The 133,235-nt window shown below is 46.0% G+C and overlaps 11 protein-coding genes across 18 annotated transcripts; 4 read left to right on the top strand and 7 right to left on the bottom strand.

Annotated features, from left to right (window-relative positions):
* Positions 1–21,380: 21,380 nt before the first annotated feature.
* On the bottom strand, positions 21,381–39,398 carry NDC1 (NDC1 transmembrane nucleoporin). The gene is made up of 18 exons (XM_037404515.1): positions 38,856–39,398; positions 38,667–38,787; positions 37,395–37,496; positions 36,868–37,042; positions 36,233–36,371; positions 34,749–34,857; positions 33,238–33,289; positions 32,486–32,618; positions 30,173–30,265; positions 28,809–28,890; positions 27,776–27,931; positions 26,481–26,735; positions 26,252–26,370; positions 25,959–26,009; positions 24,871–24,934; positions 23,611–23,711; positions 22,504–22,664; positions 21,381–21,636 (listed from the first exon to the last, which is right to left on the bottom strand). Exons 1-18 carry the CDS (start codon positions 39,381–39,383, stop codon positions 21,573–21,575), a joined length of 2,505 nt encoding a protein of 834 aa, XP_037260412.1. The 5' UTR covers positions 39,384–39,398; the 3' UTR covers positions 21,381–21,572.
* A 673-nt stretch (positions 39,399–40,071) lies between these two features.
* YIPF1 (Yip1 domain family member 1) lies at positions 40,072–46,555 on the bottom strand. 2 transcript variants are annotated; one of them, XM_037404569.1, is made up of 9 exons: positions 46,357–46,555; positions 45,539–45,702; positions 44,822–44,902; positions 44,623–44,710; positions 44,378–44,494; positions 43,159–43,325; positions 42,465–42,647; positions 41,351–41,445; positions 40,072–40,353 (listed from the first exon to the last, which is right to left on the bottom strand). In XM_037404569.1, exons 1-8 carry the CDS (start codon positions 46,385–46,387, stop codon positions 41,356–41,358), a joined length of 921 nt encoding a protein of 306 aa, XP_037260466.1. In that variant the 5' UTR covers positions 46,388–46,555; the 3' UTR covers positions 40,072–40,353; positions 41,351–41,355. The 2 variants fall into 2 exon arrangements, with proteins under 2 accessions (XP_037260466.1, XP_037260467.1); XM_037404570.1 differs by having other exon boundaries at positions 45,539–45,672.
* Positions 46,556–47,574: 1,019 nt separating this feature from the next.
* DIO1 (iodothyronine deiodinase 1) lies at positions 47,575–52,268 on the top strand. Its single transcript, XM_037404063.1, has 4 exons — positions 47,575–47,961; positions 49,596–49,739; positions 50,915–51,114; positions 51,590–52,268. The coding sequence occupies exons 1-4, from the start codon at positions 47,631–47,633 to the stop codon at positions 51,653–51,655; spliced, it is 741 nt and encodes a 246-aa protein (XP_037259960.1). The 5' UTR covers positions 47,575–47,630; the 3' UTR covers positions 51,656–52,268.
* Positions 52,269–52,456: 188 nt separating this feature from the next.
* HSPB11 (heat shock protein family B (small) member 11) lies at positions 52,457–55,504 on the bottom strand. The gene is made up of 5 exons (XM_037404064.1): positions 55,286–55,504; positions 54,798–54,904; positions 54,099–54,167; positions 53,458–53,501; positions 52,457–52,968 (listed from the first exon to the last, which is right to left on the bottom strand). The coding sequence occupies exons 1-5, from the start codon at positions 55,381–55,383 to the stop codon at positions 52,861–52,863; spliced, it is 426 nt and encodes a 141-aa protein (XP_037259961.1). The 5' UTR covers positions 55,384–55,504; the 3' UTR covers positions 52,457–52,860.
* Positions 55,505–55,684: 180 nt separating this feature from the next.
* Positions 55,685–62,428, top strand: LRRC42 (leucine rich repeat containing 42). Of its 2 annotated transcripts, XM_037404061.1 has the most exons (8): positions 55,685–55,816; positions 56,677–57,164; positions 59,290–59,421; positions 60,498–60,616; positions 61,036–61,124; positions 61,208–61,321; positions 61,475–61,559; positions 61,946–62,428. In XM_037404061.1, exons 2-8 carry the CDS (start codon positions 56,692–56,694, stop codon positions 62,200–62,202), a joined length of 1,269 nt encoding a protein of 422 aa, XP_037259958.1. In that variant the 5' UTR covers positions 55,685–55,816; positions 56,677–56,691; the 3' UTR covers positions 62,203–62,428. The 2 variants fall into 2 exon arrangements, with proteins under 2 accessions (XP_037259958.1, XP_037259959.1); XM_037404062.1 differs by lacking the exon at positions 59,290–59,421 and having other exon boundaries at positions 55,709–55,816.
* Positions 62,429–67,143: 4,715 nt separating this feature from the next.
* On the bottom strand, positions 67,144–73,455 carry LDLRAD1 (low density lipoprotein receptor class A domain containing 1). Its single transcript, XM_037404352.1, has 6 exons — positions 71,588–73,455; positions 71,127–71,187; positions 69,397–69,528; positions 68,840–68,977; positions 68,149–68,277; positions 67,144–67,332 (listed from the first exon to the last, which is right to left on the bottom strand). Exons 1-6 carry the CDS (start codon positions 71,780–71,782, stop codon positions 67,187–67,189), a joined length of 801 nt encoding a protein of 266 aa, XP_037260249.1. The 5' UTR covers positions 71,783–73,455; the 3' UTR covers positions 67,144–67,186.
* A 1,982-nt stretch (positions 73,456–75,437) lies between these two features.
* Positions 75,438–84,304, bottom strand: TMEM59 (transmembrane protein 59). 2 transcript variants are annotated; one of them, XM_037404346.1, is made up of 8 exons: positions 84,076–84,304; positions 81,408–81,513; positions 79,158–79,252; positions 78,805–78,957; positions 78,440–78,524; positions 78,042–78,123; positions 77,161–77,269; positions 75,438–76,416 (listed from the first exon to the last, which is right to left on the bottom strand). In XM_037404346.1, exons 1-8 carry the CDS (start codon positions 84,265–84,267, stop codon positions 76,261–76,263), a joined length of 978 nt encoding a protein of 325 aa, XP_037260243.1. In that variant the 5' UTR covers positions 84,268–84,304; the 3' UTR covers positions 75,438–76,260. The 2 variants fall into 2 exon arrangements, with proteins under 2 accessions (XP_037260243.1, XP_037260241.1); XM_037404344.1 differs by having other exon boundaries at positions 78,042–78,126; positions 84,076–84,293.
* A 144-nt stretch (positions 84,305–84,448) lies between these two features.
* TCEANC2 (transcription elongation factor A N-terminal and central domain containing 2) lies at positions 84,449–90,585 on the top strand. Its single transcript, XM_037404509.1, has 4 exons — positions 84,449–84,589; positions 85,940–86,081; positions 87,406–87,599; positions 89,464–90,585. Exons 1-4 carry the CDS (start codon positions 84,488–84,490, stop codon positions 89,650–89,652), a joined length of 627 nt encoding a protein of 208 aa, XP_037260406.1. The 5' UTR covers positions 84,449–84,487; the 3' UTR covers positions 89,653–90,585.
* An 8,002-nt stretch (positions 90,586–98,587) lies between these two features.
* On the bottom strand, positions 98,588–116,099 carry CDCP2 (CUB domain containing protein 2). The gene is made up of 7 exons (XM_037404183.1): positions 115,992–116,099; positions 111,201–111,334; positions 109,104–109,451; positions 108,678–109,022; positions 107,829–108,182; positions 104,843–105,021; positions 98,588–104,640 (listed from the first exon to the last, which is right to left on the bottom strand). The coding sequence occupies exons 2-7, from the start codon at positions 111,274–111,276 to the stop codon at positions 104,326–104,328; spliced, it is 1,617 nt and encodes a 538-aa protein (XP_037260080.1). The 5' UTR covers positions 111,277–111,334; positions 115,992–116,099; the 3' UTR covers positions 98,588–104,325.
* LOC119155463 (NADH-cytochrome b5 reductase-like) lies at positions 113,544–127,070 on the bottom strand. 5 transcript variants are annotated; one of them, XM_037404188.1, is made up of 7 exons: positions 127,032–127,070; positions 125,666–125,845; positions 124,585–124,733; positions 123,300–123,381; positions 120,047–120,151; positions 118,143–118,346; positions 113,544–116,503 (listed from the first exon to the last, which is right to left on the bottom strand). In XM_037404188.1, the coding sequence occupies exons 1-7, from the start codon at positions 127,035–127,037 to the stop codon at positions 116,300–116,302; spliced, it is 930 nt and encodes a 309-aa protein (XP_037260085.1). In that variant the 5' UTR covers positions 127,038–127,070; the 3' UTR covers positions 113,544–116,299. The 5 variants fall into 5 exon arrangements, with proteins under 5 accessions (XP_037260085.1, XP_037260086.1, XP_037260082.1 ...); XM_037404189.1 differs by lacking the exons at positions 113,544–116,503; positions 118,143–118,346 and adding an exon at positions 118,353–118,443; XM_037404185.1 differs by lacking the exons at positions 113,544–116,503; positions 118,143–118,346 and adding an exon at positions 119,374–119,939.
* A 236-nt stretch (positions 127,071–127,306) lies between these two features.
* MRPL37 (mitochondrial ribosomal protein L37) lies at positions 127,307–131,491 on the top strand. The gene is made up of 7 exons (XM_037404615.1): positions 127,307–127,735; positions 127,940–128,123; positions 128,673–128,788; positions 129,316–129,501; positions 129,815–129,972; positions 130,499–130,702; positions 131,290–131,491. The coding sequence occupies exons 1-7, from the start codon at positions 127,345–127,347 to the stop codon at positions 131,365–131,367; spliced, it is 1,317 nt and encodes a 438-aa protein (XP_037260512.1). The 5' UTR covers positions 127,307–127,344; the 3' UTR covers positions 131,368–131,491.
* The last annotated feature ends 1,744 nt before the right edge of the window (positions 131,492–133,235 follow it).

Here is a 133,235-nt window from a genome sequence, read left to right as displayed (position 1 = left end):
TTTCCATCTGATGGAAGTCAAGGGCAACCCTGAAGTTGCTTCATCCAGCAAACCATGAGGGAGACTTTCCTCCCAACAGGTACTTATTAATGGCTATTTCCAACACAGTTCTCTTAATGTAGCCTCCTTTCCCTCACCTCAGCGTGTCAAGCACTAAAATAAATGGGAGAATTTGTTCCTCAGCAACAATTCTTCAACTGGCAGCATACACCAGATGCCAAGCAGTAAGAAGCCCGACTAAAATGTTCCATTAAAAACCTTACTCTCCGAAAGAAAAAAATATGTATTTTGCACTTTTCACCACCCACACTCAAGGAGACTTACCAACAAGGGCAAGTACCACATACTTCACATAACAAAGAGAGAAATCTGGTCCACATGCACATTGTGTAAGGGGGGTGCAGCCACGCTGAAGCAAGTGCCACCCCAGGCTGATACAGCCACAAGTTGTAGTGCCGCATCCTGCAACAACACCAGATCAGATCTCAGAGCACAGCCACCTCACCCAAACACTGCACCTGAACTAACAAACTGTCCCTCAGCATAAAAAATTAAGCTGGCCCTGATGGCGTACCACAACAACTGCACTGTTTCTGGCTCTAAAACTGGCTTGTCTTTCTCTACACCACGCTCTGTTACATTCTTGCAGTAGAAATATCACAAACAGTACACAGACTTACTCTAAAATGTAGTACAGCCTACAACAGAATTCAAGCATCCTAACTCTTTTCATCCAGAATATTTACATACTTGGCCATGTCAACTGCTGGCACAATCCTTCACCATTTTTGCTTGTTTCATGTATGATGGCAGATCACACCAGCTTTAGACCCATGCAGGATCTTGAACAGGAAGAAAAATTAAAGGTGAACGTGCTATGCTGACTGACCATGGCATGTGAGCTACTGGGCTGCTTCTGCTGGCACATTTTTCTCTCTGGTAGAGAGTTTAACACTTCCATCTTCTCTTCTGTGCCCCAGAAGCGCATGGGTAGGACTTTCAAAAACATTCAGTACTGGCCTCCTCCTGAAGTCAATGCTACAACTCCCTGCAATTTCAGCAGGAGCAGCAGGGCAAAGCAAGAGTTATGAAACCTCATGTTAAATCCTTTCTGGGATTTTCCCAGAAAATACTGAGTATTAAAACAGAAATTTCCTCTTTTATCTGTTCTCACTTTAACTCTCTCTTCTCTGTCCAGCACAGATGGCAGGGGTTGGGTGGTAGGCAGGACCTACATAAGGAACAAACAGTAAGGGAGAGCTGCTTTAGACTGAAATGAGTCCTGAATGCAAATTGCTGCATTCCTCAAGCACCCTTCCTGTCCTATTTAGTCTTCTCTCTTAAGTGTCTTCCACTATGGAGATGTACCCTCAAAGAGCATAACACAGTCATCAGTAAGTGACTGATCATTTGCTCTCAGTGAAGGATTCAGGTTAAATCAAAGCCAGCTGCTTTAGAGAGGGGCAGGCGGCTAAAAATAAGTTAAACAAAATAATAGTAAGTAAATGCAATCTAGAACTTACATACATAGGAAATCTACTCTTGTATTTCAAATAAATAACTCGAAGGTATTTAAGCCTCATGCACAGAAAATTTTGTAACTTCTTTTAAGTCATCCTCTTGCATTGTTGTTCTGCCCTAATAACTCTGAAATGTGCTACTCATCTCTTGCAGTTAAATATCCTGTTTCACAAGCCCACTCCTAGATATCTGAAACTGCACAGCATTACTATCTAGCTTTAGGCATCTAGCATTCCAAAGAATTAATATTTAAACTTATTATAAAGGAATGGAGATTGTGTTAAGCATGTAATATTTAGCAAAACATCAATAAACTGTTGTGTTGCTTGTTTGAAGCACATTTATCATTCTTTAAACTTAAAAAAATATTATGTTCCAAAACTGACACATGTATCTACTTTCCTTTTAATACAACCACAACTTAGTTAGGATTATAGAGTGGAAGCTATCAAATTTCAATTTTTACAATACGCTTAAAATTATATTATCTTTTTTTGCCTAGGGGATTGTTGACTTCAGTATTTAAGTGACATAACCACAGCAAACTGTGAAAAAGCAGTGAAACACAGCACTTTATTTAAAATAATCATAGACCCTCTACATCGTCTTGGGAAGCGCCTTATGTTAACATTGTTATATACATTACTGCTTTTATATCTCTTGATTATAGATAAATGAATAAAAAAACCTAATTGGTTACAAGATATTACTAATTGGGGTTTTTCCTCTTATATTAGCCTTTGATTTACACCTCAGATATGTTCTCCTAAGCCAGCACGTGTAATTTATTTACAGCATTGGAAGGCAAGCAAAATACATCATCTACTGTTATACAACCTTCTACTAGGTATTAAAATACCAGGCCCCTAGAGACACACTTCATATAGTTCAGCAAGTTCCAAAATAAACCAAACCACCAACCCCTTAAGCACTTAAAACAACAATGGAGATCTGTATTAAAAAGTTAGTTTTACAGTATGTGGTGATGTCGCCTTAGTGTCGTTTTTCCCTCTGGCTAAATATGCAAAAAAACACATAAGAATGTATTTGCTTTCCCCTCATTCTGAAACAACTGGCAAATCTATAGCTCTCACAAAGCCCTCTTATCACACTTAAATGCCAGAATTAAATGCAGTTTAAGATGGTTTGCATTCATTTAACCCTTAGAATAAATTTGATCGGGTAGATTCAATTACAGTGCTCCTTACCAATCCACTATGCAAAATAGTCACACATACATTCAGACATAATGACAGAAAAGTCAGACATAATTATTAAAGCAAAAAGACTGCCAAAAAAAAAAAAAAAAGAGAAAGAAAAAGATTGAGCTCAAGCATAGCACTTTGTGATGATTTCACTGAGATCAACCTTATAACTCCTAAATGCTCAAAACCTTAAAATAATCTAAAACACAGAATTTGGATCTATTTCTTAGTGCAGCTCTGGCAATGCCTCATCTGTTTTTCAAGTAGTCTCCTTTCTACAAATAATCATCATTAACAATCATTTAATATATCCAAACTAATGACCTCAATTAAAAAAAAAAAAAAAAAAAGTCCTTGTTCCAGGTTACTAGTGAAGCGCTGATTCTGAGAACAGAAAGTTCCAGGTTCCAACTGAGATTTCACATACTGGATGCCAGAAATGTAATAGCAAGGGAAGAAAAAAGGAAAATTCTTTGCCCCTATTCTGCAAAGCCTGTGCAGAAAGGTAGTACTGCAGTAGGCTGAACTGATAGTTATCTGAATGGAAGAACTGGCCCTTGCTTTTTTTACATGCCCCATTTAAACGCAATAAACCAGCACGAGCGGTTTTAGCTGGTCATTCTGTCTATGTCATTGTAACGCTCCCTGCTCTCAGGAGAAGATAACAGCTGTGCCATATTCAGAAACACATACTTTTGCTATTGTTTGCACATTTGTAGGGCAAGATTACACTGTACCACAGTTAGTGAGCACTGCCCTTGCTTTGGAACCCTGTACTCTGAGTTACATCAATGTGCTAGGAAACAACATTTGGTGGCTGAGAAAAAAAAGCAAACAAAAACAATCTATTAAAAGCAGTTTCATGCACTGTGAAATGATTACTAGATTGCATGCCTTGTTCGAGCTTGTTGACATATAATGATAGAAACCTGGAGCACAAAATGTAGTGGTTTACATCTATATTCCCTCTCCAATTACTCTGCCATCAACATCTTCAACAGTTCTAAAATCACTAAACAGCAGAGGTTCACATTTCTAGAATAATGGTAATCATGGTACTGAACATGGAAATTATATTCACAGTACTACAAATTTCTCTTTATAGTCCATATATTATTCCACTTCCCAGTTTACAGATGGATTTAATACAAGCTTGTTATTTGTTCTACAACTTTTTTCCCTGTACACAGGATAAAGAACTTCTGTAAGACTGAAATACTGACCCAGCTAAAAGTTAGTGGCAAGATTCCTACTGATATTAATCATTTAGAGTAAAATGTTGTCCCTCGTATTCAACATACTAAGCATTTTTGCCCACTGCAAGTGGAAAAAAACCCAAAAAACAAAACACTTTGTTGCGATGAAGTACTACTATCTCCCAGAAGACACTCACTTTACTTTTAGCAGTTTTACTAAACAGAACCTTGAAGTACTTCCAGAATATAATCTTAAATCTACTAAAAACCCTCAGCATACACTTTAACAGCTTATATGTGTACGGGGTTGAACTCTTACATACGAATAATCATTTAGATATAGTTGAATACATAATTTAGAATATTCTAAGGCCAAAGTATTTGTAGTTGATGAGACTACTGACAGGAACACAGTAATGTGCATACTTAGGCACTTGAAAGATTTAGATCTTAAATTTTTTCTTACTTTAAAAGAAAAAAGATACTTTTCTTCACAACCCATTTAGCAGAGTATATAATTATCTCATTTTTCATTTCATGCGTTAAACTAACATTTTAAAGCCAGAACAAGTAAATTCTTTTTTTACTTCTACCTTCAAGTAAAACTCAAGAAGTTATAAAATCTCTTCCACAGATCAGACTTATTTCCTATAATCTATGTTGTTACATATACTTCTACATGATACTAAGATAGATACAATATTTATTCTCTTCATTTTTTCCAGTAGCTGTAATTTTTTCCTGAAGCAGAAAGGAGAGCTTTTTGTTTTTATGATATAAGTACTGAATACCTTTATATGACAGGTCAATCATCAGATCTTCTGGTTTGTGTTTACTAAATATTCTCTACTACCAACCCTTAAATAACAAGGAATTCAATTATTAGATACAATTAAACCTCTTTTAAATTAAATCCATGAAAGGGTCATCTTCAATTCAGTGACTCTGATTTTGCAACACAAATCATTAGAACTTCCTTCAGCAGCAAGTAACTGAAAGTTATTTTCCTTTTCAAGACAAGTAAGTATTTTAGCCAGTTTAAGGAAGGACAGGACAGTCACAATTTATCCCAAACGACTTTATGCACACATTCTCCAATCTGCAGTTTCTTCTCCTTTCTCCCCTTACAAAAAAAAAAAAATTAAAAAAAAAAAAAACAACAAACCAGACCATGAAATAAAAAGGAGTTCTGTAACTGCAAGTTCTATTCAAATAAACCTTCCAATTCCTTTCTATAGTGAACAGTTTAAATGCAGCAAGCAAGAGAACTACAGTGAAAAGAAAAAAAAAGTTCTTAACTACAGCTCTATATAAAATTGAGAGTGTTTATAGAGATCTCCATACCAGTGAGCCCATTCCCTGTCTCCTTATCAGCCCATACAATATTTATCAACTCTAGACAGTCCCATTTGCTCCAGTGGGATAATTCAGGTGAACACAGACAAGGTATATGAAAGCAAATGGCAGAATCAGGCCCAAGACCAGTTTATACACCTAATAAGTCATATAATCAAAACATATGCTTTTGCTCAAGATCCCAACAGTATAAGCTGTTACTTATCCAAGGACTGTCCTGTTAACCAAGGGAATAGTCACAGAGGGTTGAAATGGCAAGATTCAACCCTCCTCAACAGCAGAGGAAAATTAATACACCTCAATACATTGTATGTTTGCCAAAAGCAGCTACAGCTGAAAAAAAAAAAAAACCAACAAAAAATGCCACAAAATAAACCCCAACCCACTTTCTTCTTGTCTGAATAAAAAATACTCTCAACAAGAAAATATCCAAGTACTGCAACCCAAACAGCTTATTGTTTTGCCCACTGTAAGTTAATATCTGAAGTGGTTACTGCAAAGGTCTGGGCCATTTGGATGATTTCCCAGTGGCACAACTAACAGGATAAATCTCGTCATTTCTACTGAGTCACAAATTAGGTACACTGAACGAAACTGGAAAAGAATGAAAAGGAGAAGCGTTTCCTGGTAACAACCATAATCAATGTCATTTAAAAAACTGAGATATTTGATACCTTTATAGATCACTCTTGTCACCACCAAACCTTTCTTTCCCAAAAGTTTCTTTCCTGTTGACAATAATTATTTTGCCCTGTGTTACTTTCAAAATGGTAATACTGTAGCATGAAATTCAACAAAACAGAACCAAAACCACAGAATCCCAGGAAAACGTAAAATGGACTTTATACCTTATGGTACAGTTATTCTATACCAAGCAGACCACAAATGCCTCTAAGAAGCACTGTTTGGGTGCAACTACTCTGCTGTGTGACACGCAGGGAAATCAATGATCAAGAAAAGCACGGTGTGTATCACAACCAATCATACCAGAAGGGGGAGGCTGGGTGAAAACTGAGTGTTTATTTTAAACAGCTCCCCAACAGAACAAAACATGAAGTACAATTCTAAAATGCTGACATTTTTGGTAAACAACCAACAGCTCCATACTGCAAAGTTTAGACCCAAATGATCTGATTCCCAGAAGTAACCCTCACCACCACCCCTCAAGTTTTTGTTTGGCTGTTCATGCAAAAAGATTTGCTCAGGCACGGAAGCATTTTGCAGGATCATAACTTAAACACTGTGAAGCAGTGGAGTAACAGCACAGAGACATTACAACAGCAGGATGCATTTTCCCCATTGTGATCACTTCAAAGCTGACCTTTTTATTAGTAGGGTAGTGTATCATTTTGATTCATTCTTTTTGAAAAAAAATAAAATAGTAAAGGCATGTTCAGAAAAAAAAGGGGGTTTTTTACAGACAACTATAAAAAATTGGTTTTGCTCTTGTTAAAGAGCGTCTTTTACCCTCCCTATTTGCAGCTTTCAACTGTGGATAAACCAAAACCAGGAGGCACATTCTGTAATCTAACCCAGATTGCAGAGGGAATTACTGGGTACACGGTACTCTGGGGCTGGAAAGCAGGGGATGCACAGCACAATGATCTGAAATCAAGCTGTCATCAGTTTCCTTCCCAAAATCTTTTACTAGGTAAATCTGAATATTTCCCTTATTCCCACTTCTTAGCTATACCTTGTTATATCGTATCCACATACAGCTGTCCCTGCTTCGTTATCTTCCTGAGAGAACCAAGGTTCTTGGGAGATGGTTTACACCACTCCTTGAAAGATCAGCAGCGCTCTCATCTGCAGCGTAGCTCGCTTCAGATACACAGAGCTCTGACTTTACAGTTAGCTCAGAGTGAGCAATTGAGTGACTTCTGTTATTTTTGTGGAGCTGACTCAGAAGCATAGGGTGCTGAGCAGGGGCTGGCAGCTTGCAGCAGTCAGTGGGAGAACTCCAAAATGCCCAAGCGGACATTAAGGCACTTGCTGACACCATACAGGTCAGAAGCAGCACAGCCCACACATTTCAAATCAGACTCTAGCCTAAAATTTTACTTTCCCTAGCTTCTGAAAATATCTTCACAGTGAAAAAAGAAACAAAAAGCAAATAGAAAACAAAAAAAACCCATCCAAAAAAACCTAGTGCTGCTGTCTTTAGAAAAATCCAACATTATCCATCAAATCACCATGCTCAGTAAATGAACCCTATCCTGCCCATGGATAATTCCTACTTAGACCCATGACTCAAGTCACCCATACACTGAAGCAACCACAAGGTAACACCCTGGACAGAAAATACATTAAACAAAAAACAGCAACAAAACTTAGAACACAATTTTTTTCCCAGTGGTGAAAAGGGGAAATTGATCAGTCAGGAAAGATGAATTAGCAACTTTCTCCCACACCCACCTACACCTACTACAAAAGTCCCAAATGAATGGAAATTACTCTTTTCTTCTTTCCCTCCCTACACCCCTGCCCTCTGCACAAGAGGAATATGCATGAAGAGAGGACTAAGTAGCTCAAAGGGAAAAGGCCGGGGCAGGGGGGGTGGGGGTGGAGGAAAGGGCTTCAACAGTCTGCTTGAGTAGGGCAATGCACAAGTAGGATTTGAAGCTGGCACAAACCCTAGTCAAGTGGCACCAACCTCACTCATGGTACCACAAGGGCTTGAACATCTCATGAGTCCCTTCTACAAGCAGCAGTCACAGCAGCACAGCAGTACTAGACTCGTAGCCGTCCCTTCATACTTTGTGAATCCTCCTTCTCCCCCCTCCAAACCTGGTTCTGTGTAACAGACCTTCATTTCATTCTTGCCAAACATTAACAACCTTTTTTTTTTAAATCAGGAGAGGACAATTGCAGCATTAACAAACAGAAAAATAAAAAAGGTAATTTATAACCTGCTGCTCTACTCTCTATTCACTGGTGATGAACAAACACATCCTACAGTTTAGCTGGACAGACCTAGCACAGATTGAGGTGTTCATTAACATAACTTCATGGCAATGAAAGGTGCTATCGCCCTAGGTAACAAGCTCACAAAAGAAAATGTTACTAGTTCAAGGGCATGCAGTCTACTTTTATTTTTAAGAAGAATGGATAGAAAGGGATGCACTGAAAAAATCCTGGTGGGAACTGTCTTACACCAACAAGATAGCAGCATCTACATCTCTAAAACAGAATGAGAAAGGACTGAGAAGAAAAAAAAGAGAACCACCTTTTTAATGTTACAGAAAACATTGCTTTAATAATTAATAACCTTAGATGCACATGTGTCTCTGCAAGTGGCTTTGTAGCATAAAGGAATGCTTGAATTCCCTCTGATCCCATCCAGTGATACCTTATAGGGATTATTTTAAAACTAAATTTCGATTAACAAATTCCAGCCAATTAACAAGTTCTAGTTCAAACAGATAACTTACAGATTTTAGTGGGCAATTCCTAACCTAACTTCAGCGCCACTTCTTTAACAATGGATAGATGAAAATTAGGCATTTGTTAACTAGCAGAATTTGACCTTACGGCATGCCTTTCCAGGCACCAGGAATCCCAAGTCTGAGGAGCCACTGCCTGAATCCAGCATTTGTAACACCTCCTTGAAATACAAACTATAAATCCAAGCAACCGTGGTGAAACTGCTGAATAAGAACTAGGCATTTATTGTCAGTCAGGCATACTCACAAACAAACACCCCACACGCACGCTCAGGCACAGGACAGACTAACCCAGTCTTCAGCACCATCCTCAAAACAACTGCCTCCAAGAAGCAACCAAACCAAGTAGCAGTCACTCAGGAGAACTAAAGAACATCGGGTCTTGGGATTTTTAAAGAATATTGAGAAACACTCTGCTTCTCATGGCAAAAAAAGACTGTTATATCCTCTGCTCCAAAGTGCACAGAAAAAAAGTTTTAAAACTTACAGTTAAATAAACAAATTAGAAAACATCGGCGCGGGTGTGTGCGGAATTAAAAACACGACACACGTTTTTGGTCGGTTGGTAAGTATTTTTTTTTGGTGGTGTTAGCATTCAGTTCATGCATTTTTAAACTCACCCTTCATGCTTTGATGTTTCTGCTGCTGAAAATAATCTTTAGAGCCTCTAGCACATCGCAGCTCCTGTGCCCTTGGCAGAATTGGGATCCTCTCGAATATGCTTGGTCTTTTGGGGATGAAATCTAGCAGAGGTGCTGACATTTCAGGGGCGCTCTGCTGAGTCTCCGTACGGTCACTGCCGTTGCTGACACTTATTTTAAAGGACATCTGAGGATTCAAGAGAGCTTTACCAGTGCTGGGACGAGTCACCCGCGGCAGTTCCTTCAGAGACGCTCCCTGGCATTTATCGGTCCCCTCGAAGCGGGCCGGCCCGGCGCTGGCTTTCTGACCCCCTGAGAGCTCACAGTGCATGTCCGCCGGCTGCCAGGGCCCTCGCCGCTCTCCTGCACCGAGCGGCACAGGGTGTCAGCGCCGGCGGCAGCCGCAGCCCGGCCGCCTCCAGCCCGCTCACCTCTGCCCCGCCGCCTCCAGCCCGCTCACCTCCAGCCCCGCTCACCTCCAGCCCCGCTCACCTCCAGCCCCGCTCACCTCCAGCCCCGCTCACCTCCAGCCCCGCTCACCTCCAGCCCCGCTCACCTCCAGCCCCGCTCACCTCCAGCCCCGCTCACCTCCAGCCCCGCTCACCTCCAGCCCCGCTCACCTCCAGCCCCCGCTCACCTCAGCCCCCGCTCACCTCAGCCCCCGCTCACCTCAGCCCCCGCTCACCTCAGCCCCCGCTCACCTCCAGCCCCGCTCACCTCAGCCCCCGCTCACCTCCAGCCCCGCTCACCTCAGCCCCGCGCGCGCCGCCAACGGCCGTTAACCGCCGCCCGCGGGACGCGCAGCGCGCCTACAGCCTCGCTCGCGCTCTCACGCGCACACGGCCGGAGCGGGAAGAACCGGGGGGGGGGGGGTGGGTGCCGTGGAGGTCGTTAGAACCGAGTGGCCGCTCGCCCGTGAGGGACAGGGAGGCTGGCGCCGCGCGTCCGCTTCCCTCCCTCTCTAGGCAACACCGCCGGGCTTTTCCCAACCGCTCCCGTGAAGGAGAACCGGGCTGGGAGGGGCGGGGGGCCCGGCCCACGGCCGGGGCTGCGCGGAGGCCGGTGCCTTTCAGCTGAGGCATCCAAGCAGCGGCCGCCCAGGCAACCGCGGACGCGGCGGCAGCGCACACAGCCCCGTGCGGGGCGTGTTTGCCAACGCCGGGCGCTCACGCCGGGGCTCACGGCGGCCCCTGGGTCACCGGTCGCGGCGACGCGTGTGAACGGGCAGCGCCCCGGCGGCTGTGACAGCCGCGCCCCCGCGCTCCTACCTGGGAGGGGCCGCCCGGGGGGACGCGCCGGCCGCCGGCTCCCGCCGCCCCCGCGCCTCGTCCTGCCGCCGCGCCGGGCTCATGGGCTCAGCCCCGCTCCCCCACCGCAGGGCCGGCTGCCAGAGTGAAGGCGGCCCGGGCCATTACCCCGGCGCGGCGGCGGGGCCAGCCCTTCGCTCGGGCCAGTCGGGGCGGGCAGGGGGAGGGCTGTGCCGCCGGGGCCGCCCCTCGGGGCTTTGACAGCGGCGCGGCGGGGGCTGCCCGCCGGCCCGGCCTTCACGGCCTCGCCCAGCTGGAGAAGGGGAGCGGGCTGGGCACCCCATACCTTCGCCGTGCCCGCCCATAGGCCCGGACCCTTCCCCCGCTCTGCCCGCAGGCCCCGCGGGTCTCAGTGCCAGTCCCCAGGGAACCTGCACCCGGCTGCCCCCAGGCCAGGCAGGCACCACGGGGTGCCACAGGGCCCCCGCGAACACCCAGCCACCCACCAGCACCCTATAAACAACTCCTGTGCAAAAGCCACAGCAACTGCAGCGGGAGAGCGCAAAAGCCTGGCCAAGGGCCTGGGAAGCAGGAGATGTGGCAGAGGGGGGTACAACCTGGCCAAGGCAGCTCCTGGATGACGCAGGTTGGGGTGCATTCAGTGCTGTTCTCTATACGGTGGCCATGCATCACTCCCTTCCTGTCCCACAGGTGCCTGGAGCTGGCCCGCTCCGGCAGGGACAATGAGGCTAGCTCAGAGCATGCAGCACAGAGCAGTGACATTTGTGCTGGCTCCTCCTGGGCCAGCTCAGGTCTGGAAGCAATCTAGCTGGGTTTATTAGCTTGGGCCTGGTTCCAAGCAAATGCAGGCTGAGCTATGATGTGCAGCTTTGCACCAGCGAGGTTTACCAGCCCACTCTCTGCTGGCTCAGGGGTGTCTGCGCCCTGCTGCCCTACATGCTGCCATCAGCACAGGTACAGCACAGCAGCTCTGTAACACACCAGGACAGCTCAAAGATAGGAGTGACTGAGAGTCACCCCTGATTTCCACAGGTGTAAATCAGATCTGTCTGATTTACAATCTGATTTACACAGGTCTAAATGAGACCTACCTCCAGCTGGAAATCATGCCTGTTCACATCAAACCTACAGCAGAGGCTTGGGAGATTTAGCACAAGCAGGAGGAGGGACAGCTACTGAACTAGCATCTTGCTACGCCCCTCCTGAGTAGTGTCCCACAGCTAGATGACAGATATCTTTATCTTTTGGCAATGCACATGCAGCACAGAGTGCCTCGCTCGCAGTTCTGTCCAACCCCTTAATAACATATGCCACCCTGTGGAGTAAAGGAACGGTCAAGACAGGAGGACATGACTTTTTCTTGGCAAATGCTATGAATGCTGTGGAGGCAAGTTTCCACAAAAGACACGAGACCTTGAGATGGAACAAGCAGTTCTGGGAGCAGCAGTCCTAATGAAGTCTCATTTGCAGTGCCTCTCCTTCTTCCTGCCCAGAGTGAATGCCCTGAGGTCTACCAAAGGAGGAGCTTGCCAGCCTTTCCCCTCAACAAGGGCAGTAATAGGGTCTTTTTATTCTCTAAGGCCACATCTTAAATTGTCAGAAGGTAATGGCTCTCTGACAAATGCAGTTGAAAACCTGTAAGTGTCCTCAGAATATGTTAGTGGGAGCAAAATGCTACAAGGGAGAGATTCCCACCTTACCTCTACTGGAAACAAAACTAAATATCAGCTAGCTGGCACAAACACTTAATTTTAAGGGTGATATCCTGGGGATTTATTAAAAACAAAGTAAAAGTTTCCAGCATACATTATCACTCTGCATGGCTGTTCTCTACAGCCACACAACACGTCTCAGTGCTCTGCTAACCTACATCCATTCCCCAGTCCCATCCATCTATGGGGCCCTCAGGACCAAGCCACTCTTTCTCTTTGATTTGGAAATGCTAAAGGCACCTGGCAATGCTACCAGAAACAGCAGTTTAAGACACAAATACACTGTGGTAACAGTCTAAACCCCAGTGACGTGAAGAGGCTGTAAAATTTACTGAAGGAAATATTATTCCAGAACACAGTGTAACCAGGGTGATCCCACTGCTTCCTGTACAAGAAAAAAGTAGTGTTTAGGTGGATCCTGGACACGGGCTCATCTTGTGCAAATTATTACAACTATATTGATACGCACTGCCCAAATATCTAAACTAGAGGGGGTTTCCTAGAAAACACATAGTTTTGCATATATGGTGCAACTTCCTAGAGAGATTTTCTTTCCATGGTTAGGGATCTTCCCACAGCAAGCAGGAAAAAGGACAGCTTCGGCACCTCGGATGCTCTGACCTCGTTACCCCACATCATTCTGCATTCCCTATCTCAGGCCAGGCGCATCCTGCTCGGATACACTGATTAATTCTATTTCTTCTGATCACCATTATCCGGCATATTCTGCAAAATACCGGCAGGTGCCGCCACTCGCTCAGCAATAGCCCAGGGCTGGGCTGCTCCGCGGGCAGGTGGGGGCACAGAGCCTGCCCCGAGCTCTGGGCACCCTCTGAGCTGCCCAAAAAAAAAAAAAAAAAAAAACCACAACCACCACCACAAAAACACACACAAAAAAAACACCCCACACAAAACCAACCAACCAACACCCCCCCCCCCCAATAAAAGAAAAAAGAAAAAACCACACACACACACAAAAACCCACAACAAAACAAAAAAAACCAAACACAAAACCAGGAAGGCTTCGGACTGCAGCACATCACAGCTCCAAGCTTCAATAGTGTGTAGGATTAAGGCCCTTCACAGCAAGGTAGATTTGTCCATGGCAGATTATCTCAAAGAGATGTAGACTGCATAGCTCAAGCTGCTTTCCTACATTCCTTCAATAGGAAATGAGGCCCCACGGGCTCAAACTTTCTCTTACACCACCATTTCCTCAGTTTTGAGTGAGGCATTTGGCAGCTGCCCTGTCTTTGCTGGGAGTATCTGGCTGGGAGTGCCCATCCCTGGGTGTGAGCAAGAGAAGCAGGCAGTGGATGGACATCCTCCTCCAGATCTAAGATGTGCCTGATAGACACACCACGCCTAGAGCTGTTCCAAAGCAATTACTTGGCTCCTCCAGCAAGCCCACAGACATGGGAGGAACAAGTACCCCTTGAATCATTGTACTGATGAAAGAGTTAAGCAGTTCCCCTTCTCTCCCTGCTGAATCAGAAGACGCTTGGTATGTTTTGGTTCTGGAACAAAGGCCAAGCAAGTGCAATCGTGGCTGCTAAGACTGTTTTATGCCCTGGGTCACCATGACTTCGCTGTATGCACAAGCTGTACAACAAATACTGATTCACCCAGTGTTGTCACTACATCCATGAGCTAGACAGGTGTCTCCCCTCCTTGTGTCCTTGTGAATACCAGTCACTGGCCTCTCTCCCCATGACAGCAATACTCTCCCTTTAGCAGAACGGGGAAGAGATTTCTCCATATTAGCCTTTTTGTTCAACATTTCTGGTTGCCAAGGGCTGTGGTCAGGGGTCATAACATGACCCACAGCTAGCCCAGTTGCCTCTTCCCTCTGTTAAGTCACCATCACCAAAGCAGACTTTCCAGTTGAGGCAGACAGGCCATCTTCAGTCCCTGAAGATAACCCCTGGGGGTTGCTTCATTTCAAGTCAGATATGAAAGGTGAGGTTGCAATCTGGGATACAAAAAACATCCAGAAGAATGCAACTGCTTGCCTGAATATCCTCTTGCTGGGTCAAGTGAGTAGGACACAATCGATAGGTAACCAGAGACTTACCCATCCACCCATTCAACTCTTAGTTGGTGACCAAAGAAAGAGAAAACAATAGTCTAAGACTAGCTCAGGCTGGGGTGAAATCAAACCTCACAGCAACTAAGAAAAAGCCAGGACACAGACAGTCGCTGGCACAACTGGGCTACTTTTGCCAACTGGTGTCTTGTAGCCTGACAGCACTGAAACATCTACAAGTTTTCTGGGCATTGGTGATGGTAGGACAAGGCTGTGACACCAAAACCACCTCCTGGATGTGTCAGCCACAGAAGGCAGGCAGTCCTGCACCAGCACAGTTAGCATAACTGTGCTGTGAGCACACACAGGGTTGTATCATACCAGGCCCAACTCAAACCTTTCACAGAGCAGTGAGGAGAAAAACAAAGTTGAAACAAGTTAGATACTTCAGTTTTTCCCTGCTGATACCAGCCAAGATCAGGTCATCACCATGACAGTGATTTTCTCAGGGTCTACAGGTGCTTTTGCAGACATGCAGCCTCTTTGTTCCAGCCAGCATGAGCCCCTGTGGTCACAGCTGCACAAGCAGAGGAGCAGCTGTCCTGCTTTGAGATGATGCTGCCTGGGCAATGAATACACATGAGGACAATGAGAGATCATCTGTAAAGGGAGAGGGAAGCAGGAGAGGGGAAAAAGACATTATGTGAAGGGGACCCCAGCTCACCAAATCCAGTCTTGAAAATGTGCTCTTTACCTTTGTCAGGAATGGACGGTTGTAACTGCCCTCAGCATTATAGCTGGTCACAAACCGGATCTTCGAGAAACTCATAGAAGCTGAAAACTCCAGTTCCCCAAGCAGTTCTTCCGTGAGAGGAGAGGAATGAAGCAGAACGGATACAGGTAAGGTGAGCTGCACAGAGCAAACAAGCAGAGTTGAAGTATTAAATCTCTAGTTCACCCACTGAAATCCCTGCTTCTACTCCAGCAGGCAACAAAATTAAATTTCAAAAGGACACAATTGGAATTGTGAGGCCTTTGTCTAACTGCTGCAGTATAGACAGAGGTGGGAGGTGTTACCATATGCATTCTGTTAATACAGGGCAAAACAAGCTCTCCAGTGGGAGAAATAACCAACTTTGTTATAAATAACCTGGTTGCAAACAAGCTGTCGATTCACACACAGCAGTTTATTTACAAAGGTATGCCAAGTCCAGACTTGTTTTTGTTTTAATTTACTGCACCACAGATAGTAAAAAAGAAACAACCAAACAAAAACTGAGTCAAAGGGATTGTCTCCATAAGTATGCCCGCTTCTTAGAGATTGCCTATATCCCTTTAAGGCAGCACAAAGTCCCTCTTTATAGTGGTTTTAAAATGACCTCCTAAATTAAGACAGCAGGGTCAAACTGACCACACATTATCTAGCAATGCCCTCAACTATTGCCTCATAACTTACAGATTTGTTTATAGCTCTTGTAGTTAGAAAAAAGAAATTCCTCACTGTGACTTATCTTTTAAAAACAAGTGTCTTTTCAATAGCTAGCACATTTTGGAAAAATCATACGGTAATCTTGAATCCACCTTCGTCTTTCTTACAGTGGCTTTTGGAGATGCTCGTCATTTCTTGTAGTCTTGCAACACTACAGATGTGTCCCTCCCTCCTGCCTCTCCAGTTAATGGGCAGATCTTTCTAGACAACTCTCAGGAAAACAACATCTAAAGAAGGGTTTGACCAGCCTCCATTCAGGATATGGTTGTTTACACCTGCAGTTAGCTTCTTCAGAAGTTCATCTGTACTATTTCTCAGCATCAGTCCATAAACAGATTCATCTCTCACACCATGCATGCACAACAGAGGTAGTAAAATAAACTTAACTTGTAAATAAACAAACAAAAAACCCAGGACAGCACAACTTAAAAATGTTCAGCTTGTAAAATCCAGTCCTCAGCACTGGGACATGCCAGGTCTAGAACTGCTGGTACAACCTTGATTCACATCTACTATAAATGAGTTACAGTACTAGCATTATAACATGTTCCCACAGTTATTTTGCCTGGGGATCCATATATCCACTGCACTGAAGATAGTGACTGCTGAATGTGCAGCTAGATGCTCTTCTGTTCTCTCTTTATTGGTGTCTGGACCACATATTGAATTATATTTACTGCACATCAACGAAACCCTGTGCAAAATACAGAACTGTTAGTTTACTCCAGGGCATTTCTTTGGTGTCCATCACTGCAGAGGCCTACCAATTTGCAAACAAATACTGTGTTACCCTCATCGGAGGTGAGGGAGGGTGGAGTTAGACTAAGCCCCATTTTACAACGGAGACCCACAAGCCAAAAGCTTCAGTCTGAGTGCTAAACTTGTGACAAAGACTGACTGCTTCCCTCACTCCAGGTTATTTAGCACTTCTCTTCATTGTATGTGGTAGAACACATTTCCAGTCCCACCAGTTAAACTCAACTCTTGGTCTCCCAAACAGCGCATGCAGAAACCAGGAGACTTGCAAAGAGTGGCCACCCGTGAAGAGCTGCACAGGATCTCTGTGATAGAGGCAAGGACAAACCCATTTCTCCCTGGCAGGGTTCAACTTGCACTATGAGACTGGGCTTTCTCTCCCTACAGCACTCGTTGTGGTTGCTGATGAAGCCTTCCCCAGACCTGACTGCCAGGGTCTGCAAAGGCAGCAGCTCCCTCCTGTATCTAACGGTGAGCTGCAGCCCTGTGCTCAAACTTTGTACCACCACTGACAACAAGATCCGCAGCCCAGCGCTTCCCCAAACCTGCTTTGAGCAGTGATCTCTGCTGGTAAACTGACAGGGAACCCAGTGGTTTACAGAGCTGTTACCCCATCTACCTGGTCCTCAAAGCTTGCCCTGGAGTAGGCACCCTGCCGGCCTCTTGATCCAAAACATCCAACATTTGCTCAGCAAGCTCCAGCTGTGGGCTTAGTAGAGTGGCGAATGATGCTTACACACAACCTGTAACAATCTTTGACTCACAGGCGGCTATATAGTCCCACTCCCCATTCCTTAAAAATTCACTCCAGGGCTCTTCACCATGCCTTTCCAGACAAGATGCAGTTAAATACAACAGCTTGCCCCATCACTGTGTTTTAATAGTCGGAATTAAAAGTTATTTAAGAAGCAAAGGGCAAAGCCTGTATTTTCTGTGTGTTTGGGGCAGGGGAGGGAGGCAAACTCACTATACGCTCAGCACTTGGTTCCCTTGATGAGTACACGTTTTAGGCCACAGTTTTCTCTGAAATTCTTCCTACATCAGGAGCTGAATCTTTAGGGGGATTAAAAAAAAAAACACAGAAAAAAGAGAGAGAACTCCTATGCCATCATCACCTATTAGAGGAATCAGCTAGCATATCCAGCAGGCCACCCAAGAAACTGCTCCCCCTCGAATTTGTGTTTTGATCTCATGGCAGGCTCCAGAGACACTATGTTCATTTTTCTACTAACTAGCTCTTCTGTAGTCCCAAGATTTTAACAAGGGCAGAAAGGTGAGGTCTTCTCTAATTTATTTTTTTGTCTCCTGAAAACAGAGTATGGTGTAGGTTTTGCTCTCAGGCTGTTCTCTTGGACACAAGGGAGCTGCACGGTTTGTTTGTACTACAGGTTTGTCCAAAGCAGATATGCCAGATGCAATTCTCTACCATGAGTCTGCAGCAAGGGAAAGCAACAGTTCTGATGTGAGAACATCCCGTTAAAACACAAGAGCTTGGCAAACAACATTTCAGGTACATCCACAGCACCCAGATGCATTTGATCCACATAGCAAATAACATTAACACAGTACTGGTGATGGAAAATACCAAGACCATAGGGGAAAATGGGAGTATGGGTTGTGGGAGAGGGTCCTGGGCTTGCAGCATCTGTGATGATTCCACCCAGACCTTCACCTTTTTATTGCATCTTTGTAGAAAGGTGGTGTTGGGAGTGGTAGGAGCAAGGCTGCCATCAGCGTGCCAAGCCCTGCAGCTATGAAATGCTTGCCTGAACATGCAAGCACTGCAAGCTGCCACCACTTATCCCCTGGGGAATGCGCATAGCAAGAAGAGCCTCCGAAGCCAAGGGTGCTCCTAGGGCCACCTCACATGGACTCACATATACCCAACCCCCCACCCCCGCCCCCGGGCAGAGCATCAGGTCTCACACACAGCCAGTTCCAGCAGCTGGGGGGGGAGGTCTGGTGAGCCCATAGCCCACTGATTACACAACTTGCCTGTGACCGAACAGGTACCAGCAAATTCATCAGCAAGAGATTGATACTTCCATAGTTGCAGCTGGATGCATCTGCAGGGGTGCGTGCCTTGTCCTCAGAGCCGTACGTGTATCTCAGTAGGTGGGAAGATGGCTGCTGGAGGCCCGAAGACACCAAGTGCAATACACACAATACAGCCTCTGTTCAAAGTAAGCAGCAACAGAATCGAAACCACTTCATTTCAAGGGTGTATTCAAGCCCTGAGCTGTATTTGGCATCAAGACAATTCTCCAAAGTGGCAAAGTGCTCCTGCCCAGCTCCCTCGGGTACAGCAGTGTGCAGTAATTCCAAGGACCGGGGCCACTGCATTTGTCCACGCACAGCCCAAATTTTAAAAGTTACATCTCAGTATTAAGCAGGACAGGGTATTTTTTCTGTATTTACATATTTAAGAGTTAAAGCTTCTATTTCATTACTCCATTGCAACAGGAAAACAGACCTGAACCATCAACTGCACACCCTTCTGCAGCTGCAGTGGAAATCATTTCAGATAAGTCTTGACTACAGCTGACCTGTTGGGAGAGGCAGGTAGTTCACAAGGTTACCAGCACACTGTCAGCTTCACTTGTACATGTGATAGGCAATCCAGCAAGAAGATGCAGCTCAGCTTTGAGATGATTAAACAGATAAGAAATATTAATCAGGCTTGAGGGCTCAAATTTAACTGCAGTTACATAAAAACCAACTGTAAAAAGGCTTTATTTTTTCCCTCGCCCAGAATGCAGAAATGAACTTGACTCTTCCCATACCTCACTGAAGCTTCACAGACTGATTATTTTTATGTTAAGACAGAAGTACATAAGAGGACTTGAAACACCAGCAGTTTGCCAGAGGAATATAATTATTCCCAAAGCCAAAACTAGAATAAGATGGTATCCCTGTTTGAGTTGTGCACCGAGTTACCACATCTTCAGAGGGCACCCAACATACGCTTCATATTCTTGTAAACTTATATTCACCAGCACAAGACACACTTAAAGATGCACTTTTAAGTAAATGCTTAAAGTTTACAGCTCTTTAAGAATTGGAGCTTTTAAAGAAACCACAAAGCAATCAGCTTTGAAAGCTCTTCTGTCATGCACAGAGAATGCCATGAATCACACACACATTAGCAGATGTCATGTGCAAATCTCTACTGCAACACAAGGAGGACAGACCTCAAGCACTTAGGCATCAAAAAGAAGTCTACATTTTAAGCCTGCTGCTGACAGCCATAACACTGTTAATTACAACTTACAGCTTATAGTTGTGGCAGTGTTGCAGAAAATACCAGAGCAATAAAAAAAAATAACTGCACCTGTTTAAATGCATGAAAAATTTATTGGAAACTTTTGGCTGAATTACTTGGGTCAACAGTTACACCTGAGGTATTAGCTAAAGCACCATTTTAACTCCAGGTGGATATTGCAACACCAGAAAATCAGCAAATTAAATTATTTAATAAGGCAGGCAAGCAAGAGACTGACATAATAGTCAAACCTGTGGTAGAAGTTAAGCCTGGGGAAGCTTTAAAAGTCTTTGTGCTTAACCTTTAAACAGAATGAAAGGCTGTCCATCACCTTACACTGTTTGCTGTGAGCCATCTCAATGCAAAAGGAACAATATAGTTCAAATTTTCACTATAAAATCTAACACATGCAGTGTCTGCATTACAAGAAAATTACGTGGCTCTGGTACTGAGGAAAGCAAGATACAGGCCTCTGTAGATTTGGGGTTTTCTCTTTTACCCAAACCTCACAGGCCCCCTAGAGAATTATTACTATACAACCACTCACTGTCAGCTGATCATTTCATCACACCAACATAACTGGCACGCTGGTCATCTTCAGATCTTAGGTACTCTATCAAAAACAACCCAAAACCATAGGACTAACAACACTGAAGAGAATGGAAAGAAAATTATCCCAATTTTCTTTCCCCTTATCACAGTAAATTAATTTGCAAGACTACTTAGCATACTGTTCTTTCAAGGATATTACAGTAACATACTGCAGCTACATCTAAGCTCTTCATACTCCAATACATGTTTTCTAGTGTAGATACCACAATAACTGGAGTCAGTTTAAAAACAGAGTAGTTAATTTTCAAACAATTTAGACAGGTTTACTTCCAGATAAAGAGCTTTAAAAAAAAATGCTTTAAAAAGTGTCATTTTTCACCAGAAGCTACAAATAATGTATATTATTTTAAATATGCTGCAAATATCCTTCCTATCCCCCTCAACAGAAAACTGTCGACCTAAACTTTTAATTAACGTCATTACTTGGGAGTTTTACTAAATGCAGTAATGTTTCCTATATGTTTCAGCACAGATTAGAACTTAGTTCCCTAGGTCACCTTAAAGATAAAATCCAAGCTGCTAGCTTTTCAAGCAGTATTTGTGTCTTAACAATGTCTTTCTGCACACCCATTCGACTCTGAAGGAGTACTTCCACCTTACAAGAAAAGTAGCATGTTTTATTCCTGGGCACATCTGTTTCTTACTCTTAAAGTACACACTTCATCTGCACTAAAAGTGTTATCAACTAAATTTATGAAACACTTAGGCACACTAAGTATCTATGTAAATCTCTCCTCACAGCCCTTTAACAGAAAGGGGTAGGGAAAGAATATGTGAAAAGCAGTGAAGGATCCGAATGGCAAAGTAACTCTGACAATCTCAAATGTCAGAGTCTTACGTAAAATAAGAACTGACACTTTCTCATTTGTAAGTGATATTAAAAGAAGGCAAGATGAATTTTTGAAAAAAGTTTTATTATACAAAAGATGATTCAAACCTGAAAGAGCTCTTCTACAGTTATAAGAGTTTTGTTCTGTAACTTGTACTTCCATATGCTTTTCCAAAAAAACAAGACAAAAAGGCTCATTAGTCCCACCTTCTTCTTACCAAGTGCTGGGAGAAAAAAAAGTAGTTGCATCAAAATCTTATTCTTTGTATTCCAAGAATTGCTGAAGTCTTTTCTTATGTTCTGTAGACACTTGCACTGCACTAAAAACAAATGCAGAACATAAGATTTTTACATGAAATGTAATATACCACAAAATAAAGCCTCATGCCAAAATTAAGTATACACTGAAATCAACAATTACCCTGAAGCTAAATTTTAGGGTTTTCATACAGCTGGGTTTTCTATGTTCCAAGACAAAAACGTATATTAACCCTTAAAACTGTCCATTCTTAAACTCAACAGCTTCCACTACTAAAAGGTACTTGTCCCATGAAACTGAGCCTATTTCCTTACCATCAAAACACATACAAACAACTGTTTAACTTGCAAGAATGATTTAGGTAAGAAAGAATCTCTTAAAATGATCTCTCCTATATATCGAGCACTTCTAAACTAAGTGACATTTCATCCCCACAGGGAGAGATGAGCAGATACCGCAGGAAGTTTCAGCCCCACATATTCAGTGGCCAAGTATGGAAGTCTGCCTGCTGTGACAGTAGCTGAGAAAGAGCCATCAGACAATCAAGAAGCAAGGGAATTTGAATATTTGGACTCTTCATAGGATTCTCAGGATTGTCTCCCCACAGGACAGACAAATTGTCTCTAGTCAATTTACTTTTTTTTCCAACAGCTAAGATTCACTAAACAAGTGGTATTCATGGACTGCTCCTAAAGAGTTCATGAAAAGTCACCAAGAAAAATTGCCCAGAAATCTATGAATAGTAAGTTTCCAAGGCGGACCATATATCTACACAAGAATTTTTTAAGGTTCCACAAATCAAAAAATACTAAAATACATGTTACAATAACAGCCTGAAGGGATTTTCGCCCAAACTTCCCTTTTCATAGGTCCTACAATAGTATTGATTAAAACTAAGTTTAGCAAGCAAGCATGAAAAAGTTCTTACTTTAAGTGTTCTCCAAAGACAGCAGTTATCCGGTATAGTGCCGTTTTCAGAGATGCCCTAAGTGCAAATCGTAGTGTTTTGTAGGATGTGTCTACCAGACTTCCTGAAATCCTGGGGGGCTTGCTAGAAACATGAGGCAGTTTGAAATGTCTGTCTACAACCTGATGGAGAAAAATGTAAGTCAACTTTTTTCATCTTTTAATTAGTTCATAGTGTAATTAACAACATCTTTATGTCAAATAACACCAAAAAAAAGTGAAAGTTCAGAAACTCCACTAAGACACACAAATGTAGTGGAGAATGAACTTGACCTTGCATTTCCTCACTTATCAATGTGAACAAAGAACCAAGTTCTGTCAAGTAAGATTCTCTGTTAATGAGTCTTAAATGCTAAGCACAGCACGATGGAGTAGAAAGACAATTCTGTCCGCTGTATTGTGACTTCTTTCTTTGAGAAACAAGAGTACTGGCTTCACACCCCCCACACCCCGCCCTGCCTGTTCTTGGATAAATTACTTGCACAGAAAAACTTTAACTCTAAATTCTTTTCAAGAATCTCCATCAAGGCAGTGTAAAATTATTGTGTCAATAGGACACACATAGCCTTGGAAACAAATCTTGATTTTTTTAAAAATACACATTACACAAACATCAGTAATTTGAGAGTAATGTGTTAGTATTAGTAGAGATATGTCACACAGATCTTATCTCCTGTGATTTGCAGTGTCTCAAAGTGCTCCACATTCCATGAGGAATTGTGTACAGCCAAATAAAGATTTAAGTCCTAACTATGCATAAAATATAATAACTGTTGCATCCCTGAAATAAGGTCTTTAACTAAGCACACAGTACCTTTTTTTAATTAAACGTTCCATTAAACAGATGCTTTCTACTTCTACATTTTAAAAACTGAACAGGTTTTTATTCAGCTGTTTCATAATGCACACAGTGGCAACTAGCTGTTTTGTTTAGATTAACTGCAGAAGAGCTGTTGCAATGGTAACAACCTGAATGTTATGAATGGTCAGCAAGGTCAAAATATAAAATTAGCAAAACTACTTCTCTTCTGCAGAACAAACTGAGTAAGAAAAAATTAACATTTTTTACCTCCTGAAGAGTCAGTAAAGTATTCAGAATAGCTGGCAGTGTAGTTTGGACAACTCCAAATTGGTCTTCAGTAAAAGAGGCTGCTACCAAATGAGACAAACCTTTTCAAAAAAAAAGTTTGCTATAAATTACTGAATTCTCAACATTAACAAAAATTTAAAAAAAATTCTCTGCATTAACAAAGATCATGGGTTTGTCTGAAGATTCTACTAGCGTGGAGGAATCCTTTACAACTTACAGCAGCCGGATGACTCTGAAGCAGCTTTGGCTTGCTTCAGAACTGGTCACTGATTTGGTGGGTATACAATAGTTTGTGGTTGATAAGCAAGAGAGATTATACACAAAAATTTTAAAAAAGCATTGGTCCTCCTTTCACTGCTCTGACCAGAGCTGCACCTGACATCAACCAAGAGTCAGGACCTATTTCACAATTCTAGCCATAAACAAACATTTCCAGATGACTTAACTTTCTTTGTTCAGCTTGTATGAGAACTCTCTACTACTCTGAGGGAAACTTTGATTTAGCTTTAAATCCCTTCTCAGTTTCAGCCTAGCCCTCTGCCCTTAGTTAAAACACAAATGGTGTCTCCTGCTTTTCTGCAAACTGCTGTGATTCCTGTCTCCTGACTCTATACATCTCAACTTATCACCCTCTCTAACACAGCATGGTGTACTTGCCCATAAAACATACAACCTAGGAAAAAGATCAACTTTTGCAGTCGAATCTAATAAAAGATTCTATCAATACTGGTATTTGCAAACAAAATCCCATAGTGCAACCACATACTGCCTTTGTTCTTTCAATTCTCTGCAGATCATCTTTTTCTATTTTACTACCCAAGTGCCTCCTTCCCTCAACTCTCCACAACTAACAAGAGCCTTTGGTCAGAAAAGCTGTTGTAAAAAGACATCATAGATCTGTTACAGGAAAGAACATAGAAGGGATACATGGGTTCACATGGGAGACAAGCAACAGACATCAAGTTTAGGAATGTCTTAACAAACCTCTACAGAATCTCTACCAAATCTCTCCAGAGCATAAACTAAGAGATCTCACATGGGATCTCAAAACTAACAAGTGAATTAGACCTTTATTCATGTTGGTATCTGAAGTGCAGTCAGGTTTTTGTCAAAAATTCAAAGATTTTTCTTCTATTACTTTTATAAGGCACAAGCCCCAGAAACCTGGAACCAGATCCTTTCAGTTGTTGTAGTTCATGAGCCAACAGAGCGGATCACCTGGGAACAGAAACCACTTACCTTCCAAAGCCCAGATGTGCATTTGGGCATCAGAGAAGACAGCTTGGATGGAGGTTTCTGGGTGCTGAGAAGAAATCAAAGCATTCTGAGTGCATTTTATAAATAATATCACCCAACAGTGCAGGTTTCAATTAAGGCATTATACATTTGATAAGGTCAGGTCCCTCCCCTCAGCCTGCAAGGCTGACAGATCTCAGGGAATACCCAGAAAAATCTGATCTTTTAAGAAACTAAAACTCTTTTTGGACAGGAACTGCCCACAAAACTATAATTGGCAGTTAAAAGAATATTAGCTAGCTAGTTTTCAAGGGCTAAATGGGCAATAAAATTCCCCCATGCCTATTTTCATGATCTTGCTTCCCTCCATCTCCACTCCAGCCTATAACTGACCAGAAAACACTGTGCATGTAAGCACATGCCATTATCACATACGCAGAAAAAAATCTGCATATAAAAATATTATCTCTACTTGCAGGAAACATTTAAATCCTTATAAAACAAAGATCTAAATTAGAGGAGGATGCTGACTTATTGTTCAATTAGGCTAAGAGAAATACCCAATTGTTTTGCTGTGTAAACACTATGCAAGTTTAGTTTAAATGTTCAAATTCACCTGAAAAGTAGTAGTAATATTAGTACCAGTATTTCATAAGCAGAAACTCCCAACAATCTAGATACTTCTTCCACAAAGGAACACTATCAAGAATTCATTTGGTATGTTGACCTAACAAAAAGCAGTTAACTGATTTTTTAAATTAACTAGAAGCTGTGTCATCTTAACAATTAGTATACAGAGACAATTGCATTTAAGTTCTCAGTTGTGTTTTACTGGAACATGATGCTTTAAGCAAAATGCAGTTTATAATCATATGAGTTTAAACAAGTGTTATTATTCTTTTTTATGCAGGTATGAGATAATGCTGCTATGAAACTCACAGTAAGTGGAAAGTTGTACTCAATGGAAAACCTTAGGTTAAAAGGTTTTAGAAGCGTTACTACATTGAAAAGGTACATAGTGCCACAGCAGAACCCATATGTGCACACATTTCTAGTCCATGCCACTCAGTCACAAAACATAAGATGATTACCTTGCTGAAGAAATACATTATCAGCACTCGTTTTGACAAGAAGGTTTTTATCTGAAAAGAAACAACGGATTACAAATATCATTTGTGTTTATCTAAGTTATGCACAGTTGGCCCTCGTCAACTCTGTCATTTTCTCACAGTATAAAGGGATTGGGGGTGGGGGGAAGGATTTTTACTACGTAAGCTAACTGGAGAGGGAAGTATTCATTCAAAAAATTGGAAAGTTATTGCAGAAGGGAGAACACCTAAGCTGCACTGGCTGTAACCTATTGGTACTGCAACTTCTACTCTACCTGTTCTTGCTTGTTCTGAAGCCATGTGTAAATAAATCTTGGCTGTACTGCCTCACTGCCAACTCTTGCAGCAGAGAGCACTGGGAAGGATTCTTGGTGGGAGCCGTTCATCTGCAGATCTACAAGAGAAATACAGTATCTTCAGAAAAAGCAGTTGGCTGTCACTTTAATCCTTAAGGTACAGATCTCTATCGACAGGTTAAAAACAGTGCTGTGGAAAAATCTCTACCTGAAACTGATGTCCACAGCTTTGGTCCCCTTCTCATAACATTAGGACTTTGAACTGATCCGTGCCAAGGGGAGTTTACATCCAGAATTCCTGTCTTGCAATTTAAAGCAGGTGAGCTGAAAGGCGAGCCAACATTAGACCCAGGTGATGTCTTTAAAGGCATTAGGGACGATTTAGCCAGCGAAGACATGGAGGGTCTGGGCACAATATTAGACCTCTCTGACTGGAAAGACATGTCTTCTGTACCAACAGCTCCTAACGACAAAGAATACACTGCATGAAGAGAAGCAGGCTGGTGCTTACAAAATACAAGATGGGTTTGTTATTCGACTGCTATTTCAACAACTTCTGTATTGTCAAAGCTTTTATTAAAGGACACTGTTTCCACTGCAGTTCTGCAAAAAGTACACGTCGAGTATGGAGTAATGAGAAAGAGTCTTGTGGATCTATTTATTTTTTTCCTTTTACTAGCCATCATTACTATGCCCTGGTATATATCTGCATAAAGTGTGCTTGTAGGCTTAAGTACCAGAAAAAAGGCTACGTAAAGAAGAATGGCAATTTTTTCTGATTCTGCTTGGCATGCAAGAAAAGACATGTCAGTCCCAAAATCCAATGAAAAGCAGCACCAGAAGAAATTAAACTCTGACATACAGTTCCCCGCTGTTCCCAGGACACTGGTATCCTAGGCACTGACTGCCAAGGGATTCAATTCCCTGGCACCCCTTGCGCTAACACAACTCTGCTGCCAGGAATGATGCCTAAGTCTGGCATGTAAAACACCAGAAATGCTTGCAGGCTGCACACAGCTCAGGAGTCAAGACTGGCTTTTCTTATTCTACTACAGTGGTATTAGTGAATCACACAAACATATTCAAAGTCCCCACAACAACAAAACAAAAAATAATTCTACCACCTTAAACTAATCATAAGAGCAGCTATGCAAATTACAAAGCATCTCTTGGCAAGACTTAAGTTCTCCCTCTACTAAGTTGAACCGTTTACTAGTAGACTTTCTTTATTCATACAAGTGTGGAAAAAATACTGTATTGAACATAACATCATGCAAAGTAAACAAACTGAGCAAACATGATCTTTCCAAGTTTTCTAGTTATTTTGGGATTACTTCAACAAGAATACCCAAAATGAAATTGGGAGGGAGACTATTTTAGTTTGGATTTATTTACAGAAACTCCTGTGACTCATTTTCCCCATACAACTTGAGACTAACGTACCTATGTAATCTACTGGTACTTTCATGCTTTACAAGCTATTACGAGCGTTTCCTCACATACCTGGAGTCTGTGGAGATACTTTCATCTCTCCTGCTGGCTGCTTTGCTCTCCCATTTGCTGCTGCAGCTTCCTGCTGTGTGATCAGCCTCTGGGTCAGATCACTCAGAAGACTCAAACACTCCCTTGATATTGCTGTCCAGTTGTGCGGGTGTCCACCTAGCAGCACGCACACAAAAAGAAAGTGCAGTAGGTGTGTTTAACCCAGATTCTCACCCTTCTGTCTATTTTGACAGTGCCCATATTATGCTCTCAGCATAAGCTTCAAAGTTATACTTCCACTCCATTTCTAACACGACAGCGTATTTTCACTGCGACAGTTTATTTGTACTGAAAAGAAGATAAAAACATGGACAGATTCTGCCCTTCTGTCAATGCATAACTCTAAAAAGACTTGGGTGAAACCTGCTAAGCAAGCAGGAAACAAGCAGTTCGGCCCATCAGATCTGAAATCACTAAACAATGAAAATGAACAAATACCAATGGTGACGGTAAACAGTTTTGAAGTAGTACAAACACTAGAATTCCTGATAAGGTGTAACAAAAAGTTCCTGAAGGCTTCTAAGCAGTTTTACTTGACCTTCTCTGCCATATCTTTGTATATAGCAAGAGTCCTGCGTACTAACTGAAATTATAGCCATTGTTTGCTTTCACAGCTCTAGCTCTCCTTTGTGCTTGATTTCACCTCACTCACACCTCAACCGTAGGTTTTCATACGCATCTCTTAGATTATTCAGTTTGGACTGTTTGACTGGTGGTGTCAAAAGGACCCTGCTTTCAATGTCCTAAGACCCGTGTTTCCTCACGGCTGTCATTTAAATCAAACAGGCACCAGAATTTTTTTTTAGTTTAGTAGATGAAACTGTATGAATATAGATAACTAAGCATCCTTTTGGAAAAGGCACCATAGGGATGAGGCCTCCTGGCTTATGTAGCATGACTCACAGCAATAAATCACTTCTAAAAGCATTTGACTAACACTTAAAAAAAAAAAGAAAGAATTAACATGAAATAATTTTTTAATTTTTATAATTACCTGGCTGACTAAGGCTAAAGACTTCCTGTCGTCGAACAGGAGAATACTGGGAAAGTAACGTCAAGTCTTGTAAGGCTAAAAACTACAAAGAAAGGAAAATGTTTTAGAGCACGCAAAATCCAATGTACTTCCTTCAAAAATGTAGTTAATCATACAAAAGCAATCCCTAACAGAATGAGTTCATGCAGACTAAACCCAGCCATGTAACAGAAAAAGAAAAGAGGCAAATGACTGCACACATCCCTAGAACCACTCTGGATGGGGCTGCCAAAGTAAGCTCTTAGTAAGAGCTTCAGAGGACTTCACTGATAGTGTTAAGATAAAAAATTACATCTTCTTTAACAGCTAACAGCTCAGACTGAAAGAGCCTAAGAGGCAAAAAAGTTTAAGGCAAGAACTGTTTTTGCAAGCCAGAGCTCGACTACGGTGTGCCATACCATAAAGGACCTAATTCTGCTTTTTCATGTGATTAAGTAATTAAAGTAGCAAACCAAAAATAACCAGATTTCTCACACTATGCAAGACCCAATTATAAATTAGACACTCTAGTAACAGCTGAGATTATAAATTAGACTTCCTCTCCCTTTAACTGTGCTATGCTCGATCCTTCCCCATTCATCCTTCAATAATGCAGCAAAGCTTAAAAAAGGATTTAAATGGATTGCAGTCTATAATATCGCCAGTTTTATGAGATATCTGTAAAATCAGTAAATGTGGATTTTGCAAGTGCAGGAGAATAGCATTACCTTTATTTAGATAATACTTCTTATAGAATGTCTCAAAATTCTCAGTATTATAATCAGTAAATCCCATTAACGATTACCATAGCCAGACCAAAATTACTCTCCTTCACTTACAGATTTGAGGTAGCTTATCAGTCTTGTCTTTTTTTTTTTTAAAAAAAAAAAACACAACATAAATACGGACATAATTTTTTAATTTAAAGGAGGACCCACACGTAAGACCTCAAATATAAGTAGCAGAGGTAAAGTGGTAAGAGGGTACAACGGTTTGACAAAACCCCTGTTCATCTGACAAGACTCAAAGTTGAAAGAGTTAAAGAAAACTGTTCTTTTTGCATAAGTACACACTAATATACTTATGCTGCAGACAAACAGACCTTAGTTCTAAATAAATGAGTCTGTCTTCAGCTTAAAGTAACACTGTTGTGAGCACCAGCAGATGTCACTACTAAACTAATTTTCACCTTTAGGTGTAACTGCCTCCTTGAGCATTCTGAGGCAGCCTTCTAAAGAACTAGCACCTCAATTCAAACACCTGGTACCTAGAAGGTCCAATTGCATGCTTTGAGAAACACCTTCTCAGCACCCGTCTAGCTGGGAACATGGTGGGAATTCAGTTACCTTTATAATGAGGGGAGGATTGCTATTTAAGATTTTAGGCAGGCACTGGTCTGTCTCCTCAGCAAAAGTTGGCTGGACAGGAAAATGATGCGTCTAAATAAAAACATCAGAGGTTGTGTTATACAGAGCAAGACACAAGAAAACCTTGTGAAAGACCACAGCTGAGTTGTTACTTGTCAGATGAACGACGAACTACAAAAGCACACACCCCATTGCTTCAACTTACTGTAAACTAGCCTGAAATGCCCAAGACAAACAAGACTACTTTACTCCTTATGCTTAAAATAGAGAAGTCTTAGAAAATCCAGATATCTTTATCTTCAAATGCCTTCCATGTACCCATATAATTCATAGCTGGGGCATTATACCATTCCGAAAATAAATGCCTCTAACCATATACCTGGGAAGAAACTAGTGACACCATATTCAGAAACAAGACTGAAATCTTCACTGTAATGTCCATCTTTAACAGTGTAACCACTCTGGTTAAGAACCAAGAGTTCTTCTACCAAATAGTAAAAGATGGTTTTATTCTTCTTTTGCACTATTTCACTGATGAACTAACAAATTGCTTTTTTTATCATCATGATATTCACCTTTGTGTTTTGATAGAATTTCTGTTCTTGCGGCTACAACATTTAAGATTTAAACAGCAGTGCTTAAATCATATCAAACATTGCATCTTTTTAACTCTAACGTGGATGACTTTGGGCACAAAGCTGACATAATTGTGTTACTGTACTCATTTTACACATCATAGTTTTAGCCTCCTCTGTTTCCAACTGCAAAACTGAGATCTGAGGTAGCAACTACTTTCAAAACATTAATAAAGTGACTTCACGTGGACTACATTTACAATTTCTTTCCTGACTTTTCAGTTAACACTGCAAATATTTACTAACCGTTTTGGAAGTTTTTTAGCTCATTAAAAAAAATAAACAATGTGGAAAAACAGATCTTTTGTTCAACAGTCAAAAGGGCAAGGTCCATTTTATACCTTCACAGCTGGACGTTTCTTTTGTCTTCCATAGTTTTAAGCAATACAATAATTACAGACACCACAGCATCCACTGGCACTTCAACTATTATCCTTTGGAATAGGTTGTTTACACCTCAGAGCTGTTGGAGCCGATTCTGGCACATCATTACATCAGTTCAGATTAACTCATTGTTAATCTTTTTTCCATGCAGTCACAACAACTAGATCTTTTTAAATCCATGTTAACACTCCAACAAGCACTGTATGCCATTTCATTCCATAGGAGTGCTTTGCACCAAGTCATTGATCCAGGGTTTAAACCTTGCGGTTTTTTCCTCCTAAAGATCTGCAGACTAGTAATGTTTTTTTAAAAAAAATTAAGTCAGATGAATAATTTTTTTCCTCTATTCTTACAAAGAAATATCTGGATTTGTCAACAAAGATCAAGCCTTCTCCAATTCTTTGTTGGCATGACTTTTTTTCCTCTCTTCAATCATAGTCTCACATTTATTCTAATACGATTCATTACATATTTAAACGATCTTTTTTTAGCCACATTAATTTGTAACTTTATGATTGAATGAAAAAGCACAAGTGTCTTAATTCCCAAGACTGCTTGAACTCTACTTTAATACTGCAGCCTGAATTAGATTAACATGTCTCTGCTCTGGAGAACAGTATACTTTGATGGTTTGCCTGAATTTGAGATTTCTAGAGCCTAGCTCACAGAAATTTGGCAGCATTTTGTTCTCTCTTCTGTTGTAAAATTTGAGACCTATAGTTTCTGGCTATTATCCTCCCTTGTAACCTGTAGCTGTTTGTCGCAAGTCTTCAGCTAGTCTCATACTCAAATACAAAATCATTGCATGGAAACACATGCAGAGATCAAGCTAGTGAAGTACACTCTGCCAGACACCTATCGGCCATGCACTGGCTCATCTGCCTTCACACCTAAAAAGCGCGGTGCAGACTCTACGAAGCACAAAGTGGTTCTTTGTTAGGGTGGCCCCAATAGCATCTGCACAGATTTAACATCAGTTCCGAACAGGAGAAGGGGGACATGGAAACAGAAGTAGATGAGCAAGAAGATGTGGCAGCAATAACAATGCATTAATTTTGTAAACAGCGCAGACTTCTCTTGCTATAAAGAGAGAAAGGGAAAGTCAGTTAATGCCCGGGCCTCTCTCAACTGCTCAGTTATCAGATACTACCTGTAGTGCTGCCTTGAAAATGCAAGAATTCAAAACAAGTTACTTCCTAGTGAAGCTGCTTTTGAAAAGCATTATCTGTTAAACACCAATGTTACACCTTTAGCACCACCACTAAGTACTAACCTCTGTAGCGTAGATTTTGAAGAGTAACCATGCAGTGTACCAGGTAATCAGAAGAAATACACCACATAGCCAGCCATGGTAAAACAAGGAGAGATCCAATAAGCCAGTCAGAGTGTCAAGAGGATGCAGTTTGCTGCAGATAAAACAACCAAGAAGATACAAGTATTTTTATTATGGAAGATGTCTACAGTAAGCTGTTAACAGTAGCAACAATTGCAAGAATAAAGTTGTTTTTTTGGTTTTTTTTTTTTGCAAAAAAACCCCGGTTTCTTAAAGATGCTTGAGATACCAGTTACTGAATTTTTCAATAACTGTGATGAAACTAAGAAAAAGAAATATGAAATAATAATGATTACTGGTTTAGTCAATTAAGGTATCAAGACTTCAGCTTCCCTATTTTAAAACAAATGGCAGCCATTTAAAGATGCACCACCCCCAAAAAAACCCCCGACAGAAAAGCAGATAAAACACATATGCAATTTGGAGTATTATTTTTAATACTTTAAACACTTACAGAGATGAAGGAAATAGAGAAGATTCCTTAACGACTATCTACAAGATGGTTCCTACATGGGGATGTTGGTTCCTTTTGGATCCATTTCAGAAGTACCCAATGCTCCCCACATTCTGTGTGGGAAGGGAAGGAACCAAGTCTGACTACACACAGAGCCAGTTGCTATGCTGGATTTCTTCAGCAAAGGGAGCTGTCAGCAATATTCTCCAGCAAGTTTTCAGCACAACATACTACTGACCTGTCTATATGAAGATCCATTGTTGTACTTATCCACATCTTTGGGATGTAACCTAGGGGGTCAAAAAGAAACACTGAAACAAATACGACACTGCAAAGCATATACACAATGGGCCAAAAAGATGACAGAAGTAGAACGCACATACAAGACCAGTCTCTTGTCTCTATAACATGCCTGCACCAGGAAACAGTCTGCCTTTGGGGTTTGGGGATTGTTTGGGTTTGTTTGTTTTGCAAAGAAATAGAAGAGAAAAGGCTTCAGGCCAGCAACTATACATTAAGAGATGCAGACCTTAGCTTTTATTGCTAGCTTCTCAGCATTGAATTGTGTTTCCTCACTAACAAAAGCAGGTTAACAGTAATTTAATATTAATTTTCACTACAGCACAGGCAGCAGCAAAGTGCTTTTAAAGACTTAATGGAAACTGATATAGGACCACCATACCTCTAATTTATCCCCTAATGTAAAAGTTTAAATAATTCTAGCATATTTTGACATCACTTAGGAGGATAATTACAACCATAATATAAAAAAATCCTGGGTTTTAGAAAGTTCAGTGCAACCACCTTCATCAGCACAGATTTTTTTTACCATAGTTTTAAAGACCAAACTTAATTTTCATATAGGAGGGAGCCATACTGCCTTTGTCTCCCCAGCTTCCCCCAAATAATATAAAGTACACTTGAAAATAAAGCCAAAGTGCTAGTTTTTACTTTAAAAATAGTGACAATATAGCAACAAGTCATGCCCACTGCTGGTATATCAGGTTCAGCTCTGTGATGCTACATTTCCAATACCAGGCAATGGAAGGAGCAGTCCAAGGCATGGAGATGTTTATCCATGTTAAAAAATAATTGGGAATATTTGAAGAAAAAAGGGAATATAAATTACAGACTAAAACAATTATTATTTTTTTTAAAAGCGCACTGATTTTAGATTTAGAATCTTTTTGCCACAAATCAGGACAGGTATGTAAACAGTGGCCCAATACATCAGGTTTTAAAATACACACTTGTGAACCACCAGCCAATTAGAGTTTGGTAGTTGCTTTTACATGCAAGTTATTTCACAGCTGCCTGCAACAAGATCTCCTGCACAGAAAAGATCACCAGAGGCAGTAGCCTGTGTTTTAGTATAGTGACCAAACACATACCTCAGGTTAGAAAACTATTGTTCTCCACTCCTTTCTCATTAAAATACTGTCATGTTCTTTTTATTGTCTTGCTGATAACACCTTATGGAAGGTATTACTCTCTTTGGAGAAGAACCACTTCTCTTATGCTAAACAACCTTCTGTGAGACTGTAAGAATTGCTATCATACAGATACTGCTGTAAAAACCCTCTGCCTTTTTTTACTGTTTTAATGAGGTATTAGATTCTCTTTATTTGTTTAAACAAGTCTATGTGCCTTCACCAAGTTACCTGGGAAGGCTGAAAAATAATATAACAGGCCTGACTGATTAAAAATACCATTAAAAAAAAAAAAAGAAAGAATATCAGGAATCCTTACCAAAAAAGTAATATGCGACAGAGAAGTTTCTAACAAAATATAGCGATTGCACACAACTGTGTTTAACAAGGAGAGGCAAAGATCTTCTGAAACGTAAATACTTGTATTGCTAAAAACAAACAAAAAAATAGTTTAGTATTCTGCATTCAGAACAAATCAATGAAACTGTTTAAAAAAAAAAGGCAGTTGAAAACCTGAAGACTAGATGAATTAAAAAAATTAGTTTAACACAATTCCAGGTGTTACACATACTATTTACTCTCTTGATGTCTTTCTGCCATTTTATAACCACCTCTAGTTCTCCTCCCTCTTCCTACCTGTAGCAGTATGAAAATGGAGGATGGGGTAAATTGACTATACACAGGGGAGCAAACTAGAAAAACGCCAACACAAAATAAACAAAAACCCAAAGAAGACATATTTAACATACTAGATTTCATTTAGATTAGAAGTGTGCCATTCAAATACAGGGCAAATTCGGACTAGAAAGTGTTAGAGAGTCAGTAATCCTCCAAGCAGTGAGAGCAATGTAATACTGACACCTTTCTCCATACAAATGATATGTCTTATCTTAACAACTAAAGCAACCCGTCTGACATTATATGCAAATGAAATCCAAGTAATTTAATTTTTTACTTGGCTAAGATGCATTAAAAAAGACAGAATTAATATTCAAATAATGTAATTTTTAGAAATACTGAACTACAGCATTGCCACAACAATGCTTGGTTTGGCGATAAACTGAATGGTCATGACTTAAATGTTTTCCACTAACACAACCAACCTCCTTTAAAGATACCTTTTACCAAATTGGTTGGACTTTGTAAATCCGGGAATCGTGCAAAGTTAATGGATGCTATGAGGCTACAGTAACAGAAGAAATATTTTTATAAGGTGTTGTTTCACAAGCCGATTCTCACACTCGCACGGATTTCTGTAGAACTGCTAGAGCCCCCTCCAGAGGAATTAATGGGATTCAGTTTCCATAGCACTACACAGACGAACACGCTCTGCACGTTTGAGCTTTAAGCAAGATCTAATGTGCTATTAAGGTTTTAAGTGACCTGGTACCCAGTTACAACTGATAATACGGGGGGGTTTCTCACTCGCAAAATTTTCAGCTTTTAGGTGACCCCTGCTGTCAGTTCCAGGCGTTAATAGTCAGTTTGTGTGTATCACCTCTTTTCTGTAGTTCACTTTCTGCAATGGTCCACCTCAGCCAGCTTTTAATGTGCATCACAGGAGTGTAAATTTTATAGTCACAGCATCCCAGATTTCTACGTTCACTCAAAAGGATTTGAGCAGGAAGGAGGAAGATTGACTCTACGAGCGTTTAAAGCTAATTGAGCATACACTTCACCTATTAGTGAAAGCATACCAAGAGACAGCTGCTACTGCCGTATTCAAAACTATAAACAATCAAAGTTTTTTTATCACTGTTTTACTTAGACATGTCTTTTGGTAAAGGTGTTTAAACATCTTACCTGTATGATTGGAAATGGCAAATAATTCATATTGTTAATAAGATAAAAAAGACTGTAACTGTATCCCATGAAAGCTCCAGAAAGTAGAAAAAAAAGGTGATACTCATTTAGGCACATCTCAGGAACAGCATCATCTAAGCTAAAACAGAAAACCTAGAATTAATTCTCAGTTCAATTAAAAAATACTCATTCTAGCCTTAGCAAGTTAAAATGAAAAGTTTGATTTTACTTTCCTGATCTGTACATATGATGATCTCAGTTAAGTTTTTTCTAAAGCAGGAATGCCACCACCTGCTTTTGTAGTTTACACACAGGGATTCTTCTGGTATTTAAGAAGTATGTCACATTAACCAACAGACCAAGACTTATTAGTTCAAGTAACAACCAGTTTGTCATCATTCAATTTTCCATTAAGAATCCTGGCAACGCACATTTTCTGGCCCAATTATTCTTCTGTCCATTGTAACATTTGCAAATTAGGGTATTTTCTATCCTCTAATAAAGGATATCAACATATAATTGCTTATTTTTCATACTACTAAAATTTTAGTGTTTTGTTTGAAAGACTACATCAGTAAATACATTTTAAAATAAAAGTTCTTTGCATAACTTAACACACACACACAAATAATTACCTTTCTGAAGGCATGCAGGGCACAGCAAGGAACTGGAACTTCCCTTTTGTCATAACTGCAGCACACCAAGCAACCACCATTCCCATTATGGCATGAACAACCGAATGGATAACTTGCTGAGGGTGAATAATTTTTCCTATCAGTGCTAATCGAGAGCATGGTATTGATGGCACAACTGTAAATAAAAGTCAAATGTGACTTCTCATTTCTTACTAATAAAACCCTTCCTTAAAAAAACAAACACACACACAAAAAACCCAAAACCAACCCATTGCCACCAAAGAACTTTTCACAGCTGGAAATGGCCACTAAATGATAAAGAAATCAATGAAGTGGCTCAGCTAAGAGTGTCTCAGCCATGAGGTAAGCAGGAATCTGGGATGATTTACTTAAAATAAAAGCTTTGCATATTGTCTGTATTAAAAGGAATCTACAAAAGTTAAGTACATCAAATTTAAATACATATCTCTTGAAAAGGTCACTCTAAGTCAGGTATCACAGACAGTTCAACAATTTACATAACCCACCTGCATAAAATTCAACGTTGAAGATGCTTATGACTAGTACCACCACAGACATAAGGAGGATACAAAAGATGACATACGAAGTATATAAATCATTGAAAGAATCTAAAATTTAAAAAAAGATATCATTGCTCAGAAGATTGCAGTAACACAACAGCGACACACACTTCAGCAGTTGGCAATAATCCACTAAGCGCATAAAGGGGAATAATGTTCAACGGACTCTCCAACCTCACATGTGATCTGTCCAGCTGTACATTTCTGCATAAAAGCATATTTAAATTTAACAGAAATTATTTTACACCCTTATAATTGGTTTTCTCCTAAGTGAGCACTCAGAATGTTGTTTAAAAAAAAAAACAAGCCATCAAAAACTTTCAAAATTAATTAAACAATGGGTCAACTAACACAGCTTCTCTCCTCTTAATAAAAGCTGCAACCATACAGCTACACTTACAAGGTAAGAAATTCCTTACAGAGCTAATTACTTTTGATTAGTTATTTTAGGCTTTTGTGTTTTCAAAGAGGGAAAGAAATCAAATCTTTCAGCCTGGAGCAGATAAATGACTACAGGTATCAAGCTTCCATCTAAACATCTCTCATTTTCCTGTGTGCACTCTGGGGAAAGTTATTCTCACCGTGCAGAGTGACTACTTCAGGATATTTCAACCTGTGATTCAACACACTTTAGTTAGAGGAACCTGAAGCTCTTTATGCAAGCACCAGCTGCACAGGGCAGAAAGGGGAAGTGTGTCCAAGTACTTAGAACAGATAATTAAGTCACTTCACTTAATTTTTTTTTTACATGACCTTGCAACAGTTATTTTTATCTAGGGAGGATTATGGCTGTTGTGGCTGTTAAGTATCACCGAAACTTACATTTCGGAGCCTAAAGACCATTCAGAAACCAAGCAGCCACGTCACACAAAGCCACCGCCAGTTCCCACCATCTGAGGCAACAGGTGGGGGGCAGGGGAAACCCGCATACACAAACACTTGACTGTAAAAATACAAAAGCGTCAAAGGGCAACTTGTCCAGTATGGCAGATTTTATTTTATAAACGGGGTTAAAATATTAATACCGAGTTACTTTAAGTAACGAAGCACTCCAGCAGCCACTGCTACGGTGACAAGTGGATCCGAAAGGCAGACGAAGGCCCGTGCCCAGGCCCTCTAGGCTCTGCAGACACACAGACACACGCCCCTCCCTTACGAGAGCCCCCAGCCCTCCCCCCGAGCGGCTCCCGCCCCACAGCAGGAGGGCAAAGCACCTACTGGAGATCCAGCACACCGGGTGGAAGGGGTCCAGGCCACTGAGGACGATGAAGGCCGCGGTGCAGACGGGCAGCAGCAGCACGGACCAGGCGACGGCGGCCGCCACCCTCCAGCCCAGCACCTGAGGGAAGCACAGCGTGAGGGGCCGCGGGGTACAAGGGCCGCCCACATCCCAAGCCCCGCACTCACCTGGCGGAGCAGCGCTCGCTGCCGGCCCGCCCCCGCCTCCATGGCTGCGGCCCGGCCGCCCGCTCCGCCGTTCAAAGTCTCCGCCGTTCCACGGCCACCCCCGCACGCCACTTCTGCCGCACGCCGGGAGGGCGGCCGGCCGGCGGCCAATGGGAGGCGCGAAGAGCTACGTTCCCCGCCCCCTGAGCGGAGGTGACGTCCCGGGTAGCGCCAGGGGACTGCAAGTCCCGGCGTGCCCCGCGCGGGGCCGGCAGGCCCAGGCCTGGGGGAGGCGCGTGGGTCCCGCGGCCGGCCCCACCCGGGCACAGCGCCGCTCCCTGGGCCCTGAGCGGCGGCGGCGGCCCGGCGGGGAAAGCCGCACGGCCCCTCGGCGGGGCAGGGCGTGGATGAGGGGGCAGGCGGCCAGCGGCAGCCTGGCCTGTGTTCGAAACGGTGCAGGCCGCAGGCCCGCGGGTGAGGCTGCGCTTCGAATCCTGTGTTCAGGGTTGGGCCCCTCACTTCGAGAGGGATGTTGAGGGGCTGGAGCATGTCCAGGGAAGGGCAACAAGGCTGGCGTAGGGGCTGGAGCACGAAGCTGATGAGGAGCGGCTGAGGGAACTCAGGGTGTTTAGCCTGGAGAAAAAGGAGGCTCCAGGGGAGACCGCCTCGCTCTCTACAGCTCCCTGAAAGGAGGGCTGTAGGCAGGTGGGTCTCTTTTCCCCACATAACTAGCAACAGGGCAAGAGGAAACAGCCTCAAAATACACCAGGGGAGGTTTAGGCAGGATATTAGCAAATATTTCTTTACTGAAAGTACAGCAATGCATTGGAACAGGCTGCCCAGGGAGGCTGTGGAGTCAGTGTCCCTGAAGGTGTGTAAAAAAAAAAAAAAAAAAAAAAATGCATCCAGGCAGCACCTAGCAACATGGTTTAGTGATGGACTAGATAATCCTGGGTTTGCAGTTGGACTTGCTCTCAAAAGCCTTTTCCCAACCTAAATGATGCTATGAAAGAATGCAGCTAGGCCCAGGAGAGCAGGGACAGTGTAAACCATGTTCAGGTGGCGTTTGCTGCTAAAAGGACTCAGTGGCTGCATAGGGGTACCTCAAGGTGGTTCCACAGCAACACAGCAAAACCCTGTCTCACTGCCACCCCACCTTCACATTTATTACCAAATCCTCACAATGGCTTTTGAGGGGGCATACTGGGCAATTCATCCACAAAATAAGAATCTCCAATCACCTTCAGAACACTTTATTCAGAGGCAAAATAGTGCGGTGAGTGTAGATAGCATTAAAAAAAAAAAAAAAGAAACTACTGTAAAGGATTAGGATCAAGCACTCTCCTCATGGAACCAGTCAGTCTCCAGTAAGCATGGAGATGTCCATAAGTCCATGGGACATCACTGTCCTTTCTTCTACTAAAAACACACCCCCTGTTCTTGCACTTTCCATGGTCTCCAGTGAAAAAAATAATCTAAAATAAAATTACTGTACAGATGGAGAAACAGGCATTGTAATCTGAAAGAGACAAATAACTCCTGTGAATATTACAGCTCCTCACAGGCACCAGAGGATGCAGTAAGGCACATATTGATATCCAAATACTAAAATTCATTACTATCATACTGAACCTTAATAGGCACCCGGAATGAGAAACTGATTTTGCAGAAGGAGAGCTTCTGAAATTGGTCTGCATGATTAGATTGTGTCACAGCTGGTCATTTTTTATGAACATTTTTGCTAGGCGTATTTGGCCATTTAGTAATATATTTTTTTTAATCTAAGACAGCTTCTAGTCAGTAAATGCTCCAATTTCTACATACACACTTGTGGCTGGTGTACTTGCAGAGGCCTGGCCTCTGCATGTCTATCAGCCTTTTCCTGGACCTGCTCCATGTCTCATGTCTCCAACAGAACTCAAAATGTCATCTGCCGCTGGCAGTACTCCCAGCTACCAGGAAGCAAAACCCTAACCCATCCCACACCAGGAATGCAGTCCGTAGGGATGGAGTCAGCCCTGCTCAGAGGCTACACGGATGTCCCCATATACAGAGCTGTTCTGAAACATGTCACAAACACTGAGGGGATAAAAATTCAGTTTACTTTTTAATGTTAAAAGGAGAAGAAAATAGGAGTACAGTAGTTTATTGCTTAGGTTTTACCTGTGCAGTGAAAATTCTAACACACACTTTTGGGCTTGTTTAGGGGACTGAGGGGGAAAAAAACCCAACACCCATGTGACCTATGGGACTGGAGCAGGTTATTTAAATATGCGTTTCTTTGCCAAGAGTAAACTTCAAAGAAAAGAAAGATAACACGTCTCTGTTCCTCAAGAGTCTTAAGTATAGCCATAAAAATTAAAAAAACTGGAAAAAAGTTAATAAATGGTATTTATATACAGGCACCATTTGGCAAAATTGGTCCGTTAAACCCTTTTCCACTCAACTGTAGTAATGGGGAAAAGTTTTAAGATGTCTGTGGTGATTACAGAAGAAAGTTTAGAATGGATTCTTACCTTATTTATTGACTTTTTGTTACGACTGTTGTTCCATTGTGAACAGGGATAATAGGTGCAGGAAAATCCAGTTCAGGGGCATCAAAGAAGTATGCCTACATTATTACAGAGGAGAAAAAGACTGTTTAGAGAGAAACAAACAGTTCTGCTTCATCCCAGCTCTTTCTTTCCACACCCATTGTTCACAACATACAAACACAGCACTGAAATAAAAACAGAAGAGATCCACATTTGCTATCAGATTAGCAACTAAAATGGTGCTCTAAACTATACTTTTACACATAACAGCAGCTAAGGCCTTTGAAGAAGGCCTGTGATGGAAAGGATTGAATCACAGTATTTATTTGACTGTTTGCTGTTTTAACTGATGATGCTCCAGGCAGGCTCCAGTGACAGGAACCCCACCGAAGTTAGCTGCAAGTCTCCTGGTAATGCAAGAGTTGTATTATTTTTTTTTTGCCTCCCTGCATGCTGAGCTGCGAGGGAACCAAATCTGGAAGCTGGGGGAACAGAACTGAAGCCTGGATGATAATATTCTGCCTGCTGCAACAAAGAAACAACAAATAATTTAAGCACTATTCATTATGTATTTCAGTAGCATAGGGTCTTCCATTTTCATAACACCAATACTTTACTAAGTTCTAGCAGGTTTATGTTTTCATACATAAAACTCCCAAGTACACACTTAATATTGAACATTTACTCATTTTAAAGGACTAAGCATAGTACTCACTGGAATAAACTACAACTGGATACTATAAAGATTAATGCTTTGCTGATATTATGATGAATTCCAGATAAATTTAAGACTGTTCTGTGAGTGATTTTGTGGGAGTTGGACTTGATGACCCTTATGAGCCCCTTCCAACTTGAAATATTCTACGATTCTGTAATTTGTTATTGAGTTTGTTACTAGCACTGTCAAAATCAGATTGGCATCAATTTTTGCTACATTTAAAATAATTGGAAATTTTACTTTAGAAGATTTTCAGAAGTACTGTTTCTTTCTTCATTAAAAAAGATTTTCCAGCAATGAGCCAACCCCTTCTTCCCTGCACCACAACGTGTCACCAGTCACAGGAATTAAGAGATTAAAGGAAAGGCAGTGTCATACCAAACAGCCAACAGCCAGTAGGGCATGAAGCAAAACAATGGCTCCCACAGTTGCCAGTGCAATCCTCCGGTTGTCATCTCGCACAGCGGGCCAAAAGGTCATCACCAAAACAGACCCCGAAAGGCACAGGGAGAACATCATCAGGACCCAGCGCACCACTTTTTGTGGAATGATCCACAAAATCTGCAAAAGGGAGGAAAATTATTGTTAAAGAGACTCCGTGAAACAGGGATTCATTTATTTAATGCATTGTTCTATGCCATTTCATCGCTTCCAGCCAATTTGTGCACAAATTAACTTCTGCCTTATCTGATAGTCTCTGTTATTTGAGGAAAGAGTAACAACAGCTTTGCTCCTGGATAAGACAAGCATATGTCCCCTGAGTTCGGGGACCCCCTCCAAGGTCTGCTCCTTGCCAGAGTGGCCCAGAATGGTTCCTGAAGTTGCCTCAGGCTGCCTGCCAGGCTCACCAGCAGCACCCTTGCTTGGCTTTTCCCTGACCCACGACAATTCTTTACACTACACAACTTTCAACAAAAAGCTTTATTCTAGGCCAAGCAAAAGGAGCCAATTATTTGCCCAGTCCCCAAGATTTTGACCAATACAAACAATATTACAAGAAATAGCAAATTTTCTAAAGCAGGACCTTTTTGCAGGGCATCTAATAGAGGTGCACTCTTAAGGCTGTACGTACCGCTGTGGGAATGTAAACGAAGAGGGAGTAGCCATATACACACACTATCTCCAGGAACGAGTAGGAGACAATGTTCATAACTTTACTGTTCCTCCACATCAGGAATCCCCACAGAGCAAGGGGAACAAGCCAAGCGTATGCATAAATCGTTGTTGCTGCTATGGATACTGGAAATACGACAAAAGGTTAAATGTTCTACTTAGAATACTAGCCAAAAATCCAACATGTAGAAGCTTTTAGCCTTAAAACTACAAAGCTACCTTTGTAGTTACTTTCAAAATATAAAGTTTTAATTATTAATAAACTGAGAACTTTGCATTTACATCCATTTTACACCCACTACTTTGCCAGCACTTCAAGTTAGTTTAAAAGTAAAGACTCCAGAAAGTATTCTCTTGATATCTGCAATTTCTTTATTACAGTTGTGTACAAAGTGCCATTGGTTTCAGTGTAAAAGGAAGAGCATGGAGGAAAGAAAAACTTAGTTAAAAATAGAAATTCGGCTACTAGCAGCTACTGAAAAATGAGAATAGAATGCAGACATGCTTAAAAAATTGAAAGAGAACATAGACATGAGCGTTAAATCTGATATCAAAGTGACTGGATTCCCAAGTGGCAGCATTCTTCTGAGTATGCTGTGGATTTTGGAAACAAACAAAACCATGTTCCTCTGCAGGGACAGCAGCCTCCTTCATACTACAAAGACAGGTATAGACAACTGGCTCCACTCGCGAGTTCTCTGGAGCATGTTATCGGTTGAGCATCTTTTGCTTATTTTTGAGTTTGCTGGAAGGCAACGACTTCCAACCCTCAGTAGGTGATACACGTAATTTAGTAATTTTCTGTCCGAGGCCTGCAGGTTCCTAGGAGGCCACAGATCCAGAAAGGCACCTCCAAAAGCACCACAGTGACCATTGCTGGGCTTTCACTCTCTGTACAAGGGGGCATTCACTAAGGCTAGAAAAATAGCGCTAATTATTCCTGCTTGCTCTACTAAAACCCTGTAATCACTTTATGCTCTGGAGGAGTAGGGCTCTGCCAGTTATAACCCACCTTAAGGACTCATTTCACATCCCTCTAAATTTAAAGAGAGCAATCAATCAGAAGACTGCTAAATCAGAGCTGTGACCCCTTTTTGTATTACTTCATTAGTGCCTTGGAAAAAAACAAATTAAAGAAAGAAACCCACAAACTCAGGACTTATCGACTACTTACAAACCTTTTCTGAACTCGGGCACATAGTGGTACGTTGGTTTGCCCAGATGGATGAAGAAATTGGAGAGATTGCCACTGACAGCAATGGTAAAGACAAGTGTGGCACATATCCAAAATGGACCTTAAAAGGAAACAGAAAAGTTCAATAACAATTCCTCTGTCCTCTTGTTTTTTAAGTTTAGCGAGTAAAAATAAAGACAAACTCAAAACATTTAGCACAGAAGAGAACCTCTCACACCTCATACCTACCATAAAGGTCGGGATTGCTGCGGATATACAGCCTTACAAAATTCTTCCCTGGTACTGGGAAAACCGAACCTTTGATTCTGTCCAAGACCTATGAAAACATACAGATTTTTCTGTGTGAAAATCCAAGAAGGAAAAAAACCTCAATGCCTGGATAAGACAGAGGTCTGACAATAGTTCTCATCTGGAGTGGAGTATTAACCTGGTATGTGTCCACATCGAAGAATGTCTGGTAGTACTCAAATGTCCAGAAAGGGGCACTTTTCTTCTGTCCTGCAAGCAGCTGTATGGTGGGAAAGGCAACATGGAAAATGTTACAAATATTACACTATTACTTCATTTACACAATAGTTAAGTGATTTCTGTACCCGGACATAAAACAAACTTAACAGGGTGCTGCTAATTATGAATTATTTAACAGTTTCCCTTTCCCCCCCCCTTAATATTTATTAGCAGCAGCTGCCACTGCCTTCTGCCACATCATTTATAATACACGCCATCATTGGCATCACAGGTTCCTCTGGCATTGTTGATGGCTGCATTACCTCAACCCTTCAGACAAGACCTGGCTGTTTCAAAGTCTCCTGTTCTCCTGCCAGTCGCCAAGCCCACAGCAGAACCAACAGAAACAAACACAGTGCTAGGTTTTCATCTGCTGCTGCATTCATCTGGCTTATTTGCTTAGTTACATCACCACCATTTCAGTACAATTTCCTAGGCCGTAAACCACAACAGCTGAAGAGCCAACGCGCATTTGCTTCTGCCAGCTCCACTATTGAGAAAGTAACTCGTGACAGAGAAGAAGCAAGAGTTTTAAGTCACCCAGCATGAATCCCTGATGTCCTCTAGAAATCTCTCAGTGTTGCTGGCACCACCTATATGTGTGCCAGTGGAGACACTGCAGATGTAAGAGCATTACCTCTGTTTTATCGGTGTCATCGGTCCCCAGTAATTCATCATCCTCTTCTCTCCCTGGCTCCTGCAGACGGCCGTGCTGATTCTTGGGGATCTCAACTGGCTCATCAATGCTTATTGTGGTAGCATCAGGATTTGCTGCAAGCAAATTAGCTGCATCGTCAAATTCTGTAAATAAGTACATTACAAGACAGGTGATGATGATCAAGCTACCAAAATTTTTGTTCTTGTGGCTCAAAAAACTACATTAAGACCCATATGCAGCCCAAGAAAAGAGACAACACCAGCTTCAGCATGTCAGGTGCAACCTGTGTTGTACAGCCCAAGCTGGCTTGGGTCAAGCTGAACGTTTACTTAGTTAATGAAGCGTGAGGCTGTCATTTCTGCTAATTTGCCTGCATGGTGACGAACCAGCAGCACCAAAGCCCACCTCTCCTTCCCACCATCAGCCCCAGCCCAAGCACCAGCACGTCCCTGCAAGGACAAGGGGAGACTGCCTCTCTGGAGAGGCTTTAGAAATGGGGAAATTTAATATATTCTCCAAAAACTAGTCTTTCCAGACCCGAATTTATTTTCCGAAAATTCAGTCAGCCTGAAACCACACACCATTCCGCATCGCCCGCTGCCCGCCTTCAGCTGCCACCACAGCGGGTGTCACCCACAGCACAATTCCCCCTCGGGAACCGGGAGGCAGCCCTGGCGCTCCGGGCAGCGCTCCAGGGAAGCCGTTACCCAGGGACGGCCCAGAAGGCTCCCGAGGCTCGGCACGTCCCACCGCTCCCTCAGCCGGGCCGCGCTCACACCTGCCATATCCGCCTTTACCTTGGAACTTGAGGTCATCCGCCGCCGCCATTCACCCGCCTGGCCGAGGAGCAGCTCCCCACGGCCTCGGCCTTCCCGGAAGGCAGCGCCGACCCAACCCAACCGCCCCCCACCAGGGCAGGCCGCGGCCCCGCTGTAACACCGGGGCAACTGCCTCAGCTCCACGACCCCACCGCTCCCAGCAGCAGCCGCTGCTCCGCTCCCTTAAAGGGGCAGCGGACGCTGCGCCGCGGCAGCCAATCGGACGCTCCGCTGCTCCCCGCTCCCCCCCGCCTCTCGGCCTCGGCACACACGCACCGGGCACGCTCGCCGCGCCGGCCAATCGGAGCCGCTTCCGCTTTCACCCCCGCCCGTCCCCTTAAAGGGCCCGCGGTACGCAGGGCAGGCCCGGGCCGCGCCGCCTCTCTGGGCAGCGGCTGCTGTAATTGCCAATGCTATATACAGACATAGGTTACATAGTTACATGTTTATATATTCTCTTATAAATGTATCTTACATCTTCTGATAATTTGTATTTTTATATATTATCCCTATCTTTTGGGGGTATACCCTATTTTTTACATGGATCTACCCCTATATAATACCCTATATAGCTACATGTTTATATGTTCTATTATATATGTATCTTACATCTTCTGGTAATTTATAATTTTTATATATTATTCCTATCTTTTGGGGGTATACCCTACTTTTATATATATATATATATATACCCCCCTATATAATACCCTGTATTTTTGGGGCATCCTTCCAACCCCAAGCGATGAGTACCGGCATGCAGCAGAGCACCAGAGGCGGCAGAGCAGTAGGAACAGGGCACCGTTGGCACAGCACATGCAGAATGCAAGTTGGCTGTATCAACCCGGGACTCCCAGCGCCAGCATCGATGGCACCGAGCGTGCAAGCACCGAGTCCCACACATGGGGGGTCAGACCCTCAGGTACTGCTGATGTAACTCTCAGTCTGTGGTTCTGGGAAAATCCTGGTTCAGCTCCTCCAATTAGTAAAAAACATATTTGTGAATAAGCCTTGTAACGAAGCGGTTAGCACTAAAACTCTGCCGCCGCTGTAATTAACATCTTTGGTGTAGATGGAGATAGCGTGGCTGACAGGCACCTCACGCAGATGCTGAAGTCCACGAAGAGGTGACAGCCTGCAGGGCAAGGCAGAAATGTGGCCAAACACGTGAACATTTTTCCTTCCCCTCACCCTCTACCTTTGCCCCGCTGTCACGGTGTGTTCCCATCAGAAGCAGTCAGACCTTGCCCACCACAATGTTTGGCATCAGGGCATTCCTACAAAAAATCCTGATTCTTCTGCATGTTACTATGTGTGTTGTTGTTGGCAAAACACTGATGATACTGTTCCCCAATGCCATGAAAAGATACATCCTAAAACTGGGTGAAAAAAGCAGAATGAATGAGAACCCGAAGTTCAGCTACGAAAACTGGGGTCCGACTTTTTTCAGCTTCAAGTATTTGCTCTTTGTGCTGAAGGTAAAGTGGAAGAGGCTGGAGGATGAAGCCCTTGAGGGACATCCTGCTCCCAACACGCCGGTGGTGACTTTAAGCGGGGAAGTTTGTCGCCTCTTCGACTTCATGCAAGGTCAGTAAATCAGCTGTGTAGACGGGTTTGGTTTGCTAAGACAATAACTGAGAAGAGGGACAGGCAGCTGGCATGAGAGTGCACAACACGGCAAACCAGACTCAGCATTCCCTTGATGGAAAAGATGCAGCACAGTCACTCCAGCTGTCTGCCTCTTGATTTTCAAAAATAACCCACATTTATCACCCCGGCTACAATATCCCTTCATGCCAGTACATTTAGGAACCTCTCGCAAATGCTGGCTCTGTCTGGAAATACCATGTCACTGAAAACCAAGATAATGATTTGTTTTAGGGAGAGAAGACCTGGAACCAGAACCATGTGCAGGGATTCAAGAATATTGGCTGTCATTCCCTGTACATAAAGTCCACACCAGCTCCCTTAGCCAGCTTAAAGCCTGGAAAGCACACAGTGGGTTTTTTTCCAGATTCAAAGTGGCTAGAAATAATGCAGGAGAAAAAGTAGCTGCTGTGTACTTTGTCCACTGCCTCCCACTGAGATCTCTGTAGAACATGGAATTAATCATTAAGCTGCAGTCTTGATCCCCACGGGAGGAATGGCATCCTTCTCTAACTCTGCTTTCCTAATTATATATAGATACAGATACATATATTTATGTAGAAAATAGGATGCAAATTTGGAAAAGAGATACACAACATCTACAGGGAGATACCCTCTTTATTAGCTTCTTCAGGATATGGATCTATGTTAGCAGCAGTTTTTGAAGTTAAACCTGGCCAGAAGGAAAATCTGAACAAATTTCAGATAATTTAGCATAACCATAGACTAAAAGAGGTGCTTTAAGATCCTGCAAATTCTTTCACATTGAGGCCTTGCAAACAGATGCTAACACCTGTGGGCATACGCTGTGTTAATTTGTAAGCAACTGCACAGACACTCTTGCCAGTGGCTTGTGTAACATTAGTTTAATAAATAATATATAACCAGAGTTCTGTTTGGACAGGAAATTGCAGAAATACATTGAAAGCATGAAAGCCTGTGATGCATGACTGAAAAGTCTGCAGCTTTCACTCAGCTCAGCTAGAACCGATGCCTCTGAAAAAAATCAAGACATGTCCTGTCAGCTCATTAAAAGGCGTCAGGACTGTGTACTTGTATCTCGATCCCTGAGCTGCTGTCCTTTGAAAAACCTTGCAGATGATGATGATGTTTAGTGTTTTTTCATTTCCTTTGTACTAAGGATCTCGGGGAGGCTGTGATGTGCTGCATGCTGTATATCCATTTCAGATCAGTTCCCTATCCCAAAATGTGGCTAATTTGCGAATCGGCTCTCCTGATGAGGACACGAGAGAAGCCACATGACTGCACCAGCCCTCCTGTATTCACTGGGCTTTACCAAGGAAAGGGTCCCCCTCCATTAAGCTCATTGCTGGATCTGGCACAGGTCAGAGCCGCACCAGGGAAAAGCAAGCGCCTTTATGCCTGTTCTGTTTAGATGCAGATGTTCTGCTGCCAATTTTAATGTCCTAAGAAGAAAGTTATGGGATAGCTGACTTAGCCTACCATTGCCCTGGAAACTCTGTGGCAGAGGCTGAATTCAGTACACATACTCAGTTCTGTCCTTCCTCCCTCCACTATTTTAACCACCAACTGTCCTGGTTTTTTTTTTCCAGATAATAGACCTTTAATCTTGAATTTTGGAAGCTGCACCTGACCTTCATTTATGTTAAAATTTGATGAGTTCAACAAGCTCATCAAAGATTTCAGCTCAATAGCAGATTTCCTTATCATCTACATCGAAGAAGCTCACGCAGTAGGTACAGTACAAACATCACAGTAATGCCTACCAAAACTTCAGACACCTATCATTCCCTTTAGGAAGTCTGTTAGCAAAGGAGGTAACTGCAAATGGAGAAGAAACCTTCCTCACATCAAAAGTTGCAACACCAAATCTAGGCACCAGTTTGTATCCCTAATTCTCCAAAGATACTAGTCACACATCTGACTTTACACCAAGGTACTCCTGCTGAAGACACTCATCTCTGTGAAGGTGGAACACATAGTTCTATCTTTACAAACTTCCTCTCAGTGTTGGTACAGCTCCTTTTGGAAGGATAAAAAAAAAAGTAATAAAAAAGCAGTTCATAGAACAAAGGTTAAGTGTACAATGTCATCATGTGTTTTTAAAAAAATAATCCATTTTTAACATGTTTCAGGAACAGGATGCAGCCTCTAATTTGAAAAATTTAGGAAACAGACTATACATGCTCCTTTATCTACACTGGACTCTAAGTAACACATTGGTGCTGATTTTATCCCAGGGTTAAGGCAGTTGTCTAAAACGTAACATTTACAGTTTTCAAGTTTTCTAACAGTACATCACTCCCAGTAGCTGAGAAGCAGGTAATAGTCATCAAAACCTTTTACTAGTTTCTGCTTTACTAGGAAGAGTTGTATGCGAATGTGCGTTTGCATACTCCTGCAAAAGGAAGGGGCGCTTTGGCTCAAATGTTTCACTTCTCACAGATCTGGAAGTATGTTTTATTGGCTTAACTAGCAGGGTCAAGCAGAATGAACAGACACCAGCTCATAGCACTACTTACCATTATAAAATCCTCCCTGTGCCAATAATTTTGACAAACTGTACCCAAATAGGATGTATGTCCCCCACCTGATACCTTTCTAGGGTTGATTTATGTGGGAAAATTTCAGCTAAAATACATCAAATATTTCCAAATCCAGGGCAGGGGAAAAATACAGTTTACTGAAATTAAAGAAAAATAAAATAAATCTTGAGACCATTTATTTCAAAAGCGGTAGAGCTCTCATACTCTGAGGGGGGGCGGGGCTTTCATTTCACAGCAAGTTTTGGCATTAGGAGTAAACTGCAGTATTCTTGTAACACAGTTTTTTGGGATATGACAGGGTACATTCCCACCCTCAACAGATATTCAAAGTGTTCCTTGCTAAATCCCTTTCTCATTTGTTTTAGATGGATGGGCTTTTAAAAACAATGTTGTTATTAAAAATCACAGAAGCCTCGAAGATCGAAAAATTGCAGCACAATTTCTTCAGAAAAATAATCCTTTATGTCCAGTGGTTTTAGACACTATGGAAAACCTGAGCAGTTCAAAATATGCTGCATTGCCAGAACGACTGTATCTACTTCAAGGAGGGAAAGTCATCTACAAGGTAAAAAATAATAACAAGCACAATATATTGAGATTTTTTTAATTCAAAATAATTTGAGGATGGTTTACATTTAACAGTCAGCATTTCGTTCTTTTCAGGAGCTAAAAATTTCACAATTCACTGTAACAGTGGAGAGAAAAGGACTTGCAGCAAAACCAGTCCGGGCCTTTATAATGTACATATTTTATGTACACTTCAGTCTTGCTCAAATATTTATCTTTTTGCTCATTAGGAAACCTAAGTACATCTAAGCTGTGAGATCCAAGAATGCTTTCCAACTCCAGGATCCAGTTACACTGCCCTGTCCCAGTTACACAGCAGGGTATATAACCCGTGCATACACCATCTCCCATTCAATGGCTGCCATGCAAAGGAAGCCCATGCACACCCGCACACAGTTCTGTGCAACAGCCAAGCTCTAAGGGACTTCTGCTTTGACTGCTTGAGCATCACTATGATTTTATTGCCTTTGCAGGGAGGAGTGGGGCCTTGGAATTATCACCCCCAGGAAATACGTGCCATCCTGGAAAAAATGAAATAGAAAAAGAAAAGGACTTCAGAGTAAAGATGGTCTGGATAAAAAAACCTCAATTAATAAGTTTTCATAGACATGAGTGTAAGGAAGAATTTAAAAATAATATATTGAGACAACAAGAAAAAGAATACTATGTGTACATCTAAAGAACACCTATAATGTGGTTCATCACCTCTTTACCTAGGTTTTCAAGTCTCACCACAACCCCAGCTACTGCACTGTAGTATCTTACTATGCTTACACAACATGCAGTGATGAATAGTAGTTGGGTCCATTGAGCTGTCAGGACTGGATACCAACGCTTACATTTGTAAGGAATATTGTGCAGGATGAACTTCAGCGTGGTAGCATTTGCAAAAGTCGACTGGCATGCAAAACAACTGATTTCACGTTATTAAGGTTCTCTTTCTCTTGTATACGTACAATTTTCCTAAATAGTCACTTCCACTGACTTCAGAAGGCTTCTGAATAAGACAATCTCTATTTACATTTGTTTCTATTGATATTTGTTATGACAGTCATAGCATAAAGCACAGGCGGCTGTGACCCGATTGTAGAAAATATTTGTAGAAACAAGAAAAATAATCTGCAATTATTAAAAATCTATCAGAGCATTTCATACAGCTTTCGATTATTTACCCCCACCCCTCTCCTTCCTTGGGTTATTTCTAAGCGTTAGTAGATGTTTATATTCATCCTATTAATCTCCTAAGTTTGCGTTGATGAGAAAGTTGCCAATTTAAGAACTTTTGAAGGATTTGTTTGACAGTAGGAAGTAATACCCCCCACCCTTTAAGTATTTCACACTTTTTTTTTCTTTCTATTTAACTCAGAGTGCAAGGGAAATTTTTACAGAACATCAAGTTTTAATTCATACATTTTGAAAGCCTGATATAAACATACTAATTTAAACAGACTCAGTTATGCTGAAGTGTTCTAGGGTAATGGTCTAGATTATAAAACTAGAAAGCTGTCACTACAATTAACAATAGTACTACACTTAGGTCAGACTCTATGATCTTTAAAGTGTTTTCCAACCTATGTGATTGCATTCTGTTACATACATTAAAGTAGTGGGGGAATACATACTACATCCATACCTTCAAAAAACACTTTAATACAAGGTTTTAATAATAAATATTCTCTGCACTACAGATAAAAAAATGTAACTTCTTTATAAAAAAAACCTGATGTACAAATTTAAGTGGAACTTAAGTGTTTTCTGCTGTGCCCTCTGCCATCACCCGGTGCACTGACACAAAATGATCAAAGGCTGATTTGATAATGAAACGCAAGTAAGTGGCTTGGCAATCAGGAAGCTGTAGAAGGAAAAAAAATGTTATTGCATTCTCTGTAGTAACACAACAATCAAACAACTTCTGCAGAAGTTTTTTAGACAGAAGGATCTAGATATTTCTGCATCTGTTTTCAAATTACACATAAATCAAGCCCTTTCAATACCACTAGCCAGCTTTGGAGTTTATTTAGATGACAGCAATTCAAAAAATTCCCTTCCCTCCTGAATACTGCAGCCTTAAAGGCAACAATTGAAGGAGGAAAGATTGCCACACTTCTGAAAAGAGCTCTCTCACATAGTTAGGAGCACTAGGCAGGTGCAATTTCATACCCTAATCTACAAAGGAGCAGTCAGGAAGTGCAATTTCATATCATGACCTACAAATTCCTGTATCTAACATCAACCTAGCAATAATAACTGCCAATAAAAACATGTTTTGGTTTTTCACGATTTCTCCCCAGTTAGTCTAGACATCCCATTTCATGAACCGCTACTGACTGTAAATACTCACTGGAAATTCTTCCATTTGAAGCTGTCCTTCTGTGTGTTGCAAATCTGGAAAATGTATTTTAAAGCAAATAATGAAGAACAACGTGCAATGCTGTGAGAAGTTTCCACTGGACTTCAGAGTCTGAGAGAGTTTAAGAACCATGAACTTACACTGCATACAAAAATTCTTCTTTTTTTAAACAAGGTGATTTAAGAGAACAAAAGAACAAATACTTTTTGTAATATCCCAGTGTGTATATATCCCACTCATTACACTGTTTTATAAAATGTCACCCAAGAGGCATTAAAAAAACCCAAAACAAACAAACCAAACAATGCAGGAAACGGCTGTTATATAAAAATGGCTATATACAGGAAACTCTATTAGACTATGTAAGTCTGTTTTTAATTTTTGGAACATAAAAGCAAATGCACAAGTAGTGCTTTTAGCCCTTATACAGCATTTTACATCTCCAAACTGCTACAGAGACCAGCAGTGTTCACAAACTTCATTTAAATGTGCCTATTAAGTTAATATCTAACAAAATAATCATCAAGCCACACCTGACTACTCAGCAAGTAGACAGGGGGTTAAAATGACTCACTGGAAAAGATCAACATTATTCCCACAGATTCCCTGCTGCTTCAGATTCACAATCTTACCTTTTTCAATGCACTGTTCAAAATCTACTGGGTCTTCAGATATGCTTCTTTCAATCCTTAAGGTCCGCACTAAAATACATATGAAGCATCAATACAAATTCTGATTCTCTTATTGACAATTATATTTAATCCATCACTTTTCATCTACAAAGCACTTTAAAAGCACTAATTAATCCATTCTTCCTCTAACTTCTGGGTCAGGTAATACAACCACCACCCTCGTGTTCCAGGTTGGACAAACAGTAAATTTTCAGGACTTTTATGTAGCCTTTGCTCATGCTCTGACCTTGTAACAGTCCTTTCTGTTTTTGAGTTCACGTTTTCCAAAAAAGACTAAGAGAGATCTGTCATACGAAATTATAAAAATCAATATTAAAAAAAAATCATTAAAAGAGTAAGTATTGTAGTCCTGTCCATTAAATTAGAACTGCCATCACTGTGCAATAAAGCAGTTAACTATAAGCTCAATACAAGGTGTTAGAAGAACAACTAAGTGCTGGTGGGGTAGATTTTGTATTTTTTTATTTATTTATGAACAACTTTGGACATGAAGGACAATTACTTTGTCAAGTTTCACCTTTATGAACCTGGTAAAAGCAGCTCCTTACAGATTATGACATTACTGTGAGAATGTACATGTAGGCACAGACACCCACCTTAACAAGTACATATTACCTACTGCGGCACATGAAATCTTACCCAAGTAACACTGGATCGTGACTTTGCCGATTTTTACACATTTAGGAAAACCAACAATGAATTCCTGTGGGAACATGCCTGTCGTCGTCCAAAACGTTTCTGAACTTCTGTGGAGAGACAGGACAAAACCCCTGCATCATTTCCATCTACAACCATCCTGATGAAACATTGTCCTCAAACAAACAAAAAATAAAGCTGCAGAGCCGTTTTTACTGGGGGTACTTTAAGCAAAGCCCGGTAAGCACGGGGGAAGCTCTCCGCAGGTATCAATGCTTTGACGTTCAGGCTCCGTTCCCGAGCAGCACCTCAGGAGGACTCGGAACCTGCGGGGGTCCCACAGGTTTAAAATAAATACGTAAAAGTTCAACCGTGCTGCAGCAGCAGCGGGCAGGCACAGGCCAGGGCGCGGCGGGGAGGGCGGCACCGTGAGGGACCCCGGGGGCAGCGGCCGCCTCCCGCCGGGCCCGCGCCCCCTCCGGGCCCCTCACCCGTCCAGGACGCTGCCGGCGGGGTGCTGCTCGTCGCTGGAGGTGGCCAGGACCAGGGCAGCCCCCGCCGAGCTCAGGCACCAGTCGGCGGCCCTCATCCCCGGGCGGCGCGGAGGGGAAGGCCGGGCCGGCCGCTGCCAGGCAACGGCGGCGGAGCCGCCCCGCCGGCGGGAGTGCGCGGTGCCTGCCGCGGGGTCCCGCCGCCTCACAGGCGCGGGGCAGCCAGAGCCCCGCCCGGCGCCCCCGGGAGCCGCCCGGCCCGTGCCCCGCGCGGAGGGCTGCGGTGCGGCGGGGGCGGGAGGCCGGGCAGCTAGCAGCTCGCCCCGCCAAAGGCCGGCGGCGGGCGGACAGGACCCCGGCGCAGCCCCCGCCCCTCCGCCGCCGCTCCCGGCATGCCCCGCGCCGCCCCGGCCCCGCTCCCCGCCCCCGGCGCGGCTCCGCCCGCCGCCCGCGGGCGCTGCGGGATGGGCGGCGGGAGCGCCGAGCCGCGGCCCGGCTGACGGCGAGTCGGGGCGGCCTCTCACGGGGCAGGTAGGTGGGGGCCGTGGGCTGCGGGCAGCGGGGCCGCTCGGTTACCTGCCCCACGGCGGGCGGGCGGGCTGGGGCGGGGACCCTTCCCCTTGCGCCCCTCGGGGCTGCGCCCGGGCAGGGCCGATCCACTCACAGACCCCCCGCGCAGGGCCCGGTCCCTCCGGGCTGGGCCCGATCCCCTCGGTTCCCTTCCCCCCGCGCAGGGCCCGAGACCCTCAGCACCCCTAGCCCTCCCTCAGGCAGGGCCCGACCTCCTCCCGCCCGGCAGGACCGAGCCCCGGCCCCTCATGGCAGGCGCCGGCAGGACCCCGTCACTCCCCTGCCCCCTGCCATGGCCCTCCGCCAGGACCCCTGCGCATGAGCCAGACCCCCCCGGCACCGGCTAGGCTGGCCTGGGGAAGGGGCGACAGGGAGCTCCCCGCCCTCCCAGGGAGGGCCATTCACCAGCAGGCTCCGTTGCCCTGCTGCAGTCAGCCATTTGCCCTCCTCCATCCCTGGCCTGCAGCAGAGCTGTGGGGGTCGCTTCCCACACAGCCCCAGACCCCCTCCCGCTGCCCGTGCAGGGCCTGGGCCCAGCCCTGGGCCTCTGACGGGCACCAAGCACAGAGAGGCAGGGCCCTGCCAGAGCAGAGGCCCTTCACCTCGCTGCCAGCCCTGGGTTCAGTTCCACTCGTCTGGTGTTTGCGGTTTGATGGCAGACGGCACGCAGCCCTCTTCCACACTGCCTGCCCTTCCGTGTGCTGCAGGGTTACGTGACCCTGCTTGGGGCACTGGGGAGAGCAGCCAGGGTTTGGGGGTCTTTCCTGATGAGTGTTTTCTTCTGTGGCTGTTCTTTACCTGTCTGCCGTTTGTTTTTGCAGAACTGGTCCAGGGGAATGTCTTACTGTCTCCACTCAGAAAGCCACTTGGATACTGGGCCAATATACGTGCGCGAAAATGGGAAGCTGCACATGGTAAATCAGGATGCAGGTGGCATACAGAATGTCACTCCCAAACCGAGACCTTTTAGGCTATTTTCCAGAGGATTTTCGGTGGAGCTTTGTATGAACAGGGAGGATGATAGGGCGAGGAGACAGAGGACTGATCATTTCATCTTCACGTACACTAAGGAGGGGAACCTCCGGTACTCGGCCAAGTCTCTCTTCAGCCTAGTGCTGGGTTACATTTCTGACAACGTTGATCACATTGACTCGTTGATTGGTTTCCCAGAGCAGATTGCTGAAAAGCTCTTTTCAGCTGCAGAAGCAAGACAAAAGTTCACAGAACCGGTAACGGGACTGAGAGCTCTACAGAAGTTTACTGAAGCATATGGCAATTTGGTGCTATGTTCATTATGCTTACGGAATAGGTAAGTGTGTTCAGTAACAAGTATTGTCATCTGCTACAGCTTTTGCTAGCATGCTTAAAGCTTCCCTTAAATTATTCTCTCTCAAAATAATAATTAAAAAAAATAATAATCTCTCAGGCTTGTGACACCACCACCACTTAATGAAATAACCGGAGCCTTATCTGACTGTTCTGCTCACTTCCTTTTGTCCCATTCCTTTCCTACAAGCGTAGGTGTTGGTTTCATTCTAAGTTACAAATCATAATACAGGTAACAGATTACATCAACTAACAGGGGATTTTATGTGAAGGATTAAACCTGCAACTGTTTTTTTAACAATAATAATCGGCACTTCCTTAGCAGTCTCTGTTTAATGCCTTCTCATGTATTTCATGGGATGACTTTGTAATTGCTGTTTATAAGCATTTCAACATACTTAGCTGACAGTACAGATAAAATACACCCTTGCAAATTGGATTTCTTTACTATAAGCTTGCCACCCTGATTAATTTTGGGGGCTTGGAAGATACACACTCGTAGGGAAGTTACATACTTTGAAGTCAGGCAGGTTTTACCTTAGTTTATTGCGGTTCCCATCCCCATATTGAATATGCTTCAACAAGGTTCTGATTAGAGTCTAGCACCAGTTTTTCCATCTTCTCAATGTTGTCCATGCTGTCTTTCACTAAAAGAGACTCCTATCAAGTTTAAAACTGGAATATGTTTTTGCTCCTGCTGAAGTCTTTCCCAGTAATATAACCAGTCTATCTTCCATCTGTACACTTGAAAAAGGGACGGTTTATCCAGTTTAATATCAAAGTACAGGCGTATTCATCTCAAGTGCCAAGGGTGTTCTGAGCACAGTAGGAATGTTTGAGCAGAGGTCAATTATCCTTTCTTTTATCCTTTAAACCTACTCCCTTTTTATCTCTACTACAGATACTTTTTATGGGCTTAAATCAGAAATGAAGTTACTTCTGGCATCTTTTGCCATTACAGAAAGCTGAGTTAAGTGTCGAGTCTTTGAAATCCAGGAAGTAAGGTATTAAGGCATTTTCTGATGAATCTTATTTCTAAAAGAGCCCGCTCTTCTCTTCACAGCTCTGCTAGTGGTATCTCTCAAGAATTGGCTTGTGCTCTGACTATATGTACTGCCTTCCACATAGCTGAATTGCATGGCAAAAGGATTTGGTGGGGTACTTTGATAGGTGTACTTGTAGTGGGAGGATATTAAGGTCCACTTATCTGCATGGCCAAAGAGATGTTCCTTGAGGGATCACGTTAGTAAGTGCCCCTCATTTCAGCAGCAAAGATGCTGACCTGAGGGTTTGTCTTGCCATGGGGAATAAAAGGTAAATTCAGAAGAGATTAGTGAATTTGGGGCTTGTCTTGCCGTGGGGACAGTAAGAGGTAAATGCAGAGGAGGTTGGTGAGGTAGTGACTGCTACGTGCTGATTACTGCATACTCATGCATGCCATTCTTTAGTGGTTTGTTCCAATCTCTAAACCTCCTACTGAATAGTTCCAGCACAGATGTTTGCATGGCTGTGGAGTGAATCAGATCAGGGAACCAACACAGCTAAAAAAATAACCCACTGAGTAACCTGCCTGGGGTGTAGTCACAGCTCTAGCTGGAATCCTGCAGGTGTCCAGTAGGACTTTAATCTCTAGTGAAGTATTTTATTTATGTATATAAAAAGTAAAATTTTGCGATTTGACAAACTATCCTGATAGATTTGAAGTAGATTTTAAACCTGGATGAACATGGGTTTGTCCGCACACTTCTTAGATACTGAGGAAAAACAGTCTGTGAAGTTGGTTTATGGTAAATCAGAATATATATTTTGCATTATTCAGAAATAATACAATAATAATCTGTAAAGAGGTCCCTAATTGAGATGCTTGCAGGTTGAAGTCTTAATTGATTGTCCAGTATTTTGAATCAAAGCAAAACCTTGACATTCGTTCAAGGAAAAGCCTGGGAATTCAGGTATGTTGTGTGCAGACCGCACATGAAAAGGTAGTTAGGACAGCTGGCTAATTTCTGTCAATTTTCACATAGGTTCACATAAGAAACAACTGTATTATAGGTATCATCTTAAGTGCCTGAACACTGATAGTTTGGGTTTTTTTCCCCTCTTTGCAGATACCTGGTTATCTCTGAAAAGCTAGAAGAAATTAAGTCTTTCCGGGAGCTGACATGTTTAGATCTCTCCTGTTGTAAACTGGGAGATGAACATGAACTGCTGGAGCACCTCACCAAAGAGGCTCTGTCTAGGTATTGATTTCTTGACACATTGCTAAAAATGACACCTTCTTTTCCTATTACTAAGGAGTTCAAAGAATCAGACTGTGACTTTAAAGGCAAGTAGCAATGTATATAGGTTTGAAGGTTTTTGTTGTTCATAAAACCAGTTCTTGAGGTAAACAAAATACAGAATTTATTGTACACAAAGCACGTGATCCATCCGGAGCACATACTGAATCATAAAAGGTCCTACAAATGTCCAAGATAATTAACTGTCTCATGTTTTTAAATGAACTTTTTTATAATTTCCATTGGCCAGGTAAAAACTGCATCTTAAGCATTTGGAACAGTTTTACATTTTTATTTTCTTTTTTAAGAAGGAACTTTATCGGCCACATTTTTAACCAAACCAGTGTTCCAGATAAAGATTTCTGCGAGGAGGAGGTTGAATATTTAGTTAAACATTTCAAAATAATAAATTTTGTAATTCTGTTTGACACTAAAGATTGAAAACCAGAAAAATTTGGAAATCCATAGGCAGGTTGACTGCTAATTAGGGGACTGCTAATTTTGGTGCGTTTTGCATCAAGGTTTTGTCTTGAAGCGCTCTGGAGAATATTTTAGTGTTATGTTTTCCCCTTGAGATTTGTTCATCTGTGTTACAATACCTTACTGCTTACTTAAAATCATTACCATATCTCTTACCAAATTTGTCCTTTCCCATTTGCCAAGCAAAAATGCAAAAAAACCCCTCTTTTTAGTTTAGTGTGGATTGAAATTGGCAGCCTTGGTTTAAAGAATTTCAGTGTATAAAGAGCCTTATTGTCTCTGTTAGCAAATGCTTGTGCTCTAGGATTGGTTTGTGACTGGAGCTCTGGGAATAGCTGGTCAAGTAAGTGCTTCTGTTGAGCTAGCAGAGGCAATAGAAAAATATTTTTTAGTCCTACTAACCCAGGCTTCTTGCTTACTGCTTTTTAGTAACGTTAACAAAGTAGGCTGAAGGGTTGGCACTGGAAGACCCTAGCCTTCTGACACAGGTTTAGGACATTTTGCAAAACTGTCTAAAATAGTGACTATAAGCTATGTGCTTGTGTCTCTCCTCCCAGCGTAAAACGGCTTCTCCTGAAAGACAACTCTTTATCAGATGCAGGCCTTCGCAGAATGACGGCACCAGTACGAGTACTGAAAAAGGGACTTGAGAATCTTTTGGTATTAGACTTGTCCTGTAAGTTCTTCATGGTTTAACATTAGAACCAACCTGTATCCTTTCTGGTAAAGAATTTAGCCTCCTTAATACTGAAGGAATGCAATTAAACTGATGATTCCTATGAGCCAAGTACTCAACCCCAAATGTCACCAACAACTTTCCAGAAGGCACAGGTCATACCTGTAGTCTCAGTCACTTGCTACTAACATAAATATTTTTAATAGTTTGTGAGCTGTTATTGTAAATATTTGTATTCTGATCATTAGAGGGGGAAAAAAATCAGTTTTGACTCACTTTCAAAACACGAAGCATACTACAAAAAAAAAAAGGCCAAACCCCCTTGTTCCAATATCAGCTTTTGGAACGAATACATTCTTGGTATTCTGATCATCTTTCTCTGCATCTTGCAAGTTAGTTAATTATACTTGGTCTTACAGGTAACCCTAAAATCACAGATGTGGGAATTGGATACCTTCTTTCCTTCAAGAAATTGAATTGTTTGGACATTTCTGGGACAAGTCTCAAGGTAAAAAAGCATCTGCCTAAACATACTGGACAAGTGTAATCAAACGTTCTTCCCCTCTGACTGCTTTTTTCCCTTTTCACTAGGACGTTAATGCCGTCATCAAGCGGATCCAAATACAGATTGGCCTCGTTCACTCAAAAGTGCCCCTGAAAGAATTTGATCATAGTAACTGCAAAACAGAGGGCTGGGCAGAACAGGTATGGGGTTTTAAGTCTGTTCTGCTCTCTAGAAATTGTCCTTATGGAGTACTAAAGCACTGAATAGGAAAGAATAAGGGCTAAGAGTTGTTTCAGGTGATATTTCTGTAAATATTACAAGAAACGTTCTAATCCCTTCAAATGTTATTTCAGACAGTTTTGCAGTGGGAGCAGGCAGTTATGGAGGCCATCAAGCCACAAGACAACTTGAGATCCAGGACAGCAGCTCTGCACTTCTGTACGTAACTGCATAGAGACCACGTAGTTTATTTGTTTTCTTTTCTACAAGGAATATTTTCATACTTTTGGGTTTGTTTTTTTTTAGTACAAATAGCATCTCAGGTGTGTAATTTCAACCATTTGTGTAACTGCATTACAATGTGTTTGAATCTTTTCATTTGTTAGACTGCTGGATAACTTTTGAAGTATAGCATGGCAGCATGCTTAGGGCAACATAAAATGACTGGGTTTTCTCCTTAACATAAACGTTATTTTTCCCTCTGTACATTTTGGCAAAGCAGTCAGTATGCCAGGCTTGGTCAAAACACTTGCAACACAAATATGCATTTTACAGCGTAATTCTGGTTTTCCCAAAATCTAAACTTGATTTTTCTTTCCCTGTAGATGGCAAGACACACAGAATAGAGGAAGTAGTCAAATGCAAGCTGGCAGAGGCAGAAACAAAAGCATCTGGAAATTTGCAGTTTTATAAGGAAAAAGTTCAAAATTGCCATTTACCTTTGAAAAAGGAGGTTGCAGGCAGCCATGAATTAAAGAAAAATAAAAAAAGAGTTTTGGCTGAACAAGAGAGAGAAAGGACTTCCAAACAGAAGCATCTGTGCCTCACTGTGGAGGACTGGGATTTGTTAAATACCTACTGAGTCACAAAGAAGTGGGTCTTTTGTTTGTTGTTTTCTTGCTGATGACAGGATTTAGACATACTGAGAGGGAGTAACAAAGGAGACCAGTATTGTTAAATCTGGTTGCTGTGATATGCTTGTGGGTTAACATATGCTTGGGGAGGGACAGGGTCGAGAAGGCTGACTGTACTACTGTATATTTTCAATACACAATTTTTTCAAATAAAGTTTTTGTTGTCATCCTTAACTAATTCTTCTGACGCAGGTATTATTCACAGAAATAGCTGGTCCTATCCCTCCTCCTCTCTTGCCTCCTGAGGGGCAGGAGGCTAATCCCTGCAGCTCATCTGAAATGAAGCAGCATTGTGCTTGTCAGGTGCCCTGGGACATCAATAGTGCTGGTAGAACATAAACCTCAGCCTGTAAGCACCAGGCTGTGCTGACAGAGCTCTGACAAAGAGGAAGCAAAGAGGGTAAGCACAGGCCCCAGGGGAGGAAGGCAGAGAGACAGTAACCCCTCGGTAACAGTTACTGCAGAAACCCAAGTTAGAACTCCTCTATCTCTCTCATTTTAGCCCAGGAAATGAAAGCTGAAACCAGGTTACTGTAGAGATCAGACTCTCCAGTTGTAATATATTCTCCTTTATAAGCAAATTCAGTGCATTTGGGAGCATTCTGTGGTTTAAAACCCACCCTCAGTTTGTGTGCATGCCTGCAACATATTAAGTACTATCCCGTTTAAAACCATCCAGAGAAGTTTATAATTCAAATATGAATTGCACATACTTGCTGTAAAAAACCTAGATACTCATTCTGTATTTGTCTGAAGCCAGGAGTACAGCTGTAATGCTGCAGGTGTGTTCGTCACTGAATTCCTGCCCTGAGAGTTTCCATCAAAATTGGCTGAGGTGCACAGTGCCTGTGGGCTGGGCACTGCAACTATCACTGTGCCCGTACGCCTATAAGACCAAGAATTTACTACAGGTTTCCTCTACTAGTGCTTGTTTAGAGGATATCTCCCTTTTACACTGTCGTTTGCCGTAATTCAGCAACAAGAAAAGCAACACGTCCTCGGAAATCATAAAGAGGCCCAAGAAAACGAACTTCACCTCAAAAATGCATAAAAAGCGGAACCCCTTTCTCTCTTTGTTCACTTATTGCTGAGTTTTCCTCGGAAAAGGACTACACACAAACAGAACAAGCATACTTGCATTCAAGCCCTACGGTTTTTTCCCCAGAAACTCAAGGCTATTAATAGCTTCCACTGACGAAGCTTCAGCGCTCTGCTGAGACAAATAACGGCACAAATAGTGACTTAGCAAAACAGCGTCTCAACAGGGAGGGAGGTGACTGTAGTGCTCACGTATAAACCCCCCCCCCTCCTGCAGCTGGCTTCTGGTTCAGCAGCCACCACGGATTTCTTTTGCCAGCTCTGCCACCGCTGTGGAGATCTGCTCGTCTGACCGCGGAGAGATGCGTGTCTCGGAGAATCGCATACTCCGTTTCACATCAGCAAAGCAGCTGGGAGCTGACGCCTTGAGCCGGAAAATAGGCACATTGTGATTTGACATGAACGGTCTGCCCAGGTCACAGGCTTGTCAGTAAAATAGCACAGTACATCTTTCCTTTTTGGAAGAGGTGTTTTAGAGCACTGTTTCTTATGTTCTTCGTTCCTGGTACAATTACTCCTTTTCTGAGGTTTCTTGCTAACCAGCAGTCTTCCTCTTTTAAACACACCACTGTGTAAATTTTGTCCTAGGAAGACTTGGACACACTTACCGCTATGTCCTCAACCCACTAATCTCTCTTTATTGCTCTCTGTGAGGCGCACAGCCTCTGATGACCAGGAACAAGGCAGTAAAAAAAAATTACAGGAGGCGGCTCGTTCTGAAATCGATAGGCTCAGCCAGGTGCCTGCTTAAACTGCCTGCTGCGTCCCTGGCTGTTTCCAGGCTGGCTTCTGAGTCTTGCTGCCCACGGACCGCTGTGTTTCGTGTCTTCTCTTGGCTAGTTCTCTTCACAGGTGTAAATCCAGGGCAGGATGAGTCCCCTGTTCCTCTCTCCTAACCTGAGGCCGTTAATTGCAGCTTTGGCCTCCCAGGAGCACTCACCGTGAAGTGATACAGGGACACCAGCCAGACAGCAACCCTGGGGCTCTACCCTGCAGGCACCAGGTGGGTCAGCTTCCCTGACACCAGTAAACCTTTACGGGCTAGCTTAGGTGCAGAGATCACATTCCTGACCCCATTTCTTTGTGGTTCAGCTCAATTACAAAGCTGAGAGATGGCAGAGAGGAAGACTGCATTTGGTTTCCTCTTTGCAGCCAGGGATACCTTTCACGTCCCCTAAGCCTGTCTGTTCCCTCAGCCTCCTGCTGAAGGAGAAAGAAGGTGGCACAGTAATCTTTCCTGCCTTAAGCCAGGCATTTACCTTCTTTATCATGTCTCACAGTAAAGTTAAGAATTCCCAGATCTCAACACTGTCCCCATCTAGCCAAGGCAAGCCACCATTTGAACTCTGCTGCAGTGGAGAAGCATCCCTCCACACAGCAAGCACAAACATCCAACTCCCCACGCTCACACGTTGCGTGCCCCGACTCTTTCCTCTTCACCCTTGGGAGCATCTTAAAACTTGGCAGAGGTAAGCTGTGGCAATGATCAACAAATATTGGACTGGGAGAATACAGCAGCTGCCACATGGGTCAGTCTAATCAGCATCCTCTTCCCAACCACAGCAAACATCAGAGGCTCCAGAAAGTCATGGCTGTCCCAGTATCCTTGATATAGAGCAAAGTGGGTTTTTACCAACCACATCAGCCGGACCCTATGCTGAGCGTCTCCATATTTTTTTAACAGCTGATTAGTTCAGTCGTTACCAGCTACAGTTATTCTGTTATCCACACACAGTTCCCATCACAAGGGATAAGATTCTTCTTCCTCTCCTCTCCCACCTTCCTTTGACCACTGCCCCGCAGAAGCACGCAGCAGTTGTAGCCCACCTGCCTGCTCCCAATGCAGTGAGTTTTCCGTGCATCTTCCCACTTCAAAGCCAAAGAACAGGCAAGGAGCCCATGGCTGAACCCCACCAGAATCAGAAGAAAGCTCTTCTTCCCCAGGAAGGAGAGGCTGACCCAGTACCGCTGCCTCTGAGTCCCTCCTCCTTCAGCTCCTCTTAAGAAATGCTGCAAGACTTCCTCACTGGTCATCCCAGAACATACTTTGGGGTAACATGAGGAACAACAGCAACTACAATTAGCCAGGCTTTGTTTGCCAACGCAGCCTTGTTGAGGCGTTAGATGTCTGTGATTCTCCTGCAAAAGCGTGCATCTCTGTTTCAGGCTTTGACTGAAGCTAGAAGCTTGCAAATGAGAAACGTTTACCTAGAAAACTCCTAACACCTCTCTTTGGAGCTGCAGCGCTGAATGCACCACGCTAACATTTTACAGGCACAGAGAAAGCAAGCTATCCATCCTAGCCAGGCATGGAGAAGGACAGGTTATTAAATGCAGCTTTAGAAGTTTCCCGTAGTACCTGTTCCGTTACACAGAGTTTTGCCATCTCATTCCAAGTGAAGTATGAGTCAGTGTACTGTAAAGCTGTTTTAAAAAGATTTCTCAGATCTACAGCTGTATCCCAGCCACAAGTTAGAAAAAACATTCTTTGCTGATACAAGTCATGGTGACATGCAGAGTTGCAGATCACAGGGCAGAGACAAAATGAGTGAATGGGGTTTTATTTTTAAAGATTTGTGACCTGGGATGGTGGTGGGAAAAAGACCACCTGACATTTATTCTGGGACTAGAACCATAAGCGCACTCACTGTAAATGCAGGTTTTTCTTAGAGACGGTGCTTTAGACACAGGTGAGATTTTTCAAGGAGTGGAGACAGAGCGCATCTTCCTTAAATTTCAGGGGCATGTCCATATCTACATCCTGAGGACGGCTTTGAAGGTTTGGCTGTCTGATCCTGCTTTGCTGGCAGAGGAAACGAGCCATGAACAGATCCCCTGTCATCCCACGCTGCCCCAGGAGCAGCACTCTGTTTTCTGCTGCTCTCTGCTCTGAGGCTGCGACTTTTTTTCCCCTCCTTTCTTTGCCAACTTCAGTGAAAACACATCCCAGCCCCACGGCTGTTCTCAGCCTGCTAAGCTGCTGCTCCAAAACTGCACATCCCCAAGAGAAGTACATTTTATACACATGCTGGTTCCCTGCCCTGAATTGCAAGGACAGCTACACAGTCACAGGAACACGGTGATTTATCTCCACAAATGCTGAAACCTCTCCAGTTTTTCCTTGCCATTACGCTCTCTGTGTTGGCCTCCATGGTTTGAGAGCACAGAGGTGGCCTGTGCAGCAGCTCCCCAAGGTGCCATCCTCAGCACAGCATTCCCAAGGAAGCATCCTGGCAGCATCAATGCAACGGCCTTCAAAGCCGCTGCTGAAGCCATCTGTGGACGTGCTTTGAACACAAACACTCCACCTGCCCGTGAGGCTCAGGAGTGTGAGGAGGTGTGTCGGAGGGAAATGCTAACCCAAGGACTAGGAAGGCTCACCTCACTCAGCTCCTGCTCTTCAGGGCAGGACTCAATGTACCTTCACCTGGCTGCCGGCAAGGCACCAGTATGTCCATACAGGAGATAGCCCTCACCGCAGCTGGCCAGGCACAGTACCTGTGTGGGCAGCAGCCGGTGAACGGGCTCCAGCAGCCATTGCACAGCCCGTCACACCAGTGCTGCGAGGCAGCGCTCTGCCCGCCTGAAAGCGCCTCAGCCTCACGAGACAGGAGAGAGAACCCCCGAAGGTGTCCCACTGCCAGGGTCTGACCTGCCGCGTGGGCTGCCCCGTGGGTTTCGTCCCCATCTCTGTGCCGGCCAGTGCGCTGCTGCTGAGGATGTACTTGGGTTGGAGCTCCCCAAGGAGGCTGGCAGAGCGGGAAGATGCCAAGGCTTAAAGGTGACGATGCAGCAAGCACCTTGTTGCCACCAGCGCTGCTGGGTGCCAAGACTTCACGGCCTGCAGATATACTCGTCGGACCAGCTGAGGCAGTGCTGGATGCTGTCCCGGCACAGCCTCCTGGGGATGCAGGAGCAGTACTCGTAGAGCACAGGGCTGCAGTTCCACCACTCTGACCCACACGGGGGGCAGGCGGCCACTGGGAGGGATGGAAAACAGAGAACAGAAATGCTTCTGCTCCACTGACCTCTTACATCCTTTCTTATGTGGGTAGCGACCCTTCCACCCCCCGGCACCTACGGGAAAGCCACTGGTGATGGTCCTGCGTCTGTGAACCCACTGAGGAGGACGCTCGCTTGGTGCTACTTGTGGGAGACAACCACAGAATGTGACGTTGTGATGACCTTCATAGCAGATGTGCCATCTCAGGAGGAACAGCTAGCCATAAGTTATTTGTTTGGGGGATGGGTTTTTTTTTCTTTTAAACAAGCTACTCTAGAGAAAGCTGCTGATACAGGCAGGTCTTGCCCCAGGTTCAAAACCAGGGGGGTGACAGGAACGAACCTGCTGCTCATTTTGCAAGAGATTTAACAAGATGGCTTTGAAGCTGCTGAGGCATGCTTAGTCCCCCCAGCCCTGAGATGTACTCGCCTCCTGGCCAACAACCAAAGGCCAGCCTGAATGATCGTTGCTGCCTACAGCTACGCATCATGATGAAACCGCTCCACACTCAGCCAGCCACAGAGGAAAAGCGACTTTTGGGGCTGGAAGCAAAGCACAGAGCCTTTCCCCTCACAGTTGCCACCAGTCTTTGACACAGAGCCCTTGGCAGCTGACGGGATGGACCTTGCATGGTTCATACTCATGTCCTATCCCAGCTATTTTGTGTTTTAGTGACGGATGCCAGCCTCCAGGCATTGCCAGGAGCATTGATGAGCACCATACCTGTACAACCTAGCTCAGTCCATCAGCAGAAAAGATCTTTTGCCCAGCAGTAGCCAGAAGAGAGACTTACAGCTCCCTAGCTCGTCAGAGCAGTCTCCACAGTCGTTCATCCCGTTACACCTCTGATCGGCATAGACCCAGTACGCAGGGTTACTGCAGCGGAAAACCAGGAATCCTGGAAGGCTGTGGGGCAAGTCACCTGCAAGGGTGGACACACGGCACATGAGCTCCATGCACCAAGCACAGATGCACTGGCTGAAACGGGGGTGGCAGCTACCAAAGGCTGCTGTCATGGAGGGGTCGGTCGGTCCTTCCCCATGTGGTGTCAGGGTGTGAAGGATGCAATGGATGGGGAAGCTGCGGTTGGGGAGGGAAAGGGATGCTCGTGGCTGAGCCAGCAGCAGCAGTTTGGGTGCCCCAGGAGGCCTCTGCTTTAATGAGTTTTTTCCCCAGGGTAACGGGACAATAAATTAAATACATAAGGATACAGGTTGACTAACGGAGGAAAACTGCATCGTGGTTTTAAAAAACCCCCAACACATCCAAATAACAAACTGTAGGAAGGTCAGAGGAGCTTGGAGTCTTTGATTCCTGGTTCTGGGCAGTGCCATCTCTAAGTATGTACCCTACAAAGGATCTGCTGGGCTCATCTCCTCATGTACACAGCCAGAAGCACAGAGCGGGATTAGAGGGACACGGGCTGCTCTATCTCACAGCAGGAAGATGAACCCAGGGAGGACGGTCACAACAAAATCACTCACTGCACAGTTTCTCCTGCTCATCCTCTCCATTCCTGCAGTTGCTGACTCTATCACAGACCTGGCTGGCCAGGATGCAGGTCACCTTGTCATCACACAAGAAGCCTGTCTGGTTATTGGAGGCTGCACAGAAGCGGTTCACTGAAGGCAAAGCAAGAAACACTTCATTTTCCAACATTTTCATGGTAAGAAGAACAGATCAAAGGAAAGAAAGGAGGATTTCTGAAATTCATTTGTTGTTCTGGAAATAACCAAGGGCCAGGATTAACCTCTGGTAGGTTCATGGCACAGTCTGAAAACTATACCAGTACTCTGAAGCACGATGGTGCTACCCAGAGCAACCACAGACCTACGGAGCAGGACACCGGAGCCAAGGAACAGCCAGTGGTGACTCTGGCTGTGCAAGGCTGGCATAGCCCCACACTGCCCTGCTGGTCCCGCTCCTTCCTCCCGGCCTCCGCCAGGAACAACCACCCCACGCACGGTGATCGACACCAAGGCTCTTCTCATTTGTTTTCTGCCTCCCTTACCGAAACAGTAACGACTCTTGAGATAACAACCTGGTGCCTGCGGCAGGAGTCCCAGTGCCAGTGCCAAGCCCACAGCACCGGCGAGGGCAAGCAGTACCACAGCAGGGATGCAGACGTGCCTCTGTGTGCAGCCCCAGCAGGCACGGCGTGGCTGGCGGCGCGCTGATGGGAGGCAAGAGCGAGAGGTGAGGGGCTGGGGAAGGGTCTGGCAGGGCTGAGTGGTGTCGGGGTGTTTCGGAGGGGAACGGCACAGAGCCACCGGGGTGATGTTTTGGGGGCTCTGCATATGGGACTGGCAGGGGGCTGCTGCTGGGGTGTAGGTCTTGGTAGTTGAGATTTAATATCTAACTACAAGATTAAACACTGCCTCATAGGGAATTTCACTGCTTGCAATGTGGAAGAGCCTGTACCGCTGTTATGGAGCGCTGGGACCAAAAAGCACAGGCAGCACATCTCCATCTGAGCTCACCCAGAGCAACCGGATGCAGAAGGATGGGGGAGGCCAAGCCCCTGCCTGACCGGTGGGACAGCCATGCCCTTTTCACAGCAAAAGCAGCCAAAACACAGGGCAGGTCGGTGTAAGGCTGGGACAGGTGCCCTCCCAGAGTTCACGGCAAAACTCCTCAAGGGGTAAAATTTCATTTTACAGCGCTTTGGTCTTTCTGCCCCAACCAGGACTTCAACGCTCCCACAGAACAATGCTGAATTATTAGCTCAAAACTGTGAGAACAGGCTGAAGAGCAGCCCGTTCCCTCCCCAAAGACATCTCCAGGGTACAAAGGGCAGCGACCTTCCAGAGACTCCAACTTTCTGAAAGTCACGTACATCAGAGACCAAATCTGGAAGCTAAAGGCCAAACCCACAGTCATTGCAACACAGCAGCAGCGCACGCAGGAGTGACGCTGATCCACCGCCCTCATCTCAGCAATCTGCAGCACCACTGCTTTGCCTCTAAACCAACACTGTGTTTTCTTGCATTCCTTCCTATTTCCAGACTGACAGGAAAAAAAATAAAATTAGTGTGGTCATCTGAGAAACACATTAACTGGTCACTGAAGACAACTGCGTGTGTAATTGGATTTTGGTGTTTCTGAACTTAAAGAGCTTTGATTGAAAAGTCAGGATTTGCCTTAGCTGTGCTTCGTATTTACTCAGTTGTTGTGTTACACAAAGGCAAGTGAAGGCATGGCCGTTGCTCGATAACAAAGAGATCCCGGCTGCAGGCAGCAGCCACCCTCTCCGTCACGCCTGAGGAAGGATCAAACACACAACATTTCAGCTTAACAGCAGAGCGGGGAGTCACAGCACGCCTGTGTCTGCAAGACATCACCTTTCACCAGAAAGCACCACAGTTGCAAACAGACAGCGTATAAAGTAATGGCAGCGATGAACTGTTGTTGCAACCCCATCTACAGGTTTGCTATTGATTCTGTTAGACCTCACCTTCTCCTCCAATGGACAACATTTGCTCAAGTGAGTTTGGCTATTAAAACATATAGAAAGCCTATAGCAAACTCATTATGAGCCTGTGACAGACAAGGATTACCTATCGTGCTACTATACCATACGACTGCCAACTCCAGGCCAACAAAGACCAGCTTAAGTTCATTAATTTTATAGTCTGCGTGGTTTACTACACAGAAAGGGAAAAAAAAATTGAATCAGTCTCAACAGACCACAAATACTGGTTGTATTTTACATGACACAGTTTCAATTGATTTATACTTTAATAATAAAAATCTTAAGCTCTGCAATTTAACCATTACCTCTTTCTTCAGAGAAGGACTTTGTTGAATCAAAAGTAGCTACATCACCGTTTCGCTAGAAGGAAAAGGATGAAAGACTGTTTACCCAAGCAGCGCACAGGAACCACGCAAGGTATGTGCCTTTCTAGTTCTCATACCCTCTTACCCAGGAACACAGAATGTATTCCTTTACTTTTACACTCAAGCAAAAGCTGCCTCTGTGGAAACGTGGCCCAGATATAACTCACAAAGCCATCAATCAGATCACCTTTTAAATTTTAGTTACCTATTTGTAAAACATGAATGTAAGTCTAGCACTCGATATCAATACTTCCCTTTTGTATTCAATTAGGTTAAGTAGAAATTACTCGAAATCTCCAGTGGGAAAAAAGGTCAGACAAACACCACTCCCAAGAACACATGTACTTTAGGTGACAGCTACATGTGAGATTCTTCCCTGAAGAGAAGGGCCATACCTGGGGGTGAGTTTTGTTCATGCCTCCTGGAGCTAAAGCCCTCGCAGCAGCTCGAAGGACTGCAGGGAGCTTTCTGCACCTTAACACGAGTGATGTTACCAGGATACAAACCCCAACAGAGGTAGGAAAGCAAGGAGCGTGCTGCTGCCCGGGCACGCAGGTGGGAGAGGATGGGGAGGGCAGTGCCAAGCCCATGATCCAGCTCCAGTTGGAAGCAGGTTCCTGGTTTGCTTCTCATTCCTCCTGGCTCTATCCTGGTTTCACAACAGGGCAGATTTTGGATGCTCAGAACCCCATTGCTACGCCTGATGCCAGTTGGGAAGATGAATGCTTACTTCTAGCTGATGCTGACTGCATTTACCCCGTGCTGGTCAGGGAGAACCCCCCCTTTGTGATAAAGGAGAAGAGAGTCTGATCATCTCCGTGTGAGCCTCCTTTCTCCCCACCTCCTCCCCAAGGCAGAGCCGACGTGCCGACCTTGTAGCAGCATCAGCCCAGACTCCTGCAAGACGATCAGACCTCAGCAGAGCTGTGCAGGATACAACCACCTGGAATAGCTTCCCTGCTTGGGCAAGGAGCACAGCCATTAGCAAATCCTCCAGGGTCCTCTCTTTTACTTGCAGACTTGAATTTCCAGGCCTGCAGTAAGTCTTAGCAGCTCAGCCTGTAGCAAACATGAACTTACAAATAGATTGCAGCCTTCTAAATGGGCTGCAGGTCTCAGCACCGCACATGCGGAGCGGAGTTTTGCAGCTTCAAGGATAAAACATGACGAGCAGGCAGCTTTGCCACAGGGGTAGGGGGGAGGAAAAAGCACCGACATGAAGCATTCCAGGAGTTCATGTTGTTCTTGGTTGCAGGAGGGTTCAGAAGCACTTGAGTCCTGTGGATTGTTGCCACCTCACAGACCAGGATTCCTCCCCAAGCACCAGCAAAACTTGCTTACTGGGGCTGCGGGGGAGAAGCTGGCAGCTACATTGCCTACAAGCTGGCCCTGAGACAGTTTCCTCAAATTGATTCAAAGCGCCAAATAACACCCGACATGGAAGAACATTTACAGCAGCTTCCTTCTCCATCCCCACACACCCCTCGCTCTCCATTACGTTAACACCGAGCCAATATACGCTGCCGGCAAGGGCATCCACCAGCCCTGCACTCCTCTGCTCACAGACCAGCCAGGATTAAACACAGCCTTTCAGGAGTGCCTCCTTCCGCACGACCACAGCAATTTGTCCAAAGCAGAAGCTTCCCACAGGAATACCTCACTGTTCAACTTGGTGCTAAGTAGTTCTCTTCCAAGGAGGATTTGGGGTGCAAACACCAAATGCCAAGTAGCGAACAGCCTGCAGGGTCTGGGCACCTGCCACACAATGGAAGAATGACAGATTAAGGGTTAAAACCCCGTGTATCTCAAATTGCAGATGTTTCACTTTAAAGAGCAATTTTTCATTTCTAACCAGACCTGATACAGGACTATTTTGAGCCTTCAGAAAGCTTATCAGGTGACCATGGAGCCTGCCAAGAGCCCCACATAAGAGCCAGGTCAAGCAGGCTAGCTATGCACACCCCACAAAACTACCTATGATGGAAATGTTTAAAATGTGGAGTAAACCCACTCTTAAGAGGCAAATGTCTGCAAGACCTGAAACCTACCACCACCTATTTCCTACGCCAAGATCATAAAGCTCAGCTGTAGCCAGCCCAGCAGTTGGATTTCAGACCCATTACCCCACAACAAGGACTGCTCATAGTTCAGAACACTGAGTTCATAGGAACAAGGTAAAAAAACCCACCCGAACACAACAAACCCCGAAATCTTTGCTAAAGATAGAGAAGCTGAAGAGCAAACACAGATCAAGATAACCAGTATGATAGGAGGCCACTGTTAATTCCAGCAGCTGGAAAAAAAGCCCATGAAAGCAATGAACCGCAGACACTTGAGAAGATTGCCTTATTTGTGTCAAGATGATTCCATTTAGAATCTGATACAAGTTCAGTTGAACACATGCCTGAGGAGTATATAAAATGCTTTCCTCCTGCAATTTCAATAATTTAAGCTCCTTCATTTCAGTGGTCTCAAGCAGAGATCAAACCCAAATTGCTGCCTCTGAAACCGAAGATGTCAGTAAGTCAAATGTTTAACAAAAAAACGAGTAGGACAAGAAAAGTCAAATGCCAAGATAGCTTAAACGGTCCATTTAGATTAGAAATCTTGAAAAATAGTTCAATCACTGCAGCCTAGCTAGTATCTGATTTTACTGGGGGAAGATGCTTTGACAAGAGCTTACAAGTACAACACTTAAATTCTTCAGAGTCTGGCTCGCTCTGGAAACAGTAGTGCTAAGTGACAGACTGCCACAGGCACAGAGTTTCCTGACCTAACAGCACTTCACTGAATCACGGGCTTCAGTACACAGATCACTTAGCTGAAGTGTCATTAAAACAGCAAACAAAAGACAAAAGCCGTAAAATTTGGGCGGAGATTTCTCCCTTTGTTGCAGGCCAATACAACGCCAAATGAAATCAGAAGTTGTTTGTTTAACTCAGACCGAGGAACCTAAGCAATATTTTGGAAGAGAAAGTTTTGGGTAATCAAGTCATCAACATAACAGAGGTTGTACAGTACACATTTGAAACAGGCAAATAGCCAAGTTTTCATTGAAGCTGTAACACTCCCTCTGCAGCTACACGTAATAGTAAAGGAAAACATTTTAACAGACTCAAAAACATTTCCATGATAGTTATTCAGTTAGAAAAACCTGGGATTGCTGAAGTCTGTTCTGGAAAGGCAATCCCAAACACAGTGATAAACCACCAGGCAATAATGGCTGAATTAAAGCCCATATTTACAAAGTCATTTCTGACCACCTGTTGCACGCATCACGTTTGATACTGCTCCAAGCGGAACGCTGGCATCCTGCACCAAACCAGCGCTGTATACTGAGGTCTGCACCACGCGAGCGAACATTTCGGCTGAATCACTACTGCAGAGGGATTTCCCACCCCTGCTATCATGCAAGTGGACAGAGTTCCAAAAACATCACACCATCGATTTTCACAAGTCATGCCCGAGGCCTCTGCAGTAATGCCACCCACACACAAAGGCGCCTGGCGATGGCTGCTGGCACCCAAATTTCTGGGCTACCATGTTGTCCCACTGAAGAATTTAGCATGAAGAGGCACCACTAATTTAAGACTTCAAACTGCAATTTCTGCCCGCTGCTAAAACGCTGCTTAACGCTCTTAAACCTCCCTGACAGAAAAACTGCTTAGAGTGCTTCTAGGCTAGATTTTTGGCAGCACTGTATAGGCCACTTAATGCACATTCCTGCTTAACGATTGCCCTTGCAAGGTTCCATCAGCTGTAGTTACACAACCACCAGCGTTATAGCCCAATTAGGAGCGACTATTGAACCAGTTTCACCAGCAGCAGCGAGGGAACACATCACTGTATCCTCCAGAATCTCCACAGTTCTCACCAGAACGCAGAACCTGAAGAAGTGTTTGTTTGGGTTTTTTAAACCCTCAAGGGAGTTTTGTATAAGCAACAAAACATGACCTTGAGTTGGAGACCATGCATTCTAGCCAGCTTTCGAACACTTACAGAAACCTTAAAATAAATCCCATATACCCCCCCAACTTGCCAACGCTACAGGAACCAGCATATAGAGATCTCCTCAAAGAAAAAAACCACAAAGAATATATTAGAAATATGAGAGACACTGTTAGTTGCTGTTGTGTTAATGAATCATACATCAAAATCAGGTCATATTGCCCACGAGAGGAATGCTACAGACAGGCTTTCATACTGAGTATGTTGTGGTCAATAATCAGCCACAGCAAAAAGCTATATAGTCAACATTTTCTACACAGTCAATTTTATTTGTCTGTTCTCATTTCTCAGGAATCAACTTGTTTCTGTAAATGAAGTTACAAGACTAGAATAGTTAATCAAGAACAGAAAGTAGAATTTCTCCAGAACACACAGGTGCTAACTTTACAAGCATTTAGGACTTAAAGGGTAAAGTTTGACAAAATAATCGACCATGTTATGTCCTGCGTGTGAAGGGATATGTCCGTACGTTTTAACAAAGTTTCCATCTTCCACAACCCGAGTTCTGGCCTACAGTACCTCCCAAATGCTTTCCATCTTGGGTATTGCCATGCTGTAGAAAAAATATATTTCTATTAGTGGAGACAGGGTTTGTTTGTGCATGAACATTAACAAGTACAAAAATTCAGCAGATAATTTTATAGTATTTTCTCTTAACTACAACAGAAAGTGCAACACTAAAAAGGCATCTCCTGCCTACTTAAAACTTCTTATACCTTTACAAAGCTAACTCTGAATGTACACATTACATCCTAGAACACACAAATAAGTTTGAAAGTGTCGTGGCAGAAGTATGGAAAGCATGCTTACAGCTTTTGTAAGCAAAAAGACACATAGCAAACACCAGTGAAAAGTGATTATGTCTGGAACAAACATAAATTCAAGATGTCTGAATCTTCACTACTTGGTTGAAAACAAAATCCCATGACATTTGTTGATTCTGTAACTTTATTTGCATTTAAAGACTGGCTGCTAAGCTTCTTATCTGAAGAACCACCACAAACAATCAGGAGTTGCTAGCTCTGTTAGAATGAGTCTATTGGATCCAATGGAGACTTGTTTAAATTGCTGACTGAGCCAGATTGACTTTTGTAGGAAGTGGTCCTGCTTCTTCATGTTCCTCAGTCTTGCATCTAACCACAACAAGTGCAGAGGATGGATATCTGTTCAGGTTTTGTTCATTCATGTATTCCAAATCTCCATAGATGCTCAGCTTCTGAAATGTTTAAACAATTTACTTTAAGACAAAGACTCTCCACAGTGTGAATAAAATGCATTTCATTATGCAGCTACATTCCTGGCTCTGATGGCTGCAGCCCTTCAACCCAAGTTAACCCAGGCTTTCTGTAACATCCCAAGTTCATGGCTAGGACTAGACTGGAGTGCAAAAGAGATGCACTAAATCTGCCAGAACAACAGTAGATGCAGTGCTTGCGTAACAGCCCCTTCGGTTTGAAAATACTGTAAGCCTTGCTTATCTCAGAAGTGCAGGACTCTCCAGGCACTAAGAGAGCGCCAGTTCCCCTCCGCTCAGACCCTCTGTGCTCACCAATATATTGTCACTTATGTTCTCACTACAGATCATCTGGGATTAAATCCATATTGGGTGCCATACATACCATCCAACACTCAGCATAGCTTCATTCCCAGAGAAATTACAAGCAGCCTCCGTTTGGTTCAGAGTAATCTGAAGGCTGTTGAGAGGAGACTGCTACAAACCAAAAAACACCGTACCTGGGCTGCACGAGTAAGATTCAGAGCACCTACCAGCCACAGGAATGGTCGAGAATTGCTCAGCTGTAAAATCATCATTTAAATAACGAAACTGGTTTGCTAACCACATCCACAAAATAAAAAACTCTTTCTAGTTGAACCTCCCCAAATGTTTCTTAGTCTCTAGACTGCTGTAAGATAAATAATATGAATACATTAAAAATATTATGTTATAAAATAGCGGTACCTCAGATGGAACATACTGCTCTACAGCTGTAGCTACAGTTGCGCAACAAATCCAGAGCAGCACCAACACTGACAGTACAAGTGTAGTGGTTAAAATCCAACTGGAATTTCTGAAATGAAAAGAACATTACTAGATTTCTTATACTGAATACAAGACAATGGTCCCTCTAGAAAGTTTGGCTCAATTTTGACTGCATTTCCTGCTGTTTCATTAGTCTCTAGTTCTTCCAGTTACATAGCCCACCTCAGACTCCTGGGTACTGTAATGCCTGTTTAGCATCTGACTTGAAAGCTGGATTCTGTTCATTGGACCCTAGCATCCTCCCATTTACAGTTCTAAAAACAGATTTTTCTGTTACATATTTGGGGTGCAATTCACTGGCCCCTCATGCGTAAACTTTTAAGGAGAAAGTAATCAGAGCAAAGGAAAGCAGAAACAAGACACTGATCTCTAGCAAAGCTTTAATAAAGATATACCAGATATTTTCAGCCTGGAAATGAGACATAACAGTGTCTTTCATATCAAGACAATCCCAAAACAAAATACAAAACAAATGCTTTTCCCCCAAAGGTATCCAGAGCTAAAGAAGAGGCAAAGCATAGTATTGATTAAACAGTTCACAGAACACAGTCACACAAAAGGTAGGAATTTATCAATACGATGTTCACTTGAAACGGAAAGAAGAATCAAAGTTGGCAGAACAGCCTGGAAGTAACCTGGGGCTAGCACACAAAAGCAGCAAAATCGTCAGATACACAATTCTAACTGCTACACACCCTGAACCTAACAGCCTTTTGGGATGTTGCAACAGCGGCCCCATACACACAGAGGAAAGGCCATTCTCCTCCCTACTAGGTACAGACATTCTAGAATATACATACATGGAAAGACACTTGAAAAAGCTGTCATTAGCTCGTTCTTCAAAAAGTCCTCGGTATGCCTGCGAACTTCCTGGACGTAGGTCTGCTGAAATACAACAGCAGATACAGTGGTCAGGGAAGCCATAAAAAAGAGGACCCAAACGCCACACAGTTTGTCTATACAGCGAGCATAAAAGGAAGCTTTTAAATGGCCCTAGCTTGCATGTTTCTATTTCCAGCAGAGCTTGGTTTCTACCACAGACTTTGCTAAGTGTACATAGTGCAGTCTACACAGCAAACAATTATATTTCAGCTTTCTAAAAATTTTCTTTCATGTGCCACCTGCAACCTCTCCCCCCGCTCCCCTCGTGACAGGGAACATTTGCATTTGCTCTTCCAAAGCACAAAGAACAACTTACAGGCTGTTTTACTCAGCGACAAGGATCCTCTTGTATCTCCAGTTTCCTGATCAAGCTGTGGAACATACTGTACTTCTGGCTTTGACTAAAACAAAATAAGGAGTTATGAGATCCTGCTAGCAAGCTTCCACTGATCTTGATAATTTACAATTTCAGAGCTAAGGTGGAAATTAACCTTAAGATGTGCACCATTCACCTAAGTTTTGTTTTCCCACCCCCACCTCCCCACTGGCCCTACAAGCAGTGAAATACTAGCAAAAACTAAACACTCTGATAGTGCTTTATAGTCTTTTCTGTGACTGGAAGGAGCAGAGTTAAACATTTAGCAGCCAGGACACATTAATCTCAATGAAAAAGGCAAGCACCTGGAATATGACAATTTTGCCATCATCTGCTTGAAGGTAGAAAGTCCATGAGGATGTTATGAAGCTCTGAGCTGAATCCATCATGTCACTCCAGAATGACCTCACCAGTGTCAGAGGAAAGAGGAGATGAATTCTTGGCATCAGGGACATTAACTGCAAGCACAACATTAACTGGTTTTCCATTTGCTTTTATATGAAAAAGCCAGAAGTCATGTTCTCGCTCACTCCTCACCTCACGTCTAGATTTCAGTCCTGAGGAAGATTTATTTTCCATTTGAAGAGATTTAAAGAAGAGAAGACACACTGAACAGAAAACAAGTAGGTGGTATTTGAAAAACATGTCATCTACTTACTTGCTCTTGCCTTAACTCAGCAAATGGCAACTGGTTCTGGCATCCAAGATGGCAAGCATATTGTTCATCAGATTGGGAGTATGCTTCAGTACAGGCTGCAAGGAAGAAGTTCCCCAAATGAGAAGATAAATTCTGCATTTTAGTTAAGAAAACATTTTCAGTATAAGTTGGATCAGAAACAAAAGCAGCAGCTCAAGACTGAAAATCCCATTTGCAGAGAAAGACATGGCAATCACTCCAAGGGTAGCATTTGCTCTCAAGTCTAATGAAGGTTAGGGAATCAGAACTTAGCCAAACAAGGTAGTTAAAATTTGAACACAATCACAGCAACTGATCGGAAATGTTACCCTGGCCACACTCAGGGATGCAAGTTTTCATTGATCCTCCCGCTGCTACTATGTTTTTTCCTCTATATGTCATGTAAAACATTAGGGTTTACCTCAGAGAACAGAGATGGAATCCTAAAAAGAACTGAGGGACCATCAGTCCACTAAATCCCTTTGAGGTAACAACAGAAGTCAGGGTATCACAGGAAAATCGAAGGTGCATTTTCCTGCTAGTGCAATGAGTACAGAAACTGCATTGAAAGTAGCATAGAATAATTTTTAATGAAAACTGAAGCCAACTGTTTTAAAGATAGCTTCTACTAATAGTTGACTAGAGATCATAAAGACCAAGAAATCTAAATGATTCAGAGAGAATAATTGTGATTATTCTGCCAACTGGAGAAATCAGGCAGACAATGCATGGGCATAGCTTTTCCCCAAAACTCTAAAGCTTAGGTGGACAACGTTGCAGTTCTATCTGAACTAAAGAATCAAACCAAGCAACAACACAGAGGAGCAGCTCTCCCAGTCTTCTGCAGGAACAAATGGACCATCATATAGACTAGGAAGCTGGCAGAAAGCATGGCAACAGCAGCTAAACATTTCAGCGTTCAGCTCATAGCACCTGAGCAGCAATTCCACAGTAAAACTGCCACTAAACTAGTATTTGTAGGCATAAAGAAGCGTCAGAAGACAGAATTGAGCAGATCAGCCAAGACATATCTTGCCAAGCACAGAATACTTAGTCATGGCACCAACCAACAGATTATACGACATAAGCCAGCAAAAGACAACAGCCTCAGGAGGGAGAGTTAAACCAGAAAGTAAGCAACTGTTCAGTTACCTCTACATGTGGTCTATTCCTACATTACCCTTTTTTATGGCACTCTTTCATGTGTGGTTTGACAACTAGACTGACATGCTGTATCACAGCTATACACAGTGTATGACAGACTAGAGCATTAGCCCATTCCTGGAGTATTTGATGCAGTTTTGTGTCACATTAGCATCTTTGCATGTCAGGCTTTCTACTTCCCTATCTTCCATCAGCTCCCTGAGCTGGCCGCTACCCCTCTTGGTTTTATGCGCTACTGAGAGGATAAAAGCCTCCTTTGAGTGCTGGCTTGGTGTTTTATTGTATTGGAAATGCAGACTGAGAACTCCTACCTTTCCTGCTTTGGGTGGCTGTGTCCCACCTTATCTCTGAATATAAAACTGCGACTCAGCTGCCTCAATATTACTGGATGAAAGTGTGTCCAATTCCAAACACAGTATTAACTGGCTTACAGCACACCTATTTCATCTTCACTGTGAAATTTTTGTTCTAACACAGATATCTGAGAGAATTAGTCTCCCTCATCCAGTATTTAATGGCCTATTTCAAACAAAACACATACCTCATTCCCAAGAGTTTAGCTGTAGGTAAACCTCACGATGTAGCCTAGACCAAAAGTTACGAGGCAGACAGCACATTAAGATCTATGTTCTTATTGCACCTGAACAATTCACTTTGACACACAAGTTTGTCAGGAATGGTAAATGAGACTGATTGTTCCATGGAATTACTAAAGAAAGTGTTAATTTGGCTGGATTTTTCCCCCCCAGCCATTCTGTGTTTTCTATGACAAACTGTTTATAGTAAAATGAGGTATTCCTAATTTATTTAGAGATTAATGATACTGAAGAAATTCAGGAAAATAGCAACACTAAGGATCAGGTAAGGAGAAACTTACAAAGAACAGACAACCTTTTTCCAAGATTATTTTTTTTTAATATCCTGAACATAAACTTTAAAAAGTTGTTGAACAAAACCAGAAAGCAACTGAAGTAATCCTACCAATGTAACAACACCCTTTTAGACATTCCTGCTCTTCCCTGTCATGCCTCAACATTTCAGGATGTTGAAGGAGTACTGAAGTCTTACCAGAGTCGCATTCCTGTTTGGTTCGATTCAAATCAATGCCATCGTCCACAAACTGACAAATGGAAAACAGTCTGCAGCCTCGCTGGCACGCATACAGCTCCTCTTCCTGGGAAGGCAAAAGAAAAGGCTTGCATCCCTCCATGCAAGAACAAATTGTCAGAAAACAATTTTTTTTTTTTTTGGAAGTGCTATAAAAAGCCACCCACCACAGCACCATCCTCCTTCCCTCCACTAGACCTAGAAGCCAGCTAAACACGACACTCTGGATGATCTGAAATAAAACCAAGCCACAGCTCTTTAACACTAACATACCTATCGATTCATTTCAAACACAGCTCTTCATTCTGTGGTGGGCCAAACCTGGAACTGCAAATTCCATTTTGTGATTCCAGTCCTACAATTCACAAGCAAAGCTGCGCTGCATTTTTTTAAAAAAGAAGTGTTTGGTTTAAAAACAAGAGATACTGCTTTAAGAGATTTACTGATGTTTAATCTTAGAAAGAGTAGATAGTCTTATCTCAGAACTTAAAACAGTAGAGCTCAACAGAAGAGGAAAAAAAAAGACTAATTTTGACAGTGTATTACAATGTATCTACCAGACTCTAGTCAGAACTAGAACAGAATAGAACGTCAAAATAAGAGATTATCTTCTGCTGTACTATACCAGTACTCTCTTAACTGCCTACTTGCCGAACAAGTTCCACAAACACACATTTTTATTTATTGTATTGAACTGAAGGGGAAAAGTTCTTCCTCACTGCAGCTATTAAAAATATGCAAATATAGAAACCCTACACCCAGTATTTCTTCTGCCCACAATACCGAAGGGATGGATGTACACTCTCTGCATATAGTGCTCTCCGCATTGCAAAACTAAAGACAGCCTCTATTACATGGGCGCTCACACCCTACCGTGAGTCAGGCCCATCAAAGCCACTAACCACGGAACTACTCAAATGACTGCAGTCAGCTGCTGTACAGGTGGAAAACAGACCCTTAATTAATTTAACAAAAAGCAAACATACCACACCTTACTGTATGACCCATTGTAAATTAACCGGCCATTGTTTGACTCCTCAGAGCACAAGTTCACATGCTTTAAAGGCACAAAAGCAGAAAACTGTGAATGTAAATTAAAACTTAACTCTTAACAACACTGACAAGGTGGCTAAGATAGTTACGCTGTTGCAGAAAACACGTTTTGTAATTTAATATCCAGACAGAATTAGCTTCAGCAGACAGATTACTACGACAGTCTTCCATGGAAGTCTCAATGAAGTTTATCTTACTTTCCAATGACAACTAAAACAAGTTCCTTCAATTCAACTGGTAGTTTTGTGACAAACAGAACAAAGACTAAACATGAAGGGAGAGAGGAGTGTATTATCTGACTCCAACAACATGCAACAAAGAATTCAAAAGTACAGTAAAAGTCACAGAAATAGCAGCCTTCCTTAAACTTGAAAGAGTCCGATAAGAGAAAGAAGAGCATTGCGTCAAAACAGCATGGAAATATATTAGGATAACATTTAGTTCTTTCTCCTCACTATCATCACATGCAGGCACCAAAACACGCCGCAAGTACAGACGGAAGTTTACTTGTATGCCACACAACTCCCTGTTACTTGCCTCTGTGGGGATACCAGCAGCAGCTAGAGAGTCACAAAATCCGATTTAAGTTCCACGTGAAAGCAGGCAGAGCCCTATTACCTACATTGTCACTGCTGCCACCTGCATGCTGCCCTCACGTGAAATCTCAAAGATTAGGTAAGAGCTCCCACCATTTAGTTCATCCTGTTACACAGCTGCAGCTAGCGAAGTACAGTGCCAGGAACGAACCAGGGCAGATGAGATTTTTGGTGCTAGATTTTCCAAATTCAAGCCAGTAACTCAAAGCCGTACAAAGCTTGAACCCACAGCAAACTCCAGAATAAGCAATTAGATTCCCATTAGACACCATTTTGGTATTTTGTCATGAAAAATCCATGCAAATGAATCAATACAGAGGTTGAAGGTTCTGGCAAGCTACTCATTCATCACCATTTACATTTCATCCTTCAACATCTAAGTGCACATTGTCACCCTGACACAGGATTTCTGGCCTGTTGTGGACACGGCGCTGTTTTAATGCCCCAAAATATGGAACAGCCTAAGTCAAATTACAGCTGCCTCTTTAGAAGCAGGAGGAAAAAAAGCAGCAAATCCCCCCAAATCCACAAAAGTACCCAGCGAGAACAAGGCTATACTTTGAAAGTGGCATTTCTATGGCAAGCCGCAGCCCAACCATCTATTTTTGAAACGAAGTATCTATCTTTAGAGAAGCCACTGCATTCCCTGCTTGGAGGGGCCAAAAAACTAAGCCAGACGAGACAGACCACGGAAAAACCGACCTGCCCGCACCTCAGCACTGCCAGCATCAGCTTCCTTCGTGTTTAGATCTACGTAAGGACAGGCCCAACACTGCCTGAGAAAACCTGCCCGGGGCCGTGCCTCGCAAAGGGCTGCTGCCCGAGGACACCCGGGCACGTCCTGCCACCCCTGGAGCGCAACGGGACGGAGCTGCGGCGGGAGAGCGGCAAGCGGCGGGCCGGGGAGGCGAAGGGGCGCGGGGCTGAGGCCGGCAGGGCCCGCCCGCCGCGGGGAGCCGTGAGGCAGGGCCCGCCCGTACCTTGGGGTAGGTGTGCAGGGAGTAGGTCAGCCGGCAGGCCCGGTGACACGACGCCGTGTTGCCCAGCACGGAGTCAAAAGCCTCGGACGAGGCGGCAGGCAAGGGCCCGGCCGCCCGAGCGCCGCTGCCGCCGCCCGCCAGGAGCGCCAGGGCCAGAGGCAGGCAGAAGAGGCCGCCCTGCCGCGCCGCCATCTTCCCCCTCCGGCAGGCTGGCGCCGCGCCGCTCTCGCGAGATTAACACCCGCTGCCCCGCCGCGCGGGGCCTGCTGGGAGCTGTAGTCCGTGCGGCGGGGAGGCCCCTGCCGTGCCGTAGGGCCTTCCCTGCGGCGGGAACTACCGGGCGGAAGGGGCGGGGCAGCGGCTTCCGGGAGGGCGGGCAGCGGGCACCGCCCCCGGGTGGCGGGGTAGGAGGATGGACCGATTCCTGGTGCGCAGGGCTCGCTGCCCGGAGAGCCCCCGCCGGGCCCGGCCGGCCCCCCGCGCCTACCGGCAGGCCACCCTCGAGTCCCTTAAGGCAGGTCACCGGCACTGGGGGTGGACAGGAGGGGTCGCCCGGCTCCCCCCGGCTTCCCGGGCCTGAGGGGAGGCCCTCACCTCGTGGGCGCCTGCCGCGGGGCCGCTGCCTTCGAGGGCAGAGGCGAGGCCTGCCCCCGCGCCAGGGCCGGGCCGCTGCCCCGCGGCTGCCTGCAGGGGTGGTGGAGCAGCCCGCGGGGGCCAGGCCGGCCTTGAGGCGCCGCGGACGGGAGAAGGGGTGTCGGGAGGGGCGTCAGGCCTTCGCCGGGCTGCCCTCCGCCTCACGGGGAGCTGGGCAGCGGGGGGTGGCGGCAGGAGGAACGTTTTCTAAACCGCCTTGTGATTTACCAGTTCTTCACCGAAATCTCTGCAGTGGTGAGGTGGCACCGTCCCAGAGAGCGGCGGAGCGCAGTTAGAAAGGTGCAGAGGGATCTGTTGCATTGAAAGGCGTTTCTGAAACCAACATGGGTTATAGTTCAGCTCTTTCCAGCCCGTTTGGTGTGGTGCGGGGTCAGGCTGGGCACACAGCGTTAGCACGGCCAGGTGACACCACCAGCTTCAGTGTTGCCCACTGGCTCACTTTTCTCCCCAGCAAGGAGAGCCCTTCAGTTGGTTGCATGGTGGTGTCCTGCGCAAGACCTGCATAAGAGCCAAGCCCCTTTTCACCACCTGTTTGTAGAAACACAACAGGAAAATGTTTGCTGCACCAAAGAGCTTATTAATGTAAGGCAGAAAGCAAAAGAATGGTGCGTAAAGCACCCCAGCTGTCTCACCGCTGTTGAATCTTTGTAAGATGCCTCACATCTGAAATATGAGATTTGCACTGTTCGCAGTCTGTTCTGTCTAAGGTCTGTGGCAAAAATGGTGAAAAACACCACAGATGTCTAGTGTACTTGGAGTTTGCATTCATGTCCCCTAATGCTTTGTTTCTTTCCCTGCTGGCATTATTTTAAATTTAAAGCCAACCTGAGAAGGATTCAAATTCTGCCAGGCTGCTAAAGATCATTAGCTGCTTCCCTCTTAATCCTTTATTAAGAGACATTTATAAAATGGACTCCTTAAAATGAAAACACTTGTGCTCTAACAGACATTTGCTGTTATGTGCCCTAAGTTTGGCAGACCAAGGTGAAGCATCTCACTTTGCTTTCTGGTTACTTCAGTCTTGACTTGCAGTAGGCTGCTAATCACAAGTAATTACCCATCATCCCAGGCTGTCATGTATTCTGTGCTCTGGTTCATGCCATGATCAATAATTCATGTGTTGATAACAGCCCCATTAGCTGAGATGAAGCCAGTGTCCTTATCTATAATAAGAATATTCTGCTTTCCTAATGGCTTTTCTCTTTTCCAGAGAGTTGTGGTTGTGGAAGACATAAAACGATGGAAGTCTATGCTTGAGCTTCCTGGGCAACCAAAAGAGAATCTGATTGAAGCTTTGGAGGAGCTGAAGAAGAAAATACCTTCCAAGGAAGTGTTACTTTCAACGAAAATAGGTACATCTTGTCTGATCTAGACTCTGGATATTAGGCTGTCTTGTGTCTACTTGGCTTGTCAGTACAAAACAGACTAGCTTGCAAGCTTGTTAAGGAGGGAGTGTAGCTGCCAATAAAAAGCTGTTGGTGTCCAGCCTGTAGTTTTCAGAGCTTGTACTGAAAAAGTCAGCTATCCTCTTAATTCCTCCCAGACTGTCTGCTTATTACCAAATACTGCATCACTTCTGTGGTCAAATTTTTGAAGAGCTTTTCTTGGGCACCTGTGTGTCTTATTCCTTCTGCTGTTAGGGGCGTGGCAGAAGCGCTCTCTTGCCATCCGAGACATGGCTCATCTGTTTGACCTGGTTGAATTCTCTGGATATGCGAGAAATTCTCCTTAGGCTGGCCCAGAACTGCCAGCAGGCGGTTACACTGCATCCTTACACTGAGAAATCCATAGCAGATGGGCAGCTCCATGCAAATGACACAGCCTGATGCCTGGCGCTTTTCCATGGGTCTTGGGGGAGGGATAACGTGAGACCACATGGTCCCTGCCTTTCCTGTCTATGGAGAGCATCCTGGCATGAGAGACAGTCGTGCTGGCCTTTGTTTGCCATTTTAGAGAAGCTGGATCTCTATTCAAAGAGCCACCCTCTGCCATAGAAAAGGAGGTGCGATCAGCCCCTTTCCCCATACTTCTGAATTCAGGCTTTTCCCGAGATTTTTCCCAGTGCCTGCCTGAATGGGGCTGGGCTGCAAGAACCACCGAAGCCTAACAGTGACATCTCCTGGCCAACAGCGCTAGTGGTCAGAGAGAAATACCCCGCTGGAAGAAGGTCTCTTTTGTCTCCTGTCAGAGGAAAGCCTGTTTTGCACTGGCAGGCCCTGTCGGTTTGAAAGATTCTGCCTGGAGTCACCGTGGTGTTTGTGTGTTAAAGTGCTGTAGCCATCACTAGCAACATCTGTGTCCTTAAAGGGGTTTCCAGTTTGAAAACAGCATTCTGTGTAGGGCAGCCGTGCAAGCTTTCAGCAGATCTGGCACCTGCGTATAAAATTAACGTAGCCCTGTATTACGTAAGCGTTGCTCCACACTTTGTGACTTGGGAATGTAATTCTCACATGTATAGGTCAACTCCTTGCTAATTGCTCCGGCAAAAATCACTGCAGAAGTGAAGGAGTGAGAACTTCAGGCTTAAATTTTATATTTGTGTCAATGCTCTGGTTGTTTTGCTGATGCTGCTTGAATTAAAAATGTGTGTGGCTGCCTTAGCACTGATATGATTTGACTGGTGTCCATTATATTTTGTCCACCTACCAAAATGAAGGAGCTGTTACTATTTTCCAGGTCACACAGTGAATAAGATGCGCAAACATTCAGATCACGATGTGGCCAGCCTCGCCAAAGATATTTACACGGAGTGGCGAACTTTCATCAAAGACCATTCAAACAAGCCCTCAATAGAGGTCAGGAGTGATCCCAAGACCGAGGCTTTCAGAAAGAACGCACGGAAGCTGCTTTGTGAAGCCCTGGATCTAGAGGTAGTGTTCAGATCCATTTGTCTTTGGCTCAAAGAGTTACTTCTCATAGGAACAAGTTAAACAAACCTTTCTCAGCTATAGCTACTGCAAAGCTGGTCCTTCCTGCAGAGTGGGGGTAAGACCAGATGATCTGTTTCTTTTTTTATAGTGATTCACTGCACATCCCTATTTATAAATAGCTTTGTTTTCAAGGTAGATAATTTTTGTTGTTGTTGTTAACCAAGTAAACATGCTAATTGTAAATGAGATGTATTTACTCTCATTTACATAACCGGGAAACAGAGCAGTTGTGTATCTGCTGCGGTTGGGCTGTACAAGAGAAGGAGGAAGTTCATAGAATATAAGTTTTTCCTACTGCTTAACAATTGTGAAGGCAACACTGGGACCTTTTGGTTGTTTCATGTTTAAGTAATTAAACATTTGTAAATTTAAATCTATTGCAAAAACAGAGAGGCAAGGTTGACAGTATGTAAAGTGGTGATAAATACCAGATCCCTCAGGTATCTTTAAGTAAATGAACAGAGCTTTGCTGTAAGGCTTAATGACTAGTTTGCTTGGTCTACGAAATGCCATAATAATTATCCTTTTTAATTTAATCATTAATTATCCTTTAAATGGCAAGTCAAGTTGTAAGCACTCAAGAGTTTCAAAGCTATGGGTTTGCTAGCTATGAGAACAGCCTCTCCAACTTCCAGTCCATCTGGACTGAGGCAGCACAAGAGGATGGTTTGCTGTAGGAATGCCTCAGAAAGGTGGGAGCTCGCCTTTGCTGGGCTGCTGGGTCAAGTCTAGTTCTTGGAAAGCACATCTATGCGTGGTGGTAAGGCTGGTAGTAAGCCTGAACCTATGGGACACAAAGTCAGTGGTACCACCCTAGAAAGAGTGGTATCGGGTAAAGCAGAATTGCCTCTGAACAGGATTCACCTAAAAGCACAGCAAGGAAAAATACCCTTCTAGCTTGCAGCTACCACCATATGTGCAAGTAGAGCTTACGGCAGCAGATGAACAGCAGATATAGGCAGGGGAGCCACAGGGGTCCAGCAAATGGGGAGCAGGGACACCTGGGAGGCTGGCAAAAAGGAGGAGGGAAGGTGAGGTTGAATGGATCCAAGGGGGTTTCCAGTGCTGCCCAGCAGAGCAGTAATTTAGTGATGGGTACCCAAAACAGAGTGGGCAAAGGACTTGAAGGAATACTACCCGCATGCTGGAATCTCCTGCATGCAAAGCATGGGAGATTCCCCACCACAGAAGGCAGAAGTGAAACGAAAACCATTTTTTGATGGGTGGGGGATTTTTTCCTAAGTTATGCTAAATTACAGGTTTTGGCACATGTTGAAGCAATAACTACATAATTAACATTTAGCAAATCCCTTTCTGCATTCTTAATTACACCTTCTTCTACACACAGAGAGCCCACATTTCCCTTTATAGCACCAGGCAGAGTTGCCAAGTGTTTGGCACGTCTTAGAGTTGCTGTTGGAATCAAGGTTAAAATAGTATCCAAGGTACCTTATATCAGCAAGATCAAAAGTGAAGCTTTATGGAGACAGTACAATGTACCTTGTAATTGCAGTTGAGCTTGATACCCAAAGGTAGTTGCAGATTAGTTTCCTGTTGTGATGGCAAAGTACTGCCACCCAGCTGGAGATGTGGATATGTTCCCTGCTACTGACTACGTTGCCTTGTTCCTTAATTGCTAGGGTGGAATTAAATTGCTCTTCCTGTTACACTTGTGATGGGAAGTAGATTTCCTTGAATCTAAGCTGATTAATGAAGAAACACTGAAAAGTGCCAAACTCCAATTTCAATCAGTTGGTCTCCTTATTAAATGTAAAGATCTAATTTTATACTTCGCTGTTTTCAGATTGATCACCCACTGGCTGAAAATATTGAGCGAGAAGCTTTTCATCTCTCTTCCCGTCTCATTAGCGCACCATATCGCAGAATGGTGCGAGCTCTTGTCTTCTCATTAAAGCACAAACCTGAAATCCGAGCAGAAGTCAAGGCTGGCACGCTCACTGTCCCTGCGTTTGTACAGAGCCATAAAAAGTGAAGTGTTGTGCTTGATCCTGAGTGAGAACTTCCTGTGCCTACATCTCTGTGGAACTGGGAGCCCTTTCTGTCGTGAGGGGAGTGCAGAAGTGCTGACAATGTGACTCACTTGGCACCACTCTATGAACCGGGCTGCTGAAGACAAGAGGTACTAACGATGAAAGTGGTGCTGTAAATCTGACTTGGTAGAAATCTATGTGGGCTTGTTGCAAGAAAAGTTTCTTCTACTCTGCTGTATATTTTCCTGCTACAAAACCATCCGTGCTGATTCACCTGTTTTTCACTTCTGCCCGTTTGTCATACCTCAGTTTAGCTCCATCCCTGATGTGGATCTTCAGGTGTAATCAGCTGAAAAACATAAAGGAACAGCTCTGTGCTGTGCTGGTAGGAAATACTGGGAATTCAGGGTAATTGGTCCATGGGAGGACATTCCTAGTGGGTAACTGCAAACTCTAGCTAACCCTGAATCAGCCACATCTGCTGCAGGTGGGCCCTGCCTGTGGCAAGAGCTAGCTGGTTTTGCCAAGCCGGTGATTTCCCTTTGCTGCATTCCAGAGCTGGCTGCAAAATGGGTTCCAGTAACTTGCAATCTGTTATTCCATAGGCTCGGTCATCCTGGAGTTGTGGGCATTTTCTAAGTCCCTGGGGTGGGCATCAAAATGCCCTGGAGTATAGGTGCTATTTAATGCTTCTGCTGGTTAATGGGCTCAGACTTTCATACCTCCCTCATGATTTAAACATGGTGCTTCTTCTTACTGTAACGTGAAAAAAAACTTGAAATGAATTTTCTAAATCAGGTCATAAGGAAAATACTCCTTTTAAAGGCTTTTTTCCTCCAAAAGGAGCATGATTCAGAATGACTGTGTGAACAAATTTAAGCAACAAATTGTTTAAATTCCTTCTAGTTATTAAAACCTGGAAATCTCACCTCTCATATTTGCTCTGATTTCTTTAGTGCCACAAGTCATCTTGTTCTCCATAAGCCATTATTAAGGCTGTGACAGGCACAGTGTTTCTCTACTGTTAGGTAATAAAGCGCTCTCCGTTCTCTGTGTGTGTGTGCATGCACAAGGGACCGGTCACAAACCTTTTTTCGGTGTTCTCAGGGTAGGCAGAACCAAATACAGACATGAGTGGTCTTCACAGTCACGGGAATTGAAGTCTTGATATACCACAAGGAAGTGCCTTCTGATCAGTTGTGGTCAGCACTCCTATTTCAGAAGAGTCACTTAAGGACAAATAATGCAATGGGAAGACTATGAATTATTTTTTATTCATATCTTCACCCTAAAACGTGACTGACTGTCACTGTGTGGGCAGTACAAGCTGAAGAAACACCCAAGACTTACCCGAGGTGTTGAACTCCATAAATTTAATTAGATAATTACAGGTTCTCTTAAAAACATCTTAACCCTGTCTTGTTTGTTTGAGCCGGTGCAAGACCATTTTTTTCTGTACCCGTTGTGAAGGTACCTTCAAACAGCTGGCTTTTCTGAAAACAGCGATGCTCTGGCATACAGACGTTTCATTTGTAGAAAGTTAGAGTTAGTGTGTTGGAGACAATGTGAGACAGGAACTGGCAGATGTGGCGGCTATACAGGTGATATGCCAGTGAAGACTTAACACTTGTTGACCAGGCTGTAGCAAGAGATGTAAAGACCCTCAACTTATTTCTTACACTTAATCAGCTCTGTTTCCCACTAAATAATTTCAGACTGCACAGCTGTAATGGAATTCATGTATCCTGGACCATCACGGAAAGGGTTCAGGAAAACGAAGGACCTAGCTTTTACTTCCAGAGCTGCAGTATTTATTTTCAGCTTTCTGTTCCTGGTGCTGGGCTGTGTTTTCTCAATTTAGGTTAACATGCGAGAAGCAGAAATCCTGAAAATGAGGAACTTCTGTTCTAATGGAAGCCAGGCTAGAGAAGTTTCCCACACAGGTCAGATACAGTCGGAGAACTTTGGCTTGTCTGAACACACAGCCAATCTACTGTGTGCTGTGTGTTAGTTTGCGAGACAGGTCTAGAAATCACCCAAATGTGACGTACAGTGTGGGTAAAAACTGAGGACAATTGCTGCCTGCAAGTAAACTGCTCTATAGCAATGGCAGTTCTACTGTGAGAACAGCAACTTGGCAAGATTCACTTCTGGTTTTACTGTTTGGCCCTGGGAACAAACTAATGATGTGGATGATTCTTTCCCCTCTTACTGGTAAACAGTCCTGGGGAAGGGATGCCAATCATGACACAGCACTGTAAAATTTAAAAGCAAGAGCAGCACAGATACAAACAAAGACCTGCTGTGGTCCTGGTCCAGAGGACCCCTGTGTTGTTTGTAATGTGTGGAGGAATGGGAAGATGGTGGGGAATGCCTGCCTTGTCCTCAAGGTTTATTTAGAAAAAAAGCAAAACTACAACCTGACTGCACGTCCTCCTTTGTGCATCCCTTCCGAAGTGGTGCCAGCCAGGAGAGAGAGCAGCCACTGTCAGCAGGGCTGTCCGAGACCTCTTTGCTGTACTCTGCAGGCTGTCCAGCCATCACTGGGGTTAGCAAGGGACAGCCGCTGCCTCCCCAAGTCCGCAGGCAGTGTGGAGCAACTCAGAGGTGCACGTCAGCTCTTCTGCTCTGCGAACTACAGCTCAGTCTATCTTACGCCATCAGACTCCGTTTTGGGACATAAGCAAAGCTCTGCCAGGCCCATCTCTTTCAGGTGACTTTTTCCATGGCCTCTCCTGTCCCTGACACCTTCCTTTTCTAAGCAGCCTTCAGGGAAGAGAAATTTTTCTTTTCTTTTTCGTTTTTGATCTATTTTGGGTACCTTCAGCTCCTCAGGGCTTGCATTGCAGAATTTTTTTTTTTTTTTTACTTCATTCTCAATATGTGCCAAATATTTTTCATTTGGGAGTTAACTTCAGGGATGCGGTTACTGCACACAAGGACAAAATTCTCCTATAAATTTCCTCTATTTAATGGCTACTATATTTGCCCAACTTGTTTTTGAAGGGACCTAAGTGTATAGCTCTGGGTCCAGCTCTTCTATCCTGATGTTAAAGCTGGCAGTAACGTTTGGCCTGGAGGTTCACAGGCTCAGCTTTGCATAAAACTGACTGTCTGGAGGAACTAGAAAAGATTCCCAAGGGTTGGACTCCAGACCCATAGGACAGGATGTATGGAGAGAACAAGGGAACGCTCTAAGGGCAAAACCAGAAAGGAAGGTGGGGAAGGAACAAAAACAGAGATAAAAAAAACAATAGGCCAGAAAGGGCTTAATTTTCCCACAGGGTGATGCTGAATGTGACAACAGGATACTTGATACCTGACAGTAATCAAGTTTTTAATTACTCTATAATGACCAGGTTCCCCCCTTGGAGCAATTTCACCTGCACAACTGCATTTATTTATGCCTTAGGTTACCTATTGCATCAGTTTGCTACTCCTCAGCTCCTTCCCACAGTGGGGGATGCAGCCAGCGGGGAGACTGGAGCCGTGCGGCTCGCAGATAAAGTGGGAGGCCGGGGACAGATGGTTCCCAGCGCTGTGATCCGTTTGCTGGCTGTAGTTCATGTGACCTCTGGAAATCCCTGGAAATAGAAGGTCTGGAAGGGCACAGGCACCTGAACGCTGCAGAGCGCGGCGCTCCCGAGGCCGGCCTGGCTCTGCAACGTCTGAGCTGCTGTGGTTTGCATGTGGCAAACCCACTCCCTGGGGGTCCTGCAGGACCCTCAGTAGATAGGGTTCCCATGCCACACGGGTTACACATCAGGCTGGAGGAAGAAGGAGCCCCTTACGCATGCTAAAATTTGGCCTCGCTGGCCCAGGCATACATTTCTCCTAAATTCTGCTCTTTCTCCAGTTTCCCTTGGCAGCTGCTGTGCGGTGTGGACCAGCCCCAGGGTACTAGTAAGACACAAAGTCAGGGCCTCTCCACAAGCTCTTGTTTTCATGCTGGGGAAGCCCTTTTAGATTGAAAGGGAGGATGAAAGGGCTGAGTGGTGGCTCCCTTGTGCTAGGTTTCTCCAGCATGGTGCCTTTGAAATAGCTGGTTCCCTTTTCACAGGGGAAACATTAGATGAAGGAGGCACCCAATCTGGAGACTTCTTCTTTTTTCCTTTTTTTTTTTTTTTTTTTTTACCAGATTAAGCCCAGCCCAAAAATTCCTTTCAGCAAAAGAACACATAAAGCTGACAGACCTATGAGATGTGCTGCACCTAGCAAAGAGAGGAGGGAAGCACCTTTTGGAAGTATCACCTCCTGCTGGGGAATGCAGGGTGGGCTCAGGGCAGCACCGGGGTGGATGGAAGGGGAATTCACCCTGCCAGAGCTGACTTCTGACAAGCAAATTTGGGAAGGCACCAGGCAACAGCTTGCTCTGTTCCCCATCAGCGGGCACAGTTCAGGAGAGCTTTGTCCTGCTGCAAATTACTTGGGCGAAAGAAGACAAGACCTGTCCTTCAGAAAAGAAAGCGCGCAGCGGCTCACCATTTTTCATCTTTTAAGTGACTCTTCAAAGGTTTCTCCACAAAGAACCCAAACTTTTAGATCTCATTTGCTTCCCTGGCAGCTCTGTAATACGAAGGGTTTGCTAGGCTGGCTCTGGATGAAGAGATGTTAAGGCAAGGAGCTGCCACAGATACCTTTTGGAGCCCTGAACATTTTGAAGGAGGCTCCAGGAACTTCCCTCCCAGGTTACATTAGCACACTGCGGGAGCAGGAGCATAGGACAGAACAGAAATTGTGGGCTGGGGCAGAGGAGGGACGCAGGGAAGCGCATCAGGGAGTTCCCCTGCCTGGCTGGCTGCAGCCAGCAAACTCCTGCTCCTCCACGCAGGCACAGCACCAGCAGCACTGAGCATCCCTTGCTGCTTTAAATGGCTGCAGCACTTTTGACGCATTTTAATGCTAGTGAGTGAGCCCTCCCATAGCAGAGATTATGCTGGGGAGGATAGCACAAGGCCTGGAGAGCCCTTCTGCATTTGTTTAAACACCCGTCTGCACAGGTGTAGATATTGCAGGATAAATTGCCCCATTCAGGTAGATGAACTGGCACCTCACAGGAGGGGAAACTGAGGCACAAAGGGACTTTGACATGCCACAGGATGCAAAAAAAGGGGAAGCCAGTGCCAGGGTTACACTGCAATTAACGATGCTCTAATTCTTCTGCTGGCAGTCCACTGAACAACACCCATGGTGTCTGTCAATTAGACTAGATTATGGGATGATCCTTGCTAATTATATATTATTATCTAGCAAGCAGTTATCTCCCTATAAAGGGTGCTCCTATAACGGACAAACGCTGTTCCTCTAGCACAGCCATCCCTGATGGCAATAACAAAGCCAAAACCATTTCTGCTGTAGCCAATATTTTGCCTAAGCTGAAATTTTCACATTGCAAACACTGCACTGCTGTCCCAGATGGAGGGAGGAGGAGGAGAAGGAGGAGGGCTGCGACTTGCAAACCCAGCCAGAGAGGGGAGGTGGGGTCAAATCTGCACCCCTAAACCTGCTGCAGAGGCACGACCGTAAGCACAACATCCAGCAGTAAACTCTCCCATCCATCATGGAGCAAATGCCCCATTCAGCTTCCACATCCCAAAACCCCTGCAAGCAGGGGAGAAGGACCTCGTGGTCCCTGGGGCTGCGACAATCGGAAAGCAGGGTTTAAAATAAGCTGGGAAAACAACTCCTGGTAAACGCTGTCATTGCATTTTTAATTATCCATATGCTTGATCCATTATGTTTCCCCAGATGGCAGGGCTGCTTGACTACTGCCTCCTCATCTGTGCTGCCACGGCTGGGGTCTCCAGCAGGTACCTGGATCCCCAAGGCAGAGACACCCCTGCAGCAGGCTGGCATCACCCACCCGAGCAGGCAGGGTTGGCTGCTTCCCTGCAGAGAGGGGCTTTGCTCTGCCAGGGAGGGGGGCTCTGCCTGCGGCCGAGGCCAAAGGGGTTGGAGGGTCCTGTCTCCCTTATTGCTGGTCTGCATTGCCCGGCTTCAGTCCGTGCAGGGACGCTGTTGAGAGACTGGATGGCAGCCACTGATGGGGAAGGGAAGAATCCCAGGAGCAAGGTCTGAAAGCCACATGGCTCAAGAAAATAACATTTAAATAAATTAAATATAAATTTAGGGCTTTCTACTACTCCCTAGTCCCAGCTCTCCAAAACTCCTTTGCCATTTTACATACTTAGGTGCACGCAAAAGCACCCTGTGCAAACCATGGGCTCGGCCAGAACAGAGAAGTACCTGGAGTCCTACTTGTGCTTTGGCTTTTATATGCTCCCATGTGGGAAAAAAAAAAATAAAATCAATACTTCCTCCAGATCTAGGAACAGATAACCCCTTTTTGGGGAGCCAAAAAAAGTCCTGGTTTTTGCACCCCCTGCAAGCAGGGCTGGAGGCACTCATACCCAGCCGGCAGGCTTTGCTGGGACAGCTGCCACAGTTTCTGTCCCACTCTGACCCTTTTGCAGATGTTAACATCCCCATCCTGGGGACAGGGGGAAGACAGGGACCTGCTCCTGGTGGCCATGCCACTGCTCACACCGCTACCCCAGCCAGCGAAATCTGCTGGCTCCAAACTGGTTACGCCTCCTTTCTCCCACTGGGTGCAGAGGATAGCCAGGCAGCCTGGGCAACTGGGACCAGTAAGCATCTTGCTGCATCCCAGTCTGCAGGGGCTCCCTGCCCTGACTGGCACAGGACAGTGAAAGCCATGGAGAGATGAGGAAGTGAGCTCCATCTGAGACCCATCTCTCTTTAGGTAGGGTCCTGCCTTGTCTTTGGGGCACAGGGCTGGGAGCTGCTGGGGGCTGTCACCCACCCTGCGCTCAGCACCGTAACACAATGCTACAGAGGGGGCCGACAGTCCTCCCTTCCCTGTCCCCTGCATCCCCACAGGGCTGCCCAGCCACATCCTGCTCTACCCCAAGCACATGTGGTGCCGCTGGTCCCTGCAGGACAGAGCCCTGGCCAACACCTCCCTCCACCTCCAGTACAGGTGAGGGAAATCCTGGAAACCTTATCCTGGCTGTGAAACACCAGCCGCCATGAGCGGGAGCAGCCGAGGGGAGGGATGGTGTGGCTCAACCCATGGTGTGGTGTGTTTTCCCTTCTCCCCTGGGAATCGGGGGGTACCACAATGCTTTTCCACCCACAAATAGAACAGGCTGCAGGGGTGGCTTCGTGCTGGGGAGCAGCTCCGGGGTACGGAGCAGCACCACCTCCATGGGGCTGCTCACCTCATACTCGCTGTGTTTTTGGGGCGCTGGGGGCACTGGCTGGCCCCAGGGCATGCTAAGGGAGGGGGCTGCTGGCATCCTCACCACCTCCTCAGGGTACAGGGGAGCCCCAGGAGTGGAGGAGTGCAAAGACTAGATCGGTGCTGGCCCCAACTCCTGCAGCTTCAGCTGGGAAAACTTCTGCATCTACCTGACATAGGAGATTGGGTGGAAGCAGGGGGCTGGACATCTGCAAGGCTGGTGGAGAACACGGGGGACACTGGCAAGTCCATCACTGCGCTGCGAGGGAAGAGGAGGAGCAGGCGCGTGAAGCCAGCGGGACCTAATGGTGTGGGCTAGGTAAGGGGTCTCCCTCCCCCACACAAAGCCCCGTCCTCAGTCCATCACCAACAGCTCAGAGAAGCTGCCAAGGAGCCCCTTGCTGCCCACAGCTCATACCAACCCTGTGGTTTTGTTCCCCCAAACAGAGCAGTCGAGATGGACCCCCCCCCCAGCTGTGACAGTGGCCAGGGCACCCACCCGTCAGTGGACTGACAGCACCCACTGGGCATCACCCCCTCCTACTCCCCACTGCTGTTCCAGCTGCGGTACTGGGAGCTGGGCAGCAACGCGTGGGTGGTGGGTCCTCCATCCTTCCCAGCAGAGACCCCCTCTTGGTGCAACACCTGCTAACCCGTCTGTGCCAAGGTCCTGGGGAGCCGTGACTGTTGCAAACCCACAAACCACCCCGGCCATCGCCCCAGGGCCAGTCGCTGTTAGATTAACTGTAAAGGCCCATTTGAGGAGGGGACACAGGTCTGAACTAGGAGAATGGATTACAGGAGCTCAGCCAGCCTCATTCCCAGGGAAAGGGAAAAATAAGGTAAAGAGCCAAAGCAGGACTGAAGCGGCACTTCCTGGCTAGGTGGCCATCAGCCGTGCCCCAGCATGGGATGCAGGCTGACCAGGCAGCGCTGCTGAGGGGCATGCTCGTGCCAGGGATGCCAGTGGTGCCAACCCGGGTGTCCAGAGCCATCCAGCACGTGTCCTGCACGGGGAGCCAGGAGCTCGCAAGCAGCTCTCCGCTGGCTGGTGACCAGCCACTCCCCAGGTCTTCACACCACCACTTTAGGAGCTGGGGGATTTTGGGGAGGATGGAGGACGCAGGGCATGCTCCCAGACACAGGGTACATTTGGGAAGAGGGAAAAAACAATCCCAAACTATTCACTGAAGCAGCAGGGTTCATGGCCACGGAGGGAGTGCAATGCTGCATGGCTCAGAGACATGGGGTTCAGCTCCAGCACTGGCTCCTGGGGTGTCACAAGCGTGCCAGTTCTTGGCACCCCAGTCCAAGACAGTGAGACTTGAGTATAAAACCTGAAAATAAACAGAAAAACCCTCTGACCACAGGAATACGGGGAAAGGGAAGAAATTACTGGAGGAGAGCTGTGAGAGTCATTTAAATACACTTCCCCTCCTCTTTGCCAGCACAAGCCTGGCATGGGAGAGCAGCCCAGCTACCACATCTACAACATGAGGCCGGACACCACCTATGTCCTGACGGTTTGCTGCAAGAGTGTGGAAGGGAACAGCTTCACCACAGAAAACTCCTGAGTATTCCACAGAACAAACCACCCAAGGGTAGTTGCCTGGTAAGGGGTGAGCACCCAGCTGGTGCTCGGGAAGCTTCTCTCTTTCTTACTACAGCCACCAAGGTAACGCACTGGCCATTTTATTTCCATTTTAAGAGAAAGAGCGTAAGAGTCAGCAGAACCTCACTGTGCCCCTCAGGCCACATAAATCTCAAGCCAGCAGAGTGTGTGACACTTCTGCTTAAGAAAGCATCGGAACATCCTTTGTTTTATCCAAGTGTGGACTGGGGTCTATAAAGCATTCCTGGAAGGAGAGGGACCCAAGCTACCCATCACAGTTAAAGTGTCGCTTTAGAAGGGAGAAGCCCCCCTGACAGCCAGCTCCCACAGGGCCACCCCCAGGGCTGAGTTTGCAGCCCCTGAGCTGCAGCATCCACCTGTCTGCGGGAGCAGGGCCAGACCTGAGCGCTGAGCCCGATGGGGCGTGCAGCCAGGCAGCTGCGCACCAGCAACCCGAGAGCCCCAAGCTCTGCCCTGCACCACAAGGGGTGGACCCAGATCCTGGGGGGCTCCAGCACAGCCACCAAGGGGTCACCCAGCCCTCAGCGATCCGCAGAACTCACCCTGCTGCAGTGCCACTTGCCTCCCTCCTGCCGGGTGGCTCCAGGGGACTGGAAAGTGATGATGCCAGCTCAGACAAAGCTGGCACCCTGCCTGCACCGCGCTCCTTCCCAGCCCCACGGTGCCCTGCCTGCCTGCCTGCTCTGGGGGCACCGGAGGGACTCTGAGCAAGACCAGGTTCAGCTGCAGGGATTTTGCACCCTGGGCAGAGCCCTCCCACCCTGAGGCTCCTCCAGGCTGCTCATGGCCATCATGGCATGACCGGCTGCACCTGAATGGGGCTGCTCCGGGTGTGGTGGGATTTTCTGAGGCTGCCAGACCCTTGCGTTATGGATTGTAACACCACGCGCTTGCTGGGAGCCCCAGTGGGACACCCCATCCTGCCCAGTGCCCCAGGGCTGGCCCTGTGCCTCTGGGCAAGGGGAACAGGGTCTTGTGCCAGTAGCAGTGCCCATTTGGGGGCACTTCCACCATCCCAGCACTTGTCCAGTGCAGCAGCACAAAAGCACAGTGCCCATCAGCACACCCCCACCAGCACATCCCCCCAGTGCGACACATTAGGAGAACCTTCCTGGTAAATAAAGAAAATGCAGAGAGCATGACTTGGATTTTCAGGATATTTTAGCCCAGCTTCAATCTGGTAGGAGCAATTCCCCTAGGGAGGGAGAGGAATAAACCAGCCTATCTCCTGGGGGCTCTTCCAGTCCTGTTTTCTATGATCTATGATTTTCACCAGCCGTTCTTCACCAGAGCCGCATCCAGACGTTTACAGAGAGATAGCGGAGGCTCTCCCTCCCGCACTACAGCAAAGCCTTTGTCTGCTCCAGAGACACACGACTCCACATCCATAAGCAGCCAGGAAATGGGGTGGCTGCATTCAGCCCGGCGCAATCAAATCATCAGTCTTTAAATAAATCATCAGATGAGTAATGGGAGCGCTGCCTATGCCCGCTGCTCTCCCTGCCTGCTCGGGAAGCACCAGGCAAATGCTAAGGAGGGAAACTGAGGTCTGATGCGTGAGGACCGCAGGCGTGGTGGAGGGAAGGAGCGCTGGTGATGGATTCCTGGTATCTGTTGGCAACTCATCTGAGCAGCTTTTCCATGAGCAAAAGGGTTTGTTTCACAAACTGACCCAAGCAGTCCTGCTGTCCGGGCTGTGTGCTTGCACTGCCCCCCTCCCCTGATGGGGTCCATCCCCAGCACGGGGCAGTGCCCAGCCAAGGGACTTTGCACCTGCTCACCATGATCTTCTCCCCTCCTGGCTGTCTCCATGTGACTCCCTGTGCTGCTAGGGTCTTCACCCACAGGGACAAGGACGGACATGCTTGCTGAAGGAGAAATGCTACGGGTGCCACTTTGGTCCATGCCACAGCCATGCTCAGCAGCAGCACAAGTGGCGGCAGGGAAATCCTCCAGGCCACAGAGGTGTCCTTTGATCCACTTTTGGGGAGCTTTGGTTGCATGGAGGTGGAGGAAATCAGATGAACACAGATTTCTCACTGGAATGAATTTGCAAGGCCAGAATAGCTCCAGCCCCTGGTTATGCCTCTCTTCTCCTGGTCCCTTTCTGTTAGCTCTCGCTGCAGCTCCTACTCATATTGCACTGCATCACTTATCATGGTGACAAATGAGCCGGCACCTTCCCAACCCCTGCTCCATGCCAGGTGTCCCTGTCACACCTGGCTGCAGGCAGGGGCCAGCCAGGCCATGGGAAAGGCAAGGTAAAGCTCCAGGAGAGCCCAGGGAGCCCTGGCCCTGGAGGGGAAAGTACAACCACTCCCCATCACGCTCCTTCAGGAGCTGGGCGAGCAGGAATCGCCCTGTGCACAGAGCCCCATTGATGGGGAAAGGCTGCCCGAGGCTGGTGGCTACAAGGGGCTTTTGTCCTGGGTGTGATGGGGACAAGGATGGGGATGTGCCATTGGTGCTGCCAGGTCTTTCTGTGTGCTGGTGTGGGACACTGGGGCCATCGCGCTCTGGGACCATGTCTCAGCCAGCAGCATCACGCTCCTGGGCTGCCTGCACCCCCTGGGAAAGGGGTGCTGGGGAGGGGGCTCCCTGACATAGTGCAGGGAAGGAGTTGGGGAAGCTGTCGGGTGATCTGGGGAGCAGGGGGGCAGAAGCAAGTGGGATAAATCGGCTGGGAGCATGTTTGAGCTGGAAACCCGGTGGGGGTTATCACCAGCGGTGCAGGGGTCTGGGGGGCCTCTGCAAAGCCACAGGCTTCGTGGCCCATTTGGCTGTTGCTGGTTTGGACGGAAAACAATCCTGCATTCACTGGGGAGAGGCTGGTGCTCCCATGTCCTGTCCACCAAGCTGGGAGTACAGCCAGAGCCTCAAGCGTCACCTCTGTCCTCATGATGTCCCCTTTGCCCCATGCTGCTGGCATGACACTTACTGGGCTCCTCAAGCTCGTTGTTATCGAGTATCTGAAAGCACAGAGGACTCTGGGCAGCACTGGTGGTGACACCTCCAGGTTTTTTGAAGCAGCAGCTTCCCAGGATGTCAAATTTGGAACAGAAAGGGAGGGCCCTGCATATCAGGGAAAAGCCGGGTTAACAGGGGACATCAGTGAGCAAAATCCTGCAGGGCAAGGAGAGACTGGATGCCAAAACTTAATGGAGGAAATGAGAGGCTGAGACACACTGGAGCATGACTGAAGGCTGAGGAGGGCTGATGCTCGGGGAGCACGGCAGGCCTTCCTCACTCCGAGGGGGATGACTGGCTTGAGTGGCCCACTGCCAGCGGCAGCCACAGATGCAGCTGTGAACACATCCAAGAACAAGCCAGGAAAGGGCTTTTGTAAGCCTTCAGGTTGCATTAATTGCCTTGGCTGTGAGCCCCTGGGTAACGCCCTGTGGGGCCAGGGGTGCTGGGGAGCCCCTTGGTTCAGGGGAGTGGAGCTGCTCCCACAGCACCAGTCCTGCATCCATTGGGATGCATGAAGGCGAGTGCCACACCCGGGGATGTTTGGGTGGCTTTGAACCACAGCCAGAGCTGGAAGCCCTCTCCAGGGCGACCACGACAGCAGTCCATTTTGCTGTTGGACTCTGGGGCCAGATCCAGCTCCTTATTTCAGTGCAACACCAACAGCTACCTTACCCAGAGAAGCCTTTTTCTCTGCAAATCACAGGGTGCCGCAGGCTCCAGCCGGGTGAGGAGGTACCTGTCCTGCAGCCGAGGGGCCAGATGCTGCTGGGTGCTGCGAGCTCCTCGCCAGGCACAAGCAGCTGCAGTGTTCACCTGTCTCAGCAAAATCTGGGCCACCAAGAAGGTTAATTATATCTTTAAATTTCTTCAGTTGTCAAATCTCATAACTATCGTCTCAAGCTGACAGTTATATACCTAGCAATTAACTGGCAGCAAGGCTTTGCAGGCAGCAGGGGGGTCTGGCCTTGTTTCCCGTCTATGTACACAACACGCTCTCAAAACGTTGCCTTAATGGAGCTTAACAGTGCTGGCAAATATTTCACTCAGCAATCTCGCATTTGCCGACATGTTGCACCAACAAACGCCAAATCAATCCGGGCTCCGATAACGAAGGCTCCTCATTAGGAGGCATGCGTGGATTTGTGCCTTCTTCCCTCCCCAGACACCCTCTTAGGCATCCGTGGGCTCGGAGGAAAAGCTGCTTGATCATCATCCTTTTCCTTTACTGCTGCTTCCCCCGATTCCTGATGTACAGACCCGTCCCAGTGGGCGCGGGAAGCAGGACAACCATCAGAAAAGCCTTTCACCTACGGGACACTGGTCAGGGAAGCCTTTCACCTATGGGACTGTCCTGTTGGCCCCTGCTAATAATCCCACCGGTGGATTCAGCAGCAAGAGGGGCTTGCTGTGCTGTGCCGTGCTTTACAGGAATAGCCGGTACGCTCCTTAGGATGGATTCACATTTAGTGCTATCAAAAAAATGGCTCCTGGATTACTCGCTGCCCTCAAGCTCAATTTTTTGCCTTTGAATGATGACGTTTGGACATTTTAAGATCTCTCCCAGCACCACAGTGTGTTTTATACAGGCTGGGGGGAGGTGGTCCCTACGCCAGGCTCCCAGGGCTGCACTCACCCTGCTTCTGCAGCGAGATTTCACACTGGCTTCCCTGCTGCCTGGCTCTGACTCGTGCCAGGACAACCACAGGCTGCTCCGTGACAGCCGCCCCTGTGCAACGCTGAACGGGAATGTCCTTTGCAGGGGTTATTTGGTGAGTAGCATGAGGGTTCTCAGGGAGCAACCCAAGTTTTCTGGAGGTGCTGGTGACCACAGGACTCCTATTTTTGTGCTCTCAGCTGCTGAGCTCACCTTCTTCAGGGACCAAGGGTGGAGGTCCGGTGTCAGTGAGGTCTCAGGAGCAGCCCCTCCCGCCAAGGCTTCCTTTACATGGTTACCAAAATGCCCACACTCCAACATCTCCCCAGGCTCCATGGCACCACAGGCTGCCAAGCCCACGCAGTATTTGCCCACGGTCTTGGACTCCAAGAGCAATGCTGGTACAGAGTTCACAGCGGTGGACACCTGAAAGTGCTGGAAAGGAGGAAAACACAGAGAAGAGATCATTCTCCTTCCCTCCAGCTGCTGGTGGCTGAAGTACTCGGGTGAGTCCTGCGAGAAAAGGGTGCGTTAGATGACATTCGAAGATCAAACGAGGAGCTCCAGGGCACGGCGAATGTGTCTCATCACATTGCCCACAGACATCCAGAAGCACCGCCTGGGAGCATCTACATGAGCTGCATCTGTATGTGCCAAGTGGAGATACCTATAACACAGCTCCATGGTACCCCACCCTGAGCATGGGCAGGAGCATGGAAAATATTTGTTGGGAATATCACTATATTTGAAAATGGTTTGTACTTTCAAGAATTCAGCTAGAAATAATTGACGGGATGATTTGCAGCCATCGGCAAACAACGTTAACTCTCCTCAAAGTAGCAGCACCAGAGGGAAAACAAATTGAAGCAGGTGTGGGAAGAGTTAGGAAGCACAAGAATTGCATTCCCGAGCCAAATGGACAGATTGAGACAGAGGAAAACAAATTGGGAAGGAAAACGGCTGCCTATTGCCCAGATTTTTCAGGCGCTGGGAAGAGGTGGAGGTTGGGCTCAGGCTCTGTTTCAGGGCCTGGGAGCTGCGTCTCTGTTTGAGGAGCTACGTTAGTGCTCAGCCTGGGGCAAGGGTGGATTTTGGGGTGCTTTTCCACCCTGGCCAGTGCTGGGATTGCAAGACCTAGAGATCTGGGGAGCAGCATCCTACAGAAGCACCAGTCCCACCACTGCAATGACCATGAGGAGCCCAGCCAGGATGCAGATGCTGATGAAGACGATGTCGCTGGTGTCCTGGCTCTTGATTTCACGGGTGTCCGTTGCTCCCCCTTCCCGCTGCTGGGCATCCACCAGGTTTTCTGCCTGGCTGAGCCTGGATGGGTCGGGGCCAGCGATGAGTGTCACCGAGGCTTCCTTCCTCTTTGGTTCACATTGCACCTCATACTGGTGGATGTCCTCCTGCTTGCCTGCTGAAAAATCGATGTACAGGGTGCTGACAATGACGGATGTGTTGTTGCGTTTCTGCAAGACAAGGGTTGTGGTTCGTCAGGGCTTTGTGCAGCTTATTTTCACAGGGGTTTGGAGGGCTTGGCCATGAATCAGACCAGTATCTTATTGGGAAGATGGAAGAGGGACTGGGAATGCCTCTCTGCAGCTGGTATGACCAGCACAAGGCTAACCATCTACTCAGCTGGCTTTAAAGGAAGGTTTGCCGACTACTTGCCTGGGATTCGGTGCCGCAGGTGTCGAACCTGGTGTGTATTTTAAAGTTCCTGCCGACCACCTGGGCTGCACAGGAGGGGGTCCCCAGGTAAATCCTATTCCTCTCCAGCTGGGCCAGGGACTGCACTGGGATCTGTATGTGGAAGTCCGTCCGGGTGCAGCTGACATTTATGGGCACAACTGTCGGGTCAGAAAACAAGGTACAGGCGAAGGTCTGTCAGGAGAGGATTGCCCCAGGCTGCAGCGACTGCAGTAGCTCCGTGCAGAGCCACAGCCATTTTCAAAGGTCGCCGTCCCCATCACACATGAAGCAGGCAACCGATGGTGCCAGAAGCAGCAGGGACAGCGGCCTCGTAAGTTTGCCATGCATCTCACAGTAGCTGGTGGTGCTGCTGTAGGACACATGTGATGAGTTTTCAGGAAAACAGGAGCTACACCCAAAATGCAGACAGCGATGTAAGTATCTTAGCCCTGTCCTGTGCCAAGGTCAGACACAGCTGGCTTCCAGGCACTGCCTGGCCTTCTGCCCCAGGGAGAGGCCCTGCCACCAACCCTCTTGAACCTCATCCTCCTTCCCAGCTCCCTGAGTGACACCTCAATGCCATCACAGGCAACACCATCATCCTGTCACTGCCATAAGCAAGGAAAGATTTACCCTGTGAAAGCAGCTGCTCTCCATCATTGCAAAGCCAGTGAAACGTTGGAGTTGTTGCCCAGGATTAGATGACGAGAGCTTTGCTGATGGCTTGCCATGGGCACAGAACACCCCTGCACACTACAACACCCCTGCAAGAGACACTCTCACAGATGAAATGGAGGAGATGAATCTTGGGGGGACTGCACGCCTGCCTACCCTGGAGCAATGCAGCTGTGTGGCTGCCACATGGCCCACGGGGAAGGGTGAGCCAGGTCCTTGGCCCCAGGCCATCCTCCCCGGGGGACAGCACAGCCCAGGTCCTGTCCCTCATCAGCCCTCCACCACCTCCAGAATGTTATTTTTGAGAGGGAGCTGCTGAACAGTGCGTAGAGGGAGCTGCTGTTGAGCTGTCTATGAATGCTGAGACGAAGAGCCAGCTGATGGGAAACCCAGCCCCTCTCCATCACTCTCCCTCTGGCACTCTGTTTGGCCCCTCTGGATGCAGAAAGCATCCATGCAGGGAAAGAAGCAGGGAGGAAAAATGTCCCCCTTTTGTAAGTTAATCTTTGCTCAGCCTGAACCAGCCACATGGGCAGTATGAATTATTGAATTATTCCAGCTCCCTCTGAATCCTGGCCTTATGAAACTGGCAAGATGCAATAAAATCAATATGAAAAAATAGTGTCACTTTGCTTCACTTAGTGCATTATAAAACCATTAGAAGATTTACCAAATAACTAAAGTGCATTAGATCAGGAGGGGCAGGAGGGGGAGAAAATGGATCCTCTCTCCTGGTGTGAAGGCTTTCATTCAAATGGCCACAAATCATACACGCCCGGCCCAAGTCATGCTCTTTCCTGGGCCCAAAAGGAAAGTATCTGCGTGACTGAAGAGCTGTGGATGTGGACGTGGAGGCTGAGGTGCCCCTCTGCCACCGTGGGCTCCTGAGGAAGCCGGTGGCGGGGAGAGGCCGGCATCTCCCGCTGGGAGCAGCCGCTCTCCTGGCAGGGGGCTGGCGGTTGGATGTGCCACGCAGGCTGCTAATTGCAAGCAGATGCCCAAATCGCTGGGCAGACACAACAGGCAGCTTAGCTTTATGGAGGGAGGCTCGGATTCGTGTCCAAGCTTTTGTCTTCCCCCAACATGCATCCCGCAGCATGTACCAGGGGATGCAGGAGGCCTGGGCAGTTGGGAGAAGTCACGTTGCTCTCCGTGACAGGGCTTCCCCCTGCTCTTTAGCTACCATCCCATCTATCTGTCTGCAAGCTCCTCCAGCGGGAATGGGGTTTCTCCATGACCAGAGGCCAAGATTTCTCTCCCTGCACACTGCTGTAAAACAGTAACAAATAAGCAGGACAAGGACAGGGTCAGACCTGCTGCGCACGCTAAAGCCCTACTGGATGTCTGGTACAACCGCTCTCCAGAGGCTGCAGAGGCTCAGGACAAAACTCCATCCCATCTCTTACTCCTGGAGCCACATGCCCCCAGATTCCTACTGCTACGCTGGAAATGAAGAATGATTTTGCTGCTGACGGATGAAAACTTGTAAACCCAGGGCCAGCCATCTCCAGCTCCTGCGCCGCCGGTCCAGCAGCCCAGCTCTGGCTCCAGCCTGCCAGCGAGGCTGCCCCTGTCTGAATCATCCCTGACACACAGGTCAGCTCAGATGTAATTATCTTGAAATACAACGAACACCATCAATTTGCTGGCTTTTGAGGTGCAAAGGTTGGCAAAGACATGAGGAAGGTTACACACTGCTCCTCCCACCAGCTGCGGATGCAGGGTCTGGGACATTGGCACGCCGGCAGTGGGGAGCAGGGACGTGCCGGCAGGGCTGACTGGGCAGATTTGGGAATGCCATACCCCGGGGGTCCTGTCCCCCCACCCCCCCACCCCCAGTGCTGCTACCGGTGGAGGAGAGCACATGCTTTACGTCTGCCTACTCAGCCATGTGCTGGCAGGGCTGGAGCATCCTGGGAAGCAGGGAACAGGGTTGTGATGTTTGAGCTGGTCACCTCCCCTGGGGCTTTGGTCCCCTAAAAACCCCTTGGGTTTTTCTCTCCTTCACATCCTAAGGGAGGAGCAGGAACATGGCAGAAGCAGAGATGTGGGGAGAAGCTGGAAAGCATCTCCTGAATACTAAACATGACATGGAGCAAGTGCATCTCGCACTCTGCAAGAACTGGAACTCACCCACCGCATCTCCTCCACCCCATCCCTAAAAAGCCACATGCTCTGCCCCTGCAGACAGGTATCTTCACAGCACGGTCCTTCTGGCAATTACATGGTCTCAGGCATGTCCCAACAGAAATAAAGCACTGAGGAGCACCCAAGTGAGATGAGACTTTACCTCCCACGTAGGCGATGGAGAAGCCCCTCTTGGCTGTGTTGCGGTCAGTGTGGAGGACCAGCAGCAGCTGGTTGCTGCGGGAGGTGACGGGTGCCAGGCTCTCCCGCCCGCACCACCGCCCCAACAGGGACCCGTTCTCGGCACCACCATCGAAGGCAGCCAGGTGGTCATAGTCACAGCTGCCCGTCAGGCTGCTCCGGCCCTCCAGCTCCATGTCCAAGAAGAAGACCTTGACACGGTAGCCTGGGGGCAGCTGGATGCTCCACTGGCACTTGAGATTGTTGGGGTAGGAGTTTGGGTACCGAGGGCTGGAGAAATTCCCTTTGACAGTGGTGAACACCTCCTGGCACTCGCCTGCTCAGGGAAAAAGGGGAAAGGAATAAAATGAAAGCAAACCTGAAGCCCCCGGGTCTGGATGAGCTGGCAGATGAGTGATCACTTGTTTTAGCCCTAAAGGATGCTCTTCCCTTCGCCTCAGTGCTCCCCAGCCTTCCGTGTGGCTGATGGACACCCATCAGTTTTGCAGGATGGCAATGCCCAAGGGGGCCAAAGTCCTACAAAAGCAGATGGGGAAACCCCATATTCACAGGGAATGGCATGAGCAAGGGAGAAGGGCAGCTCTTGCTCAGGAGAAAGGCAATCCAGGGCCTGGTGCAGCCACGGCAAGGCCATTTGCATTGCGTGGTGGTTTTTAACTTCCACTATCATCCCACGAGCTCAGCCCAAAGGGCTCCCCTCCACTATCATCTCCTATTGCTGCCACGGGAGGGAGAGCATCACCACCGCCACCACCATGGGGACCTGTCCCCACATCCTTCCCACTGCCCCACCACCCTGAGACCCCCGCACCTGAGTAGAAATGGGCCTTGAAGCCCCTGCCGCCGATGTTGAAGTCTGACTTGAAGAGGATGAAGAGGTGCGGGGCAGAGGAGATGGTGCGGGGCGGGCGGGCGCTGCCGCAGTAGCGTCCCAGATGGGGAGCGGTGGCAGTGGGGCCGTCAAAAAGGGCCACATAGTCAAAGCCACAGCTGTGCCCCCCCTCCAGCTGGAATTCGGCAAACACCAGGGTGAGGGGGCCACTGCCACCAGCCCCCCCGATGCTCCAGCGGCACTCAGCGTTGTTGGGGTAACTCTCGGGGTAGCGAGGGCTGGTGATCTCTCCCGACAGTCCCGTCAACTGCCCGCCACAGGCATCTGCAAGGGGGTACGGATGATGAGGACGGTGGGGGAGGACGGATGGACGGACGCCCCACCACTGCCATCCCTCCCCACTACCTTTCCGGTAGGCAGCAGCGAAGCCGCGCTTGGCCACGTGGCGGTCAGAGCGGAAGACGACGGCCATGACGTGCCAGGCAGAGGAGAAGGGTGGCGGGGGACTGCGGCCACAGAAGGTGCCCAGGAGGTTGCCCCGGTCCCGGGCAGCCCCATTGTAGACTTGGAGGTAGTCGTAGGCGCAGGCGGCGTGGTACTCCAGCTCAAAGTGGCTGAAGGAGAGCAGGACGGAGGAGCCCTCGGCCACTACGATCAGCCACGTGCACTCCGTCTCATAGGGGTATGGCCCTGGGAAGTTGGGGCTGGAGAAATTGCCAGAGGGTGCTGAAAGCACACCCCCGCATTTGATGCCTGGGGGACACAGAGGTGAATGTGATGTCCCCTTTCCAGGGGAAGCCTAAAAGAATGGAGATGGGGCGCACAGCACCTGCTCCATCCCGCCACTGGTACTACTGAACCATCAGCGCCCTGCAGACCTCTGCTGGGCTTGGCCACCCCTTCGCCCTGGAGGACACACGTTGCTCCCATCACCTTTCATCCCTCCACATAACCCCCTTCTCCCCGCACTGCTCCCATGCTGGCCCATGGCGTGGCTGCAGCAGGGCTCGGCCATGCCCTTGAGCTTGTCCTGCCAGCGACAGCATGGCATCCCCTTCTATTTACTGCTGGGAAAAAGAAAATAGGGAGTGAGTTTTAAAGGCTCAGAGGTTCCAGGCTCACCAGTGCCCCCGCTGCCCAGCCCATCAGCTTTGTGCCTCCCACCAACGATGCTCCCTCCATATAATGCCGGTATCAGTGAATTCAAGCTGGGAGAAATAGGGGTGAAGGGCTCATGTGCTCAACAATGAGTTATGCATGTTGAGATCGATTTTCTAATTAAATCTTTATACTGAGACATGGTTATTATAAAATAAGACCGGGGGGGGGGGAGGAGGAGGGGGAAGGGGGAGGGCAGCTGCCACCTGCCCCTGGGTCTGATTAGGGTTGGGGTGAAGAGGCTGATATAGCGGGCACATACATCATGTCTGGGATGGACACAGACCCTGTGTAGCCCCTGGGAGACGTGTGGGTTCCCAAGCAAGGCTGGGCACTCACTGCCATCAATCTGGGCCAAGTATATTGCAAATCAATAGTCAGCCAGCACACATTGCTTTTCATCACACTCACTGCTGCGGTGACCTCCCAGTGAGGGGGGGCCCTGCGGATGTGTGTGATGCAGCACCATAGCAAATGGGTAAGGGGTGTGGGTGTGTTTCTACAAGCAGCAAAGCTGGCCAGATCTAAAATTGCCTTGCTAATTACTGAGGATAGGCAATAAAGTAATATGAGGCTGGTACTAAAGGAATAATCTTATTGAAATAAATATCCAAGAGGGGAGCCCACGGGAGGGGCGAGCACCCACGGTGCAGGCGGGCTGATGGATTAAGGGCTGGGTGGCTGGGGGTGCTCCGGAAAGCCCAGGTGGGTGCAGGCAGTGGGGTGAACTGGCAGCACCAGGTAGTGAGGTGGCTACTTGCTCCTCATGAGCCCCTTCTGTGAGAAAGGCCCTGCCATTTTCTGGGAGGGGTATTGCTCATTAGCCGAGTTACCGGGCTGACCTGACCCACCCTACCCCCCAAATTACTGTGTGGTGTGCTAACACTGCCCTGCTCCCCACAGGTGTTTTATCCAGGTGACAGGTTTATTATGTACACAGATACACAAACATACATTCACACACACATATATATGCGCATACCTCTGTGTGTGCGTATATATATTTACACAGGCATATGCAACTCCAAAAGTTAACAAACCTTTCAGCAAAGCACCTGTACACCCCAACAGGACAACCCCGACTTGCAATCTTCAGTAAAATAAGGGCGAAGCAGAAAACCAAGCAAAAGCAGTGTCCCACGCTTGCTGCCACACACTGCAACTGCAGACCCCAGCTCCTTTCCCCAGGCCAAGGGAGCCCCTCTGCCTGCACGGGCTGACAGCTGGGACCTGCTTGCACCCCAGAGCCACTGCAGCACCCACAAACAGCCCCCTCCTCCCTGGGGACCATGGATGCCCATCTGGCCCTAGGGTCATCTCTGGGAGCTGGGACTGGGCTCTTACCTCTGCCGGCAGCATCCCCAAGAGCCCCGCACAGCATGACCAGTACTGTCAGGCAGCCCGGCCCTGTGCACCCCATCCTCTGGCAGGCAAATGTCCCCTCACCGGTGCCCGAGCATCCTTTCAGAGCTGTCTATCTGGGAGGAAAAAAATACATAAAGAGAGAAATAAATAAAAAGCAGGAGGACTGCAGAATTAATAGCGGAATGAATAATTCATCGCTTGTTTGAATTAAGAGCGGCAAGGTAACTTGATCTATTCCTCCCTTCCTTCACTCAGTTTTAATGATCTGGATCAAATGTCCCAAGGATTTACACTATACCAGATACCTTGTCAATACACTGTATTTAGAGGAGATATTAATGTTTCAGATATGGTGTATAACAGCAGTAACTCTGGGCTGACAATATGCCCTTAAGGGGCTATGAAAATAATTTAGTTTGCCAGGCAAGCCAGTGAACCAAAATGGGAATTTCAGACTTACCGTGGAAAAGCACCTCAGGAATTAACATGATTTATACTGCGGCACCCACTGCACAAAGCCAACCGGTGGTAAAGGCTAGAGAAACAGGCGTCTCCACGTTGGCTGCCAGGTCAGCATCCCTGCAGCAAGCACCCAGGCTCAGTGGGATGCTCAGCCTGGGAAAGCGGCAGTCGTGAACACTAAAGATAGCAAATCCCACCTCCCCCAAGGAAGATTAGAGATGAATTGTGACTCATGGGCAAAAAACATTGACTATTATAGAACCTGCTAAAGCCTTGGAGAATTACCACGTTCTTCCATGCCAGCTCACACTCCCTCTTGCCCAGGCTCTTGGATGCATTCGGCTGCAGGTACTCGAGCCTTTGCGTTCGGTGGGAAAGATGTGCTCCTGTGCTGTGCCACATTAGCTGGAGAAACCCCAAATCCAGCAGTGGTTCAGTTCCTTCCCTCCCGCCCAGGAGAGAAAAGGCTTTCCTGCTGCCATAGCCCACACCCAGATGAATGCCAGGAAACAAAAACCCACAAGGGCCTCCTGGCGTGAGGGACCTGTGCTAAAAGTCACCTTCAAGGCAGCAGGGAAAGAAGCAGCAAGTATCGCTAAATCTCAGGCAGGGAGACAAGTTGCATTTATTAATTAAGCAATGAGGATCGATGCCTGAGACATTTCCTGTGGATTAATGATGGGCTGGGAGGAGCTGATGGCCCAAGGTGCAGCTAAGGACCATTAACGCCAACTGGTCATGAATCGCCAGGAAACGCTCCATGCCAAGGTCGTTAAGTGCCTGCATATATTTATGGGTAATAATAACAACAATAATATTTGTTCAGACTCTCTCCCCACTGCCCGGCCTCGCTGGAGCCATGCTGAGGGCTGCTGGGGCATCCCAGCCAGTAGCCCTCCATCTTGAGCCCAGCTGAGGTGGGGGACATCGGGGTGTCTGTCCTTGGGGCACTGGACACCACGTCACCCCACGAGACCAGGAGTAAGCACACATTCAAACGAGGAGGAGTAAGGCAGCACTCCCTGTCCCCAGGCACTGTGCAAAGCTCCTGCTCCAGTGCAAGCTCTGGGAGACTGCTGTGATGCTGGCGCATTTCCTACCGACCTCCCAGGGACACTTCTGAGCTTAATTAGCTGCTTCCCTAACAGGCTTGGAGAGGAGGTCTGTCCCCCTGCCTTGTAAAACACACGCAGGGCCAGAGCCCACAGCGAAGAGGCAGGGGAGGTCTGGCACCATGGCCCGCGGTGCAGGGGCCTCTCCAGGACGTTTCCATAACCGGTCCTGGCTCAGGTAGGAGTGCTCAGCCCTCCTGGCCACATCACTGCACGATGGAGCAGCATCTCCAGCAACAACCATCCTCCAGCCTTTCCAGCACCAGCCTCAGCGCTGAGGCACATCGCAGCACGGAGCCAGTGACTGGGACACCGGTACCTACGTGACCACTCTTTTCCAACCCTCCAGCTGCGCTCTGCATTGGCGATACCCCCAGGAGATGGGGGGCCGGGGCTGTGGAGCACAGCAGCTGTGCTCCCCCTCCCAGGAGACAGCATCCAGGGACTGCCGGCACATCCACCCTTCTCCTGACCTGGGGATGGCCATTCCCTGGCTGGGCCTGAGCCCAGGCAATGCCGCTTGTCAGCCAGCAGAGCCGGGCAGGAGGGCAGAGGGAGGCAGGGGGAGGACGAGATGCAGCAGGGAAGCGGGCTGAGGAGCCAGGCACAGAAGTCTGGCTGGAGGTGCTCTGGATCAGCCCAGGGCACTTTGGCTCCAACCAGCGACTTGGTGGGTGATTTTGAGGTGTGCAGTACCAGAGCTGCCTCTATTCCTCTGTGGGCAAATCTAGAAATCATGAGTCAAAAAGACATTTGATTCATTTAAATAGAAAGGATGTGATCAGGACTGTGAGACTTCAGAGAAGATCAAAGGTTTAAATACAGTCCCCAGGAGAAATGGGAATTATTTCGGCAGAAAATAATGAGATAAAATTAAGAAGGTATTTAGGCTGCACATGAGGAAGAAGAAAGGAAGCAAAGCGAAGCCCCTCTCCCCAGCACAGTGCCGCACAGGCGGTGGGGGCTTCCTGGGGGGCAGCCAGAGCACCCTGCCAGCACTCCCCTGCCCCAGCAGGGTGCGAGCCCCCACCCAGGCCCGGCAGTGGCCACCCACCACTGCAGGGAGCTCATGCACATCCAGCTCCTCAACCCCCCTGATAACTGACAGCATCACCACCATTTCCCTACGAAATTGCCACCACTCCTGCCTTTCCATCCCATGTCCCTGCCTTTGCAGAAGCACCACACAAGCCTCTGAAAGGGGCTCTCCCCATGGGGATAGGTTGGGAAGAGGGGACTCATGCGACAGCCAGCCTGAGAAATGACAAAAAGGCAGGAGGGGGAAGGGAGAGAAGGGCAGAAAATCGAGAACAAAGTGCCTACGGGTAGTTTAAAGGTGCCTTCGAGTTCACACTACCAGGGACATAGTCTCCCCCATGGAGAATGTCTCACAAAGACCCCCATCCCCTCTGGCACCTCAAGCCGGGCTGCCGGCTCAGCATGCATCACCTCCTCCCGCTCTGCCTGCAGCCTGCCTTTGCAGGATTGCAACCCGCAGCATTCACAGCTTGCTCTGTCTCTCACCACCCTCCCTTTTAGCCACGAACAAAGACGGGAGGCTTCTCGGCAGAACGGCCAGACCAGCTGGGTAGGGTTTAACCATCCTGGCCCATATGTGCTGAAATACCCAGACATATTGGGGTTGCATTTAAAGGAACAGTCCCAGCTTTCACACAGAAAGTCGTCGCTTTTCTGAAGCGAGCGTGAAGTTTTACCTCGAGCTTTTGCAAAAAGGCTGGGTGGATTTTAAGTGAAATCTCAGAAAGGCAGAATATTTAAAGCAAGAGGTATGTAAGTAAGTAATACTCTGAAAACCTATCTGAGGAAAATATTTTCTCCATGCTCCTAGCTAAGACCAAAGTAGTGAGAGCAACCAGAGAAAGAAACTCCTTGTTTTACCAGCCCCATGCCATGCAGAAGCACCTCCACTACACAGTGGCTTATAGTGGCTGAAGCACAGTTTGAATGGGAGTTGAGAGCTTGCCCCGGACCTACTGTGCACAACTTCCTTAGATGTCTCTGCATTAAAAGCCAGAACCCTATTCTGGGTTATGAAGATGGCTTTCATGTCAGCCCTTGCCCTGATAAAGGCTGAGACCACACTGGATTAAGTCCAGGCATTTGGTAACTGGAGATAAATCTCACTGATGCGAGGGGAACCTACGCTTCCTCCCAGCACGTGAATCAGAGCCATCATTTTAGTGCACACTGCTTATGTTGAGCAACTCTTAAACTACATCTCCTTTGTGCAAGGTGTACCATTTGATACAGGTAAAAAATGAGGCATAACATCATCTGTCACAGCTGGGCATGAACAGAAAAACAGGTGTGCAGAAAGGCTTCATTTTTGCAGGTGTAGTTAGTAAACACAGTCTTCTAAGAAGGTGAAAGAGTGGACAACAGATACCTCTGGGGAAAGGCAGCACCACCTTGGACTGAAAGGGGAAGAAGGGGCTGGGGTGCCTAGGCTGGGTGCTATCCCAGGGCAGGTCTTTGGCTCTGCCCCACCGGGGAGCACGCCAGCAAAGCCCTGTGAAGCTTTCACTCCTCAGGTGGTGTTCTTGTGTGCTTAGGGAACCCCCCTTGGGCACCTGTGAGAGTCCTGTGACAAAAAGAAACAGCTGTCTATTTGAAAAGAGGTTCAATTTAATGAACCAGGGCTATTACACAACACTTAGGGGACATGGAAAGCAAACAACCATCCTCCCTGACAGATAGCAGCTACAACCCAGACACTTTCTTTCAGTTTTAGGACATGCTCTTTCTCTCCCCAGGCAGTATTTCAAGGTTTAAGGACCAGGGTAGGTAATGCAGGCTGTGCTAGGACAGGAGGACAGCCTGCCTAAGTCCTCACTGGGCATCATGTATAATTCCATCCTTATGCATAGGTTCTTTTCAGAGAATATCAGTGCCGCCTTCTCTGTATTAGTGTACAATGGGGCAACTGAGGCACTGAGAGGTTGAAGTGACTCACCTGGCACCACCCAGCAAGACAATGACACAATCAAAATGAACTCCAGCTACTTCAGAGTGCTGGGCCAGTGCTCTGCTATTCCCTCGGCCAGGCAGGCTTCTCCCTGAGGATGAAGTCTCTCCTCTAGACACCTCACAGGGCACAGTACCACTGCAACTAACATGGACTGTGAAGCACATCACCTATCTTCATACTACACATATACACAACAAAGCTGTGTACCTGGATGCTTCTCGGTACCCTTACGAGATGTCTTTCAAAATGTCCTGTGAAGACTTCCATTAAAATTACCACGCTGTTCCCTGAGGTATGAGAGGCATACCACATGGCAGCCACTCTGGAATGGCACCCGTTCCTTAAAACACTCAAGAGTGAAAGTCATACTGGAGGAAAATATTTGATCCAAAGACCTAAAAAAGTATATGCACAAGGAACTCAGTCTGTTGAGATGACTGACTTTGAGCAATGTCTGCAGAGAAACAAGGATGTCTAAGCCTTGGCCTAAGGTTCCTCAGGTCAGGAATATCTTGCTAAAAGACAAAACAGGAATTTTCTTCAATTCCCACAGCCTTCAAGTATCTACTCATATCTTCACTGAATGCAGAAGAGCCACAGATTAATACAAATGGTCTTCTTCGACAGGAATTTATTATCGTCTTCATCAAGTCTTCATTGAGACGACCAGTGAATGTGTTTTCCTGATAGCTCCAAGGAAGTTTTTCCAGTGAAGTTTCCTGAAAAGGCAAAAGGTTTGCAGTGGGCCAAGTTAAAGAGGACAATTGATTGCTTATAGCCGAATCTCCCTCCTCCCCTCAGAGTACTGCACAGGAGGTTTTTCCACCCTTGTGACACCATCTGGGTAGAACTGACCCTTCCTGAGAGCTGCCTTCCTCTTCCAAAGCCCACATCCAATCCTTCCCTGCCATGGGACCTGGCCACTCAGTCTCAGAGGGGACTGAACAAAACCAGAGCATAACTATCACTAACAAACGCTGCAGAACCTCCTCCTTTGAGAGCCACTTCCCAGCGCACCTTTTCTATTCCCAAGTCCTAAGTCCCAGGTCTATTCCTCTCTATTGCCTCTCCCCTTCCCCAAGTCTCTTTCAGTCCCATCTCCCTCGACCAAAACTGAAAGAAACCAGCCCTGCCGCAAACACAGCTCTGATCCCATGAGAAATGTTAGATCCCATGGCATCAGATCCAGTGGGGACTCCCCTACTGCTATTAATTAGAAGCAGAGGGTCCTCAGATGTGGTGGTGACAGGCAGCAGAGTGAAATACTGAGACAGATATATAATCCTAAAAGGGAGGATGCTCGAATCAGCGTTGGACTACAACAAACCTGCTAAAAGAAGAAAGGGAGAGATGTACATGTGGGGCAGACAGTACTGACAGGGGTCAGGTAGGTTTCTTGCCCTTCACTGATTGAATTTCAAGACCTCCTCATGCTCTTGAGACAGCACTGTCCTGAAAAGGGTATTTAAGCTATGTCACCAGAGACAATTACCAGTTACACTCCTACAGAGCAGCTGAGGGGGTGCTTAAGTCACAAGTACTTTTCCCTATACCCAATCTCAACTTGTCGAGGCCATATGTGGAACATAATGTATGAGGCAGATCCACTATGAGAGATACATAAAATGATTCATCTGAGAAACTAAAAAGGCAATGGGATTCATTCCCTTAGCATTAATAATTCTTTCTATATCATGCCTGCAATGAATCCTCATTTCTGAGGGAAATAATTTTCAACCACCAAACCCATGCAGAACACAGGCAACTTTGGGACCAAATGGAAATGAAAAAGACTGCTCAAAACGTAAGACCACTGAGAGGTATGCCCTCATCCCATGGATTTGGCAGAAAAAATAATTTTACAGAGCAGGAAACAAGTTTAAAAAGTTTAAAAATGGGTCAGCTGGGAAAAATAATTGCTGGGGAATTGGTGCTAGCATACCAGAAGAAGAGAGCTCTAGCCATGTGCCATGAACGGAGGGTAAGGACAGATTAAGGCACTGGTATTATGAAAGAAGAAAGAGCTTATTTGCTGTGAGTCTAAACAGATGTTTAGGTGCAGCAACAACCACCTGAAGTGGTGGGGGGCAATCAACAGTAACTACGAATCAGCAGGTCCATCCCAACAGAACAGTTACCAAGGAGGTAAAGAGGGACAAGCAGCGACAGTCACTTCCCTGAAATTCTCCAGACTAGTAGCAGTGTGAGAATATGTAGCAGATTTAAGAACAGCGGCTACTTGATCACAAAATAGCCTCGATGACTGTGAAAGAATTAAGATCATGCTCATGGAAAAGCGGAGGAGGCAGAGGCTCATCCAGCACACAGAGCCCTCACATGAACGTGCCATTTATTTACCTGGCTTAGGACGTAAAATATTCTGATGTTCCAGTATCGAGCCAGATCCTGGAGAAGTGGTTTCAAATAAATTTTGTCAAAGGTACGGAAGCAACCAACAAGAGTCACAAAGGTTTCATCCTCTTCATCATCTGTTATAGACTGGAGGATGGGAAGCATTGGTGCGAGGCCAGTACCAGATGCCAGCATGAGGAGTTCTCCATGCTAACAACAAAACAGAGAATTTCAAATGAGCTGTGGTGACTGGAGACGGATGCGCTCATGGTCAGTTCCTCCTTGCTGCCACACTGATAAAGTGTCCCTTGAGAGAGAACATATCAGAAGGTCATGAGCTGGTAAATTCAAATCTCAGAATGTATTTTTCTGCAAAAGATTACAGATAGCATTTCCAGGGTTTATATACCAATCTAAAGAAACTGGATTTTACCCAAATATAATAATTTCTCCTAACTTTAGCCTTGTTTTCAATTAATTTATATTTCAGTTTCAATTTTGCTGCACTGTTGACCCACTGTGTGTTGTTCTCCCACTGGAAATGCTCCCTGTGTTTACCTTGGATGCTGCAAAATACAATCCTGAACGTTCTCTGGAGGAAATGGTTTCTTTTCCATCCTAATTCACATATCTTCCCGGTGCATTATCTCACTTTTCTCAAAGAGATACCAGCAACACATAGTGCTTCCCACCTGCATCAGGGGACAGTCACTCTACCTGTGACAGGGATGTTCAGGCAGTAAGGTGCTGTGTGTAGGAGGGCAGACAGTTCCTAGCGCTTTCCTCAGCTGGCAGCCAGCGCAGCAGTGCCAGAACTGGGACTTAAACCCCTATTAAACCCTCAGAGGCTACTGTGAATGGATCTGATCTACCTGAATCTGAGTCCCATTCTACTGCCAGCAAAGACATAAAAGAAAAATTTACTACAAAACTAATATTCAAGACCTACGTTATAATTCCTAAATAATAAACAGTTCTTCTACAGCAAGTTGTTTTAAAGATTGTTCAGGTGCTTTGCAAACTGCATGTACACAGATGACCCAGACAGCCCCTGAAGACAGCCACTTCTAGGCATGACAGTCATGTTCTGTCCCAAATGATTATCTGGAAACTTTTAAGAAGAGAAGGGAACAGTAGCCTAAAACAGCAGGGAGAGTATTTCAGAAAGCAGAACACAATTGCTCTGCATGGAGCGTGGCCACTGGGATTTTACAGCCTTTTTTCTTCTCTCTCTCTCTTTTTTTTTTTTTTTTTTGGGGGGGGGGGGGGGGGGGAGAGAAAAAAACAAGGCTTTAGGATCAAACATAATGACCAGTGTTTCAATTTTGCTCCTCATTTGAAAGGTCAGAATTAAGTAACCAAATTAGTATGTGTGAGAAGCCTTCCCCTGAAACTGGATCTGCTTTTTTTTGCAGCGAGCCTGGTATCAGCAGGTGGGATCAACATTTGCAGAGTGGCTGGGTGACGTGACACCTTACTGGAGCTGCTACAGTTCAGGGAATACCCAAGAGAGAAAAAGATCAACAACTCCCCTTCAGGCTTGCGCTCAGTCACAAAAAAGCAGTGTGGTTCAAACAAGGCAAAAACCGATCCACACTCATGGCTGCTGCAAAGTACATTCCATTTGTTACAGGCACCAGGAACTTCTAATGCAAGTGAAGAACAGAGCACCCTGCTAGTATTTTCCAGTCTCCTGTCTACTTCCCTCTCCTCTTCCTTCTTAAATATTCTGCAGTTCAGTAATGTGTATTTTCTGCAGTTGACTGCTAATGTGGTAGCACTGTACAGTAACCCAGGAAGCACCTAAAATAATCATGAAAACAGTAATCAGATTGATGTCTTCCCTTTAGAGTATTAAACAAAGCTAGCTGCCACAAGTGGAAACATCCTATGTCTCTTAGGGAACTAACCTTATTAGGTCGATACGGGAACCCTCCAAACGGCCCACGCCAAAAGACCGTGTCTCCTTTTTTCCACGTTTTTATGTATTGTGACATTAACCCAGCTTCATAGCACTAATAAAAAACATTGCGCAAAAGAAAAGAATAATTACACTCTGTTGGAAAGTTTCCCAGCTTAAAGTCAATTATAAAGTTATCTACATCTAAAACAAGAAGGGGACAAAAAAAACCATTTCATGCATTTAAAAAGAAAGAAAGATCATTCTGTTTGAAAAATAACTCAAAGTTATACCCAAAACAAAGACATTTAAATTAAATCATATTGGATCCATTCCAGCTTGACTACAATGTAAACACAACCCACTCTTATGCAGTCTGAATTTCCAAAACTGGAAAAAGCTTATCGGAGTTCTTGCTTACAAAGCACACAGAGAAGAGTGTCTTGCATGCAAAGCACAGTCCAAGCCTTCAACTCTTCTCCAGATCTCTGGGTACGGGGTCTGGAAATGCCCTCTGGCTACTGATAGTTATATAAACACTGAATAGTTCTTGCTTTATTTCAGTCTCTCAGATGCTGTGTTGATACAATTAGTGACCCAAAGTCAGGTTTCTCATTTATAAAACTCTTGTTTTCAGAACAGATCATCTGGATGCTAAGGGATGCCTTCACACTTTCAAAAAGATATGCTAATGTGGGCCTCATGGAAGAAAAAACGTTAGTAAAAAGCTGCCTTACTTTCTACCAGGCACAAACAATATTATCTATGCTTTTGCCTGCAGGAATGCTAACCTCATCATGACTGATGAGAAATGGTCAGTGCTTGCTAGAAACAGAGAAGCAAGGAGAGGCTGGAAAATGAAGGGCTTATCCAAGCAGTCTTGTTGCTATGTGCTGTATGTATATCTAAGCCCCCTATGTATAACCACTTTATGGTTAACGAGAACAAACGTCAGCAGAAGAATAGCCACAGACCATGGGATCTGACCAGAGAATAAGGGCTAGTCCAAAGAGCAAGAGCAGATAAGCCCAACAGCTGTGGCAGACAGCTGGTCCCGCACAGAGGTGATGCCATTGATAAGCCTGAGAAAAAGCAACACAACCAGAGGTCAAAAGATGGGATGTGATTTAAGCCTTCGAAGACTCTAACCCATACAAAGGAAGTGTGTTTTGGGGTATTTTCTGCACACACATTGGACAGAAGCCCAGCTGCACACCCCAGTGCCTTGGCTGGCCACCAAGCTGCACTGCAGGCAAACAAAATTGGTGAACCACAACGAAGCCAAGAAAAAGTGAGTGATCATGCTTGCAAGCAATGTCAGCTAATAAAGAGTGCAGATGCTCCTCCCCTCCTAACAACTGCACTTAAGTAAGATACCTGAAGTATGAAGAACTATTAGCACCAGTTGTTACACTCACAAGCTAAATGTGTAACATACACACATCCAGGCTCTGAGTTACTGTCAGAAACATGTTCAGAGGGCTCTGGGCAGGTACCAAGTCTCACGCAAAGAGTATGCAGTTGCATCAAAGGAGCAGTATTTTATACGTACTTTCTTCAAATATATACAGAAACCCAACGCAAAAGCAGAAAATTCCGCCCCACTTACTACCTATTCCCAATGGACCAAAGTAATGGAAACTAAAACAATCCTTCTTTGACCAAAATTACTTCCAAAAATTGAAGTGAGAAGTGATTGAGTGGGTTTAAAATGAATTTTTCTAAATAAAAAGAAAAAAATAATTATCTCCTAGGGGAAAACTTCTACACCCAGTCTTACATAGAGAGAAACCCTAACATTATAAAATCACTCAAAAAGAGGGTTATGGTCTGTAAATGGCAACTCCCTCACTCTTAACTGTAGTATCACAAATGCAATGCTATAATAACAAGACACAGAAGGGTCTGAACAGTGCTTGGATTGCATAGTAATAATAATAATAATACAGTACTTTCCAAAATTGCCTGAATAGTGTGAAATATACCACAACCTACAGAGTGAGTTATAAAAATGGCTGCTTTGCACTGGGTGTTACCAACCGCTTTTGTCACTGCCAGAGAATAACTATAGCTCCCTTTGGGATGAAAGGTTCTATATAAAGGAAAGGTATCATTACAATCATTACTATTATTATTGAAATGCAAAACCTGTGAGTAATAAGCAAGTATACGTGAAATTTCACAGTCATCCTGTGAACGTATCCTATTAACACAACTCAAATGCAGCATTTCTCTCCCCTACCACACACCAATTGCCACAAGAATGGTGAAATGACCCTCCCACAGGTGTCCTATAGAAGCTGTATGCTTTTCTAAAGAACAGCATTTGTGTTTGAACATATAATGCATAATAAACCCCAAAAATGTGAAATCCTGGAAGACAGGTGGATGACAAGCAGTCATTCTCTGCAAGCCACCTGGGATACCCAGCCCTCTGAATTTCACACCTATACTGAAGTCTGTGTCTGCCCTGAGGCATCACTAGTGACATACTAACGCAGTATCGGAAAAATTTTCTTCAAATCGATATTCACCAAAGTAATCACTTATGAGGGCCTTGCAGACTTTCTTCAGACAAATTTCTAGTCAAGTTCTCCTATAAAACTCTTTTGAATTCAACCAGTATTTTGTGGTGGCCTCCAGAAGGGCCAGAACATCCATACAAAATGGGACTCTGTCACCCCAAGAAGTGCAGCCTGTGCCTGTGGGTCACCTCTCTGCCATGGGGACCCTCTCAGACTCAGGCAGCTCCGGACCCCTGCCCACAAACCGGAAACAGCTGCCTAGCGTATATCAACATTTTTAACTAAACTGGCTTTTTTTTCTGAGGTGCATTCTTAAAGTAAAATACAGGGGGGAGGGTAAGGGTTGAGCAAAGACTTCCCAAAATCAGTGCTTCAACTGGGCTGACAACTGGGTGAGACTTCAAAGAGACTGAAAAGACAAAATGAAATCAGGGAAGTTGAATGGGCACCTCTTTCTGCACTGGTGACTGCTGGGCTCCCAAGAGGCTCTCCCAAGCGCTTAACAGGGAGGGCTTATGCCACAAAGCACTTGTTTGTGTGTCACTTTCCTCTGCTTTCAGTTTTGTGGGGAAAACTACAATTTTTATCAGCAAAGCACAACTGCTTCAAAACAACACGGGAACAGTCCATGAGGGATTTGAGAGAGTCTCACTTGAAGTGCTGACAGCGTGCCTGGTTCCAGAAGAAAACAGTCCCTGGCACCTTAGACTCTAATCCATACTGTACAGGCTTACTTACTTTCATTAAAACTTCAAAGTAACCTTCTGCATTCCTAATCGGAGTATAGGCTCGCTGGACCTCCAAACCATTCACCACTCCTCTGAGAAGAGAAATACAGGAACCCACTGTGACTTGGGTCATTGACGGGTATTACCAAACTTCTGCAGTTCTCTGGGGAGATGAGGGAGGCAGCAGGTCTCTTCCCAGTGGCCCAGCCTGTGCACAGATGCAAAACATTTCCCTTCCAGAGGTAAAAATCCAGAGGGAACATAAAGGCTAAATGCACCTTTTGTTTTCCTGGTGGTGGCCCCAGCTGTACCACGATTCAACTCTTGGACACACCCCTAGAAGGATGTTTGAGCTGTTTTGTGAGAAATGGCCAACACACAAGAGTGGCAAAGGGGAGAGAAAATGCTTTCACAATTAAGTTTGCTACCCCTTTTGGGCTGGGATCTACTTTCTGTTTCTGTGTTCAGACAGCATCTCCTAATTCAATAATGAAAGCTAGGACACAGCCTTGACCTGAGGTTTTGTCAATATACACTGTATTTTCCTGTAAGTCGTCTCTCTCCATAGCATACATCCACCCCACTCTTTACTACTGACTATGGTAATTGATTGAAGTGACCGAACCTTTTCCTCTGCTGCATTATGAGAGATGGCTGAAGGGAGAAGCGTGTATTTTCAGTAGCCAGCCAGCCGTATACATCAGCTGTTAACGTACAAATAACGTCAACAGATACAGATCAATGGCATCATAACATGACTTTTTCTATGTGGCAATGATCACCACAGATGGCTGACAGAGACATAAACTTTTCCCAAGTGGCCTGTTTTGGGCAAGCAATAAACTACACAGGAGGGTTATTTTGCCAGAAATCAGTCAGGAAACGCCTGGACACTCGGGGCTACACCCCCAGGGCTGAGTTACCCCAAAATACAGGGCATAAAATATCAAGCACTGGGGTAAGTGCAGCTCATTGTCTTCATTCCAACATGCTGGAGTAAATCATCTGTTGTAGCATCTATTCTTTGAGTCTTTCTTTCTGCAAATGGATTTTCTTAATCACACCTAGTTCTTTCTGACCCACCGACGCAAGGATAATGCTGAATAAAAATACAGCTTTGGAATGGCTTTTACCATAAAATTAGTAGAGCTAGCAAGCTCACAAGTTCTTTCATCTGTGTCACTGCGGAGGTATAGAAATTATGATTTGCCTGGTATGAAGCCTTTGTCTATTGACGAAAACCTACGTATTAGGTTACATAATGCAGACTGTTTAACTAGCACAGAGAACAATACCTTAACACGATATGTTGTCCTAAACTCAATCGCAGACTGCTATTTCCCGGTAATTCAAATTTGTACTGGTAGGTGTCCTCTGTTAGCTGCTCCACCGAGCTTATGCTGAATGCAGTAAATGTATCTGGATTCAGTTCTGAATTATTGCTCTGCAAGAACAACAATAAATAATTACTTGGTTAGATGGTGCCTTTTATTATTTCATTTTTCTTTGGAAGCAAACGTGTGTGCTCATTTAGTGCCAGAGATACTCAGGACTCCAGAAGAACGTGTATTAAATGCTGGGGCCCAGCGCAAATTTCAGCTCTCTGCTGATTCATTATCATGTTCCACGGCACACACTTTGGGATCCTGCATTTCCCCCCTTGCTCCCCTTTTTTAAATTACAATTTTTACACCTCAGAACAAGGTCACCCTATTATGACTCATTGCAATCATCTTCTCACGTTTGGAAACAAACAGAGATAATGCTCCTAAAAGAGCTGAGCGCTGCTCTGGGGGCAACTTCCAAACCTACTGATGACCACTGTGAATAGGAAATATTGTTAGCTGTTTCAACACCGATCATTTTTGCTTGACCCGGCATAGTTAATCCTATGTAAAAGGGCACCGACAAGCTTAAAAATTATGCTCTGAAGACAACTACTCCACCACGCACAATGCAGCTTTTTTCATCCTCAGCGTAAGAGTCTAACAATCAGGAAAAAACCTGGAAAAGGTCAGGAAAACACAGCTTCTCCAAGGAAACTGTCAGAGAAAATTGTGATTCTTTGTACCTTTCACCTATTCCCACTTTCCCGAGAGGCTGGCTGGGGTACCCCAGGCAAGGAGAAGCTGCATACCCAGGGCTGTAATGCGACACCAGGGCGAACTCGACACTTGGAAAATCACATTACAGCAGGGAGAGAGCGGGCAAGGGGGAGGGTGGCTGCGAAGGCAGAGTTTGGGGAATTGCGTTTACAGCCTTCTCTTAAGGCACCACTTTAATCTATTGCTGCTTCCCTCGCCCATCACCACAACCCCACACGCTAACAAGTACGATCAAAGCACAGGCTCTAGGATGCGATAAAGATAAATTGACCTGCTCCTTCTTTTCTATGAGAAGGCTTTTGTCTTGCTTTGCTTTGGCCCTCTCCCATTGTGCAAGCTCCTTCTCATACACATCATAGATGCAGGGTTTGCAGCCGCTGCCGCAGCACTGGGATGGAGAAGGTTCCTGGGGTTTGAGAGCCAGCCAGTCGTGCTCATTTCCACTCATTGTCTGCAAAACATAAGCCCCGCATCAAAAACAGTACAATGAAGAGCAGCACGTGCTCATCAGCTGAGCATTATTTGGAGAAGGACTAAGAAAATCTCTCTCAAGCATCTTGCATGTGTATCTCTGGGAACTGGGAAAAACTGAAAACCTGTGAGCAGATCTGGTGCCTCCAACACTCCATTTTTGCTCAAGTGCTCAATGCCTCTGCGTTGCCTGGCACAGGAATGCCAGACGTCGCAGCCCAGAGCTCCACAGCAGACCCCAGCCCAATCTCAGGCAGGCTGCCCAGCCAAAGCCACCTCCAGCAGCAGCAGCAGGCGCACCCTCATGCTGCTCGTTCTGCTGCGGTGATTTCCTACAAAAGCGCAGCTTGGTCACGCGGAGCAGAAACATCTTATAAATCTGCTGCTCGGCCCGTGAGAAGGAGTGACAGAACCCAACGGAGATGCGGCCTGACAGAGCACAGCTTTAAAATGGAGGGAGGGCGGCGAGCTCAAGGTGGGCTTCAGAGCCGAGCCTACAGGCAAACACACGCTCCCGTTATGAGGGGATTTGAGTCTGGCTTTAAACACAGACACACAAAAGAGGGCATGAAACACTAGCAGTGCCATTTTTATCCTTTACACCCCTTCCTTTTGAGTTGTACCTACCAAACACCCCCCAAACCCCCACCATGACACACACTTCTGGTGGCTTTGCTATTCCTACACGAGGCTTAACGCTGTTCCCCACGCGGTTGCACAAAAGGCGGTTCAGAGGAAATTACAAGCCACGGGTGACAAAGCTGAGGAAGAGAACACTTAGCACTTAGAGCAGCTTCATTTTCAAGGTGAATTAATTAACTGACCTTCACCCCCGCAACACAAGCGTGTTCTAACCGCGGCAGGGGGAGAAGGGAACCAGGAGGCGGCGGCCCGGCCTTCCACAGTGGGGGAGCCAGTGGGATAGGCGGCCCCGGCTCCGGGCCCCGAGCCCCCTCAGCTCCTCCGCAGGCGACACAGAGGGACCCCCGGCCCCCCCGGCTCGGGGCTGACCACACTCACGGAGTTTCGAGCGCTCACTGCGCGTACACGGGCCCAGCCCCACACAGCGGCCAGCGGCCCCTCAGCCGCCCGCCAAGGGCCGGTCTCTCAACTACCCCCACCCCTGCGGGAGCGGAGCTGCTTTCCCCGCCCGCCTCCTGACTTACCAACATGGCACCTGCCCTTCACCCACCGCCCCGCCCCGCCCCGCCCCGCCCCGCCCCGCCCCACCCCACCCCACCCCACCCCACCCCACCCCACCCCACCCCACCCCACCCCACCCCACCCCACCCGGCAAGACACCGCCGCCGGGCAATTTGCCGACCCTCCCTGACGGCGGGGTGCCGACTCGCCATTGGTCGCCGTCGCCGTCAGTCACCCGGGAGGGGCGGGGGCAGGGAGGCGTGAGCTACCCCGCCGCGCTCCCGCCGTGCCGCGCGCGCCAAGATGGCGGCGGGCGGGTGCTGAAGGGGCGGCAGGATGGCGGCGGGGCTCGTGGTGCTGAGGCGGGTGGCGGCGGCGGCGGCGGCGCGGGGCCGCGGCGCCCTCACCCGCGGCATCCTCACCCGTGCCGCGCCGCGCCGCCACCGCGGGCCGCTGCCGCGGACGCCCTGGACCACCCGCGGGCCGCCGCCGGAGGTGCTGGCCCAGCGGGTGGAGCGGCGGCCGGTGCGGGAGCAGGTGGAGCTGGACACTATCACGTACGCGGGGCGGCAGCACTTCATGCCCGGCCTGGCCCGGCCGCGCTTCCCACGCTGGGACCGCGGCTGGCATGACCGCTGGCACTCGCGGGGGCCGCGCTACGAGGACATGCCGCTCTACAAGGAGCGCAGCTGCTACATCTGCCACCAGCGCGCCCGCCTGCTGGAAGGTACCGGCCGGCCTGCCCCGGCCCCGGCCCGGGCCCCCTGCCCCAGCGCGGCCTGTGCAAGCACCTGCCCTCCTCCGCCAGCCAGGGCTTCTCCTCACACAGCCCATAAACCCGGCCGGGGAACGGCCTGCCCCGCCTAAGGGCGCTGCCGGCCCGCTGCCCCCCGGGCTCCCTAACACCTCTGCTCTTGGGTTTTGTTTCAAGGAGTGCGGCAAGCGCAGTGGCTCACCAAGACGAAGCTGGTGGAAGGTTTGCCACCATCGGTGCTGAGCATCCTTGACAACCCGGCTCACCAGCTGGAGGACTATGAGGAGGGGGTAAAGCGTGCAGTCTCACATGCACGGCTCTGGCACACGACAGAAGTTGTTCCCAGGAGAGAGTATTATTGGTAAGTCCTCAGTCACAGGGAAGACCATTCTGCTGCGTGGTTATGGCTTTAGGATAAGCCGGTCGTCAAGCAGGTGACTTAAGAACCAGGGATTTTAGCACTGCAAAGAAGATTCATACTTAAAGTCTATTGTTGAGAGATTCAACTGCTGCAGGCTTTGTATCAGGTTGTCAACTTGTAAAACAAACAACAGGAACACGAAAAACCAAGCCCCAGTTCTGAGTATTGATACTAGGACCAATGTAAACACATACTCTTCGTTAAAGCTCCTCACAGGCCGCAGTCTGTTTCAGCTTGAGGTCTACTTCTAACTGATGTGCAATGTCAGTTTTTTAAATAACTAATGGTAAGCATTACCTCTGCCAACTTGGAAAAGGATTGGTGTGTGGGATATTAATCCAAAATCTGTGTTAACTGTTTGGAAACATTATGCTATTGTATGTTTTGCATACAGTAACATTAGAGCATTCATGTCCCAGAAGCATCTGCCCGCCATTATGATTGTGTTTTTTATATAACTTGGTTTTTTTTTCTCTCCTCATTTTAAAGCCCAGTACTGTTTGAAGACTTGGTGCATTTATGTCGGTTAATGTCTGCGAAGTACCCTTCTCTAACTAAAAGAATGTTGGCTAGAAACTACAAGGTAGCAGCTATGTGGGAAAGAGGTTAGTTGCTTCTGTGGTGGAAGGGTTTATCTGTTTTCATTAATATGAGGGGTAACAAAGCTGCTAGCTTTAAGGCTGAGGACTTAGAGCAAATGAAACAATTTCTGGAACCAAGTAATTCTTTCAGTTTAAAGTAGTGCTGTAAGCATGGGCAGCCTTGGATGATGGCAGGATACTTGCCCCGAGGACATTATTAGGGTGTTAAACAATATCGACAAGATGGTGGGAGAAGAGAACCGGTTCTTAGAACTGATTGGTTTGGGTTTGGGGTTTTTTATGTCCAAAATCCGTACTGTTCTTTTTCTGAGTATATTTAGTTAAGAAACTAACATCAGTAATTAACATTGGTATTTTAGAAGAAGAACCTGCAGCTGAGCTACTATTTAAGATGAGTTTGAAGGTGAGAGGAAGAGAGCGAGCCTTGCAGGACAATGACTTGCTAGAATGCTGCTGCCCAAAAGGAAACATATGTCTTTCCCTGATCTTATTTCAGCAGTGTTTGATTGTAGCCTAATTTCCCTCCCCAGGATCCACTCTCCTTCAGGTCCGCGGCCTGAATGGAATACTTATGAACTCTATGACCCCAATACCACCAGTAGCCTCCAAGGAGGAGATAGTGGCCACTGCAGAACACGTTCTGGAGACTTTTTATCCCATCTCTCCTACAATTGATCTTCAGGAAGTGCATGTGTACAAAGAGCTCAACGATACAGGTAAATCTCGCCATAGATAATAATTTTCTGTCAGACTTAAGTGTTCAGGTTAACCTGGAGTCCTTCCCCTTCTGTGAGACACCTGTGTGGGTAGCGAGTGTATGGGAATGAGGGGAAGAGGAGCCGGGCACAGGGTCTGCAGTGCAAGCACGCCAGACCTGTGGCGGGCGAGTATGTTGTGGCCGAAGTAGGACTGTGGAGGAGAACTTAAATCCCAGCAAATTACTTTTAACCGTTCCTGAAGGTATGGGAGAAAACATGGGTTGTGCAGTCTCTCACTGAGCGATTTCTGACATGATTATCTGCCATTTAGGTTTTAGAGATGGTTATCCGTACCCTCATCCTCACACTCTGTTCTTCCTGGAATCGGCCAACATTCGTACTAACAGGTTCAGACCAGAACAACTTCGTGCTAAAATGCTGATGTTTGCTTTTGGCAATGCGCTGGCAAAGGCTAAGGTGCTGTACGGGGTACGTATTGGAGGCTGCTGCTGACTTGCTCGGCCTTTGTTCTTTCTCTAGCGCTGCAGCTAGTGGAAAGAGTCGTGAAGTTCCCTTGCTGTGGCATGTTACAGTAGTTTTCAGATCTGAGCTTCCCGGTCCAGAGGTCTAACTCTAACCTTCAGGTATGGTTACTGATGTCTGCTGATCCAGAAAACCGTCGCTCAGCAATGAGCGTGTTCGTGATGTGACATGCACTGGAGTGGTAATGGGTAGGAACTGGGGAGCAAGTTCAACTGTAAAACTCTTAACCCATCCCACAGTTCAGTATGTAAATTGATTCTTCATTGCTGGCTGAAGGAAGAATTTTAATTAAAATACAAAATCTACATTCAAAACTTGTTTGACTAGAGTAATTTTCTGGGCAAGGTAACAATACGTTTATTAAAATCTTGGCTTTAAACCGAGTAGAAGATGCAGAATCAGCAAGTACTCATACAATTTCTGTAGTAGCTGCCTTCTTAAACATTTTCCCCCCCTCCACCTTCTTTCCTAGAATGATCCCAAGGTTTTGGAGCAGCCAGTAGTGGTGCAAAGCATTGGCACAGATGGCCAGCAATTCCAGTTCATGGTGTTCCAGTTAAATACAACAGACCTTGTCTCTAATGATGGTATAAAAAATCTAGTCTGGATTGACTCTGATCAGAATCTGTATGAAAAAGCCCAGTGTATCCCAGAAGTCAAGAAGAGAGTTGTTGTGGTAAGCAGAATTTGGGAAATGGTGCTGGAAATGCTGCCCTTTCACCTCTGCTGGAGGTTTGAGAGCTGCCGTAGAGCTGCAGCTCAGGTTTTAAACCAGCTGAAGGGACCTGACACAGGCACTGGCCTCATTCTTACTTAAGCAGGTGTTCCTGACAGGGAGTGTTTGTTGTGCCGATGTACCACGTAGCATGCAAACCGCATGCCGGGTTTAATATGAACTCCTGCATGAAGATAGCCCCATCTGTAATCTACCGTCTCATGATACGCTTGTTTAAAATCAGCTCGTGCTCTGATGAAGGAAGTGCTTACATGCAACTGTCAGCTTTGCTGTGGAGTAAATAGAGCACAGTGCTGTCAGCCCCGGTAACGCTGGGAGGGCGTCTTCAGTTTGATGGGCAAAGGGTTTCTGCCGGCTGAGGTTTATATATACCAGTGGAAGTACCCGCACACACACCGATCTGGGGAGGGAGAGCGCAACTTGGAAGCTACCGCGTCTGAAGTCTTGTTTAAGCATATTTAAAGCCGTTGTTTGTCTACATTAATCACTTCACTGCAAACTGAGCATCCATGTCTTTTTCTCTGCAGAAGCCCGCTGGAATATATGGCTTTCAGCCAGACACATTCAAGAAGTTTCTGGCACTGTATCTGCATGGAGCTGTGTGAAATTCAGCTCAAATGAAAATACTTCACCAACTGTACCTGCTGCTTCTCTTTGCCAGAACCATCACATAATTAAAGGTGGATTAATTTACTTTCAAAAATAAATTATATTGTTACTGAAAGTAAAGTTGTGTGTGTGTTTGTTTTTTTTTTAAAACCAAATTGTGCATGAAGAAACTCTTTCATTTTAGGGGCTTACCTCTGGATTCAGGTTAGAGAGTGTCATCAAATGCATCCTCCTGCACTCTTCCACCATTGCCTAGAAAGAACATAAGCCAGTCATTATTCCTCTGCGCAGGTTCTGCTCTCGGTGTGCTTTTGCACAGAGCTAGACTCAAGCCTATTTTCCGAGGTTGCTTTGAGTACTTCTGAATGCAGTGTATGTGGAAGAGACTTACAAAGCTTCAAGGGGAGAGCCTGAGACACGAGCCTTTTTCATTCTGCCTGGCTTTTACTTTGTTTTACTCCTGGCTGCTTTGGGATGTGTCGTGCTGCCCTGCGCTTAGTTCCCAAAGCGCTTAATCGGTGAGATTGCTTTGTTGGATCTATAGAACTGCAGTTCTTTCATCCCCCAATTGGGGATCAAGAGACCTAGCCATTTTGGGAAAGTGTTGTAGAATGTAGCGTGAAACTTTGGTGCCTGGTAGCTAGTATTTGCTGCTAAAAATACAAAGGAAGAATTTCTTCCTGCCACACAGAGTTAACTGAGCAGGAAGTGTATTCTTTTTAAGATGGGGGGGGATTAGTGTGTTTTTTGTAAAATGAAAGCTAAATTAGCTTCAGTCAAATGTAGAATGTTTTGCAGTTCTGCACTGATACCCTCCAGCACATGGGAAGGAATAGGACAGCCTGTGCTATTTTAAGGTGTAGAAGAGCGTATTTCCAAGAAATTCATCTCGCTTCAGCGTCTTGTGTCAGAGGCTGGTCTGCGTTTTGTGATCTTCTCTGACCATCTGGATGAACACTCCAGTTGTGCGTTGCAGCCTCAATCCATCAGACAGCTCTACTCCACAGGTTTTGGAAAACAGATTTTCACTAGTCAAATTCAAGATCAACAGTTCACCAAGAAAATTGGGATGCATTTGCTGTAAGTTAAATTAACAAATCCCTCAATAGTTAGGAGAAAATGCTTGAAAAGTAAATAATCTAGTAAGCATTGCATTGATCTAAATCATGTTAATTCTGCCTTCTCAAGGGATGCCTAATTCAGCTCATCAATTTATGTCTGCTCAGATCTGTATTTTGCACCCAGTTATTTAGGAATATATTTTAATACTTGCACTCTGTGGAGACTGTGCCAGTAGGTGTTTCTCAGCTGTTGGCTCTGCTTTGTCACACAGACCCTGCTAAACAGCCCTAGGCAACAGCCCTTGGACTACTGACGTGCCCTCACCTTTCCAGCTTTGGGTCATTACTGGTCTTAAGGAGGAAACCCTGCAGGGCAGCCAGCCGCCATGCTGACATGCCCGAGCAGAGCGGTTTTGCTAAGGAAGCCCGGGAGAAGAGTGGCTGCGGTGGAGAAGGGGGTGGGTGGGTGGGGAAATTAAATGCCTCCCATGCTTCTAGTAGATGTGGGAATGCGTGAAGATGGTCTGCACGGGAAAGAGCCAAAGGCCCTTTAGATGCTTTTACCTCTCAACAAAGACATCTCTGTTAGGACAGGCAGTAGGAGAGGAGAAAGTGAAGCTGGAGTGCTGCTGTCTTCAAGACTGAGCAGAGAGAAAGCATCAGCATAGGGAGAGATGGATGAAGGCAGAATGAAGGCAATTTTGACAAATGACAGAAGCAGTAAGATGTGGGGTAGTCAGCAGGGGAATAAGGCTTCAGCACGTTACAAGAGGCATCAGGAAGCCACTTGAGATGAGGGGATT

The sequence above is a fragment of the Falco rusticolus genome, chromosome 11 (assembly GCF_015220075.1).
Source record: "Falco rusticolus isolate bFalRus1 chromosome 11, bFalRus1.pri, whole genome shotgun sequence".
NCBI classification, from domain to species: Eukaryota; Metazoa; Chordata; class Aves; order Falconiformes; family Falconidae; genus Falco; species Falco rusticolus.
The sequence above is the reverse complement of the archived record's forward strand: the minus strand, read 5'-3'. Positions and strand labels throughout refer to the sequence as shown.

Coding starts and splice junctions, on each gene's coding strand:
- LDLRAD1 (XM_037404352.1), bottom strand. CDS start 71,782: ATGGGCTTGGCACTGCCCTCCCCATCCTCTCCCACCTGCGTGCCCGGG. Junction 69,529..71,126: donor CTCTGAAGAAAGAGGTAATG/GTTAAATTGCAG, acceptor GCCTCCCATCAG/CGCGCCGCCAGCCACGCCGT. Junction 68,978..69,396: donor ACTCCTGCCGCAGGCACCAG/GTTGTTATCTCA, acceptor CTTTGCCTTCAG/TGAACCGCTTCTGTGCAGCC.
- CDCP2 (XM_037404183.1), bottom strand. CDS start 111,276: ATGGGGTGCACAGGGCCGGGCTGCCTGACAGTACTGGTCATGCTGTGC. Junction 109,023..109,103: donor CGCTGCTGCCTACCGGAAAG/GTAGTGGGGAGG, acceptor ACCCCCTTGCAG/ATGCCTGTGGCGGGCAGTTG. Junction 108,183..108,677: donor CAAGGCCCATTTCTACTCAG/GTGCGGGGGTCT, acceptor TTCCCTGAGCAG/GCGAGTGCCAGGAGGTGTTC.
- NDC1 (XM_037404515.1), bottom strand. CDS start 39,383: ATGCTCCAGCCCCTCAACATCCCTCTCGAAGTGAGGGGCCCAACCCTG. Junction 37,043..37,394: donor CAACGTTGAATTTTATGCAG/GTGGGTTATGTA, acceptor TTTTATTTACAG/TTGTGCCATCAATACCATGC. Junction 23,712..24,870: donor GCACATCTGGGCTTTGGAAG/GTAAGTGGTTTC, acceptor TTTTTTGAAAAG/GTTTGTCTCATTTGGTAGCA.
- MRPL37 (XM_037404615.1), top strand. CDS start 127,345: ATGGCGGCGGGGCTCGTGGTGCTGAGGCGGGTGGCGGCGGCGGCGGCG. Junction 129,502..129,814: donor CAAAGAGCTCAACGATACAG/GTAAATCTCGCC, acceptor TCTGCCATTTAG/GTTTTAGAGATGGTTATCCG. Junction 129,973..130,498: donor AGGCTAAGGTGCTGTACGGG/GTACGTATTGGA, acceptor CTTCTTTCCTAG/AATGATCCCAAGGTTTTGGA.
- TMEM59 (XM_037404344.1), bottom strand. CDS start 84,267: ATGGCGGCGCGGCAGGGCGGCCTCTTCTGCCTGCCTCTGGCCCTGGCG. Junction 78,958..79,157: donor CTGAGTTAAGGCAAGAGCAA/GTAAGTAGATGA, acceptor TTGTGCTTGCAG/TTAATGTCCCTGATGCCAAG. Junction 78,525..78,804: donor GCAAAATTGTCATATTCCAG/GTGCTTGCCTTT, acceptor ATTTTGTTTTAG/TCAAAGCCAGAAGTACAGTA.
- LRRC42 (XM_037404061.1), top strand. CDS start 56,692: ATGTCTTACTGTCTCCACTCAGAAAGCCACTTGGATACTGGGCCAATA. Junction 59,422..60,497: donor ACCAAAGAGGCTCTGTCTAG/GTATTGATTTCT, acceptor CTCTCCTCCCAG/CGTAAAACGGCTTCTCCTGA. Junction 61,560..61,945: donor GACAGCAGCTCTGCACTTCT/GTACGTAACTGC, acceptor CTTTCCCTGTAG/ATGGCAAGACACACAGAATA.
- TCEANC2 (XM_037404509.1), top strand. CDS start 84,488: ATGGACCGATTCCTGGTGCGCAGGGCTCGCTGCCCGGAGAGCCCCCGC. Junction 84,590..85,939: donor CCACCCTCGAGTCCCTTAAG/GCAGGTCACCGG, acceptor TCTCTTTTCCAG/AGAGTTGTGGTTGTGGAAGA. Junction 86,082..87,405: donor GTTACTTTCAACGAAAATAG/GTACATCTTGTC, acceptor ACTATTTTCCAG/GTCACACAGTGAATAAGATG.
- HSPB11 (XM_037404064.1), bottom strand. CDS start 55,383: ATGAGGGCCGCCGACTGGTGCCTGAGCTCGGCGGGGGCTGCCCTGGTC. Junction 54,905..55,285: donor GCCGGCAGCGTCCTGGACGG/GTGAGGGGCCCG, acceptor GTCTCTCCACAG/AAGTTCAGAAACGTTTTGGA. Junction 52,969..53,457: donor TTCAAATGGAAGAATTTCCA/GTGAGTATTTAC, acceptor TTCCTTCTACAG/CTTCCTGATTGCCAAGCCAC.
- LOC119155463 (XM_037404185.1), bottom strand. Junction 124,734..125,665: donor TCATAGAAAAGAAGGAGCAG/GTCAATTTATCT, acceptor TTGTTCTTGCAG/AGCAATAATTCAGAACTGAA. Junction 119,940..120,046: donor TCCCGTATCGACCTAATAAG/GTTAGTTCCCTA, acceptor TGATTATTTTAG/GTGCTTCCTGGGTTACTGTA.
- YIPF1 (XM_037404569.1), bottom strand. CDS start 46,387: ATGGCGGCGGCGGATGACCTCAAGTTCCAAG. Junction 44,903..45,538: donor ATGACACCGATAAAACAGAG/GTAATGCTCTTA, acceptor CCCACCATACAG/CTGCTTGCAGGACAGAAGAA. Junction 44,711..44,821: donor TCGATGTGGACACATACCAG/GTTAATACTCCA, acceptor ATGTTTTCATAG/GTCTTGGACAGAATCAAAGG.